Raw genomic sequence first — 144,179 nt, 5'->3', positions numbered from 1 at the left:
CTTGATTGTATTAAAATTTATTTCAGTCAAGACCAAACGAAAAAAATCAGTTGCATACATGACGCATATTATGCTGATTGAACGTTCGACCAGATCAGAAGTGCTTCATGAAAACACAACTAATGCCATCCTTCTAGAACTCTTACCCCATTTTTGCCACCCCATGTAAAATTTTCTAGATCCGCCATGGAGTCCAGGAAGTGATGTTGTGTTCATGCAGCCATGTCTCTGTGAAGCACATAATATGACCCTCTGTATTCTTTTTGAAACCTTGTTAGCACCTTGAGCTCATCCATTTTGTTAGCTAACGATCACGTTACCCATCAGAACAGTTGGAAGAAAAGGTCTGAATCTCCACCGTTTTTCTCTCTGCCTCGCTCCTACCCTGCATCCTCTTCGCTTCCTCTTCAACTCATTTAGGATTTGATGTGCTATTTCGCTGATTATCTTGGTTTTATCAACGCAATCAGTTGATCCCGCTGGTAAACAACTCTTCCATTGCCATAAAAGCTCATCATAACAAACCTTGAAATAGTACAAAGCTCACTGAGAAATCACTTGATCAGTTCGTCCTTCGAACCAGCGTAAAAAATCTTCTTGAAAATTATATTGACAGCAATTGTCTTGAAAAGAACTACTATCTATAGTACTACTATACAACTATCTAAAAATGAACAGTGGAAAGAGTGCGGTGGAGAGTGCTATACAGTATGTTTGTGGTATTTTGTATAAACAAGTCAAACACAATTGCTTAGTGCATCAGATGTTTTTGTCTTATTAATGGCTTCTAATTTCAGATTTTTATTTATTTATATATCATTTTTGTTTGTTTTTTTTGTTGTTGTTGTTTTTTTTGTCAGAGCGCAAAACCAACTGGTTAACTTTTGTTTCTCTCATCTTTTAACATATTGACATTTTTTCTGAAACCTTGGTAGTTTTGATTAAATGTGTTGAAGATGCATTATCATGAATGGTAGCACAAAATAAACCTTTCACTTTCAGAAGTGCTCTTTTCTCTTTGATCAGGTATTTGTAAAAGGTCACCATCATGAATTGTTAAAACAATTAAAAACATTTTAGAAGACAGACTGTAATTACAGTGGGGCTTTGAAAAAGAGATTATTTTTCTATACTAATTTGAAACAACTCTTGGTTCTGTGTGAAGTATATGTAGGATCAAAAGCTCCTAAATAGAAAAATGAAGCATTATCACTTCATCCATTTCTTCAACTCTTAAAATCAAAATGTTTACAGCTCTTCTACATTATCTTCTTGGCTTCTCTCCAGGATTGTCAGTTCTACTCTTTCATTTGCAAATAATTTCAATTATACAGTAAAAACTCTGGACATAAGTTAATCATCTCGTCTTATTATGGTGACTGCTTCCACCCGGTTCAGCTTATTCCATTTTCTATGTAAATTTTGCGCCACCTCCACTTGCAGTAATGAATATGAGTCAGGTTTGAAACTGTTGGAGAGAGCCAGGCAGACACACACAGTCAGACAAAAACATGTTCAACAAGTTTTTTTTTTTTTAATTTTATTTGTACAAAGCGAGAAAACCGATGTGCAAGAGATTATGAATTATCAGTGACAAAGAGAAAGGCAGAGCTGGCAGATGACAGGAAGTTAAGGAAACACACACATACATTCACTTGAAACAGCACATATTCAAAACCTCTGTCCGGTTTCCTGTTTACGGTGTCCTGCTTGCTATTTTGGTCCACAAGATGCATGAAGCAAGGCCTTCAACTTCAACAATAGATCACGATGTTAAGAGCAGCAGCTGAAACTGAAAACCCATCAGACATTTACACAGGTTGTGCTCTTTCTTTTTTGTCTCCTGTTTGTTCACCAAATTAAATAGTTTTTGTGTCGTGTAGTGTATTCATCTAACATTTTATAATCTATAACAGCATTGTGCTGTAGATTTCAATGTTTCAGCATTTCCAAAAAAAAAAAAAGTTATGTAAAATTGTATTATAATGAAATTTTTAACAATTTTATGGTCTTTCTTATAACTCATATTTTTGTTTTATAAGTTATACTGTCAATGCTAATATTCTACTGCAGCAGCATGGCAGCAATTCATTGTTTTCTTTTGTCAGAACATCAATTTTTTTTATATTATTGTAAACACTTTTCATAATCTTTTTTTTATTCTTTTGTACAGTTAACTTTGTTGTGAATACCCCTCCATCTGTCTATCTTGATACATCCTCTGAAACCTGTCATCAGTTTCAGTCTGTGTGTTTTAATTAAATTGAGAAAGCGGTTAATAGCCTAAAATCATTTTCTTGCCAAATGATGTTGTTCCACCTTGTTTTCTGAAGAAGGTTTTAAGATTGTTGGGTCTGACGTTTTAGCAATTTTTATTATTATTAGTAGCAGCCTCAGTTCATGTGTTAAGCCAGCCTGTACAGCCAATGCTTAAGAAACCTAACCTTGACTCTTCCATCCTTTCAAATTTTAAGCCAATTTTTAAAACTTCCATTTCTATAAAAAAAAAACACTAATAGAAGAGTTAGCATTTGTGCAACTGCATTCTTTCTTAAATGTACACAACATTCTTGAAATGCTTCGATCTAGTTTTAAAGTTCTTCGGAGCATAGAAACTAAAAGTTTTGAATGATATTTTAATCACTACAGACTCAGGGGACTCGGCCATTCTTCTGTTCAATGACCGAAAAGCAGCATTTGACTTAATCGATCATAAGATCTCCATTCCTGTCTGGAATACTGTGGGATTTATCAGTCTGAAGGATTTTCTCTGTAAGCCTTAGGGAATCTGTTTCTTCCTCAGCCTCCCTTACGCGTTGAGTTCACCAAGGCTCTATTCTTGGACCAACATCATCTTCTCTTTCACTTCCCTTAGGCTTTATATTAAGGATCTATGGCATCTCTAATATGCAGACGACACTCAGATCTACCTCCAGTTGAAGTGCAATCATTCATTTAAAGCACTGTTTGACTGTCTCACAACAATTAAAATCTGGATGGATAAAAACTTCCTCAACTTCAACAAGGACAAAAATGAAGTGATTACTTTTTTTTTTTTTTTTTTTTTTCAGAACTAAGTAGCCTAGAGCCCCACATAAAATCACATGTTAAAGATTTGAGTGTGATACTTGATTAAAGTTTTAACTTTGACAAACAGATTTCTTCAGTGGTAAAATTTCAATTTTAAGTTTTTTAAATTCTCTTACGTTTTATTGATTTTATTAGTATTACTTTTTTTCTTGTTAGGTGTTTACTTTTGATGTACAGCACTTTGGCCAATGATAGTTGTTTTTGTGTGTTCTATAAATAAACTTGAACTTAACTTTTTTATGACAAGTTCTGAAAACAGAACAAAGGAAAATCTTACAATATATTTGGAGGCGGTCAGCAGTCAAGCAAGAGGTTGAAGATCACAGGCCGCTGGATGAAGGAAAACATCTCTGCGCAGCAGTCTCCTCGGGCCCCACTGTCAACCGCCATGGCGCCTGTTTATCCATCACACATCCTGTCTGTGAAAGCTGAAGTGGACGTCTGTCTGTGTGTGTGTACGTGTTGCTGTGTTTGTGAACACAGTACTCTGTCTCTGTTCCCTTCACTGTAGTTGTTTTTAATGTCCTCGTCTTTCTCAGGCACACAAAAACACACCACACAGCCCACACACACCTATTCAACAGATAAATCACAGCTTTGTAAAATTGTCAGTTCTAACCACAAGGTTGCAGATGGTGTTCAAACAGCTGGACAGTGGACACAACCAAGAGAACAAACACACATTTATACATGAATTATTTAAGCTATTAATAGAATTTCAAGGACAACGGTGATGTCTATTGTTTGCTCTTCCATATCCTTCTTTGACTGTCCTGCATAGTTTGTGTTTTTGCATTGATTGTTAAAAATGTCCAACACCAATGTTTTTTTTTATTTTGAGAGTTTATTTGAACATACTACTACTACTACTACTAATAATAATAATAATAATAATAATAATAATAATAATAAAAAACCACAACAAAGGGACATAGTCACCATGAATGCCAGAATTCCATTTATTTAATGATTATTAATATATGGAAATATGGAAATATACCATATATCATGTTATACTGAACTGTGCTGTAATAATATTAATAGTTATGATGATAATGAAAATAATAATAAGTAGAAACACTCAGAGAGTGCAGAACTTTACCAAGCCATATGGTCACTCACTTGAAAAATAACCCAAAAGGCCCAACAGCCCACTCAGTACCCTCTATATTTTGAACCTTCTGACCCAGATCCAGAATATCAACCTGATTAGAAGTTGTAATGACAAAATTATCTCTGTCTCCTAATAGTATAGAATCCTTAAAAAATTCCTGGATCCAGACAGTTATCCTGATCAACATGTAAGAGAAAAAATGCACAATAGAGGAAACTGTCTGGCTCTAGTCAATATTAATATTGCACCCTGCTGTAATGCTTTTAATGTTTTATGTAAAGCACTTTGAATTGTCTTGTACATGAAAAGTGCTATACAAATAAACATTGCCTTGCCTTGATCGCCCCCCAAAATGTAATCACTTGTTCCTTTATTCCATTTCTGACATTTTCTGAAAATTTTATTAAAAGCCATCCATAACTTTATCATTTATGTTGCCAACAGACAGAAAAACAGACAAATTAATGCCTTCAAAACATAAAACAAAAAATTAACAGAAGTAAAAAAAAAAATGAATGCAGAATAAGCTCCAACAAATGAAATCAGGAAGACTCATTTGGGGTAGAAATAGTCAGCTCCTCTCACTACAGTAGAACCATGTTAGGAGTAGACATCTTTGACAAGATGCCAAGGCAGCATTCATTTCAAGCTGCAACTGTTTTATGTTTTGGACATCGTTACCAGGAATGCACGGGTCCTCTACCAGAGCTGCACCGATGCCAGACTGACCCCGCCTGCTTTCATTATTGAGCTGTTGACATGCAACATAATCAGTTTCAGCTGATATTCAGCACTCCGTTTTGTTATTTCTGCATTATATGATATTGTTTTTTCTAATTGTGTTCCTTTAAGTAACTGATAAAAATGTAAATTTATATTTTAAAAAGTATTCAATTTTGTAGCTGATGAGTAAATGTTGTCAGCCAGCAAGTATTTGGCATTTTCTATTTGAACTACAAGCCCAATCTCACATGCTAATCATTTATTTATTTATTTATTGAAGCTTTGTCTACTTCCTAATGATAAAACCAGTTCATAAGAGAAAAAATTGTCTTTTGTAAACATCACATTTATCATTGATCCCTGGTGCTAGGGGATTTTGGAATGTTGGTGGTTCTAGTGTTAAAAAAATATCTAATCAGTTTTTCCTTTTTCCATTTTGGAGATTTCCTGACCATTTCAGACAGACGTAATCCTTGGCGGAGGTATTAATAGTACTCAGATTACATAATATCACTATCAATTCCATACTAAATAACAATACATAATGCTATTATGGAGCTGTAAAGTAGTAATATTGTCAGTAATAATAATAATAATAGTAATGACAACAATACAACAATACTAAGCATATATATTGAACAATAATGATGTAATAATATCCTGTTACTCACTACGCCTTGTCCTAATCAGTACCCTACCTTTCTGTACTGTTTGAGGACCATTTTCTCATATATTGATTTGAATTTGTGGATATTTACTTTAGGTGTTCCTGTTTTCTAGTAGCTGTTATTAGTTTTTGTTACAGACATGCAGATACTCCAATTTTAACTGAGACTTAGTAAGCTGTGACAAACGACACATATGAGACATTTTTATAGATTCAGATTATTTTCATCTGCTCTGACTGGTTCTTTTACTAGCTTTACATTTTATTCCCACATGCTGTGGGTTTATACCCTTCAACCAATCTCTGCCTTGCTCACAGTAACCCAGAAGCAGCTGACTCTGGCAGCTCTGAGTTGCTGTGGGCTTTCAGTGTTAGAAATCTTTAAAGGGAGTCAAGACCTGATCAGAAATCATATCCATATTGTCAGTAAAAGGTTCTCAAGGCCCACCCATTCACAAGTCAGGCCCTCTCATCCAACCTTTTCATTTTAATTTATTTACTTTTCAATATTATTTTCATTTATAATTATTTAACAGTTATTTTTATAGTGGTACTAAATCATCAGAAGTAGAATCTGTTTCCATATGTGCTCTATTGCATTAAGAAAACTTATCTCTCGAGATATTTGCAAGTTGTGTGTGTATTTGTATATTTTATCTTTGTGTGGATGTAATCACCAAATCCCATGATATAAAGACCATAATGTGTTCTCTAAGTTATCGCAATATCCGATGCAAAGTCATTAACTAGCTTCAGTGAAGTAGTAGCAGACTGACACCTTTGGACAATGGACATAAAAAAGTGGTCCAATGATAACATGAAGACAGAAACATGTGTCAGGTGTCACACAGCAAGAATCAACCACTTCCAGTAGTTTGGATGATTCCAGCGATGTGAGGAGGCCTAGAAAGATCCCAGCAGCTGCAGCAACCACAGGTGCATGTGTCCCATCTCTTCTCTTCCTCTGGAGGCATCGTCTGCAGCTGGATTAAACTCAGTCTGACTCGTCCTTACTAAGTGTAGTAGGTCACAATTACATGTTTAGTATGTCCAATTTTTGTCTATTGCAGATGTTTCCTGATGTTTTATAGAGATGAATTTGCACAAAATGAAACAGGACCAGTTTGGTTGAGCTCTAGCTGCCTTTCTCTAAGACAGACTTATGTAAACTTGTGTAGGTTAGTAGCTAAGTGAGTGTTCCATCACCGTCCCTTTTTGGCTAGGATGTAAACGTTTGTTGAGTGGCTAGAGCATGATGAAAACATCTGAGCATTTCTGTTGTTTTGTGTAAATTTAGATCCATGGATCCGAACGTCTCTTACTTAATATTGCTGTTTAGGTGATTACTGATAGTCTGACAGTCTATCATTTAAATCTAAAGTTTGACTTTTGGTTGAAAAGACTAGACTTGATAACTAGACTAATAAATGACTAGAAATGACTTTGTTATTCATAAATTAAATGTTCTATTTATGTTAAATTTGTCCTTTTACATCTTATACCCGCTGGATCTGATTTTAAGTGTTGGCAAAAGTTTTTGGTTTTGTTGTTTTGTTTGTTTTTTTAATAGTAGAGAATTTTTTGTTATAGTAGAGAAAAAATCTTTTCTTTTTTTTCAATGTATTCTATACCTTATCTGCTTAGACATGGGTCCAGTATTGAATTAAACTGGAATTTGTCCTCTTATAAAGTCAAAATTCATTTGATAAATGGGGCCCGTCCACAGCGATCACCTGCCCACCCTGGTACTCTGTCCTGGCACCGGGACTGCCTCTGAGTGATAGACCCTCCTTTTCTATCCAGCTTACACAACAACATGAAGTGACTCATTTTTGGATCTTACAGAAAAAATAGGCTAATCTTGTCTTTCATTTGACAAATCTGTAATGTTTTAGTTATCTTACTCTTCTCACTTTTTATTGTTTCACCCATTTTAGATTCCCAGTGTGTTCCGGGACTATTTCTTTTCTTTTGGTTTATGGCAACATTACCTGTTTTGGTTGAACAGGAAAGTTTTTCTGGTGTAAATATAACGTAACTGAACATTTTGATTTTGATTTTTCCTGGAAGTCCATAATGTGGAAGCCTTTGAACAGCTTTTACAGAACATTTTCATTTGGTTGTATTAATATTAATGGTAATCTTTAATAACTTTACTATTAAGTCCTCTAATCATTAGGAACTTTCATGTTGCCATCACAGTCTGCAAAATAAAAGTGCTTGTTTTGCAATCATTGATGTATAAAAAATTACTGTTGCTAGGACAAAAAGTCTTTCAAGTGCATGGATATAAAGCAAGTAAACGTTTTAGCTGAATAAATCAAAACCAGAATGACATCACCCTGTGGAAAGTTGACTCCTTCGAAGCTTTGAATTTGTAATTTGGGCATGGCCACCTTGAGTTTTTGCTTCCAGACATATCATGTAAATGTCTGACTGAGAACCAGATACAATGCTGTGTATTCAGTGGCAGTGTCCAGCATTTCAACCCACTCGATTTCCTAAATATTACCTACTTTCATTCCTGAAAAACAAATTCACATATGCTATGTTAATTTAAAGTCCAGTGACTCTGCAACCATGTAACATAATGATGGTTTCTGAAGAACATGCATGCCATGCAACTGCTGGATAGAAGTCTAAACCATGGCTTTTTTTCATTTCTTAACCATTACCAGATATTTATAATTGTAAACCTGAGCAAGTGGCATATGCATAAACGTTTTTAAAACAAGAAGACAGAGTGAAGACTTACCACAGTGAGAAATAAAGGTATAAGGGGTTTGTGCCCTGTCTAAACAAATGCAAGGCACAATGTCTCTTCCTGTGTTAAAACGCTTGAGTTGTGAGGTTTTTTATGACATTGATGAAGCCGCAGAGACAAAGAAAACACTAGAGGGAATCACGCTCAAACCCACAATGAGATCCTCCAAACCCAAACCCTCTGCCCCTCCTTTTTTTCTCATACACCAGCTGAAAGGCAGAAGCTCAGAGGCGGGCTGTTCCCTGTTGGATATCTATTTTTAACCCCAATGCTTGTGCACTGGGCAGAGTCAGCTTTGTGTGTTACTTAGCACTGAGCTCTGGCTTTGGCAACACAAATGCTGTTAACCCACGTTTCCCATCCAGCCATGGCGATAAGAGTTTCTGCAGTCCTGGAGAACAACATGAAGCTCTGCTGGAGACGCAGAGGACTAAAAACGCATTCTTTCTCTTTCTTTATAAACACACACATTTTTCTCTCTCTCACACATACATACAGTAATCATATACAAACACAACAGATGATAAGTTAGCATTTTTCATACAAGTGTTGGGTTACTTAAAAGAAGTTTCTGTATTTTGACTTTGGTAATTAATTTAAGAACTTATCCAAACTAGTTAGGAAGCCATTACATCAGTATACACTATGAAAGGTTGGCATATCAGCATGAATAATATATGAGTACATGCAAGGGGATGCTTACACTCCAGAGACATTCTTGTACATACACACACACGCCATTTTTTGTGTCACTTCACTTTTTACTTATATTATGTTCAGCATTTTGTTCAGTGGCTGCTGTTGTAAAGTGCTTTATAAATAAAGTTGGCTTGGCTTGGCTAGGCTTGGCTTTACCCCATACAGTGTTTATGAAAGCCATACCAGATGAGACCAGACTGACAACAGCAGAATAAAACTGAAGCTTTATGTCTCCAACAACTGATTTATTCTAATCCCACCTGGTTGCTGTGTTGTTATATGCAGTGCTACTGCAGCAGTTTTTAATTATGTCATTGCATGTACAACACTTGATCCAGAAAGGGTTTTCTGACCTACTTTCATTCTCTTTATTGTCTGACATTCATTTCACTTTTTCAGATTAGTTGAAAGGAGGCAGAGGAATAACGAATGTGAAGAAATTGGGCAAATACTTCAAAGATGTTCCTTAAAGTCTAATCAAAGTCAAGAAATCTCTGTCAACATGCTGTTTTGGATCTCAAGGGACTTGCCCTGAGAGCTGGTGAACGAATGTGTCAAGCAGCTCCAGATTTATTTGAAAAATGATGTTAGCTTTGCAGTGTGGTAAAGTCTGATTGATGATTCTATCTACATGACAGTTTTCAAGATGGAGTTTGCAACATGTTATATCTGTTTTTGTCTTTAATGCACAGTAGAAAACCTTTCAATTTATTGTTCTGGGGTTTCACTAGTTGTGGGATGTAACACCAATGACATAAAAACATATATCTGTCTGAGCCTTGCGCATACACTACCGCAAATGTGAATTTGTTGTCTTGCTAAAGACATAAACACCACAAAGCTACCTATATTAAGAAGATAGGGTAATGCCATAGGATCCAACAAGAGTAAAAGTGCATATTGTCATCTACTATGGTGTATGTAATGAACAAAAACAGAAGAAAGACAAATTATTCATTCATTATCTGAACTGCTTCGTCCATTAAGGGTCGCAGGGAAGCTGGAGCATTTAACAGGAGAGAGGCAGGGTACACCCTGGACAGGTCACCAGTCCATCGCAGTACCAACACAGAAAGGGACAAACAGCCATTCGCACTCACACTAATTCCTAGGGACAATTTAGAGTAACCAATTAACATAACATGCATGTCTTCGGATGGTGGGAGGAAGCCAAAGTACCCAGAGAGAACCCACACATACACGGACAGAACATGCAAACTCCACACAGACAGGCTGCTGCCCCACACTTCGAACTTCCCCCCAGCCGAGGCTTGAACCAGCGACCAAAGACAAATCAAACAAGGAAAAAATGCGCATGATACACAGGGTTTGCTTTTTCTGATTTACATGGGTTAGTATATGCAAAATCAATACATTTACAATGCAATTCATGTTGCAAATAATACAGTGCCATATGGTGCATTGGTGCAAGTTAGCAAAGATTTCTCCAGCCAGTAAGTCAGTCCAATGTTGACTCTTTGTCCTATCTCTTGCTCTGTACAGCTCTATCATTCTATTCCTCTCTTCTCCCAAAAGTGACCTCATGGGTTTCTTTGGTCATTTAGTAATGGTGAGCATCCAAAGCAACTACTGTGATGGTGTCCAGTCGCTGGTGTGTGATGGAGTGCCATAAAGCAAAACACAACTGTTATGTGGTGCTCCTTCAGGCAAGTGCATAATGAATGTTAGCTTGCCATTAAAATGAGTCAGAGGGATGGGAGTTTTAAGGTCAGAATTTGATGCCTAATCATGTCCTGTGTCTTGCTCGTACACTTTATCTCTTTTTCCTTCACTTCCTCTGGCAGCATTATCTTATTTTTAACTTCAACTTCCAGAGTTTTTTCAACATAATTGACTGTGAGGAATGTGTCTTCTTTATTTTCTTTTTTGTTTCTATTTATTCCATTATGGCAAAGGTATGTTGTTGTCTAGTTATTGCCATAAAGGTACCATAAGGTCAAAAGGTGCATTGTCATTGTCAACTGCAGAATCTCAGCCTGGTGCTCCAGGGCAGTTTCAGGTTTGCGTAATAAGAGTACGTGAGTGTACTTTAAAATGTGTCAGAAGCACATACTTTTCAGTTTCACACACTGTGTTGCTTTGAACTATTAAACTTGCATGCCACATATTTTCTTTTTCCCATTTTGCTAGTTAACATTATTATCATTGTATCTTTTTATCAGGATCATTATTAGGCTGACAGAAATGCCCATGACTTTTTTCATGGAATTTCGTAGGTCTGCAAAGCACAAATTGTACAGGCAAAAGAATACATACTTATTTAATTGTAAGTGTGATTAAACTCTATTGTCGACCATGTATCCTTTCATCCAGTTGATGCTTCCAACTGCAGACTCGCATGTTTCATACTGAAAAAGGAAAAACTTAAACAAAAGTAGTGCACACACAGATCTGTCAAACAGGGATTTTTAAAGAAGCTACCCACATTTTATGCCTCCATCAACTTTAACTGATTTACATTAACAACTTTGAGTGTTGTTTGGTGTTACAAAACCGATTATCTCTGACTTTTGTGGGCATAACATATCCTACATGGCCATACATTCTGAGCACATTTGGTCGTCTCTATTTAAAGATTGTATCTGTTGCGTATTTGGATCGTGCAGATTTGTTCTGTAATTTGACTTGACTGTTATAAAGATCTATAAAGAATATGTTTCACAATTCACAGAATAAATTCACAAGAACACTGTCATTGCTTACTAAGTTCAACATCACTCAAGATCATCATTTCATAAGAAAGACTAAATCATTAAGTTTTTTCCTGAGTTATAAATCAGGGCAGCCAGACCATTCCCCAGTGCTGACACAAGATCTCCTGCTCCCATGTCGCAGCTTCTCCTTCCCATCTTTGAACTTCTTTTGTTGTCTTTTTCATCCTCTTTTTCTCAAATCCTCAGAAAGGCCATGAACGACTTTGCATTCCAGCCTGCAAGGCAGTGTTGAGGAGGGCAGGTTAGGCAGGCGACAGAGGCGCGTGACTCCTTTGGTGACAGATGGGAACAAGACCCAGAGGAATCCACCTCTGCCCCCCACAACCTCAAACTTCTGGTTTGCTAAATCTGAAGCAAACCAGTTATGTTTGGAATGGCACTGTGTTTTAGCAGTCACGTGTAAAATATTTCTTTATCTGGGTGTTTGCTTCCATAAATACAAGAATGATGAGAGAGGTTTAGCATGCTACTTATACCAGGTATTAGCAAAAGGAATCACCAGAACTACTGATTTTATACACATAAACAAGAGTGAGACGTTCAAATGTAGTTTTATTTTCTTCTGTACAAAAAAGAAACTTGCATTGCCTAAATATGATCACTACAAACCAAGCAGAGCTCTAGCTGTCATGTGTTATTAGGGTGTGTGAGGTTTTAGATTTCGAATGTTGGCATGAGGCAACCTAGTGTTGGCACATTCCACACATACAGTCATTATGAGAGGTATGATTTTGGTTCAGGAGGAAAGTAGCTTAAAATGCAACAGTTTAATGATTTTACACTGATCTTTCATTTTTTGCTCGTAAGCAAAAACATAAAGCTATGCTAAAGTACACAGACACACACAGACACACACACACACACAAAAGCCCACATGTACAATTCCATTTGATCGCAGGAATCCTGACTGGGAGCATTCTTGTCACTGTGAGTTTGCACCATTTGCTTATTAGAGCAAACAATGCTATCTCTCCATTTCATTTTCATAAGCTAAATGATTACAAAGCTTATCCTCTGTAGCTAGTTCAAAGGGCTGCTTTTCCTCTGCATTCCCATGTCTAACAGGCACCACAAAACATGTGACTTTAGTGAGCCAGTTGTCTGATGCATTTAAACTCTGCTGATCTTTCCCATCTAGAGAACTGCACATTTTATGGGCTGCAACATAAACAGTCTTCTGACACAGTTAAAACTGCTGTGCTTGACACAGCCAGGATCGTTTCTGAAAGGCACAGCTGAAGTTTGTGGCATTTCTCTGCTGATCCTTTGTCACCATAATGCCACTGTTCACGTGGCAGAGCACGAGGGTGTTATTGCTACATTATTGCCGATAAGCCTCTGTTTAAACTCGCTGTATATACCTGCTGCACCTGAAAGTCTGCGGTGCTGTATCTGATAAACTGATTGCTGATTTATTTTGAACTTTGTAACTCTGCCACATAAATTACTATTTATACACAAATATTCAGAAATGTGCAAAAAATGCACATATCATTTACATATCTGCAAGATGTTTTAAAAAACATGTTGCATGTGCTTGAAAGGAATTTTGTGAGTTTGTGTGTGTGTGTGTGTGTGTGTGGGTGTGTGTGTGTGTGTGTGTGTGTGTGTGTGTGTGTGTGTGTGTGTGTGTGTGTGTGTGTGTGTGTGTGTGTGTGTGTGTGTTGTCTGAGATTCTTTGTGAGTGTGTATATTTCCAGGTGGAGGAAAGGGGGCAGTTTGCAGCAGGAGGCCTCAGACTGAAATGAAGGAAACGGGAAGGAAATGACGAAGGCTTGCTCTCTGAGACTGCAAAACTGCCACTCTCTTTTTGCCATCCTGTATGGACTTGGAGTTACACAAACCCACATAAACAGCCTGTTGTTATTGACTTTGTTAAAAACAAAGACAGAGAAAGAGGGCACATACTGAGAGAAAAGGGGAACTAAAAATGTGTGCTGAAATAAAATAAAACAGACAGATTGAGGAAGAGGTCAGCAGACAAAAACAGAAGAAAATCTACATAGGACTAATTCAATGGCTGTTTGACTGTTGAAATTTACCAGATTTCACTAGCAGAGAAGCTTACAACAGCTTACATCTGCAGCATTTTTTACTTTCATTTAGCCATCATGTTGTCAGTCAGCACCCTACTCTTCAAACATATGTTATCTGTATTTTCAAGTAAGCTCTTGAAGATATTGCTGAGTGTGGGTAGTTAAGTCATGCACAAATAAGACAGATTATTGCAGCTGAGGAAAGGCCAAACAAAGTGTTTCTGCAGATCAGATTTGGAGCAAGCCAGTGTAGGAAGCAAGTCATTCCTCACTGATAACCCACAGATCAGCAAGCCACAGTGGCGACAAAAACATCACTGCTGTCGCCACAACAAGTCAGGCCTGGATCCAGTAGGACCTGGGACTTTCTTTGCTATTTTTCAGTTTAACTAGTCTGTAACACCAGATCAGCAGTGTTTGCAATCTAAAGTGAATCAGAGAAAAGTCTCAAGAATATTTCTCTTTGACCCCTTCATTCAGGGAAAACATGATTCATCTGCCGAGGCGGACACAAAAGCAAGAAAAGAATGTCAAGACAAGGTGAAAGGTTACTGCAAGAATGTCATTGGCATGTTTGTTATCACAAATTCTCACATAATTGTGCAAAGCGCACTCTGTATGTGAACATGCACACTTGTTAAACAATGTTGTTTTGATTGATTTTGTCTGCCTCCAGTGAGTTTTCTCCATTCCTGTAAAACTACAGGATGTTCTCCTCGTTTAGGCTTACAATTCAGAGGCAATGTTTCAGTTTGTGGTGCACGTGTGTGCAATATTTATGTGAGCTGACATCTTCAAGTCCATTTCTGTGGTTGCAAGTGTTTTCTTACAGGGTCTGTGTACATACACTTGCTTGTCTGGAGTGCATGTGTGCTCTTATGAATCTTTAAAAATTGTGTGTCCTTAAAAGACTACTAAATTAAACACAATTACTCTCTTGGAGTGGCACAGCTGCAGTGCACTTTATTATTTACAACATTAGCGGTAGCTTTTTGTGCCAAGTGGACATTTGGCACCAGATGAAAAACTGATAAACTAAAGTCAACTAAAAGTCTTTTTAAAAAAAGTGCACACATCATCTACATAAGTAAAAATATAAACTCCACATTTAAAAGTTGTGCATTAGTTACCAGACAGAGTGGCATTGTACTTAAATCAATCAATCAATCAATATTTATTTATATAGCACTATACAACACTCAAAGGTGAGCAAAGTGCTTTCCAATAAAACCAGTGTGTACCAGTGGAAATATCCTTTTGCATTGGTTTCTCTTTTGACATGAAGCATGTAAGTCTTGCATGCAAGTCCATCTTTTATATAAAGTCTATACACAAGTATGACTTAAGTATTTTAACAAATTTGAAGTAATAGAACTAATACTGGAGAAAAAAATCACTGTAACTTATTATTATTACTATGAAGTAGCATAGTAGTACTAATGCTCTTAGTATTAGTAATGTTATTATTTTAATGCTGCAGTTTGTCAAGAGCTAATAAACCATTAAAACTTCTCAGTTTTCCGTATCATTGGAAAGCAGTACATCATACCAGAGAGTTTTAAGCTACAGTGTGATAATCATACTACAGAGATCTGTAGCAGGGGTCATACACTTCAAGATTCTTAATCCCAAATAAGCCCACCTTGTCTGGCCAGACTTTATTGAGCAGTTTCTGCTACCATGGGGGCAACTCTGTATTTTTTCATTAGGTTACACCATGATACAAGTAGCATCTGATGATACTGTCTGTTCTTTCTCACCAGGGTGTGGAAAAGAACTGACAGTTTCTTTCCACAGCATATCAGTCTTAAGCATGTTGTGATATTGCATGCTGGAAACATCAGAGATTCCGTTTCTTGAGTGGATCATGGTGTCTTTATCTGTCTGTCATGTTTGTTGTATGTTTGGTTTTTTCAGGTTTCCACCAGTCGTGTCTCCTGACCCGTTAACTGTAGCTTGTCATTCACCAACTTCTCCCCACCAACTGCTTCTGAATGTTAAATATCTTAGAAATTCAGTCAGAGTCTGGATCAATTGCAGCCTAACAAATTACATTTTTGATGCTTTAACATATAACCAATGACTTTGCCATTCAAGCTGATATTTGCCGATCTAACTAATTTTTCCACAAACTCCAGCGTTTGTCTGCAACATTTGCAGACAAATTAAGTGAATGACTCATACATTGTAAATAAGTAAATGTTGACTTCCATTACTGGTCTTTCGTTAAATGTACACAGTAGAGATGCCCAGTAATAACCACTGACTTTTTCCTTGAACACTCTTACTCATTAAACTGATTTTTTGCTTCCTCGTATTAGTTAATAAAAGACAAAGTCCAGCTTTTTCATGAAAACTTGCTGGTCTAAGGTCATGATGTAACATTGGTCTTTTACAGAGAAATTCCCCTGCAGAAAAGAACCTGAGAGGTTTTAGGTCCTTAATCAGCTACAACAGGACAAAAACAGGACAACTTTGCAGCTGGGTGTGACATGCATTAACAACCCTGGCTATCTGTAAAGATCACTGAGGAAAGCAACAATAATATACTGGAAAGTCAGTGTTTAACACAAACATACCCAAATCAAAGGTCGTATTTTTGAACTGCAACTTTAAGCTTCGCCTTCAGATCAGGCAAGACTGAGGGCATAGCAACAGCCAAGGCCACTGCATGTTTTTTGACTCTGTGTGGCACATGAGACCAGATGATGTTAATTCCATGGAGACAATGTTGTACAGGGGGTGGGTAGAGATTAGTCTGGCCATAGAAGTCTAGCAAGGTTGCTCTGTTGTCTGCTACAGCTCATGCACTGTCTTAAGAGGCTTTAACTGGCTTGGAAGAGATGAGCTGCCATCTGGCTAAATCCTAAACAGCCAGTCACACATGTTTAGCTGGAAATATGTTGACACCACTGATGTGGCGTGATGCTTCTTGAAGTCGTTTAATCTGTTTCAGCTTTGGAAATGGCATCTCTTCAGATTAAAATATCTCCACATATGAGTAAGTGGTACCTATGTTGTCAGACATACAGACAAGAATCAGTCAGGGGACTCCTTTTTGTAATCTCCAGGGAGATTATATCACTTAAATTTAATTGCAATGGTACATTATGAGGTTCTTATACAGATTAAACAGAATCAGCAGAGATTTACATACCTGCAACATATTTTCATGCTAGTGTTGTTTCATGTGAGTGATTCTCAGAAAGGTTTTTTTTCAAGCAAAGCAACAACAAGCAAACATTGTTGGGATTTCTGTGAACAAAGAACTCTGTTTTGTTTACATTCCCTTTGCAAGGAGACACGTGGTTTAAATTGTCAGCATGCAATTCAGAAACAAAGTGTTGAATGCTGAGAACAGGGTGAACTGGTCAGTGGATATCAACAACCTCAACCTAATGAGCATGTGACAGTAAACTGAAAGGGCAGCCACTTGGAAAGCTCACATGATTAAGACAATTATTCTAAAGTAAGCATGTCCTGCACTCAACAAATGCATACGCATGTTTGCAACTGCTCATCAGTACATGTACTTTCAGGCAATTCATTTTTGCTTTGAAATGGAAAAAAAATTCTTTTTGTTTGTTTGTTTTTTTTTCCTATTTTCAATTCCTAAACACAAATAAAAAAAAAATGTAAAACAAGCCATTGTCCATTTTTTTATTTGTGCTCAGAACAAACAATTAGTAAAAGAAAATAGATAACAAGCACTTACATGTTTTTTTTTTCAAGAGACAGTTAATGTGAATCAAAATTATCTTTGTTCCATGAATACATGCAAAAGCTGTGTTTTAACCATCATAAAAAAACAAATTGAATATTTCCTTCCTTTGTGCATTTTATGTTTTCTAGACTGTTTTTTGTTTCCACCTGTATTCGTAGATGCTGAGCGGTTGGTTTGATAGCTTATGGCTGATCAACAATTTACACTATAAATTGGCTTTTTCTACTCTTTGATACAAGTTGGCTCAACTTAAGTTTAAATCTTAAGTGTTATATTATATAAACTTTCAGTGTGATGCTCAGAGCTGAATACTATGTTATGTTGTAACTGCACTATTAATAAATCCTATCAAAACTGAAAGAAAGTTAGAAATTCAGCCATACATCTTTAAATCAGAGAGACATTCTCAAGAATGCCAGAGGAATAATTCAAGATAATATATATGTAGCGGTATCATAATGGTAAGGTGTTCTTTTTCTGTGCTTTCAACAACCTAGGTACAATAGGCTTGGGAGGCTGGGCTAATTCACAGCTGCTCAGAACTGATTGCTAGTCCAGCTCACCCAGAGGTAGTCCATTGTCGATTTTCTCTCCATAGGTTCCCAGGATTAGCAGCATACAGAAGTAAGACAGAGAAAGAAGCTATGGCACTCAGTAAATTAACCGGAAGATTGCTTGTGGGCAAGTGTAGTAGTGCCATTACGTCAAGGGTTCACCCACCACAGCAACCACACTGACTTGGTTCTGGTTTGACAAGTTTTTATTATGACGTGGTATGAAAGACCAGGACAGCTAACCTGCCTGTCTGTTCTTCACCCTGTCGTCTCCTCCCAGGGCCTTAGGACACTACTGCAGATAAAGAGATGTTGATTAGATATGAATTACAGCTGCGCCAACCTGACTCACCTGCCGCTCCTTTAACCACAGCTTCACCCGTCCTCAGCACATCTGAGCCAGAGCCATGCCCACCATCACAGGAAGCTTCTACCTCGCAGTACGGAGCTATCCCAGGGGCTAGCAGAATGAAGTCCCAGCCGGACAGTAAGCTGATCTGAAATTTGTTCGCTACAGAAGCTCCAGGAATTATGAGCTTGGTGTGGGAACAGGGCTAACATAAAGCTAATCAAGTCTGCTCAAGTCTAATTAAGTCTCATAGCTTCTCATTTAGCTTTTTTTCTACAGTACTGTGTCACAAGAGTGCATTCGGGTTTGCATGATTCCCGATGCCATTAGCCCGCCTCTCCAGGAGCTAGTGGTTTCTGCGGTTACTTCCCATTCAAGCTAGTTTCTCATTTAATCTGTTCCTCATATCACATGTTAACCAACTCACAAGTAGTCAGATTGGTTAGCACAGGCTCTTCTGATTAGTATACACACAAAACACAGAGTGCTGCCTGAGCTCCCTTTTCTTATGCTGGTGTTCCTCTTCAATTAAAAGCAGAAATTCTCAGTCATTGTGCTGATAGCTGATTTGGTTTATGTCTTGTTACACATGAAAAAAATATTTTATGAACTTATTAAACACAGGGGGATAATACTCCTCAGACTCCCTGGTAACTTCTACTCAAGGGTCCCGGGGGTTCATTGTTGCACCTCAGATTCAGGAGAGGTGATGTGGTTTTTGTCCCGGTTGTAAAACAGTGGGCCACCTAAACAGTCTCAGCAGGATCCTGAAGGGTAAATGGTAGTCTACATGTGCTTGTACACTAGGAGAAGAAGTTCAATCATCTGGACCTTGTTATTAACTAAAAATAAAGCAAAAATTACATGTCTTTTTTTGGGGGGTTTTTTTGTGTGTGTGTGTTTTATTGTTTTTTTTTAACTCGTCCTGTACAGCATTGTAACAAGCAGAATGATGGTCTGGCTGCTGTGTTGTGCTGAACAAATTTGCTTTGCTGAGGGGAGGTTTATGGGTATAAGGCTCCTCTTGATAATCTAATTCATTTATTTATTTAGTTAATCTTATTTATTAATATGAATTATGGAATCGATGTAATCTTGCATGTAAGGACAGCGAAAAGAAGCAAAAAGGAAAGCAGAAAGAAGAAAGAGGAAACAAAGACACAACAGATATAAAAAACTCTTCGTTCCAAACTATCACCAGACAACCAACTGCTACATCTGTACAGAAACACAACAGAGAATTTCTTATGGCTTTTACAGAAAAACAAAGGTGACAATCATAGGGAGTTTTTTTTTTTTTTAAATAACCAAACAACAACAAAATATAAAGAAAAAAAAAACAATAACCAAAGTACCAGATACACAAAAGAAAACGTAAACAAAAGTAACTCTTAGTGTATAAACCCACTGGACAACGTGGTCACATGCAGAGAATAAGGAATGAGGAGGGATCAGAGATGAGTGTGACCACGTAAAAGCGGTGACACCTTTACAGAGGGCAGAGGCAGACTAGGGTGGCCCAGATATCCAGGCCATCAGCAGCAATCCCAGAGCATAAACCCCAGCCACCCCACCACAAAGACCACCCTGGACCCACCCTGGACCCACAGGGCAACACAACGTGTCAAATGTTAAAAACTGAGAAACTGTAATTGAGGAGAACATTTTTATTGGAAGAATATTATTATCATGATATATTGTCCTATATATACTATATAAATAAGTACTATATAAAGCTCATAAGTAAAATCTGTGAAAATGCATCATGTAATTTCTTTTTATGTCATACAGTAAACTCATGTACACCAGTATCTGTGGTCAGCTTTTCTATTAATCAGCTTAAATGTGACCTATTAATTGAATATCTATATCATGAAAGCAACATGTTATGAAGCACCAACAAACCAAAGCAATGATCATGATCAGTTCTTGCAGCAACAATGTGTCGTTCCTATGCACAGTGCTCTGCATAGGACTGATCGATATATAGAGGTCAGGATGTACCTATCAGTGGCACCATCTGCCTTTTGCAGGTCATGAATTCAATGGAAAATTTAGTTGGGATCAGTCTAATCAATGGCTGTGGGCTCTGCAAGTCTATTGGAAAATATGTCACTGTGCACCAAACAGATGGACTGTTAAATAAGCTTGTGATACTTACAATAGGAGTAATCTATTTATGGTTGAGAGCACATAGTACTGGATAAGACTTGTTTGTGTTGAGATAAGACACATTCATAGATCTGCAGTCATTTTTATTGTAGTCCAACTATTTACACTTTTAGGCAATATTCTCTGTTTGAATATACTGATAATTTCCTTTCTTAAAAGTGGCAGTGGTGCCATAGGTATGCCGACAACAGTATCTCCAATTACTCTCAGATTCATTGAAATTCACACATGCTCAAACAAAAGCATGTCCATCCTCTATGGTGAGCCTGAGACAGAGGAGTTGGACATCTATTTCCTGCCTCTATATGAAACGCAAAAAGTTCATGTGGATTTTATGGCTCATGGTTTTCTTATATTTGTGCAGATCTGAACAAGTAGGCTAGAGTTTTTTTTGTTTGTTTGTTTTGTTTTGTTTTTTTGTTGTTGTTGTTGTTTTTTTTTCTCAAGATACTCTGTTTACACCACAGTTGGTGTTGATGGGTATAACTCTATTAGATTCTGCATTCTACTCAGTCATCCTGTCTGGTTTCTCCTTGATTTTCTTTCACTCCTCTGTTATTATTCCATTTCCTCCCCGTGAACGGAAAGACCAAAATAACCCTGCTGAAATCTATGGCTCTCCGGGGGCAAAGCCTTTGTGGCAGAGCAAGAGAAAAACAAGAGCAGTGGTGGCTGAATGGGACACTGCAAGATCTAAAGTTTCAAGGCCTCATGGGGCTTAGCCCCTGGATGCAGACACAGCTCATTACGTGATCCGACTCTACTATGGAGACCAAGTGAGGTGTCATGTGAGACTTTCAGTGTGGGTGATTCACAGAGGAAGTTGTAAGCAGTTTTGATTGAATGATAGATGTACAGATAACGTATCCTGCAACGTGCATGTGGTGGGGATGGAGAGGTTAAGATCCTGACTCAGCAAAACTACAGATCTGATTCAAATTGGACTGCCAAGAAGCTCCCAGGCTTTTTTTTCCTCTTAAAGTTGTTATGCATTGTGTGTTACTATTTTTTAGGTTGTCTTTTATCTTTGCTGTTTTTCCTGCCCATTATGAAACCATTGCTATTGTTTACCTGGCTGGCTGTTTACATGCTTAGGGTTGCTGGGTTTTAAATAGAGATTTGGGTTTTGGACCGTTTACTGGTTTGTTGTGCTTTGGAATTGCATCACCTTTGATTGAATGGTCAAATTCTGCTAAACTGAATTAATTATGACTCCAGGGCGATCCACTGAATTGTCATACAATTACTTGGCTGAAATCTTCGGTTTTCATGAAACTCTATACTGTCCGCTGCTTTGCAATAAAACTTGCATTTAGGCTTTTAGGTTATTCCTCTTCTACTGTATCATTGTCAGATAATTTTTATTTGTGTGAGCCGTACACCTTGGATAAATGAAGAGGAAAAGTTACTGTATAACACAAAATTTGCTGCTTCACTTGTTAGCTGTTACCTAAATGCTACGGAAATGCTGAGGTTGCATTGTTTGCTGCAAAGTTAATCTCTCTACATTACCTTGGTAAAATAATACAAAGTTGTCACCAAGAAGGACAAACAGATGTACTGCAAAGCCCTTCAGCCAAAGCCTATTGTGTTTAAGGTTAATTAACATGCTAAACTAAGGTGCAAATAAAATTAACATGTATTCACCAGCACGTTTCCACTTCCAGTGTCTGCATCCACAGTTTGTCTGTCAACCCTTAGTTTTGTTTCAAATGTATTCATTTTCATTACCTTCCTAAAATAATGGCCTAAGTAATTTTTCTTTTACAATTTATTATTATTTTTATTTATTTATTTTTTTATTTATTTATTTATTTTTGTCTCAACCATCTTTTTGTGATGCTGGCACCTCTGATAATGTCACCAACATCCACAAATGAACAGATCATATTCTGAACTCTTCATCTGAATGATTTACAGACACATTTTGAGGGAGGCGTTTTCTCAATTATCATTCAGTGCATGTCTTTGCTCATCTCCAACACAAACAAATGGCCTTGAGAAAAAAAGAAATAAAGCTTTGTCTTCATATGCACAGGTCATCTAGACAGTTGTTTAGATGACCTAAATGCACAACTGGTGGAGCACAGCTGCCATATAACTTTGAGAATTACTTTTTCTGCCTGTCTTTTGTCTCACACTTAGCCTCCTCCCTGGAAATGTCATAGCTGGACTCAGACACCAATATGGTGTGACACAGTCTACCATTTAAGGATGCAGTCAGAACACATTGTCAAGTCCAAAAATAAACCAACAAAGTCCACCACAACTGTGCCTTTAAGATCTGCTACACTTAATTGTATGTTGTGTGTAAACCAGTCATTTCTGTAATTGGGTTTCTGTTAATTACACACTTCTGAGCCACAAATAAGTAGTATTATGCATCCAGATCCTCCTCACCTGCCCTAGGTTTTGAGGTACAGTCTACATACAGTATCTAATTATGAACTGAGGGCATGCTGGAACATGTTGCTCTCTGTTACTATTACATGAAATTCACAGGTTTTCCATCCACATGTAGTGGGACAAGTAGCCCTTGTGTGCAATCAAATTAATTAGGGTGTGGTAGATGCATGTGGCAGTCACTGAGGGCAGTCCCTGAGCTCTCCTGAACACACACTGTTGAGCTCAGGGGCTGGCTGGCCCAATAGACGACCCTTATAAGACGAAGAACGCTGTGATCATGATTGCTTCAAACATTCATTCATTCAGTCTCCAGCCTGCACCTGCGGCCCTGGCATGTTGAAGGTGACGTCACGTAGTGCCAATGTGAGCAGGTCCTTGTTACTTTTGAAATGTGATTGGCTTAGCCGCCCAGTCAGTCATTAAACTGTTGTTTACCTGTTACAAAAAAAAAATAAAAAAAAAAACAAGAAAAGAAAGAGTGAGGCTGAGGGCTTTAAAATATGTTAGCACAGGATGCAGACAAATGTGCCAAATTGACAGAGCTTTTCCGTGGCGGAGGGGCTGAGAGCATCCAGGCCAGTCACACAGGACCAAACAGCAGCAGCATGGCAGGTTAGCAAGCACTGCCTTCACGGCCTTATCATCCCAGACTCATAGTGTATTTGTGTTTTTGGATGTATTAAGGTGACACAGAACATTAAAGCCTATTATCAGTAATGTCATATTATACAAGCACAAATTACTTATCTACTTTAATAATTCGAAATAGAATTGATACTGGCTGACCATAAGAACACACATTTCTTTTTATATATATATATATATATATATATAAAATATAAGAAACTTTTGTGCTGTTACTGCCTCAAAAAAAGAGTAAAACTGTCCTGCAGTCTAAACAAATAGAATTTTAAGTAAGATGTACCATTATTTAACATTGTCTGCCCCCATTTTGGTTAAATAATTTTGGTAATAATTGTGATTCCAACGTTTATAGGTGAAAATAATCTGGGGAAAAAGGAAATAAAGGAAAAAGAGAACATGACAAGTGAATACCAAAACATCTCTTTTTGTAAATCTGCTATCTGTGAGGAACTTTAGTTTTCTTCCTCAATAGCTTGAAAGTGTTCTGCAAGCACTTTCAAACCTATATTTATATGAGGTGGCCGACTGCATGAGTGGCTGATAGCCAGTTAACCCCGAGAGACTGCAAGACTAATGTTACGCTGTACGAGAATAAATCACTTATATGCTTTAATAATTAAAAATAAAATTAATACTGGCTGACCAGAAAAAGACACATGTGTCTTTATTGCAAAGTAAAATATATTTCAGGAGAAAGCATGTGTTCAAAATTTAAAAAAAAAGGCTACCACTTAAATATAGACTATACATCCTGATTTTCTGTTCTGTTTCTATAGTAATAACAGCCATTTTTACCAGCTCAAAATTATACATTAAAGTGATCAATAGATTTACAAATTTACAGCTTTTCTTTTTTATTTTTATATTGTATTTGTATGCTAACAGTGTGAATTCTTTCCAAAAGGACTTCAACGTTATCATTTTTGCTGTTATTGTTGTTAGCTGACAAGGCCAGTGTCAGTTATAGGACTGAGGAGTGACCAAGTGATAGATGTGGAGGGACAGGAGCAGGAGATGGACGAAGATGAGCAGAAGGAGGAGATGAAGGAAAGGAGCAGGAACCACAAGAACAACAGTGCCAGGTACAGGTGCAGTGTGCAGGACTGGGTTGGCAAAAAGCTGCTGCATAGAATTACATTAAGTTGTCACATGCTGATCCAACTCCAGTCAGAAAGAATAAGCCAATCCACTCCTGCAGGTCTGTCAGTGGGTTTCTGAATTAGATAGGCCTATCTGTTTTCTTTCCAATGATGATGAGTTATTGCTCTTCTTCGTCATTACTGATGTTCTGTTCATGCAGATATAGCCGTGCAGGATCCACAGGAAAAGGCAAGGTCCAGGGAACTGAGCCAGGGATACAGCGAGATGAAAATCAGGGTTTTGATATGTATGCATGTCCAGCTTCTAAAGATCTAGATCTGGTATTAAGAGAAAGTGGCTTCCCTACTGAAAGAAAAACTCCCTGTGTGCACAGACCAGAGTACTGCTCAAATGCTTGTTGACTCAGTAGAGTCAGTACAACTCAGTTGAAGCCAGTAGATTCAGTAGAAGTCTGTAAAAATTTGCTTTGGTTTAGATAAACTGCTTGTTTTATTTTTTATTTATTTGTTCTTATCATTAAACACGCTCACACACGTTCATATGTTTAGATGTTATATGTTGTGTTTTTATACTACCAAGAAAAGTATTTGCGTTAAATTATGGTTCCACTTGCATCCTTTGTGCGATTAGATAAAAGACCTTTCCAAACCAACTCCTTGGCTGAATTTCAACCCCAGACCGTCCCTGGTTAAGTGGCTTCTGGTGCCACAGATTGTCCTCCTGTGGGTTACCTTCAGTAAGGCTTGGTTTGATCATTGCTGGCACACATTAAAAGCTGGAGAAGTGTCAAACTTCCACCTGTTTGAGTGGCCAGAGGAGTGTCAGATTGGCCTGGATTGATGCTGCTAACGCTGCTGCTTTGCTCTGACTTTGGTGTAAGCTGCTGGAACTCCTGTTGTGTTTTATCCAAGACTGGAGCCTGTTCTGTCCAGAGTCCCTGTTCACTCTGGTGTTTTTATGTTTAAGATTCTGTGCTTTTTGTGCAGCCAGTTTTTGTTTTAATTTTCTTATTTTTAACTTTCAACATAAAATGTTGTTGGGTTTTTTTTTTTTTGCTTTTTCCAGCTGTTTGTTGCATCACTGGTGGGACGTGTTTGGACTGCAAAGAAGCTCTGTTATCCAGGGATTTTGTGTGTGTGTGTGTGTGTGTGTGTGTGTGTGTGTGCGTGCGTGTGTGTGTGAACTAACTAAGGTTAGGGTTCTTATGTTCTATTCATTTTGTGTTTTACTTTTTCTGTAGTTGAGGACTTCCTGTAGTGGTAATGGACTCTTCTGGGAGTGGCACCTATTTTTTGAGTGCTGTGAACTTCTGCACTTCTGGGTTTGGTTTTAGGTGGCACTGTGTGTGATTTGAGGTGATCTGAGATACCTCGTCAGTTGACTTGCCCCACCCCCATTAGTAAGCCTCAGCTATTTTTAATCTTATTGAATTTTTTTAAATATATTAGTAACTTTTACTTGTATTTTAATGGGACAACTGTCCTGTTCTTATTAGTATAACAAACCTGTGTCTCTTCTGAAAGTGATAAATAGGTTTCCTTAGGTGAAAGCCCATGGTGGCGTTGTTGCAGCCTTTATATTAAATGTCTCTAGTAGCCTAGGTTTCCACGTTGGCCCACTCCCAACACGAGAGAGTCACAAATTACCTCTGCACTCTGACGTCTCTCAGGCTGCTGGTGTAATCAGATCTGGGAACATGCTGACAGCTCTCATGCTTGCCCAGCTTTTCTCATGCATTATAGACAAACAGATTTAATGATTCAAAATTAAACTGTGTGGCTGCCTGACACTGGCAGTGATCTGGTACAGTGATGCCCTGTGGCATTGTCCAACTAGAAACAGTAAGGAACCTCTGCTCATCTGCCTCTGTCAGGCCAAACTCAGGTTGTCAGACTCATTTTTGTCCTGGGATAGATAAGGTGTAAACATCATTCTCTTTTCAGAGCCATTTGCTCATTTTAATAAAAGGCTTCCATGTGTAGCATAGATAACAATACAATGTCCTCCAACCCAATCTCCTGACAGGGTTTACAGCTACAGTGACCCACAACACATAACATTGCAGTATGGGTTGAAAGATTTACAACTACAATACCTTTTAATTTCTTTACAATTGTGGCACAGTTTAAAGGGAACTAAACAAGCTTTCCAATAGTAACATTTATTGTACAAAGCATTTCCTTTTGTGTCACGTGTACTTTATGCAGAAATATGGAACAAGACAATATTATCTACACCTTGTTACCAAACCAGTTAGGATGCTATGTGAAGTTTAAATTATAAGGCTATAATAGAATAGAATAGAAATACTTTATTAATCCCTTTGGAGAGTCCTGTGAAAATTACTTGTTTCACAGTATTGACAGAGCATTGCAGTCCTTCAGACATAAATATGGTGAGAGGTTCATTATGTGTGAAGGACAGAGGTACGACATAAGGCCAGACATCCAAACATTTGCCTGTGGTTTTCAGGTCTTTAGGAGGTACTGCAATAAAATCTTTAGTGATTATCTTCTGACAATGACTGCATGTATTGAGAAGTAGATATATTTTTTTAAGGATCACGTGTTTTTCACTGCATCCACTACAAAATAAAAAATAAAAAAAAAACTATACCATTAAGGGGAAATAAAATGTAAGAACCTGTAATGCCATTACTGCATCAAAAAAGAGGAAAATTGTCCTGTGGTCTGGATAAATAGAATTAGAATAGAATAGAAACATATACCATTATTTAACATAACGTCTGCCACCATTTTGGTTAAATAGTTTAGACCCTTTGCAACATGTCATTGTTGAAGAGTCGCCTCTTTTCTTTGTCGCGTGTGACTGATTTTTTATATTTTTGCACTTTCCACTGTTGTGATTGCAACATTGATTAATAAGTGAAAAAATCTGGGATCTAATCACAGAGAAAAATACACAGTTTTGAAAAACAAAATAGACAGTCTGTTGTCTTTCATCTGAGACTCACGTGCCTGACAGTAGCTCAGGCAAACACCTGTTTGTTCAAGGAAAAAGTGAACATGACAAATGAATACCAAAACATCTCTTTTTGTAAATCTGCTATCTGTGAGGAACTTCAGTTTTCTTCCTCAGCAGCTTGAAACGTGTTCTGCAAACACTTTCAAGCCTTTAGTTGTGTGAGTGGGCCGGCTGCACGAGTGGCTGATAGCCAGTTAACCCCAAGAGATTGCAAGACCTCAGCTGTTGCTACTGAGGCAGGACACAAGAAATGCTGTATATGAGAATGTAGGTCAGGGAGAAACATCCACCTATAAAAGCACTGAGTGGCCATAAAAGGTACCAACAGCACACAAATGGCTTTATGTTGGTGCATTCAAAGCTGGGTACATGCAGATGTCATGCTGTCTTTGTGGTAAAGGATGGTTTCATGAAGCTACAGCTGGTATAGATGAGGCATCACGTCACATGAGGAAGAGAAATTAAGTGTGTGGGTTTCTATGCTCTGTTCCTATTTTAGCTCAACATGTCTGTGTGACAAGCCACAAATAAGGCAGTATCTATTCACAGAGTGTGTATGTGTTCTCCTGAAGGCACATCAATTCATAATGAGCCGTTCTGAAGCTTTTTATAGGGCTCAACAGTCGCTGGCTGGAATACATTAACCCTGTGTCTCCAGATCTTATTTTAAAACCATTGTGGGAGTGTTTTTGTTGTTTTAATGAATACCTCACTATGTTTAGGGGAGCTTTGTTAAATTCATGATCTCTATATTCATTTCCCTTTGGGTTGCAGTTAGCCTGCTCATGTCTTGTTCTGATAGGCTTAATAAGAAAATAACTAAGTCATATCTGCGTCATCTAGATAAATTTATGCTAGGTGATGTCTGTGAAAGGAAAGTGACAGGTTTTCCATACTTAAAGCAACAGAACCAGTGTCACTGTCACACCAGTCACTGGCCACTGCTCACAAGAGGTGCCGTGAGATGTGACTGTCTTCTTTTCTCTGTGGGTACATCACATATTAAGTCTGGTGTAGTGACATCTCAGAGAAGGAACTGATATTATCAGTGGTTCTTGCAGGGGTGATTTTTTTTTTTTATGAAGTCAAAATGACATAACACGGTGAACACAGATGTTCTGATTTCATATAGGGTCAATATGGATTAAATATATGTTCTGGCAGAAGGGCATGACTGCATCCATTAGAACCTGTGGCATACATATTTGCAGAAATGGTTTGAATCTCTAAAGATTAGCATCAGTGTCTGTCTGAGGGAGGACAATCAACACATTAATGTGAAAGGACGTCTGTTGCTACTGCTGCCTTATCATTACGGGACCCATGTGATGTTCCAGCAGCTTGTTCTTGTGTTGCTGTCCTCACGTGTGGCCTGCCTTCCTTGAGGCCAATCAGAATGACTGGGCCTCAACTAAGTATCTCACATTCGGTTCATTAAAGCAATTTGGTTGAAAAGGATAATAAGATAAATAACCGGACAGATTATTAAATGAATGCACATTTATAACAACATAAATATTCATGCTTATATAACATGCAGGAAATATAGTTCTCAAGCTTTTTTCTGACTATTGAATTTAGCAACACAAAGCTGACTTCATTTGAAGGAACTCCAGGTAAATCCCTACTTATATTGAGTCACTCTAAAAGAAAGTTGTCAACACAATCATTCAATGATTTCTTTTTGTCATTTTCTTTTTATTAATAATTCTATGAGGTTCACTTTTTATATTTCTTTTAAAAATAACATCATTAAATCATCTTGCTTTACATCTTCATACATAAAAGGTATTTTTTTCTTTTGCACAGCAAAGATATTACATTTATGTTTCAGACAACATACTGACAAGCATTATGTACACAGTAAGTCAACACAACAGTGCAAAAATAAAAACGATCTGTCACAGAAGCGCCCTGACAGGAAAAATTAAGGGTGCTTATTGAGACTCAATGAAACCACTCAGGAACAAAACGTGCTTTAAAAACGGAATGCTGTTTCTTTTTTATTTATTTATTTATTTATTTTTATCAAGATAGGCATAATTTCGTAGAAAATCGCCACTTCAAGTTTTAAAAAAAGGGAGAAAAAAATACATTAGGTAAACAAGCTTGATGCTACAACAAATCCTCTTAAATTGAAGAGATGGAATTACTGCCGTGCGTCCTGAGGCGCACTGGGATTTTGTCGGTTCAAACGCTCATCTCTCAAACGTGCATGCACTTGTTATGTTTTGTTTTTGTTGTTTGTTTGTTTTTTGTTTTGTTTTGTTTTTTTCCACCTTTTTCTGTGTTTACAAAAAGTATCATTCAGTAGCCTGACTGAGTTTCTGGGTGCGCTATTTGTCCCAGAACCTCAAGTAATCTCTGGATTCTCTCAGATAGTTGTAGAGGCACCGATCAGACAAACACGCAGCTGAGGAAATGTTGTTTGTGGAGACATTGTGACTCAACAAAGGAATGCGTCAAAGATGCCCAGAAATGCCTAAAGTCATTCAGACTATTTCCACCACCTTAACCTCCTCAAGACCATTACTAAGTGGAGGGGGTTCCTGGTTGCTTTCTATGGAGGATTCGCTCCCTGTGCTCTCCCCAGAGAGCAGTCTGGTGACTCTGAGGTCAGCTTTCAGACTCTGCACGTCGTTTCCTATGCTCATCTCCCCCAAGTCATTAATAATCTGAGTTAACTCCTGTTTAGCGTTAGAAACACAATCACGGTCCGTGTCCAAAATGTCCTCACACTCAAAGTGCATCGCTTTCTCCTCTTCTTCCTCCCCGACTAAGTCCTCTGTGATGGAGCCCAGCTTGGGCGCGCTCCGGCTGCGCTCCACCGGTGGTTTGTAGTAACACTGACCGTTCAGCAGCTTCCTGATCGGGACCAACGGGATGGTCTGCTCCCCTATGAGCTGCTGCTGCTGGTGCCTGGCATCGTCCCTTCGTTTAAGTCTTTTGAACTCGGCCAGGGCTGTGGCCGAGGTTTGGTACAGCAGCAGAGCCATGGCTTTTGCCTTCTCTGGCTTGGACACCAGGACAGCGTGGCAGCGCAGCATCACAGCTTTGTGCTTCATCTCGTGCCTGTAAATCCAAGCAAAAATCTTGGGTAGCCGCGGATCCGCGACGCAGTAGGTTATCCGGTGCAGCAAGTACAAGTGTCCCGGCCTCCTGGCCTTGTCATCCACATGCACCATCCGGATACCCTGCGAGCTGATGGTCAGCCTCATCTTGGTGCCGTTCTTGCCCATCTCGCTTTTGCCCCAGATTTTGCTCACCGCAACGTCAGTGCAGCCATCTCCTTTAGACTGGATGGTGGTGGCATTCCCCAGGTATAGCACAGTGTATGTGGGGTCATCGCTAGTTATCTTCACCTTTTTTCTCTTTGACTTGAACATGCTGCCCACCCTGTTGAGTGCGCTCTCGGGGCAGGACTTGGCGAAAGAGGTGAGCGCAGAGTAGTTTAGACTCACCGCATAGCCCTTCTGCTTGGACTGTTTGTCTTCCTCAATCAGATCGAACTTGTTCTTCTTCCAAGGCAGCATTTTATTGCTGTTTAAATTCAACAGCAACACTGAGAGAGAAAGAAAAAAAAACTTATTACTAAATTCTAAATGCGTTTTCTGCTCGTCAGGTCATATGTGAACTATTCTATAAGAGCGAAACGCAACGCCGCCGCACTTTATCTGTCCATCCTCTGAAGTGCTAGGTCCATTATAAGAGCTCGTGCTTTTCATGGCAGTGTTAAGCTCAATCTGCTGCTCAAGAATGAGCCTCACAGGTTATAAACAGGGAGAAACCATTTCAGCGTGACTGCAGGGGGGGCTGAACCAACGTTCCTGTTCCGTTTTCAAATGGATGCATACAAAAACGTCTGAAGGCATAAACTGAAACACCACGTTAAATTAAACTATTTAAAAGAACACCTTACAATAGTTATCTGTAATTATATATTCATTTACGGAATTTATTACAGACATGTCAAAGTCGTTGTACAAAACATAATACATACCAAATATTAAATAAATAAAAGATCTTTGACACTGTATACATACATACATACATATATGCATACACACACACACACACACACACACACACACACACACACACACACACACACACACAAACACATACATCTATACACATGTGAACATATAGAACCCCGAATAAATAAATCATTATAATTAATAATTAATTAATAATTAAATTTGTTTTATATCAATATACACAATGATACACAAACTTATCTCTCTATATATCCACATACATACATACACGCGCCTAACAATGTACATAACACACATAACAAATGTATCCAGTTAACATGTCTGAAAAGGGGTAGGAAGAAGTGAAACTTATTTAATCCTATCCCAAGTTATTTTATCCTATCCAATAATAAATAATTACACTTTATAATCATTCTGTTTTATGAGTTTTCCTGCAAGAAAATGTACACATCGTAGCAAAGAAAAAAGTAATCTAATATTAGTTTTAAAATAAAATACAGAGCTGTAATTTTGCACTAGTGGTTAAAAAATTCCCCAAAAAATATGTTTAAACCTGCATTGCAATTAGGTTATAAGATAAATGACACTGAAAAGAGATGTTAAACTAATATTATTATCGTAATATATCCGCTGAATATTCCTTTATATTTCTGTTTTAAGATATTTTTCCTCATGAAAAAGCATGATTTAAAATTGGATTAAAAATATGTCCACCCCATATAAATAATTTTATAGAAATTCAAAGTGAATTTTTACATTTAAACTTCATAAATTAAATGAATCAATTGAATATCCCTTAATCTTAAACAATCACACCAATGAATTGACTCTAATTAGGTTTCAGTTATCAGTTAGGTCTGCAAAAGTTAAGTTGAAGCTACCTGGCCTGGCTGTGATCATTCTCATGACATATGCTGCCATCTTGTGGTTCTTAATTGAAGTGCGTCGATTAATCTCCTTGACGTTTGTATTACAGACGGACAATTGCAGAGTAAAAAAATCTACTTTAAAACAAAATCGACAAAAACATTTGTTTTGAACATCAGATTTCATTTTACTTTTGACCATTAACAACTGAGGACCTTATTTACATAAACATGTCAAGTTATGGCTTAGGAAGGTCTGTCATTTCTGTTTGGTAGCAAAGAGAAGAGGGTCAGCATTGGCAAACACCTGGAGACTCGGGATCTTAAAATCACCAACCAAGTTCGTAACCTGGGAGTGTTGATAGACTCAGACCTGACTTTCAGCAGCCACATCAAAGCTGTCACTAAGACAGCTTTTTACCAGCTCAGAAACATCAACAGAATTAAAAGTTTAGTCTCCCAGAAAGACCAGGAGAAACTCATCCATGCATTCGTCTCCAGTAGACTGGATTACTGTAATGGTCTTTTAACAGGACTTCCTAAAAAGAGCATTAAACATCTGCAGCTCATCCAGAACGCTGCTGCTAGAGTTTTAACCAGGACTAAGAGATCTGAACACATCACACCAGTTTTGAAATCTTTACACTGGCTTCCAGTCAGTCACAGAACAGATTTTAAAACCCTTCTGCTTGTTTACAAATCCCAGAATGGTTTAGGCCCAGAATACATCTGTGACATGTTCAGAGAATATAAACCTAGCAGAGCTCTTAGGTCCAAAGACTCTGGTCAACTAGTCCAGGCCAGAGTCCAGACTAAACATGGAGAAGCAGCATTTAGCTGTTATGCTGCAAACAAATGGAACAAACTGCCAGTGGAGATTAAACTTTCCCCAAATGTTGACATTTTTAAATCCAGGTTAAAAACACTTCTTTTCTCATGCGCCTATGCATGAAATCTGCACGGTAACTTTTTTAACTTATCTTGCTTTTGATCATTTTAATGTAATTTATTATTTTATTGTGATTATGTGTTGATTATATGTTGATACCTTTTACTATTCTAAATATCTGTAATGTCTTTGTTTTATGTAAAGCACTTTGAATTGTCCTGTACATGAAATGTGCTATATAAATAAACTGCCTTGCCTTGCCTTGTGCTGGTTTCTTCAGAGCACATTTGAAAGATGGACAGGAAGTCGGGTTGTACCACAATAGTAGTTTTGTCAACAACCACTTTGGTTGATAAACAAACTGGGGAATATTATAGTATTGTCTTATAAACTATTTAACAGATTAATTAACTCACTATAAAAAAAAACAGTATTGAAGATATCTTACGCAGCCCGTAATTAGTTCCCGGATGTGGGTTTCAATTGGTTTGTTCCACTTCCGCATTCTACGACTACAACGCAATCCACATGGAATTGCGTTGTTGTTGACAGAGATAGTCTAGTTTTTTTATTTCAGAGATTTGTGGTAACTTCAAAGGTTGATATGGGAAAAAAGAAAGCAGCAGGAGGAGGAGGAGGATTGGGCAGAGCTCTAATACGGGAGAAACTTCACGGAAGCCGAGGAAACAAGAGGGGCGACTCATGGGTATGACATGGTCAAAACTAGCTTAATTCTGTATAAAATAAGGCATAGATTATATCTGACTGTGGCTTTGTCATATTTTATATATATATATACAACAAGCACTGAGGAGTTGTGAAAATCATAAATGTTTGTAATGAGTGGGATTCGCAGCTTGTGCCAGGTCTGGTGTGCCACAAATATTAGTTATTGAGCTGACATTTGTCTTGAACTTCCAGCTTCACACCAGTGAACTGAACGATGGCTACGACTGGGGTCGGCTGAACCTGCAGTCAGTGACAGAACAAAATTCTATGGATGACTTTTTAGCCACTGCTGAACTGGCAGGGACAGAGTTTGTTGCAGGTAAAGACATACAAATAAACAGAAAATAAATTTAAAAAGTGTATGTTTTTCACTTAACTTTTTTTTTTATGGATGCCACTAAAAAGTGAGGATAATATTTGCTTTCTTAGCATTGAAAAATCCAAGCCCATATGCATGTTTTTTTATTTTTTTTATTTTTTTGTCTCAGTGAATGTTGATTTCTTTTTTTGTATGAAGCTGAATGAGCATGTGGTATTTATTAATGTATAAAATGCAACTGAGAGAAAATTGGACTCACGGAATCTCAAATGTATCATTGTTCTCAGCTGAAATTAAAGTTTTTAGTTTGTTGTTGTTGTGGTTGTTTCTGCAATTTGTTTATTTTTGTTTGTTTATTTCCTTGTTTTTGTAGAGAAACTCAACATAAAGTTTGTGCCAGCTGAAGCCAGAGCAGGCTTATTAACAGCTGAGGAGAAAACCAGGTTGAAGAAACTGCATGAAGACAACAAGCATTTCCTCAGAATACCCCGACGGTAAGTAAATAGATTTAATTTATTTTACAACATTTAGATACACTTTTCATTTAAAAGGGGTGTCTTATTTGTGTTCGCAGCCCCCACTGGGATGAAAGCACCAGTCCAGATGCACTTCAGCTGGCTGAAAAAGACAGCTTCCTGCTGTGGAGACGAGAGCTTGCACAGTATGTTTAGTCTTTTTTTTTTTCTAAGTCAGCTTTTGCAACTGAGACAGTGCAAAGTACAAATAAAAAACTCAAAAATTTTAAGCTTAATCAAAGATTTAGTTTATTTACTTTTTAATGGGCTATGATAAATCTGGATTATCTGCCAGTCATCTAACTGTCACTGTTATTTTCAAAGACTGGAGGAGGAACAGAAGTTAATTCTTACTCCATTTGAGAGGAACCTTGAATTCTGGAGACAGCTTTGGAGAGTGATCGAGAGGAGGTAGAAACTAAAGTGATGCTGTGCTGTCAGATTACATGAATCTGTCATTAATGTGAAATCCTCATTATGAGATGTTTAAAGCAAAACCATTGTTCCATAGTGACGTCATCGTACAGATTGTTGATGCCAGAAATCCTTTGCTGTTCAGATGTGTTGACCTGGTAAGTCCATTATTTAACTAATGGAACTTAACTGAACTTTCTTGTGTAACACAATGACACATAGGACTTCTCTAAGTTACAGTTTTGGGTGTTCTTTGATGCTCTGCCCATCCTTGTTTACTATCCTCAATATACTAATATTTAAGTAAAATGATAAAAGAAATTTATAAAATAAACATTCATTAATTGCCCACAAATGTTGCTTATAGCCAGATAAAGTGCTTCATGAAGGTGAGATTTACATTTTTGCTCCAAAGACAGTCAATCGTCTCTTATGATGTGTGCATTCAGGAGTCTTATGTGAAAGAGGTGTCACCGGATAAGGTCAACATCCTTCTGGTGAACAAGGCAGACCTGCTGACCAGAGAGCAGAGGCGAGTCTGGGCCAGATATTTTGAGAAAGAGGGACTAAGGGCAGTTTTCTGGTCTGCCCTGGCTGAGAGCAACAGGCTGGATGCAGAGGAAAAGGTGAGGAGGTGAATGCTGTACATTCAACTCTGAGTATCCCTTTGGTTTGTCTTCTTAGGCAGGGTGATGCTGTCAGACTTCTCTTTAAAGTGCTTAAACTTTGTGCTCCAAATAAAACCCTGTAACCAAAATGTGAAATGTTTCTTCTTCAAGGGCATGGAAGTGGACGATCCAGAATGTGTAGAGAGTGATCCAGAGGAAGACAGATCACCATGTAATGAAGCCATGAGCCATAAAGGGGTGGGTGGAGAGAAAACAGAGGAGAAAGAAGAAGGAGAACAGAGTGACGTAGAGGAAGAGCAGCTCGATCATGTAAGCGTTGATGAGGAAGACTGGCAGACCTGCTCCGAGGGCGAGGAGGAAGCGGAAGGAGGGAGTGCAGGCTCATCCAGTGAAGGCTTCCATAACTCCAGCCGACTGCTGCACAAGGAGGAGTTGCTGAACATGTTTAAAGCTTCACATAAAGGGTCCAGATGTAAAGATGGACAACTTACAGTGGGACTGGTGGGTAAAACCAGCAGTGCATGCAGCAATGAAGACACTCTTCAAGCTTTCTGATTTAAATTTTTATTCCTATAGATTCATGTAACACGGAAGTGAGTTAGTTCTGAACAGCTTACTGTAGGAGTTCTACACTTTGGAAGGAAATGAAACAGCAATTTTCACTGTCTTTGGATTCAACAGGTTGGGTATCCCAATGTAGGAAAGAGCTCCTCAATTAACACTATTTTAAGGAACAAGAAGGTGTCTGTTTCAGCCACTCCTGGACACACTAAGCACTTCCAGGTACAGCTCCACTTGCCACACAAAGTTAACTCATACTTTCTGTTACTAAATAGCTTTAAATGTCACTACTTTTGTTTTCTTTGCCCTTTCTTGACATTTATCACAGACACTCTACGTGGAGCCAGGCCTGTGTCTCTGTGACTGCCCAGGTCTAGTCATGCCCTCCTTTGTTTCTACCAAAGCTGAGATGATATGCTGTGGTATTCTCCCTATTGATCAGATGAGAGATCATGTACCTGCAGTGTCCTTTATATCCTTTATGCAACAAATAACTGGAGCCTACTGGTGTTTCTATACATTTATAAACTGCGTCGGCAGTTTTTTACAGTGTATATGTCCTTAACGGATTTGGTACGTATGCCAAACAATCCCTCGGCATGTATTAGAAGGAACATATGGCATCAACATCATCAGACCACGTGAAGATGAAGACCCTAACAGGACCCCCACCTCTGAGGAGCTGCTGATGGCATATGGATGTGAGGCTACCAGACATTTTCTACAGAGAAAAAACTGATATTAAACCAGTGTTTTTGTATTTTTCTTATTTGAACATTTTTGTGACAGTGAAGAACTTTGTATAAACTATTGAGAAACGTTGTATAGAGGAAGTTATTTTGTCTTTTCTTGTGTTTCAGACATGAGGGGTTTTATGACATCACACGGCCAGCCTGATCAGCCAAGATCAGCCCGGTACATCCTAAAGGATTATGTCAGTGTAAGTCTTACAGCTGGGTCATTTCTGAAAGTTCCTTCGGTTATTTTGGTTACATTTATTGCAGTAGGGGCCAAAATGTTGGACAGAGTTTGAAGAGCCTCTAAATGGGTACTCAGCTGTTAAAGAAATCTCTGCAATCTTAATAAATACAAAATTTTTCAGATGAAAAACTAAGCAAAAATAATTGACTAATTAAAATTTTTTTTTTCATCTTATTGCAACTTTCTGCTTTCCTGCAGCATCACACAACAAAGCAGACCGTGAAAGGCTTCACTTGTATCGTGTTGTTCCGTGTTTTAGCTTAGATTCCTCAGCAGCTGTTAAAAGTTGCATGATGTAAAATATTTATTAATGGAGGCTGTCTAATTTTTTTGTTCCTATTAATGAAAATGAAAAGAAAACCTGAAAAAAATAATTAAAAAGGATGCAGTATACGACCTTTAACATTTGTGAGTCAAGTCTGAGGTTACCATTTTAGTGCACCCCAAGGTTTATTGCTGCAGGTTTTAAATAATTAGTCAAGAACCCCTGGTCAACTGGACCCTTGTTTGCATCCCTGGGCCCAAATAGCAACACCCCAGTCTTTCTGTTATTAAAATGAAGAAAATTAAATAACATCCATACCTTAATTTCCTCTATACAATCAAGTAATGGTTTTGCTAAAGATGCACTTTTTTCTCAGGGGAAAATTGAGACGACTGGCTGTCGTCGGCATAAAAATGAAAGGACATGCCAAACTTTCTAAGAATTACGCCAAGAGGGAGCAAGTAAAGAGAAAAAAGAAGCGGTCCAAGAATGGAAATAATTAAAATAGGCATTGTTTATTTTACATCATGAACTTTGTGCACAGACCTGTTGGGCTGAAGTTGGGCTTTATTTACATTTGACTCATTTCCATATTATCTTCAGTACAACAATTCAAGGTATCTGCCTCTGTCCAGGGAGGTGCACACACATTTTTAGATTCTCTGGTGGTGCCGTGTTTATTAGCCTTTTTCACAATTCCATGAATTCTTCTCTGTTCCAATATGAGATGGGAAGCTTCATCAAGAAGTGTGACAGAACTCGGGTAATTGACTCCTAACTAGGGACAAGTGATTGACTATGAGTCATTGTTTGACAAAAACCAATCATTTGAGTGTCTGCAAAATTACGTTTTATATGATAGAAAACCCAAAGTGGTCTTCAGTTTTCTTTACTAGGGTAGCTGAATGTCTCCTCCGCTTCCTTTATGTTTCTCCTCTGTTTTTGTGGAATCGACAGACTGCAGCTTTGTGCCCAGATCTGACTTTCCCTCAGGATTGTGAAGTTTACCTAATATCCTCTCCCTAACCCACTCCATAAATGTGTACTCCTCACAGGGCAAGCTTCTGTACTGCCATCCTCCCCCACACATTAATGCTGAAGACTTCCAGCCAAAGCACAGCAAGTTTGAGAATAAAGACTCAGACATCTGGGACCTCTCCACAGTAACCAACAAAAAGAAAATCAAGAGAATTGAAAATGTTGTTGACAAGAACTTTTTCCATCAGGTAAAATACACCTATTTATCTCTTATACATCTAAAACAAATTAATCATGTTGACCATCATCATCATTTTTTAAAGAAAGGGAAACAAAAAAGGCAAACATTGTAGTTGTGTTTAATTTGTTGTTATATTAAATTGCCTAATTGTTATTGGACGTCTTGTAGGAGAACGTGCGAGCACTAACCAAAGGAGTTCAGTCTGTTATGGGCTACAAACCGGGCAGCGGACCTGTCGGCCCAGGCAACTCTCAGTCGGAGATGGTTGCTGGCAAACCCTGGAAAAAACATAGCAACAGGAACAAGAAGGAAAAACTACGCAGAATCACCAAGCATCTGGATGCTTGATGACGATGTGAAAATCTATGCTTTTTAAGTCAGATTATTTCAGATGGAATAAAAAAAACTAAAGTGCAGTTCAAATGTGATTCCAAGGGAATTGATGCTGAATTGTTTTGGGGGTGAATATGGAGAGGTTTTGATCCAAACCTATGAGTTGTGTAATCTATCATATACTGCACTGGTTTGGAGATTGTTGATGCAAAGCATTCTATCAACTGGCTCATCAGTTACAGGAGCTGATAGGCTTGATATGCATAATGAAATTTACAGTTAATAGAAATTAAGTCACAAGACACCCTCTTCATTTTACATTGAAATTAATGTTTGGTAGGCTGTCTTTATCCACATTTAGTAATGATTTATTCCACCAAACAAAATTAAACAAATGTTTTTAAGTAAGTGTGTAACTTCTTTGCTACTTTTCTCCATCTTTAAATTGGTTTCCTTTTGTTTTTGTTGTGTGTGGTATAGAATAGAGATTTTATTTTATGACTATTTCATGCACAGACTTAACGATTATAGGGAGAAAACACCTTGAAGAGCTTTAGAAACAAACGTTTGAGTGTTGACACATTTAAATAAATCAAACTTAATTCATGTGTGACAACAGAAAACTGGTTACAGCTACATGCCAGTATGTTTTGTATGTCATAGATTTTTCACCCCTATATACCTTTACAACTTAATTGAACACATTATGTTGCTGGAGGCAGGACTGAAAATATAACTGACTTCCTGCAGCATCATGAGTAAAATGGCTATCTGTAAGATGGATTGCTGTAACTCTGAACTATGTTGACTGAAGCAGGTTATATTTTACAGTTTTCTGAAGAGTCCCCTCGCTGAACATGTCTGCACAAGACAACCCACTGAAAGCCAGAACGCCACCTAGTGGCCATGTGGAGTTAGAATGATGTGAAAAGCATCCTCAAATTTTTATGGATTAAACACAAGGTGTCAAAAACAAGAACAAGGTCAAGAATGCATCAGATGTCAACACTGGGCATAACCCCGACCAACATAGAGCAAATAGAGAGCTCTATGGCAGTGAGGTCAACAGTCGCTGCATTGTCCTAAGGTGAAAGGGTCTTTAAAAAAGAAAAAGACAAGGACATTGATGAAGACTTAACTGTCTTTGGCGTCTCAATACATGGAAAGGGGCTGTGCTCTGTCTTTGTCCTTATACAAATAGTTGATATGGGCCTCCTTGCTGCACACGTGCGTGTTACGACGTCTGCAGCTGGAACAATCTCTCGGTTACTGCACCCACACTAAATCGTAAAAATTCATCAGTGATTGTGTGGTTTTTCAGCTAAAAGAGCAACATGCCGAAGATCCTGTACAGTCTCATGTTGAAATTCAGCCATTTCTGCCAACTTAAAACCATCATTTCCCTCTCACAGCCTCATTTGGCAGAGCCAGGCAACCATGCAGGAAGGATCACCTCCACAGCTCTCCCTGCACTAATAGCCTGTGACCTGCTCAGTCTTGATTGGTCAAATAGGTGAGGACCTGGCCCAAGACATGCCTTGAAAGGCCGTCCCTCTCATTTACATAATTAGGCAGCAATGCATACAGAAATGTAAAAAGGAAACAGAGAAATGAATATGCTTGGAAAAGAAAATGTAAAAGGAAAATAACACTAAATAATTATAGACATAAAGGAGGAAAGAATAAAAGGTCAAGTAAATAAATTGAACTGAAAATGACATGGAAAAGTAAATAAATAGGAATATTGACATAAAATTAATTTAAAACAGTTGAAATTGACAAAGATAACTGTGTAATGTTTTATGGGTTTCTTAATGGAAAAAAAATATTTTTTACATTTTGTTGTGTAATTTATTGCTACATCAATTTGTTTATTAAGTAATTTTTATATTTATTTATTTTTTATTTTGGCAGTTTCGGTCCTCCATATGCCTGATGCTTTATGGACTGATCTACGCTCTCAACTTGAGCTATCCAAAAAGCCTGATGCGTGCATTCGAGGTGTACCAGAAAGTCCCGATGGACCTGGACTCAACCAAGCTATCACCAAAAGAAGCAGGTTCTGTGAGGTAGTAGGCTATGTGGGCAGCTGGCAGATGTTCAGGGACAGGTGTAAGCAGGTAGAGAGTGAGTGAGAGAGAGTACAGTGAAATTTAAGTAATATTAGTTTCTTCTTCTGATTAATGTACCTTCATAATCGATAGGAGTTCCTGATTGTTTTTAACTTTCTCACCACATACATTTGAAATTATTGAAATGTATGTTCATAAACCCAAGTCAGTACAGTTCCAGTTGAGGGCCAAAAAAATAGCCAGGGCCACTTGGAGAGGCTGTGCTGGTTAAATTACATTCAGGTATTTCTGCTTCTCTTATGTACACTCCACGGGCCCTTGCACCCATGCACACACATACACATGCTCATGCACTGTAAAAAAAAATCTTCCTGTGCAGTGCTTGGGAGTAATGAGGCTGATTAATATACAGATGAATCTGTCAAGTTGTAATTTTGGGGGGAAAAGATTTGTACTTTGTAGTGCTTGAAGTGATTTATAACCCCCTAACATGTCACACATATGTTACCAGGGGGAAGTGTGTAACGTAAATTTAATAAAGAATAAACAATGTAAAGTTTTAACTCAGTTTATTAATCACATAAATGTAGGGGGTCATCCCCATTTGCTCCTCCTGTCGTCTAACCCGGAACCTGCCTACTCCCACCTGACTAGAACCGCACACCACAAAGGAGGAGAACCCACTTAGGTAACCGGCCCTATAGCGGGCAAAACCAAAACCACACACGATTGCACTGCAACCCACTGCAAACTAACACCCATGTCTGCATGCACAAAAGTCGGATGTAGAACGGCTCCAGGTGGCTACTGACAGGAGGGCTAAACTCATGGGAGTGCCCAAACAAACAAAACAAACAAAAAATTAAACAGTTAGTCCGCTCGTACAGTCAGCACCATCAGAGACAACTCGGACCAGGAGCGGACTAACTTTAAAACAAAAACCCTAAAAGGACAGCAGGCAACGGTACCCAACAGCTGCAGAAAAAGAAATACAAAATTACTACAACAAAATAACACTTTAATTCAAACACATTAATCACAACATACCTGCAGCGTTGAATTCCCTTACTCAGTCAACACTCTTTTCCCAGGATCAACATCACTCAGATCCCAGCCCTGCATTACAAACTAAATTTAAAACTCATCCACCATATAAAATTCTACATATAAAAACATATTTACCTGATGCTGCTAAAATCACCTTGCACCAAGGCTGACGTGGCCCAGCAACGTCTTGGCAACTCCAACAGGAAACTGGCACTCCCTACTACAGTGCCACTTCCCCTTTTATAGAGGAACAGCCCCCACCGACACAGTGACACCCTATGGTGCCAACCCCTACACATATGCTTCACGTCCCCATGGCCGAACAAGCAGCCAGAGAACAGCTCCACCATCACAACCAGGTAGGTGTTAGTGTGAGTGTTTTCATTTGGGAGTCATGCGTGTGTTCCCTTTTATTGGAAATTGAGGTTGAAGGTTTGGTTTAAGGTGAGGATTAACCAAGTGCTACACTTGTACAGAAACACACCAGAGAATTTCTTACGGCTTTTAAAAAAAAAGGAAAGAAGAAAAAAACAAACAACAGAGCTGACAGTAATCAAGAGTTCCTAAATAATAATCAAATCAAGAAACATTTTACAAATGTATCACCACAACGACCAAAGTACCAGATAGTCAGTCACAAAAAAAAAGTGGAAACAGAAGTACCTCTTATTGTATAAACCCTCTGGACAACTCAGTGACTTTCAGCATGCAGAGTTTGAGGAATGAGGAGTGATCAGTGATGAGGAGTGGTGAGTGTGGTCGTGTAAATGTGACCACGCCTCTACAGAGTCTAGAAGCAGACTAGGGCGGCCCAGAGACCCGGGCCATCAGCAGTAATCCCGGAGCACAAGCCCAAGCCACCCCACCACAAAAACGACCCCAGACCCACCGAGAGGGTGGCAGAGGAGAGCCCCAGGCACCGGCCATCCAGGGCGGCCAGAGCAACGGGCCCAGGGCCCAAAGAGCCCAGAGGCAACCTGGTTTGACTGGAAAAAGATACTAAATGTTTTTTTGTTTGTTTGTTTTTTTGTGGCATTAGCCCATTTGGTGTGGCATGCATACAGCCAACTAAACATCCCTAATATAACCAAAAAGAGAGAGAGAGAGAGAGAAAGAAAAGATGGCACCAAGGCTTTTTAATCAAAATCAGCAAACCAATAGGACAGTTTTCATCTTTAATTTGTCATGGTTCACATGCAACCATACCTGTTAATAACAAAACACAAATTGTCATTTTCACTGTTATATAGCCATTCCTCTTCTGCCTGCAACAAAAACATTATTTACCTTTTCATTAAGTCACTTTTCAGTTTTTTGTGAATGTAATTTTTTCTGACTTGTTTGTCAAAAGAAAAGTGCTAGAACTTTGTATTGGCAGCTTAAATGCCCCCACAACACGCCAACGAAGTTCAAATCTGACTTTTGATTTGTCTATTCACAACCCTCCATTTCTTCGCTTTGAGACAGTCATTGGTGAATTCATGCTGAGGAACATTGTCACGTTGAGAAATTGACTTTTTTAACTTGACATATACGCTGCGAGGCAAGTAAGCTACGCTGACGTTTTTGGTGATGTAGTTCCGGTGAGACAGCATATTCAAACCAAACATTTACTTATTCATTTAATTGAGTTTTCGCCAATCTAATCAAAATACTCTTGAAAATAGGAAAATAGTGTCTTTTAAGGTACACTCTGGAGCACAGCGGGGAGGATTTGGCCAGCTTGACAGATTTTATAGATCAGTGCTACGTTAGAATCGTCATGGGGACCCAAAGAGCAGCAAACGAGAGTCACCCAACAGCGCTGCAAAATTCATAAACATATAATCCCGTTTTAATGCAACAACCGTCCATTGCTCTCTTGCCATGACCAATATGACTGACGCGTTGATCGTATCCTAGCAACGGGCCGAAGCGGTGTCTCTTTTTTGCTGAAGAAGACTCTTTTCCAGTGTCGAGGTCACCTGACCGGAATAGAGTTGAGATGTGGCGGTGCTGTTGTCCGCCATCTTAACTGCAGTTGGGTACTCTTGGCAAACAAGGAAAATCATGTTGTGTTAAAAAAAAGTATGACTATACAAAAGGACATTGTTAAAAAAAATAAAATAAAAAGAGAAAAGAATCATAATAATAATTTAAAAAAGAACGAAATTATGGTGAAAAACCAACCCAATATACTACTCAAAAGCTTATAAAATTTGTTTTAGAACTAAATGTAATTATTTGGAGTATTGGTAATTGTTAGGGATCTACTTAAACTTTATTGTATTTTACTTTTAGAGGCTCCTTAATATGATGCAGTTAAAAGGGACAAGATAGGCTGTTAAAAACAAACCAAGGTGAAATAAAACAATTACATTTTAAGAAGGAGAAACCCTTTCATTAAACGTCCCTGATCACCTTTTGGCATTCTTTAATGTAATTTGATGTAACATTAAATAAATTTAAAATTCACATTAGTCACAAGTGAACTGCATCTAAACTGCATTAAGATTAATTAACAATGGCAAATCCGTAAACAAATGATCTCAGAATGAAAGAAGGCAGTCATGGCAGTGGACAAACTATATATCAATGGACAGTTATTTCGTAGCAAGGATATCACTCCTTGGTTATACGAGCCCCCTCCTCTTTCCCTCTCGTAACCCCTCAGCCCCACACACACACACAGCTAAAATCCATATTATCATAATCCACAAGGACAATTACTTAAACATTGACGCACCTATGATTTGCTTTGCATAACACACTATGTGGCACCCCAAGTGCATTTCTGTATTGTTTAATGTTTTGTTGTTTTCTTCTGTTTTTATGTATGTAAATTGTACGGCTTTTGTTTTGATTTTGTTGTGTTTATACAGATTTAGCCAAGCAAGTCACTTTTACTCATACTTGTTCGCACACACACACACTCAACAGCATCTGAGCACACCCACACCCACACACATTCACTTATTACTCTCTCCTCCTCCATGTCTGGTATAAAATTTGTCACATGGAATGTGCGTGGTATGGGCACGCAGGCAAAGAAAAATAAACTATTCAACCACCTGACTTCACTTCAGGCAGATATTTGTTTACTCCAAGAAACACACCTTTCAGAATCAGACAACATTAAGTTAAAATCTTCCCAGTTTACCCACTCATTTTCAGCTCATTACAATAAGAAACAAAGAGGAGTTTGCATTTTAATCAGTAAGTCAATATCATTCATCCATAACGCCACAATCACAGATCCAGAAGGATGCTTCGTTATCATTAACATAACAATCAACAATAACCCTCAGACAATTGGTAATTTATATGGCCCAAACACAGATGATCCGTCTTTCTTCCATAACTTCTTCTCATCCATATCAAACTTTTCCAACTCTCCAATAATAATAGGTGGTGATTTTAATACAGTATTAGACTCATCATTAGACAGATCTAACACACCAGGCAATAGACAGACTTGGCAATCTACAGAAACAATCATTAAATACATGACAGATTTTGGGCTTGGCGATGGTTGGCGCCTGCAATATCCAGCTGCAAGGGAATTTTCTTTTTTTTCACCAGTCCATCATTCATATTCACGTATTGATTTTTTCCTCACCAGTAACACAATCATCTCAGATATTTCTGATCACCAACTCCACCCAATTATCATCAGTGACCATACCCCAGTATCACTCACATGGAATCATCCAAGACCACACAAACCTATCACTAGATGGCGCTTTAATACATCTCTTTTGAAGGACCCGGAATTTGAAACACTAATCAAAAGAGAGTGGGCATCCTTTCTTGAAATAAATGATTCCCCCACATCATCACCAACAATTTTATGGGAAACAGGGAAAGCTGTATTAAGAGGAATAATAATATCATTTTCTGCCTATAAGAAAAAGAAAGACAACCAACAAGAATCTGAATTACATCAAAAGATCAAACAGCTCGAAATCACCAATGCAACTAATGCATTAGAAGAAAATGAAAAGAAGCTTAGACAACTTAAACTAGACTTAAATGAAATTATGAATAAGAAAACAAACTTTTTAATCAGCAGACACCGTCAAGAAAATTTCAACCACAACAACAAATCTAGTAAATACCTTGCAAGTCAAATCAAAATACAAAAGGAAAAATCAACCATCTCTTTCATTAAGAACTCAGCGGGGAAGCCAACAAACTCACCTGATGAAATAAATCTAATATTTAAGGAATTTTACACCAACCTATACTCCTCAGATAACAACCCACAGGAAGAACATATTACATCATTTCTCGCCAGCCTAGATCTACCCCAACTTTCCACAGAACAAAAAAATAAATTAGACACCCCTTTAACAAATGAAGAAATACACTCTGCTCTCAATAAAATGCCCAATAACAAGGCACCTGGACCTGATGGCTTCCTTGCTGAATTCTATAAACACTTCTGGTCCATCTTATCTACACTCTTTAATAGAATGATAACTGAGATACAACAGAACTCCAGATTCCCACCCAACATGAATGCAGCATCCATATCTCTTCTCCTCAAGCCCAATAAAGACCCCACTCTGCCATCAAGCTACCGTCCTATTTCACTCCTCAATGTTGACATTAAAATCATTACTAAAGCACTCTCCCACAGGTTAGAAAAGATCATTCCATCCGTAATTCACCCAGACCAAACAGGTTTCATTAAAGGAAGAAACTCATCAAATAACACGCGCAGACTCTTCAATCTAATGCACTATTCAGCCACACATCACCATAAATCTACCATAGTCACCTTAGATGCAGAAAAAGCTTTCGACAGAGTAAACTGGCAATTCCTCATCAGCACCCTCCATAGACTTGGTTTTGGGGAATCATTTATTAACTGGATTAAAGCATTATATACCTCACCTACAGCCACAGTCATTGCTAATGGTCAAACTTCACAAAGTTTCACTCTGCACAGGGGCACCAGGCAAGGATGCCCACTCTCCCCCGCTCTATTCACCATTTTCATTGAACCTTTAGCAGCAGCTATCCATCAGAACCCCCTCATAACTGGAATCCAGACACCAAACATGCACCACAAAATCAGTCTCTATGCAGATGATATATTACTTTTTATTCAGAATCCACAACTGTCACTACAAGAGGTTATCAAAGTCATCAACTCATTTTCCCATATCTCAGACTACTCAATAAACTGGAACAAATCGGCCATACTACCATTAAACATGAATCGCCTGGATGTGGCAGCCCTTACATCACCCATTCCTTTTTGCACAAGTCATATTACTTACCTAGGTATCCACATCTCCTCCAGGCTGTCAGAGTTGATTCATCTTAATTTTACCCCACTCCTCAAAACCATAAACAATGACCTAGAATGATGGATGACCCTCCCACTATCCATTTTAGGTAGAATAGCAACAGTCAAAATGACAATCCTCCCCAAAATCAACTATCTCTTCTCAATGATTCCGATTCACCCACCTCTCTCCTGGTTTACTGCACTTGATTCATCCATCAACAAATACTACTGGAAAAATAAACCCCCGAGGATCAAACTGGCCACACTTCAGAAACTCAAAAAACTAGGTGGACTCAATGCACCAGACTTTCACTATTATTCACTGGCAAATCAACTTCAATATATCTATAGATGGACTCATCCCTCTCAGTCAGATAACACATGGTTAGACATAGAACAAGCAATCAGCAAAGAAATTCATATCTCAGGCTTACCATTTCTCAGCCAGACTGTTAAAAAACACTCCTGCTTTCAAAGCCCCACAATATCATCAACTCTGACAGCCTGGTGGAAATTCCACAACATTACTAACTTCACTCTGGCACCTTCACTATTCACCCCGATATGGCACAACCCGGACTTCCAATGCAATAAACAACCATTAAACCTAAGGACTTGGACAGAGAAAGGAATCACTCACCTCAAACATATCATTCACAATAACTCTCTGGTTCCATTGTCTGTTCTGGTCCAGGAGTTTGGCATCGGGAGCCATCAATTTCTTCAGTATTTATAAGTGTCATCATCTATTCATTCTAAATTAGGGAAAAACAATATAAACCTTGACCTCCCCCTCCCATCCTCCACACTTATCAACTTCTCCTCCTCAAAAAAACTTCTTTCAAAAATTTACAAATTAATATTGCAGACTGATGAAACAGTTTCACTACCCTCCATAAAATGGGAAAAAGACCTCTCCATTGCTCCCAATGCCAACTTCTGGCCCGAAATCTGCCAAAATATTTATTCCATGACAAAAATGCCAACTTACAACTTATACAATACAAAATCATTCATAGAATCCATCTAACAGGACAAAAAATGCAAAAAATGGGATTCTCATCTGGAAATTGTTCACACTGTTCACAAAACTGCATAGACAGCTATATCCACGCAACCTGGCACTGCACACCCATCCAACATTTCTGGAAAAACATTACAGACATCTTATCTCAAATCATGGGCTGCCACATCCCGCTCTCCCCCTCCCTCTGTCTGCTAGGAGACTTATCCACAATGAATTTAGACACTACACAAAACCATTCGCTCCTGGTGGCGCTAACCATCGCCAAAAAGTCTATCCTCATAAACTGGAAATCACGGAACTCCATAAATATCGCACATTGGAAAAACCTTATCATTGATTACATCTCACTGGAAAATGCAAACTCCTCTGTGAAAAATCTCAACCCTAACTGGCAATCATTCCTTAATTTTTTTATATAAATAATAGTAATTTCTTATAATAAATAATAACCACCTATAACAAACTACCATCAGAACCAATCACTTAAGGGAAATATCACCTTCACTCATACCATCAATTTCTTTTATTTAATAATTCATTACAATTGTAACTTTCTTTGTTCTTTTGTTACTCTACATGTTGTTTAGTTTTGTTGTCGTTGTTACTTTTATCGTTACTGCTACATCATAATTTGTTACCCTTTTTATTTCTTTATTTTTTTTATGTATTTATTTATTCATTTATTTTTACTTTACTATTTTCTGTCTGTTTAGTCATTTTTCTGTTATTATTATTATTATTATTCCCTTCCCATAATATTTAGTCCAATAATTGAACCCAACCTTATTATGGCTGTCATTTAACGTGTATTTGTTTATTCAATTATTTATCTACTTATTTACTGCTCTAAAGACACACTATTTACTACTAATTCACTACTATTATTAATATAATCATAATTTGTTACATTATTATTTTTTTTCTATTACTGTATTATCTTCTGTCTGTTGTTTATTATTATTTTACTTCTATTATTTTACTTTATTCAATTTTTTTTTTTTTTAAGGAATAGAAAAGAAAAACAGTGATAGTGATGATAATAATAATATCAAGAAGAAATAAGAAAATTGGAAGAAAGGAACCCTGAATCCAGCTCATTCTTACTAACCATTTCAACCAAACATCTGCCTCACCTCATAGTATCAACTCTTCCATTTTTTTGACCTTCTCTGCTCCTTTGCCCTCCCCCTCATAACCAACCTGACAAAATTGATGCCCTTCTTACAAAGACAAATTGCACACACATATATACACATATAGGTACACACACACAAATTATATGTATTTAATTATTATTTGTTCTTTTTTTGTTGTTGTTGTTGTTGTTGTTTTTTTGTTTTTGTTTTTTTGTTCTGTTTTGTTTATCTGTATCATGTTGCTGTCTGGTCTTGGTCTGAATTGTTTGTCTTGCAATAAAAAAATAAATAAATAAAAAAAAACAATGGCATGTTTATATGTATAGCTCATTTCAGGTATAAGAGAATTCAAAAAGTACTTCATATAAAACATTAAAGGCATTACAAAATAAAATGAAATAAAATTAATTCAAATGGGACTGCTGATTTTAATCCTGGTCACTGAGGTTGTTTTAGGTGACATGATTTTCTTTACCATGTTTTTTTTTTCCTTTGTCTCCTTTTCTTTTACAGAAGTGTAAAGCTGTCAGCCAAGGAAAAGAACAATTGTACCCTTCTTATCACATGAAATTTTGTCCTACGTTTATTGTAATCCTAAAAGGTTTGACCTGCAAACAGTTGCAGGTCAAACCTGCAGTGCTTATCAACCAAAAGATGTCAGCATGAAGCAGATTATGACATTTTATTAAAACTCTAGCCTTAGAGGGCAAAACCGGTGGCTTTATCACCATCTTTCACTTAGCAACAGTGGAAGTCTTTGAATGATAATGGAGCTACATTGTTTTGTCTTAACAGTCACCCCTCTGTTGAGGATTTACAGGCCATTACACCATCGTGTTTTACTGTGAATTTCTGTGTGCAAAAGGATGCAAAAGAAGAATTGGATAAATGGGGGTGAATGCTGACACAAGTGTTCTGTTTACAGAACAAATATAGAGAGGGCTAAAGAGAGGACTACCTTGCAAAGAAAGGAACAGCATAATATATGAACATCAAGGGACTTCAGCTGAGCTGGTAAAGTTCAAACACTGTGTTGCATCCCAGTGGAGCAGTCAGTTCACATTCTATTCAGTCTGACTGAGGGGTGTACGACAGTTTTTTACTGCGTGAACAGGATTTGACTGTTGATTCGATAAAGAGACTGACAGTAATAAACTGCAGCATCTTCAGCCTGAACTGATGGTCAGAGTTTGATCCACTGCCTGTTAAACGATCTGGAATCCTTGATGCTCTCCTGCTGTGTAGTACATGAGGAGAGAATCCCAAAATCCCCATTATGGGAATCCCACTGAACATTCAAACCAGTGGACTTATATATGTTAACAAACATTCCTGAGTTCACCTCTGACACTCCTCTGAGGCTAACCTAAACTTATCTGTCCGAATGAGTCCCACTCCGGCCCTGTTGTCGCCTCCCAGGTTACTGCTTATAGGTGGTGACAAAAAAAAATTAAAAAAAAAACTATACAATGCTGCCACCTGGTGGCCAAACAAATTATATACAGATACTTAAAATGGCTCCCAAAGACATCAGTTCAGGACACCGAAAACTATAGATTTTTCAGATTAATTCCCTTTAAAAAATGAGTGCACGAGGGCTCCACGTTTTAAGTTTGTAGTGAGGTTTGTTGTGTTCACGAGTTGAGAGGGGTGGCACACCTGGGCACTTTCCCCTCCACTTGTGGCCCCAGCTAGTCTCATTGTTTAGCCACTTAGCTTTTAGCCTTTATTTTTAGCTGGAATGGGGTTTTAATATTTGTATTTCAACTTTAGACATGTAGATTCTTTTGTATTAAATTAACATTAAACACGACTCTGTCTATTCAACAGGAGTGAGCCTAGCTGCCTCATACTATTTCCTGGGGGTCCTACACCCCAGGTGGCCTTGTCAGTTTTCCAAGTCCCACCGTTTTAAACAAAGCATTAATAACTATAATCTTCCATCTCTTCATTTCTTGACAATACCACTCATCACCCCATACCACTACTCCACATATGGACTGACCTGCCTGTTCACCAGACCTAAATTCAATCACCTCTGGGACAGCATGTCTCAGTCCATTCACTGCCACCACATCACACCGCAGACTGTCCAGTGGTTGATTTATGCCCTGATCCAGGTCTGGGAGGAGATCCCTCAGGAGAACGTCCGTGGTCTCATCTGGAACACAGACATATTGTAGGGAGCACATACAGACAAGTGGAGGCCACACACACACTGCTGAACCTCATTGTGAATTGTCATGAGGACTTTCCACAGACGTTGGGTTAGCCTGTGATCTGATCCTTCCATTTTTATTTTGAGTATGATTCTGAATCCAAGGCAAGTTTATTTGTATAGCATATTTCATGTACAAGACAATTCAAGATGCATAGCACAAAACTTTCAAAGCATACAGCGGGGTGCAGGAACATTAAAAATCATTCAAATCTAACTAGGATCCTCCACGAGTTAGCCTACTGATTTTGATTTCCATTGATCATTCTTATGTCATTTTGTTAACACATTCCATTATGTGATGAATAAATATTTTCTATTGGAATAATGCATTCATCATTCTCATACGTCTGTAGAACTTCCTGCGTTACTATGAGGAGGAGCCTCATAGTAACGCAGGTGGTCATTTCTGTGCGCTTCTGCGTACGTCAGCTGCATGTGTCGGAGTGGGAGCATGGGCAAAGTTTTTCTTTAAATTCTCGTAATGTAAATATATCTGCAATTAAGATGGAGAGAAGAAGAACGTTTTCAGGTGGTCTCATCAAAGGAAACTCCGACAGTTTCCTGGTATTTTCTTGGGATGACGCGGTCACCTGTTTCACTCACGATGCAGCCAAACTTTGCGTCCCCGTTTATCTCACTTTTCTGTCTGCGCTACTTTTATTGCTGTCCTGTCTTCTGTAAGTAAAATCTGATTTAGACATTTGTTCAAGTAATTTAATTATGACGGCCTGGCAGTAAAACCAAGGTAAATCTATTTAAGGGTGTTGTGTCCGAGGTTCAAATTTCGAGGGGAATTTAGCGGTGACAACATCATGGTTTTCTACTGCTTCCTCGGTAACCTGTGCAGCACAGTGGGAGCAGTTCTGTCCAGGCAGCTACATTTACAGGTAATATAATTGAACTAAAACCATTTATCATATGTTGTATCCGGTAACAGTGTCACTTCTACCATTGTAGGTCTTCATGGGTGCTTTTGCTGCAGTTATGGATGCTATAAACAGTATTATGTGCTGCCTTCCAGTTTTCCTGTGCTGGAACTCAACAGCCCGTAAGTTAATTAAAACATCATTCCTGGCAATTTGACAAAACACTGCTGCAGTAAGGATTGGCTTCTAGCAGGCCAAATAGTTTAGTTTAGGCAAAACAGAAGGAAAACTTATCAGTGACCCTGTACAGATAACCACACAAATGAACAGAGAATATATTCAAAGGCTGCATCTCTTCTCAGAAAGGAAACAGAGGATGGTGAAGAGGAGAAGGAGGCAGCATCTCCTGGCTGTAGGTGTGTTGATGGTAGTTGCTGGAGGCTTCCTGAAGTCCAGAATCACTGATCCTCCAGTGATGAAGCCGGCCAGCGAAAGGAGACTGCTGCGAGTCCTTCTCCAAGTGTCCAGTTGGAGTCCTTTAATGGTGTGGTTGTATGCACAAATGTGTACAAATGTGGCTCATGTAATCATTGCTGGAACATTTTGACAGTGCATTTATTTTACTTTCAGTGTGAACAATGCATAAGCTTAAATAATTATAATACATATTATATAATAAGATTGAATGACATCAGTTTTTGCAGTCAGGTTCTGTCTGGTTTGCTGCTCACATGACTGAAAACTCAACCCTGTCTAATTACAGGAAAACAATGAAATCCTTGGTTACATACTTGGGCTGCTGTCCCTCGTCATTGCCTGTACCTCCAGGTTCCCTGCACTCTGCAGAGCAGTAAGTGACAAACACATTGAGTCAGAGCCATGTAAGATCCCATTCACAATGTCAAATCACTTCAGTTACATTTTCTTCCTTTTAGAGAAGAGGGCAGAAGCTGAGCCGGGCCTACATTTTCTCTCGGTTGCTATGCTCACTGTCGGGTGCCCTCTACACAGCAGCCATCCTCCTCTGTGGTACTCGGTTTGAGTTTCTTATGAGAGTGATGCCATGGCTTCTGTCATCAATAGGCTGTATCTACCTGGATCTGCTTGTATCCTTACATAGCACAGTATGGAGAAAAACTTTCTGATCTGTGGAAAACTTGGTGCTGAAAACAACATCAAATAGATTTCAATGTGTTGTTTAAATGCAGAAAAATTATACTAAGGTGTGACTTATTGACTTGTAACCTAACACTATCAGATTTTAGTCATCACCTGGTGCAAGAGAGGAAACGGGCAGCGGTCAATGAGATTTTCTCCAGACACAGAAAGCCTTTTAGGTGGTCCTGATGTCCACGGTGATGATCCCGTTGTCATTAAACGACAGATAAAAAAGCAAATACCTTCATCAGCACAAGCAAAAGTGAGTTTATTCTGTTATTGCTGCTAGCATTTCTCTGTATATGAAACCCTCCATAATAACTACTGTAAAGTTAAGCCTGGAGTGTTCCATCTTCAAGCCAAATATTATTAATAGTAAAAATGGCGAGAAGTGATTTATGTGCAATTCTTTGTTGGGTTCTTAGACTAGCTGCCTACAGATGTTAGGCATATTAGACCACTCCTATCTAACAATCTTGAGGGAATTCTTATCTGATATCTGGCAGGACCACTTCAGTTCTCCTCTCTAATAATGTTTTATCGTTTTTAGCTGTATGTTCAATTATCCTGTTTAAAGGTTCATTGCTGCTTATGTCCAAGTTTTACTGCAGATCAGTGAACGTTTTTCATCAGAATTTTAATCCAGTTCTCTTGTCTTACAGTGAAATTTACTTCACTGGCAGAAAAAAGACCCTTGAAGAAGTTAATTCCCATTACCATACTCAAATATGTTGTAATAAATGCAACAAAACCCACCAATATTTCCAACCACAAGAAACTAACATTCTGGACTTGCCTGTACAGAATCTTATTTACACAAGATCTATGTTAATGATCATTTTACTGATGTCTTGGGTTGAATATTATAGTATTCAACCTTTTCCTCAAAGACAAAGAATGTCCAGAAGATGACTGAGATGGGTCACTATATGGATGTCAGTGTTCAGCCTGCAAGAAAAGTGAGCAAATAATCAGGTTCACAAAAACAGCAACATATGCTTACTATCAAAGCTTCTCCTCTTATTTCCTTAATGTTCCTTTTCCCCTTCAGCAAAAGTCCCTTAAAGAAGTGACTCTGTCTGCAGACGGTGCGGAGGATAGACCTCTCCAAAAGATGGTGCGCGTGATCCGAGTTGACAGCCTCTGCTCATCCGATACATCCTATGACTCTTCACCCATCAGCTCTGATCTTGAGGTGGTAAATATGGAATGATCATGAGTAAACTAGTCAATCAGAGCAAAATGCAAACATCAGTAGATCCAATGCAATATATATATATTAACTTCTGAGAGTTATTAACTATATCAAAGTAGTGCAGCAGTGTATACTTATTTAAATTGATCACATATCTGCCTCTTGTCTTCAAATTCTGCAGCCTTGGTTGTGATATTTTCAAGAATGTGTTTGTTTTTGGCTAATTTGGTTAGTAAAAGATTTCAGTTTCAAGTCTGTCATCAAATGAAGTTACAAGATGCATTTTTGACTAAGTGCCACTAGGTGGTGACAGCACTTGTTTAAAAAAGTGCAGAAGTACTGTAGAAGTAGAAATGAATATCATGGGTGTCTGACTGCTGCTGCTGGAGTCATGTCACCTCAGACGAACTGTTGTAATAACTTCCGTCTGCCCCTCTTTTGGTTTTTAACGAGCCCTGAAGCTCATCATGAGGGAAAACTAATGCTGATTGTTTGACTAACTTGAGGGATTTGTTATCACAAAGTTATGATGCATCAGAAGGAAATAGTATTTATTTACCGGTCTGCATCCTTATAATCCAGCTGTCTAAAGAACTTCTAAGATAAAGCTGCCATGCTGGTGTTTGTGTGACTGCAACTCATGTCTCTTGCTTTTCACATGTGACTCTGCGGGAAGTGAGTCAGAAGACAGTCCTGAGAGGATCTTATAAGAAGAAAAACAGTCAGCATGTTCTTGTTTGAATGATGAGCTGAGCTCTATGGAGAAGTGTGTGTATGTGGATACAGGAACAAGGCAGGCCAGGGTTTGTATTTAAAATTTCCTCCTCAGTGCACAGCAAGAATCAAATATTGGCAACAAAGCAAAACCAGTCCTGCTTTAGACTGTTGACATTTATAGAATTTTCCTTCTTTTGAAATTTATAGTTGGAGATTGCAAGGGAGGGAGTGAAATTACAAGCTTTTCCTTTTCTGGCCTTGACACAGAAAAGCAGAAGAGAAACTCCCTTACTGTGCTGCTGTGGAAAGCCATTCTGTGGAGGGGATGTCATTTAGTCAGAAACAAAGGCAAATAGTGCAAGCACAAACAATTGCTGGTTGATACGTTCACCACACAGGAAAGGTCAAATGGCCTGAATGCTCTCAGCGTATTTGGTATCAGAGAAGTTATAAAAATGTTACAGTGATCAAAATGTACAGTATTACACATTATTATTATATATGATAAAATTAACATTTTCCTGGCAGGGAGCACCCACTTTTTCAAATTAATCTTACCCAGCTTTCATAAGTTGGAGTTAGTTCTAGGACCACAGTATTCGATTCCACATATAATGTGTTATGAAGGCAGTTAAAAGTAAATCTGTAAATGTGTACAGGCAACATTTGCTGATCAATACTCAAATATTATTTCTCTGTTCTTTCTAATCAGAGACCAAAAGATGTAAATTTCAGTACTCGGCCCTCCCTCACACTCTTTCCATTTGCTAAAATAAACAGAAGCTTGTTACTTGGTGATATAATAAAAAGCTGCTTTCCTCACAAGCTGACTGTCTAATGTTTAACCCTCCACCAATGAAATGTGAGACTGTTACTTTATAATTTGGTTGCAGTGTCTCTGTTATCTTAAAGCCCAGAGGTTACTTAACTGATAACCTGCTGCTGAGAATGAGGCGAAAGGGCCACAATTTCTACATCAAGTACAAACGTGTGTTGCCCTTGAAACTGAGCAGTCCCTGTAGCCAGCAGCTTGAAATCTCTATTGTCCTGTGTTTCTTATAAATTTCATCTGGTTCTTGGCTGGGGTGAAGCTAAGGGGTAAAGTGATGGGTGGAATAGTTTAAGATTTGCCTTGTGGCTCAATTGTTCGGCTGTACAGAATCTTTGATTAAAGACCAGCACTGGGCTGGGTCTGTCTGCTTAGGAAGTGTTGCAAAATGGTTGCCTTGTCTATAGGGGGCCAGTGCTACCCCCTGCTATTTTAAGAGATGTTTGTGGTCTCTTATGTGATGCCTGCTGGCCAGGAATTTAACTGTGTGTGAGAACAATACTTAACCTTTTGTGCTGTAAATGTTGTTAATACTCTTATGTAGATCAACAAAACAGTAAAATGTAAAATCATTGCAACCACCTTGTAATTGGGTGAAGATCATGTCCTCAAGAAAAGAATAATTTCATATCCACCAGATAATAAAGTGTCGCTTGTTTTGTATTTGTTAAAGTGTGCAGAACAAACCATGGCTTCATCTGAGATACATGTCAGTTCAGAGGCAAACTTTTAATGTCTTTAAAGATATGATGTAATGGAGCATGTTTTCTTCTTCAAACAGTTACCACCGTGTGTTTTTCCTGTGTATATGAGTGCATAAGGATATACATGGCAGCAACATTTTGTGCAACCAACGTATATTTAACAAAATCCCCAGCAGTAACAATTATTGGTAGTATTTGATTCTTACTGGCTTCTCTTGAATAAAATGGAACAAGTAAGACTCAATTCTGCTTACTTGTCCTGTTTACATCACCTGAAATAATAAATGATGGGTTCACCCTGAAATTATTTTGTTTAAATAGCTCAGATTAAAACAAAAGATTTCTTAGTGTCAAAAGTGCTTAAATAAAAGAAAAACTTATTTCCTATTTTCCTTATTGACTTTGCAATTTTCCATATCAAGTTTGCTTTCATATAATTCATTTCAGTATTATCAAGAGGAATAATAGTCGTAAGACTCTTCCATAATAGTTTTTTTTCTGAAGATGTTACAGGATTTGTATTTATAGTTCACATCTTATTACAGTTTCTCAACAAATCTGAGAACCACAATTGTTGCTATTCAGTAAATTGCACATAAATGCAGTGTGCATGATGGTACATTATATAATGTATGCCTTCTGTTATAATCTTTTTCATTTTCCAGTGGGATTTCGGAGCAGCAGTTTCCCAATGGAGTAAACCAGCTACGAAACCACAAGAAGGGGATGAGTTTCCCCTTCAAGACTGGCCAACAAACCCCAAACCTTTAAGTATCTGCATGCAACCCCCACAGAAAACTCTGTCAGCTGCAGATGAGTGTGGCTCTGTTGTAAGCTGATCTCTTTGTCCAACAGCTCTGCTGCAGTAATTTACAAATTAATAAAGAGTGCAAACACTGAACTGTTATCTTTTTATTTTATTGCAGTTTTACAGCACCGTAGCCCCAACTAAACAGTTGGTAAAATGATCCTGATGGGTTTTGGTCTAATTTTAAGTGGATTGTGCTGATTTGTCTCTAACATCTGGCCTTAATGCAAGTGCACAAAATCAGTTAGAGTGGATATCAAGTAGGCCAGTCAGACTTTTTTATAACTGTTTACAGAAAGGACTTGTCCTAATAAAGCACTATTACTCCCCTTGCTGCCATTTCAGGTCATTTGGTCATATCCTGTATTTTGCTAGCTGCCCTGTGTTATCAGGGCTGGACTGGGAAAAGGGACGACAGAGCAGATAAGCACCAGACTAGACGGCCAGGGCCTGTCTGTCCTCTCCATCATTCAGTAGACCTCTGTCCACCAACTGGCTCTGAGGCTTTACGAGATGATGTTGGAACAACATAGCAGAACATTTTTAACTAAAGGGACTTCCTACGGCTTGATAAGTAAACAATACACAAAGTAGATAAAAGCTATGAACCACACTGAACTCTTCCCTGTTCCCTGTTACATTTCCGTCTGGAAATAATGAGTAGGAAACGTCTGAGATCTAATGAAGCAATTGCTGATATCAGCAGTTGATATAATTGTAATTTAACACCTTGCTCTGCCCATGAACATGACCCAGTGGGTCAACTTGGAGATAATTCTGTATTGTTAAGTATTGTGTGATCTGATCTAATGTGCTCCATAAATCTATGATTTGTGCTAGTTGTAAAAAGTACTAAATTGGATAAAGAAAGTGATAATTCCTTACAAAATTGTTTTTTTGTAGCACTTATTTCTTAACTGAGTATTTAAAGTAGGCCAAACCACAAATTGCTGTTTTGAAGAGTGTGATCCAAATGACAAATGCTGGGCTAGCATGCTTGATCTCTGGGCCTCATCTGTCCCTTCTGAGACTGAGCCAAAGGAAAACATACTGTGCGTCACACACAAAAACGAGGAATTCTGTTTTCAAAAGTAGAGAAGAGCCTGGATTAGCACATGTGAAGCAGCAGTGAGGAACAGGCCTCTGTTTGTCTTGGCCCATGCCTCAGGGCTCATTCTACTGCAGGACATGTGGAAGATGCAAGATGACTGGAAACTGCAGTACATGTGTATGCCTTTCAAGTTGGCCAGAAAACAAGCAAGGTGTTAAACATTAGAATAAATATGGTGAGTCAAGAAAAAATCTGAAACTAAAACTCTCAGTCAATACAGAGATGTTAATGAATAACATAAAGCACAGGATTATATAATGGTGAGTTGCTTTACAACATGAAAAAGGGGAACTTAAAAATTTTAACTTCTAAGAAAATCAAGTTTTCTTTCCATAGTGACGTTATAGTAGTGTTATGTTTTTAATGGCAATGGATGACCATCTAATATGTCTGATTATGTTTAATCATGTGTTTAATCAAGTGTTGGAAGTCACACTAGGGACTAAACATTAGGATATTTTGGCTTCTGCTTTGTTTGCTGCCAATTTTTTGTTCACTTTGTAAGTCCACAAACTTTCTGAATGTATCATATTCACAGTTCCTATGATAAAATGTGGCCCTAATATGTTTGTTAAATGTCTTAGCTAAATTTGCCTTTTTAAGGAAATAGCTTTAAAATTACCACTTTATTAAAGCAAAACATATATGGGCAGAGCTTAATATTGGTTTGTTTGTTTTTGTTTATGTTGTTTACAGTGAATATTTCTTCTACACTGACAATTGGACTTCACTTCACAATTGGAATTCACATAATTAATAAATTATCATCCCCTTTAAGGGGGAACTCAAACATCTTTACCACATATATGCCAGTTACATCAAACAAGTATGTTTTTTTTTTTTAATCAATATATAAATTAATTCATTCATTCATTCATTCATTCATTCTCTTTACAGGTCGCAGGTAAGCCTATCCCAGCATTTTAGCAGGTGACGGGCAGGGTACACCCTGGACAGGTCACCACTCCATGGCAGGGCCAACACAGACACAAACAACCATTCACGCTCGCACTCACTCCTAGGAAGAATTTAGAGTGACCAATTAACCTAGCATGCATATCTTTGGACGGTGGGAGGAAGCCGGAGAACCCGGAGAGAACTCACGCATACACGGGGAGAACATGCAAACTCCACAAAGAAACGCAACCGCCCCCCAGGTTCGAACCTCCTCCCAGCCGAGGCTCAAAACCCTCAATGCATGGTAAACAGCTTCTGTGTTTTGGCATCTGCGGGCTGAACTTCTTCCTTTGGCCGGCTTATTATCCCAGCAGGGTGTCTGATCACTGGCAGGTCATAGCTGTTAACTGCCCGGATCTTGTTCTTGCCATTGAGCTGACTTCTCAGGACTTGCCTTACTCATTGCAGAGATTTGGCTATGGCAGGTTTACTTGTGGCTTCTTTGTGGTTGCTGTTTGCTTGTGGTATGCCAAGATACTTGGTCCATTCAGCCACGTTTCTCCAGTCCAAATGACATTCCTATGTCCTCACTGTAGATCCTGGTGGTGTGGATCAGTGACTCAATGTCTTGCACACTCTTAGTGTACAGCTTGATATCATTCATGTAGAGGAGGTGACTGATGATGCCCCATTTCTGAGTAGGTAGCTATAGCCAGTCTTGTTGATTAATTGGCTGAGGGGGTTCAGGCATATGTAGAACAGCAGCAGGGACAGATCACCTTCTCGGTAAATACCACATTTGATGGAGACTTGTGCACTTGGCTTGAAATTGGTCTCAAGGGTGGTCAATCCAGGCCGTGAACAGGTTTGTCAGTCTAGTTTTTCAGTCTTGGGTGACAGTTCGATTAACCTACAGCTAGTGTTTTGCTCCTCTGGCACCTTTAGCAATGCCTTTCTGTGTCTCTGTCATGTATGTATCCATGTGCCCACTTATCTTAGCCGCTACAATGCTCGACAGGAAGTTCTGTGTTGTGGAGAGACAGGTTATTGGCCGATAGTTGGATTAGACCAGGGGTGCCCAAGTCTGGTCCTCAAGATCTACCATCCTGCAACTTTTAGATGCAACCCTTCTCCAACACACCTGACTCAAATGACTGGCTCGTTACAGGCCTCTGCAGAGCTGAATGACATGCAGATGACATCTGATTGAAGTGTGTTGGAGAAGGGTTGCATCTAAAAATTGCAGGATGGTAGATCTCGAGGACCGAACTTGGGCACCCCTGGATTAGACTGTTCCCTTTTAGGGATCTGGGGTCTCATTTATAACCGTTGCGTACGCACAAAATGGGGCCTGAAACTGGCGTACGCCTCTTTTCACGCAAAGGTTGTGATTTATAAAAAACAAACTTGACGTGAAAATGTGCGGTCTTTCACGGCAGCTCTGACCCACGCGTACGCTGGTTTTGGAGGCTGGGGGAATTGGCGACACAGATGGAGAGGTGGGGAATTAACAACACACTGCATCCAGAGTCCTCTTGTGGCAGCGTGGGGTCCTGTCACCATGTCTCCAATTAATTTTGCGCTCTGGCTGTATGACCGCAGATGTGATTTCGGCTCACTGGTCAGCGTGCATGACTTCAACCCGGCAAGAGTTCATAACCCGTCTCCGCTGTCTATGCGTCCTGCTACACTCTTCCACATCCAATTTCTCTATATTGCAGGAGAACAGGCCGACATTAAAAGGCAATTTGCAGCAATGTCCGGTTTTCCTAATGTAATCGGCGCAATTGACTGCACTCATATTGCTATAAGGGCCCCATATGTCGATGAATTCATGTATGTCAATAGGAAGCATGTGCATACTATCAATGTTCAAGTCATATGTCAATCCAACATGATGTTGACAAATGTAGTTGCACGATGGCCTGGCTCTACACATGACTCTTACATCCTAGCGCAAAGCAGTGTAGAGAAGAGACTGCAGGCAGGCGCTGTACGTGATGGATGGCTTCTTGGTAAGACAATAACTTTATATTGACAACCAGCTTAGCCAGATGCAGACCACTGATGCACTGTTTCATTGAAATGCAGGGGACAGTGGCTACCCCCTCCGGCGCTGGCTCCTGACCCCCTTCCCAAACCCCCAGAGCGCAGAGGAGACCCTGTTCAATACCGCTCACTCCCGTGCGCGCTCAACTGTAGAGCGCGCCATCGGCCTTTTAAAATGCCGGTGGCGGTGTCTGGATGCGTCAGGGGGTAGATTATTGTACCATCCCCAAAAGGTGCGCAGGATCGTGAGGGCGTGTGGCGTGCTGCACAACCTGGCACTGAGGCACGGCATCCAACTACCTCCTGGCCTCCCCCCTCCTCGGAATGCCGACCCTCACCCACAGCCCCCTCCCAGACACAGGGAGTTCCAACACGGGGCACGGCTCCGTGAGGAGGTCATGCAGCGATTAAGCAGACAATAAGGTTCACTTTTTCACAAGCTCTTTTAATGTGTTTGAAATGTCGAACATAATGTCACACAAATTATGCAGTGTTGTTCTGATTTCCTTCAGTTCATTGATGGTTTCTTTTTGATCTCGCCATGGTCCGCTCTGTCCCGCTCACAGAGTTAACTGAGGTAACTATGTGTTGCCACTCACGGCACTTACTCTTATTTGTCACGCCACTACTGTGGCTACCAAACAAAATAATTTTTCGACTCTCCACCTCACTCACTAATGCATCGATTTCTGCCTCTGTGAAGTTGCGTTTTTTGGTTCGCTTCCCTGCGGTTGCCGTTGTTCATGGATCACAACATGGATCAGCTGGCTCATTTTAATACACGCTGAGGTACTTTGCATTGACCATTTATGGTGGAAAGTGGGTGTGTAGTGGGCGGAACATGAGCCAAATTCACCTGCGCAAACTTCAAGGACGAGTGTGATTTATAAAGGGGAAATTGCTTGCACCTGTGCGTACGCACGGTTTTATAAATCAGAATATTTTATGGCGTACGCCAACTTCCGGTTTTGGGCGTAAGTACACTTTTAGTAAGAATCCTACGCACAGTTTTATAAATGAGACCCCTGGTCCTGATAACATACCTGATCGTGTGCTGAGGGACTGTGCCGGGGACCTAATGCATGTTTTCACAGACATCTTGCTGAGCCAGGCTGTTGTTCCCATGTGCCTCAAAACTACCACCATCACCCCTGTTCTGAAGAAATCATCCCCCAACAGGTCATTCTGAAACTGGACCAGCTGGGAATTAACACTTCACTGTGAAACGCTGCTGGACTTCCTGACAGGGAGACCACAGGCAGTTCCTCTTCACTCTGCTGACCATTGCACAGTTCCAACCTCCTCATCAAGTTTGCAGATGACTCAACTTGGTGTGTCTCATCAACAATGACGATGAGCCAACAGGACATGGATGAACCGCCTGATCTTGTGGTGTGAACGCAGCAATCTCTCTCTGAACATGGAGAAGACGAAGGACATTGTTGTAGACTTAGGAGAATGAACCCCCAGCATGCACCTCTGACTATCAATGGTGCTACAATGGAGAGAGTGAGCAGAACCAAGTTCCTGGGTGTGCATGTCACAGAGGACCACTCCTGGACCACATCACTGGCCAAGAAAGCCAACCAGTACCCCTACTTCCTCTGCAAACGGAGGAAAGCTAGAGCCCCAGCCCCTATCATGTGCACCTTCTACAGAGCCGCCATCAAGAGCGTCCTGTCACGCAGCATCACTGTGTGGAAGACCATCTGCTCCACATTCTACAGGAAGATCCTCCAACGCATTGTGAGAGCAGCTGAGAAGATTGTCTGTGCCTCTCTCCCCTCCCAGCAAAACATCTACACCTCTCTCCTCACTCATAAAGCCCTCTCCATCACGAAACACCCTACCCACCCGTCACACAGCTTCTTCAGCTTGCTGCCATCAGGAAGGAGACTACAGAGCCTGCGGACCAGGACCAGCAGACTGAGGGGCCGTCCCGACGATGCTGAATTGCAGTAAAACCGCAAAAGTATTTTAGCAAACCACCCTTTCATCCCCAAGAAACCATGGATTAGCCTCCATGAAACTGAACATGTCTGAAACCAGGTATCAAGATGGATAGATTTGAAACCTCCACCGTCTGTAAAATTGTGAGGACAGTGTAACCGCACCACTAGAAGATATGACGTCAGTGTGATAAACCTGCACTAAACACAACAACAATAATGGCGTCAATGACCAACCGTGTTGTGGTGCTCCAGACAGTCCTGGCGGTTGTCTAGCTTTAGCACCAAAATGCACTGCTTTTACAACACAGTATTGTGATACTGTACCATCAACAGCAGGAGCAAGCAGATACGTATGTCATTATCTGCGCATGCGCTACGTCTTGTTCTAGCTCTGGAGTGTTACTCTTTAATCATCGTAGCGCCCCCCACAGCCTTGTAGTATGTACTATAGCAGTTTTGTGCAGATGCTGAAGTCTTTCTCCTAGTTTACACCACCGTTTTCACAACTGAACCGGCTTTGGTGCCGTCTGGACATAGCCTGAAGGACAGCTTCGTCCACCAGGCTGTCAGGATGTTAAACTCTCATCTTGCTCTGCCCCCTTCCACACACACACACACACACACACACACACACACACACACACACACACACACACACACACACACACACACACACACACTGGACTCTGACACCCCCATCAACACTTGAACTTTTTACACCCTCAGGTTGACATCCTCAGGAACAAGCACACAGGCACTTTAATCACTTTAACCAGACCATGAGCTAACTCAATCTGCTTTTTTGCACTATAACCATAAACATATATTGCACTGACTGTAATTTGCCTTGTCTATTTATTATCGTGTTTTATTTACTTAGTGATAGATCTTGGGCCTCCTTATTTGTCTGCCCTACTTTTAAATTATGAACCCTTGTGGACCCTGAGGTCCTCTGGTACTGGCCTTTTGGTTGTTTCTAAAATCATGACTAAAACTTATGGCGAGGCCTCTTTCCACTACTATGGCCCTTGTCTAGGGAGTGGTCTACCAGAGAACCTCAGGGCTGCAGAAACTGTTGATGCTTTTAAAAAGAGTCCCAAGACCTACCTTTTTATTTTAGCTTTTAACTGTATTGTCATCTTACCTTGTTTAGGCTACTTTGTTTTATTATTTTCTATTATTTTTATTTTATTTTACTTATTCATGAACTTATTTATTTATAAAACTGCCTGTTTTTGTAATTTTATCAATTGTTTTTTTTATGACTTTGTTTTACTAAGGCACATTGTTTTAATGACATCCTTTAGTTAAACTTTAATACTTGTCATTCTTATTTGTTCTTATTGTTTTTAGGTTTATTTAATTTTATACTTTCAACATTTTTAACCTGTATTCCTCATGGAGACCCTCCACCCTGGGACCATTGCCTGCTTGGTCTGCAGGATTATTGCCATGGGGATGGCTGTGGTCTGGTTGGCTAATGAACCTGCACTGCAGCTCAAATGGCTATGGTCTGGGCCCGGTCTTGCCTAGACCTGGGCTGTCCTGGTGGTGCCAGCCTCATGGTCATGGTGGCTCCTGGCTTGGATGGACCCCCAAGGTATTGTTTCCTCACAGCAGTGTAGTGTCAAGCCAGATTATATTCTGGCTTGACATATAGGAGTTTACAAACCTTTCATATTTGCAAACATTGTTTTTGTGTGTATTTTATTATATAAAGCACTTTCTGCTACTTATGTATGAAAAGTGCTTATTATATATATATATATATATATATATATATATATATATATATATATAAATTATATTGGGCCTCCATTGCTCTGACGTTTGACAGCATACTTACGTCATTATTCTAACCTTATCATAGCTTATATTTTTTAAGTCGTTATCCAAAACTATAAAATATAGAGCATACAGCTACATTATATAGCTGTAATTATGTTTACTTGTGTTGACGGTCCAGTGGTTCACACTGCGTGATCCTGCGTGATGTCATGGATTTGTCACTTCCTGCCGTCACATAGCCAGTTCAGGCCAGTTCACCGCTGCTGTAGTACTAGTCTCTCTCTGAGCTGTCAATACACGGCAACCTTGCGCTCCTCCGGCTGTCTGCTCTGACAACATTTTTCTATTAAACTCAGTTCACTTTCCTCTACAGCGACGGTTTCCATCAGATAACATCTACTCTCTTCTCATTATGACTCGAAGGTGATCTTCAGAGTGTCCAGGTGGTTCTGGGTGAGTGCGTTACTCTTGAAATATGCTCACGGTTTGCCTTAATCGCTGTCATCATCACCCATGTGTCAGTTGCTACCAAGCGCGGCTAAAGCTAAAGCGGTAAGGTTAGCTAGCTGATACGCGTGTAGACGTCAGTCTACTTTCTGTGCCTTTGGCTGAAAAAGTAGGCAGCGTTAGTGCTTGAACCTCAACTCGTTCCAAAAGTGAATGAAACTGCAAGTAAGGCAAAGGGTTGGTAAGCCATGGACTAAGTAGAGGGCTAACATTTAGCCTGGCTAACATTAGCCAGCTAGCAAACACCAAGCCATGTCTTATAATCTACCCGATGAAGCTCTTCCGAAACTGACTACCACTGACTTTATGTGAGCAGGTTCACATACAACACTGCATGGTATTATTCTTTTATGTTGCTAACATTAACAAATAGAGAGATGGGGGAGGAAAAAAAAGCCGCGGCAACTGTATGACCTAATGCAGTTTGAACCTCTTATTGGAAGAATTTAGATTACACAGATATCATAGTAATTACTGGTCATTATTATTATTATTATTATTATTTATTTACAGCAATGATTATATATAGTAATAGTTGCCATTAGTACTAAAATTACTAAAAATCATTGCTCAACAGCCTCCTTGTGTCTGTTTCATCTGCCTCTCTGATCTGGTCTCCATCAAGCGAATTAAAAAAAATATTTGCACAAATCATCTTACACATTATTAAAATCATTGTAAGGAAGCATACAGATAAAGCAGGTTAAAAACGTTCTGTTATTTCAACGATATGAGCATAGATTGTATTCAATTGATTGCCTAATTGTGTTTAAAAACTGTGATTTTAAAGCTTTTGTCGGTTTAGAGAATTGTTTCTGTGTAAATTCAAATTAATAATAGAAGAACATGAATGAATTATGTGCTATCTAGATAAGATGGGTTATATTTATTTATAGAGTTCTAATGACAACACTGTTGTAGGTCCATGCATTTTACTTAACAGTACTTGATCAAAGGGTCCAGAATGTGTGACATGCTGGACCATGTTGTAACACGGTCATCATTTCACAAAGTAACCAGTTCATTTATAATTTATATAAGTGTTATAACAATGATGAGTGTCTTCTGTTTAATTCAATAAAATAGCACAAACTTATCAGATCAGATGTCTTGCGTATTTTTCAAGTACTGCTGGACAATGAACATATCTCAAAATTAGATTGGAAATAAATTTAAGTTTAGTTTTTTTTTAGAAAGGACAGCGAATATTAATAACCATTACATGAAAACATGTTATGCAAACACCCCGGACTTTAGCCAAAGACTAATTTCCATTTGTTGTCCCTGGAGGACGTTAACAGCAAGGGTTAAAAATACAACAGATAAAGCACTGTATAATGCTTTTTTTTAAATAAAAGAAAGATTAATGTCAGTTTCACTTCTGAGCATTAGACGTTATGTCATTTCATCTACAGAGATGGTTGTGCACACTCCTGTTCACTAGTTAGTGGTGGTGGAAAGAGAAAAATGCACAATAACATATTGAGGAATGAAGCATAAGAGAGAATAAGTGTCTAAGAAACCCATAAAAATGGGGGTGAGACTGACAACTTGTATTATTTTCCCACAGTGTCAAAGTAGTTGACAAAAAAGCCCCACTATTTCAGTTATATGAAGTGATTTGAATTTAGTAAAAATTATTTGAAATAAAGGAATAAATATGATATGCAGACTTTATTGTTGGTTGGTAAACGGAACAACAGGGTACACAACCCAGAAAGCATGAAAATGTGTGAAAACTGTGGGCTTATGCAACTCATTCATACTGCTATTTGTCTCGTGTTTAATTTGCTCTGGCTGTATTCTCCTGGCTTCACTCAAACATATTTCTATTCAACTCTATCTACGGTGCATCACTCACAGTCACACGCCTATTTTTGTTTGTAGGTTTCTCCATTTGTCACTTTAGTCTGTTGTTGTAGAGGAGACCTGTTTAAAGTCAATTATAAACTGAGAGAAACTTGGGAGTTTCAGAATTGGAAATGTTTGGCTGCATATTGATTGGCTGTGGCAGAATTTTCTAGAGACACATTTTGGCTTGTGTTCATGCTCTCTTCAAGAAGTGGGCTTGGGACACTCATGGTCTTCTTAGCCCGTCGATTTTCAAGTTCTGCCATATATTATCAGTTAAAGGTCTGGTTACTCATCTTGCTTCAAGGCTTCTTGTAAACATTAACATTTAAGATTCTTCCTGCGGCTCCTTTTGAAGGTACCTTTGTCTCTTGATCTGTCAGTGTCTGTCATACTAGACTGAGAGGCTGGGGGTCTAAAACTGTGCTGCTTTACATTGTGGATGTACTCTTAAGCACACTTGAGGATTTGTTTGCATTTTTGATAATTAGTAGTTTACTATGACATCGTTCCAGATGTGTTTAAAATATTAATCGTCAACTTGATTTTGCATAAATTGATGTCCATTCAAATGGAGGGGGAAAAAAAAACCTGAGACTCACCCATTTGAGCACACATTCGCTAAAAAGTGGAACAAGCAAGTGAGAGAGGAGACAGAATTTTCTCATTTTTGGGCCTTATACACAGGCTATGAGGACACATGACTTTAGAAAGTGAATTTTGCATAATATGGGACGTTTAACTAATCTACATGAGCAAGATTACATAGATTATTGATTCTGAATGTCCATTTCGATTAATTTTTGATGAATTGCCCAGCCCTCGTTATCATTGTGAATTGGGGTGGGCTGATTCACCCAATAAATTGATTCATCGCAATGCAACACGTGCCGATTCAGTTATGATTAAAAAATGTTTAAAATCGATTGTTTTTTATAATAATTAAATTATATGAACATAGCTGCAAAGTGTGGCAAGAAGATGAAAATTGTGTGTGCTTCCCCCCTAATACAGAGGGACGAACCGGTCTGTCTCCCTAAAATGTCCGGGCATCAAACAGTAAACAGCAATGCCAAGAAGACGGCAGGTAGCCTTTCAGCCAGTTACTGAGCATGAGATGTATTCACCGGTTTTTTTATGACTAGTGTTTGGAAATATTTCGGTTTTTATGGACATGAGAACGGACAGTCCTGGACAAGACTTATTCTGTATGTAAGTTGGTTAAAGCCAAAATAAAATATAAAAGTAATACTACAGACGTCCGTTCCCAGTCGATTTAAATTTAATGAATCCAATATCGGTTCATAAACTTAGAGATAGATTTTTTTTTTCTTAGTTTAAGTGTGATGCTGATATTCCACTGGCCTTTGAACCAGTGCCTCAAGACTTTTCACAGGTGAACTTAAAGACATAAGTCTATGATGGAAGGCCTGCCAATGTTTGTTCTGAGTAGAGATGAGAAATATCCTGACATAGTAGAAATCCTCTTGAAAGCCCAGCACTGTTTGATGTGGGAGCCTCTGAGCAGTGTGATAGAAAAACAGAATTCTCCAGTGCTGGTATAACGGTTTGCCTCCAATAAGAGCAGGGCAGCCCGGTGGGCTGCATCTGTGAAAGTGAGGACACTTTGAATCAACATTTCAACAACTGTAAAATTTAACAGAGAAATGCAAACCTGAGAATAGAGGTGCCCCATGGATTGTAAGATTACAGCTTTTATAGCTTTTGATTGCATTGGCACCTGAAAATAAAAGCTTTGAAATTCTCAGAAACGTTTGTGCAAACTTCTCCTCACCTTTTTACACCTCAAGTCCTCTTATGTTTGGTTTTTTTTTTTTTGTTGTTGTTGTTTCTATTGAGGCATATGTAAAAGATAACCACCTATTTTCTTTTTATAAGGTTAACTCTATCTGGCTCTTTCCAGCAGCTTTTTGGGCCGTTAGACATGATGAATGATCAAGACTAGGGCCAAAATACTGTAGGTTCCTCTTTAAAATGTGTTCCTGATTATAATTAAGAGGGAGCTCAAGAGGTCAGATGACATTAAAGCAGCCATTTTTACATTCCTCTCCCACACCTTGCAAAAATACCACTAATCTTGTTCAGGCATTATGAAAGTACCTCAAACTTGTGGCATTTGAGCCTTACAGCAGTTGTTTAGCTTGCATAATTGATAAAGGTATGAAATATTTTTCTTTTGTTTTTTATTTATTTCTTTATTTTGTTATTCACTCTGGAGACATAGAGCTTATGTTCGGGGTAGACCACTAAGCCCAGTTACTTTATTTGCTTTATTAGGTTGTGTTGTATCACTTTACCCTACCAGATTTTTCTGGCATCCCAAAATTTTTTTCCCTGCTTCACTACATCAGGCAGTAAAGGCATATTTAGTTAGTAGGTATTAAGCGGCCAGTCACAAGTAAATGAGGGAAAGGTGGTTATGGACTAATACAATGCCAGTATTATGCTGCTTCTTTTTGCTTTACTTACATATATTTAACACTATTTTGTAGGGCTGTGCAATATATCAGATTTTGATTTTGGCTCCAAAAAAATAAATAAAAGCACCAAAAACTATTATTAATAAAATAATGTTCCAAATGACATACACACTTCTGTTGTTTCAGAAGGGGTTTCCGGGCAACTACCAGAAGTAGACTCTCCACCATTGTTGCAGATACTGTTAACTTAATGACTTTGTTACTATATTTAGCAAGTACCCATCAGACCCCTTTAGCCCTTTAGGCAAATCTAGCTCCTTTTCCGGATGTTATTGAAAACTTACGGAGACATACGTGAATGCAAAGCACATATCTTTATTACTCTTCTCAGTACTGCCATAGGCGCCTTCCTCATCACAAAGTAGTCACAGGAGGCCCGTGTTGTGCTGAAATAAGCACCCCTTTCATGTCAGGAGTCCTTATTGCTTAGTTCTTATAAATAAACACTATAAGAATAAGAACTAGTCCTTAATTCTCTCTCCCTCTCTGAATAAATACACTTTTATACTCATGTAGAAGTCATAGCGCACTCAGAATCATTATATATATGTAAGCAGCTATAATAAAACAATATAAATATGCTTCAGTCTCTTTAACAGTAGCAGTTTTTCATAGATTGTCAGGCATTTTCCCAGTTAATCCAAAAGCATGTGATCAGACTTAAAAAATTTGACCTACAGGATTAAAGTTTTTCCCAGCCCAGCCCTTCAGTCTCTTTCTCAGAGGGTCTTTACAGAAATCTAAATGGGTAATTTTGAAGAAGTTGACAAGGTGTGTTGGAGCAGGGAAACAAAAAAAAAAACCTGCTGGCCCTCAAGGACCACAGTTCGTCATCTCTGGTCTAGCCCAACTAAATATTGTAAATGCACACTAAAAAACAAAGAAAACTATTTTAAAGCCAAATCTTTAATCAAGCTGCTGTTTTACATTACCTTTATATATGTTCAGTGCTGGCTGCTTTGAGTACTGTTGAGGGCAGGTAGTCGAAGATTTAAAAAAAAAAAAAAAAAAAAAGCCAGTGGTCACAGTGATAAAAATCATGACTTAACTGGCTCATGATTTGGAACAAAGCTTGGCTATAATACCCTATGAGTACAAGGGGAAGTGATAAAGAAAGCGCATTTAGTGCAGAATATGATGGCAACAAAACACTTTCCTCCAAATGCTTCCAGGAATTATTTACTTCTGTCATTAGGTCATGGCTCATTGTTTGCTTTTTCCTTTTTGTCTGTGTGTTGTAGGAACTGGACAGAAAGGGAAAGGAGAATATGTCTAGTCTTTAATTAAAGTGTTGTTGACAGTGTTTTAGGAGCAGTTGTTGAGAGTTAGAACAAACAGCACAGTCAAATAAGTTACTAATTAACTGCTGGTTGATAATCCTGTTAGTGTATCTCTGCTGGAGCTGTATTTTAATGTTTCTACATCTGTTGGGGTCTGATATGCTTGCATTCAATGTTTTTTTTTTTTTTTTTAAATGAACAATGACAGTAAATGTTTAATGTTTGAAAATAAATGAACTGCCTTGTTTTATTTAAAATGTTTTTTTCCAAGTCAAGACTGCTTATTAATACAATAGCAGACTAATCAAATGAGAGACAACAATGTAGCCTTAGGCTGGGCTCAAGGAATCTATAAATAACTTTGAAGTCATGCTGATTCCTCAAGGCCCCAACAGGATCCACAGTGTTCCTGTAAGAACACTGCTTTCTTGTGTTGTTTTCAGTTTAAAAAAAAAAAAAAAAAAAAAACATATGTTTTTTGGCCATGGGGCAATTAATCGTATGTAATAATGTAGCACCCGGCCTTATTAATGAGTGGGAGTCAGGTGGAATCATCTGACTTTTTTTCTTTTACTTCTCCAACTATTTTAGTAGGAAGCAAGGAGAGATTTCTCAAGGCATATCAAATCATTTTGACAGCCATGGTACTGTAAGGTTCTTTAGTGACTGCGGGGAAACAATGGCTGGGAACAAAGTGCACAAAAAACCAGGTCAGTGCAGGGCAGGGTTAGCAATAACCAAGTCAACTATACTTCTGAACTTCTGTCTGTTCAGTTTGTGAAATTTTGGTCTAAATGTCTGCTTCTCTGTGATTGCTAAACAAAAGAGAAACCATGTAAAAAAGTAACTATTTTGCTTTTAAAACAAAATTATTGTGTAAATGGTGAAACTAAAAGCATTACAGTTGTCTCCGGATACAGCTGAAGTTTTGTATTTTCACACTGGAAGTTCTGTGGCCATACATTGATAGGCATATACAGAGAGTTGCAGGTTTTAACTTTACATGAAAGCTGAATCAAATAAATCAAAAGTAAATAAATGAGAGTTAATTAAGAATTGAAGATTAATTTTAAAAAGACACATTCTGTCCAGTTGTACAGCCTAATCTTACTAAAAGATCATAGCTGATAAATGAGTGTACAGATTGTCTGTGGTGAAATGAATACTTAAAAAGACAATGCTGACATAGGTTGTTTCAATCAATGTACTGTACTGATAGAGTGTACAGCTTTGATCAAATATCCTGTATCTAAGGTTTGGGATGAAAATGGTGAACCACTTCATTCTGTTGACAGGATCACAGTTTACTACTCTTTTTCCTCTCAGGGTTCCAGGTTGGTGTTGTGAGAGAGCAAGCTGCCTGTGGGGAGGTGGACCGCCTGGGAAGTTGTGTTCCTGGCTCTCAAGGTAAGAGCCAGTGATAGACACTGGCAATTGGTCAGTTAATTAATATGTCAAATTATTTGGTATTTTAAGAAAATTAATATCTTAAAATTATTTATTATTTCACAAAATCAGCTATATATCTTACAAGGCTGTTTAACAAAAATATGTAGAGTTAAACAGTATTTTTGATTACCATTGACATTTACTATATGTGTACAAAATACTTGAGTAGAAACAAAGGGAAAAAAGGACTGGAAAAAAAAAACAAAACAAAAGTATCTACCTTGGATCATTCTTCTTTCTAATCAGCCGGTACCAGGCATTAAAAACCCATGTAGTTAACCTCTAATAACAGGTTAACTTACACACAATCAAACTTTAATATTAGAATATTGCATTTTATTTCATTTGAACATTAATCACAATGTTACCTTGTATAGGAGCTTCATTCACACCAGTGGGATAACCATTAATCTGCCCAGAATATTCTCCATTCTTTTAGTCACTGTTTTGGGCACTGATTAAGCTGGAGCTAGTTGTTCCTTTTCTCTCATGTGTTCAACCAGTTGTTTAATCTTGCTCAGAAATTCCTAGAATGGCGTAGATTCAGACCGCTGGTACCACTATGGGATCTGGGTGTATTTCTAGAAGGGCTCAAGGGCCCTCCCTTTGAGCCACTGGAGGTGGCAGATTTGAAACATGTTTCTCTCAAGACAGTGTTGTTACTGGCTCTGGTGTCTGTTAAAGGGGTTAGTCAGCTAAGCTTTTCCCAGGTGATGTAAGGATGATTTTGAGGCCCAGCCTAGCCTTTGTGCCTAAGGTGGTGGGTTCATGTTCTCTTATTGATACCACTTCCCATAGTGAGACATTGAGTGGAATATTATGAAAGAGAACTTTGGATTGTTTGCATAACCCCAGTTCTCTGAGTAATATGAGCATGATGTCTTAAGGGCGAGTAAGAAAATGTGCTTATCATGAATGACATGGTGCTGTACATGAGCTATTTAAGGTAGATGGCACTACCTGATGCAGACAAACACGTTTACGCATTCACCAGCCAATCAGGATTGGCTTAATGAGAATAATGCCTTTGAGCGCTACATCCCATAGTGAGCCATCATATTACTCAGAGGACCGGAGCTATTCAAATAACCCAAAGTTTTCATAAACTGTAAACCATAATCATCAAAATAATAACAAATAAATGTTTGAAATATCTCACTTTGCATGTAATGAGTTTATATAATATATTAGTTCCTCCCTTTAATTTGAATTACTAAAATAAATTCAGTTTTGCGTGATATTCAAATTTTTTGAGTTTCAGCTGTAGATCAATATCAGATCCATCTACCCAGAAACACAAACTAGACCATAGGTCTCTGTTTCCTCTTCAGCACAGCAGAGTAAAGCATTTTCAGCTTGAAGAGAGGAGTTTTCTCAGGCTGTCCTTCCCAACAAATTTACTATTTTGAATGTTGGGTTGTAGCTACCTGCTCCTGATGCTGCTGATGCCCTCTGCTGTGGGAGTGCTCATTCTGCTTGGCTTGTCCAGTCAGCAGAAAAAGTTTCTGTGAATCAGCAAAACTAACGGCAGCACTGACAGAAAGGTCAGTTGCCTGACTCAGTGGTTTCATCATTTAGTGTCTGAAGCACTGGCCTGCTTTTCTTCTGAAAAAGGCTAAATGTCATGCAGTCTCTTAAGCTTGCAGGATGTGTTTTGATGATCCACTTGTGTCTTGTCAAAAAATAGTTGTGACAGAAAGTTGTACGTTTAAAATGTTTTGGCCATTATGAAATCCTGTCAGCTTGGGCCATGAAATTGGATGAAATTGTTGTAAAAAATTCAAGTTACACATGGAGTCTTGGGGATTCCTGACATAAAACCAAAACATGCAAAAATTTAAAGGATATTGAGATAATTAATTTTAAGTTTTCAGATGTGTTTCTGTTAAAACCACTAGTATTGAGAGAAAATCAGGATTGGCCTTTTCCTGCTGAGGGGCAGGCTCAGTAAATAAGACCACATTAATTTTTCAGTCTCACTGTGAGGTTGTCCAGCCCAAAAAAATCCATCTTCATTAGTAAACTGTATAATAATATATTGAATAATGTCAAGTTGTTTCTACTCGTGTTTGCCCTTCCTTAATTCATCAACAAGTAAACTATAACAAGAACAACTAATCTAGAAAGACTATTGAAAAAAAAGAATAATCAAAATTTCCTGCATTTTTCTACGTTTTCTACTCTTTGAATTAAAGTGCAATTAAATGCATATTCCAGACATTACTGGAGTCTGTATAGTGTTTGATTCGGTTGTCTCCACCTTTTTGTGTTGACTCGGGTCTCAAAAAAGTAGGACGGGTCAGGTCGGATATTAGGGTACAATTACCAGTTTGCACACATTGGTGAAAACAAGGCTTAATTAAATTAATTTTATAATCATTAAATATACAGTGGTATTGCTGGAGTTACCATGTAACATGTTGTTAGTGGAGCTGTAGATATTATATGGTGAATTTTTGACTGGTTTGTTGTGTGGGCCAAAAAAAGTTACCACCCTCTGCTATGAACAAACTGTCTTTGTAACCACACATGTTGATACTTTGAAATCCTATTGTTGCTGTTTTATATCTAAGTCACCATTCCAAGATAGAAATCTTGCAAATTAGTTGGTGATGTATGCACTGGTGTCGGCATTTCCAGTCATAGCTCAAGTTTGGGAGAGAATGTTCTGCTTGTACTACGCCTGCTGCCTAGTAGCCATTGTAAATACAAGGAAGGGCTTGGTCCTAAGCAAAATATCCCACAGTATGCCAGAGAAAGGGCTCCCCCGGGTGCAACTAACTGATAAGATCTGGGTGTGCAGACAGTGACACAGAATCACTGGGTGTTGAAGGGCTAGTGGCGGGAAAGTAGAGAGGTGACCCTGTGGACATCATGGCCTGAAATGCCACGTCAGCTCTTGTCATTAATACCTGGTGTCAGGGTACCATAACTTTACCTAGTTCACATCACTTCATGATAGTCTTTGTATTTTTTTATGTGTACTACTAAACGTCATGTTTTTCTTGTCCTTAAGTATAACCAAACTCTTTTTTGGCTTCCACTTGTGCTGACCTGTGAAAGAAAGGTTTAGTTTCATCAGGAACAACACTAATTAGCACAAATTACAGAAAATGCTTGAAAATGAACAGCATTTCAATATAAAAGAAGCAGACACTAGTTTTACTAACCCCTCAGCTAAATTAAAGTAAACTTGGTGTGTACACAAAGAAGAAAGAGTTTGTTCTATGTTAATTTCTTCTGTGGCATGATTGGAAAATTACAAGATGAAGTTCCTCCACTTTGTTGCTGCCCAACTTCTTGCACATTTTAGCTTTTGTGTTTGTGTAACTCAACATGCAACAGTAATGCTCACACAGATTGTCTGCATTGTCATTAGTATTTCCAAGAGTGTTTGTTTTTACACAGATACTGCATTCTGTCAATAGTGAGACCATGTTTGGCCTGTTACAGCTATTACCTAATTACAATTATTTGTGCTGAGCTTGGTCTTAATAATTTGAACTGTTTTCCACGAATCTAAATGTTAGCAGCCAGATGAAACTAACATTTGTACTTTCATTTCATTTCCTTTTGATTGCTAATCATCCATAAACAGTATTGTCAGGTGATAATGATAAAAGGCAGAGTCAAACATAAGAGTTATTGTGGGCATTTTTAGGAAAAGCACAGCTATGAAGATGGTATTAAGCTGGATTTGCAGCAAAAAGATGGTGGTCAACAGACATAAAATTAGCAAAAAAGGTTGTTGAAGCATTAATTTACCTGTAAAGTAAAATGTCATTATTGTGATAGTGTTTGATAGAATTCATATCTATTTTGTTTCAATTATGTTTCAGCTTGATATTCTGTTTAAACTAAAAAGTGATGTTTTGATCAAAGTCATACTGGCTAATTAGATTTTAATGGCTCCCATTGCTATCCAAAGTGCCCCTTTGATTTTGCACAACCACTGTACTTGTGGATTTTCAAATTGAATCAGATGCACTTTATTGATATTGTATTACTGGCTTGTTTATCTCACCTTTGAAGTGATTTGTGTGTGTGTGCTTTTTTTTTGTCTGTGTCTGTAAATATGGAAATGCTGATTTAACAGCTTGAAATGGAAACAGTTTGGTAATTTGTCTATGTTCATGTTATTTTACGTCACTATATAGAAAAGGAAGTTAAAACTTGAAATTGATGCAATATTCTTATATTCCTGGAAAGCATTCTGTGACCCCACTCCTTCCTGCTGAGATGTCTAAATTTTATGTCCAAGTCTGTGTTTTAAAAAACTGCTGTGACGCTGAGCTGTGTTTGTTTTTCCAGTGACTAAGGAAGGGGCTTGACAAACTGTTCTGCAACATGGAGAAGGGAGACCTAAAGGTCCTCAACAAGGGGGAGGAAGAGGAGATGGTGTGCTTCTTTGTATTTTGACATCTATTCTAATCAATTCAGATTTTTTGACTCATCACATCTTAATCACCTTCTTTTCTCCCTTACTCAAGGAGCTGCAAGGCTACCGTTTGTGTCGTTGGCGGTTGGCTCTTGTGGGCTTTGGGGTACTTTGCACAGGGGGCTTCCTCCTTCTGCTGCTCTATTGGATGCCAGAATGGTGCGTCAAGTCCACCTGCACCCGCACCACAGCCCGTAATGCTGAAGTGGTGCTGCTACGCTCCACGGTAGGATAGCAAAATAATCCTGACTGCTACTGAATTTCTATGGCTGCTCTTTCTGCCTATAAGTATGTCTGTCTGTCTTCCTATCTGCTGTAAAGACACTGCACCACTGTCTCCTCAGTTGTTATACAAACACTAAAGCATTTGTACAGCAATGTAGTGTAAAGCTGCAGTAAAACTGCAATTAGCTTATTAACAGAAAATTGATATGTATATGAACGATAAGTCCTGTTAGACACATGTGATTGCTTCATATTTACACTTTTCACATGTATCTGCTGCTATTGGTTTATTGAAGGTTGAAGGCCAAAAATACCAAAGATCACAGCAAAAGAGAGAGAAACAAATAAAATACAGATAACTGTGTTTCACCATTCAAAGACTGTATGCCAGGAATATATTTTGTGAAACTGCAGGCCACAGAAATAATTTGATCAGAATAGACAAGAGTTGTATTTAAAGTTTCTGTATTACTTTTATTATGGAGACATAAATCTAGATTCCAACTTCTTTCACAGATTCACAGCTGCAGTTTTGTAGCAACACAGTAGATGCATTGAGACTGGCTGATTCATATAGTGACATAAACAGGAATGCACAAATAATTTGGAGTTCATCAGACTGCGTTTTAAGAACATTTCTGTGTGTTTTGTGTTTGTCAGTGTGCATCTGCATTCTTGTCTCTCTTGGTGGGTCTCATGCTTGAGTGCCTGTGTTTGCATTCCTACAGTCCCCCACCATCTGTGGAGGAATACATACAAGTGATTGTAGGTGCTAAGTTTTAAAAGCTCTCATTATTGTTCAGGTACACTGAATAACGCACTTGTAGCTCTAAATTTTCATATCAATTATTGCTGCTTTTCTATTACAGAGATGTGAATTCAGACTGTTATCAGTAGATGTGTGTCAGATGGTCAGGATGCATACTAAACACCGACATGCATAACTGTAACACTGGAGGTCTGACAGCAACCTGCATAAAGAGTCAAAGGGAGTCTAAAGACTAGATTAATGAAAAGTGTGACTCCTGCCCTGATCTGATAGTAGTAACCTGATCTGGGTCAGAGTTCAGTACTGCATGATTGCAGTTTGTTTCATATATTATTTAACCAATATTATCCTTGCAAGCATGAAAATAAATACTTGTTGACCAAATAAAACACCAATATGGGCCTTTTAAGATTAGAACTTCTCCCAACAGCATTTGGTTTTACAATTATCCTGTTATGGTTGCATAGGAAATATGGCATGCCTTTGCCCAATTCTAAATGGGTTATCAGCATTCCCATTCTATCTCTTTGCATTCATAAAACATAGACTTAGAAAAGCAGAAAGAAAAAAATATCTGATGTGTGTGGAGCTCAAAAGGGCAAAAAGCCAAATTGTTTCACTGCACGGTTTGCTGTTGTACACTACCTGCAGACCAAAATCAAATGTTTCCTGAGAGACACCTCCCTCTACCTCATCCCCACTCGTCCCATCTGCGAACGAATGTGCAAAGTGCAAACACACTGAACAAAGCAATATCACAATATTGTTGTTGTTGTCCAGGAGAAGAAACCCCTTTAGCTCTCACTGTGCTCTCCTCTTTGGAAGTTCAGGGCCAAGGCCAGTGTTAATCTGGGTTTTTTTTTAAATAATATGAGGGTTGTCCGGTCGTTTTCAGATGAGCGTTTCGTTTGGCTTGTCCAGTCAGCAGAAAAAGTTTCTGTGAGTCAGCAAAACTAAGGGCCATTTTGCCCCATTTGTCTTGGCTGGCTGTAGCTTTTTATCGGGATGGATGAGGCAGCGACGACTTACATGAATGTACATGAACGCGCAGCCAGACCGGCTGGTAAACACGGGGCTGGAGATCAACACAGAGGGGCGGTGTGTGACGTCGTCCTACTCTAGATTAAATTATACCTTTAGTTCTTCACATAGCCATTTTTTAATTCTTTTAGTCTAGAAATAATGATTTACTGCGTACTGCCCCTTTAGGCATTAAATTGTTTAGTAATGGGAGCAGTTTTGCAAAGGTTTTAAAAGTTCAGTAGACTAACTTTGCTTGCGGTACTGTTTACCAGGATGAGTTCCGGCGCTGGTTCCTGGCCAGGGTGCGAGTGATGCTTGCTCCGGGGCGTAACCCCTTCCACAGCCTGGAGACCCAGACCACCTCCCCCTCCTCCCCTTCCTCTCACTCCTTCTCTTCCCATGCCTCCCCACCACTGACCAACGGACACACCCCTCACCCCTCCGATGGCAGCCCTGCTCAGGAGCTCATACAAAGATTTTCTGACTACCAGCCCATACAGGTAGGCACAGTACTCGGGAAACTGTGAAACACTGAATACATAAACACACTGAACACACAGATGATGGCAACATACCTGTATTTGACTTTGAGATTACAAAATTTTAATCATAGATAATATTTCTTGTTTAGTAACTTCACATCACAATTGTTAAACATTTAAGAATACTGTTGTGTCCCTGATCCTTGTTTTTAGTCACATGCACTAATTCGCCTTGCTGGTCATCTGGGTGCTTTTTCATTGAGCACCTTCATTATATAACTTCTTATCCAATTCATGACCACATCATTGCAGATCAGGCTAAAAGAGCTTGCTTTTCTCTAAATTTAATTTAAACCCTACCCTTTTAAGTTTATCAACACAAGTACAATAATTCAGACATTTGTAATATAAATCCACTTAACTCCTTTCTTTTGGCATTGTCTTCCTCAGATTCGCTATTTTACCTTCCATAGCACAAAGTATTACTGGAACGAAGATATTCAGAACTTTGAGGTTTTAACGTAAGTATTCTTTAACTATCTACAAAGATTTGATTACTTAAGCTCAAGACCGATAATTGGTTGAAGTCATAACTAAAATACTAATGTTTCGTCCAATAGCGGCCTGGAGGATCTGCAGCTCAGCTGCTCCACCCTCCACTCGGAGCACAGTGCAGGCCTGACCAGGAACCAGCAGGAGTACAGGTAACACTTGGGCTTTACGGAGGCTGAAATGCAGGGCAAAGGCCAGAGCTGTTTTGGCGTAATGTGTTGAGCATATGCAACTGTATCCGAATCAAATACATAACAATTTGCAAGTGATTGCTGAGTTTCACTTTTGTATGTCCTGGGCATTTAGCTGAACTCAACCATATTATTTGAATAAACATTGCTGTAACAATGTAACAAACTGTACGAACAGTGTAGTCTTATCTTTCAGAACAAGAAGGCTGATTAAACTGACAGAACCCACAAGATCAAAAAACAAAAAAAAAACTGCCATTGTCCGATCGTTGTTTATGATCTTAATGCTCCAGCTGGAACTTTCATCCATTTGTTTGATGTATTGACTGAAATGGACTTCTGTTGGTTATTTAGCCTACAGGCTTAATTGAGGCAACTCTCTCAGGGTGCTAAGAGTTCTGCTCCAAACAGTCTCACACCTGAGGCTATTGGAAAGTTCTTAAGAAGACTCAGACAAAACCTTTAGGGCATTTTAAAATGACGATTTATACTAAACGACTTAAACATCCTTCAGAAAAGGGGACAAAATAATTGCTTCGGTTATCTTGTAGTATTAAGATGAAATCCCATCATACCCATACTCTTTTGTATGTTATGTTACTGAGCTATGTAGCTTGTGTGTATGGGTTTAGATATGAAGGTGTGGTTCACAGCACTAAACACAATGTCTTTTCTCCTCTTGTCAGGAGACTGTTCTTCGGAGTGAATGAAATTGCAGTGAAAGTGCCTTCTCTTTTCAAGCTGCTTATCAAAGAGGTAGAGTCCAGTTTCCACTAACATATTCTAAATTTTCTTTAATTTACTTGGACTTTCCATTCAGTGTCAGATGCCTTGTTAACGTCTGTACCCATCTTGTTGCACATCCTTTTCTTTGGCTGTCAGAAACCAAATCTCTACTTGTGTGCTGTTAAATATTTTGTAACTTGAAAAGAACCACTCATTATTAGTGAACAATAAAAGTGTTTTGTGTGCTTTTCAGTTGAATTACTGAGTGGTTGATGCCGTCATGCTAATTTAAGTGCTAACATTGTTGAAACTGGTTGCAATTTTATTTAGTATTCATGCTACACTCTGAAGTATAGTGTTGTCAGAGGTGAAACTGGGGGAATTGTTCAATTTCCAGTCCTTTCTGATATCAAATGATCAGAAATCTTTAGATAATGTGAAGAACCGGATGATGTATTTGTAGGATTATATTTTTGAGTCTCTAGTATGTGTGGCAGTTAGTCTTTATGTGTGCGAAACACATTTTTTTAATAGATCATGAAGCAATAAAAAGTCACTACATACAAGTTACATATGATGACTTCAGCAGAATGAACTATTCTTCACATCAAGTTGTTTACACATTTTTTTAAACATGTTAATAAAGACTACCTTCATTACTTTCCCTTTTCATTATGTATCCAGATTGGTAGATGGTATCAGAACATCAGATCCTGGTAAAGTAAAATATTGCCGAGGTAATAATTTGCTGAACACATGCATAAGGTTAATTCTGCAAGTAATTAGATTCCTGACTCTGAGACAGAAGCAGTAATGGTATCGATTTTAGGATTGTAAATGGCTGCTTCCCTACTTAAAGACATCTTTGTTCCTTTGCATTTCCAGTGACTACTTCTACCAGGAGTCTGTGATGTACTTTTTACTCTTTTCTTGCTAGTACACACAAAGACCTTTACATTTATTTGAATACTTGTAGGGGAAAAAAAAGTCCAGAATAGTTTTCCTCACCAAGAAAACTTTGATGACAACAGATTTCTCCTACTGTTCTCATAGCGTCTTGCTCATGCCCTCCAGGAGCAACCAGTGTTTGCAAATTTAACTTTATATTTACATCATATCTCCTCTTTGTCTCCTCCTTCAGGTCCTCAACCCTTTTTACATCTTCCAGCTCTTTAGTGTGATCCTGTGGAGTACCGATGAGTATTACTACTATGCTGCGGCCATTGTTTTCATGTCGGTCATATCCGTAGCTACCTCTCTGTACACCATCAAAAAGGTCAGATTCCCTTTAAAACCTTTAACCCTTTGAAATCCAACCATGTTGCCAGCAACAGAAAGTGACACGCATAATTAAAATTAGTGTAATTCCTCAACTATTCATACTGCCATTGTGCTTCCAGTGCACTCTAAGAGATGAGTAGTGGAACTTTCCATTGATATAAAGGGATTTACAGGATATAGTGGGATTGTCTGTGTAGGGGAGTAAGCAGAGCAGATGACCAGCACTTAATTTCGCTGGCAACATGGTTAGAATTTAAAGGATTAACATTTCCATTTTTGTCATCATCGTAATCAAAACAAAGTTCCTAAAGACATCAAGTTAATTTAGTGTAGTTGTAAGATATGTTTTTCTAATAAACATTTATTGGAAATGTGTTAATATTTATTTATATAAGTACAACCAATATATTGTATTTTAAACAGCATTATTTTCTATATTGATCGATCTTTATCGTGATATAGAATTTCTTTATTGTGTCTTTTCTATTTTTTTGCATTATCCAGTTGATATTGTGAATTCAGAAAGAACATTGTTTCCTTTAGAATCATCATTTTTCAAAATATTTGTTATAGAAGATGCTTGTATAACAGATTTTACAAAACATTATGTAAATTTTAATAAAGCATACTTCAAGTCTTTAGTTTAATTTTGAAGTTATTACACTGAATGCAAGTGGCATTTTACCAGGATATGTGCATCAGATGCATCTGGTAGCATTTGTTTAGTTGTATCTTGATTGCGTTTGTCACCCAGGTGTTCACAGGAATTAGATTCTCTGACCACTTGCTTTTGTCTCTTCTTTCTACAGCAATACATCATGCTACATGATATGGTGGCAGCTCACAGTATTGTTCGTGTGTCTGTATGTCGAGCTAATAATGGTATGCTAAACCTGTCCCTTATTATTTTTTCTTTAATAAATTTAGTGGCGCACTACATATATTGCTTTATTAACTTTTCTGGCATTTCTGTTCCTTTAAAGCATGTTATTCTACCAAAGCTAGTGGTACTACATGTTCCTGCTTCTGCATAGGGCCACACTCAATTAGTCATCCCACTCTGATTGTCTTTAAGAAGGCTGCTATATTGGGACACTCCTTTTTTTTTTTGTACCATTTCCATCCATCAGCAACTACTCTTGGCTTACACTTCAACATTTAAAGTACTCATTTAGCTTCTAACAGCTACTACTCCTTGCAGATATAGAAGAGATTATGTCGACTGATTTGGTGCCCGGTGATATGATGGTCATCCCCAGCAACGGGACTATTATGCCATGTGATGCTGTTTTGGTCAGTGGCACCTGTATTGTCAATGAAAGCATGCTCACAGGTAAGAGGAATGATTCAGTGAAGTGAAAATTTTCCTTTATACCTCTTTTAACTTGAAAGCAATTCTTATAAATCTACCTTCCATCAGGTGAAAGTGTTCCTGTGACAAAGACCAACCTCCCAAACCCTCCACCAGGGGAGCAGGAGGAGGCTGATAGTGCCTACAACACTGAGGAACATAAGAGACACACACTCTTCTGTGGCACCAATATCATCCAAACCCGTTTCTACACAGGGGAACTTGTCAAGGCTGTGGTGGTCCGCACAGGTTGGTCTGGGGGGAGTCTGAGGGTCTGGACTTTTTTTTTTTTTTTTTTTTTTTTTACTCAATGTGCTTCCTCCCTTTGACAAAAACTGGTACTTTCGCAATGACATATTGCAGTTAGATATACCTGTATTTGTTTTACAGGTGATCACTGGCGAAATCCTAATTTTCTTTATTTAGACAGCAAGCATTTCATTTTGTATACTTGTATACTTACTAAACTTGTTATCATGGAATTATTTTAAAAGATGTGATGAAAAGAAAATGTACATGACAGCTAAAACCTTGAAAACTTATCCCCTTTGCCCAGGTTTCAGCACAGCCAAAGGCCAGTTGGTGCGCTCCATCCTTTATCCTAAACCCACTGACTTCAAGCTGTATCGTGATGCCTACCTCTTCCTGTTGTGTCTGGTGGCTGTGGCTGGAATTGGCTTTATATACTCTATTGTTCTCAGTATCATGAACAAGGTAATTCAGATTATAAGTGTAAACTAAATAAATGAAATTTTGTTCAATTTGTACTTTCCCTAGTACAATGGGATATAAATAACATTTTTTTTGCTATATTATATCAAAGCATTGCAGCAAATGAGACAAGTTTTTTTTTTTTACTGAATTGATAAATTGTATATTTTGATAGATTTGTGAAATATTTTTTTCCATACCCATGATGGTAAACAGTGAGAGTTGGACCTGGAGCCCAGTCAGTATAACACTAATCTCACTGTGACTAGCTCACCGAGGCTGAGGCTTAAAACTGAATTAAGAGGTTTTTTTTCCCCCTCTACTTGTAGAAGTACTCAAAAACAAGTTCACAGTAACACAGCCTTCACTGGCGTATAATGTTGTGTTTGTTTATTTGTTTTTTTTTTCACATCACTGGACTCCTTCAGTCTGATAAGTAGGTCTGATGCTGGGTGGCTGGTGTTTTGGGCTGGGGTTGGCCTGCCAACTCCTCAAAGCATTATTTGTGTCTTTTTGGCTTGCTTAACATTTTCCGCATTTTGCCCTTGTTATGTCACAGTTGGCAAATACCACAAATCCAAGATAACAATTTAGGATTTGTTCAGACATTTTGTTAAGTAAAATTCGGTTTTAAATGCCAGGTTGTTTAGTTTTTCAGTTCACTAGTGTTTAATAATTAGTCTCTTTGTGATCCTTTGTTTTAGCTTCTATGCCAAAATTTAGTTAATAGTTTTTCTCAACAACAGATGGCACTGTGATCCATTTCTGCTTTTCTTTGTGCCATAACACATTAACTGTTTAAGACATCAATTCAGGCTTTTAATGCAATAAGAATCAGTCCCTACAGGATTAGACAGACATCCCATATGTCAGGTCTACACAGTTTTTTCTTCAGCTCATTTTGAATATTGTTGCCAGGATTTTAGTAGACACTCCAGCAATAACACTGAGAGTTGATTTTATAGCTGGAGAGATGACCACCAAAGACAAAGTTATTATCATGTATGTAGAAAACTGAATTATTGTACCTTTTTGCCTCCCAGGAGTCAGCGAAGACCATCATCATCGAGTCCCTGGACATTATAACTATCACTGTGCCACCAGCACTACCGGCAGCCATGACAGCTGGAATTGTATACGCCCAGCGACGTCTCAAACACATAGGCATTTTCTGTATCAGCCCACAGAGGATTAATATTTGTGGACAGATCAATCTGGTCTGCTTTGACAAAGTGAGTCACTTGTTTTTACAGATTATAGAGAAATAAAAACACAGTGATAGAGCAGTAGTTGAATCAGAGTATTTTAAGTGACAAAGTATTATTTCCCCTTCAAGACTGGGACTTTGACAGAAGATGGATTAGACCTTTGGGGAGTTCAGAGAGTTGAAAATGGCTGGTAAGTTGGTCTGATTTTCAAGATTTGGAAATAACCTCGTTGTGTACATTTTGGCTTCTCACCTGAGAAGCTCTAGAAACCAGAAGTCATTTTGTTTTAAACAATCCTAAACCTTTTTTGTTCTGACTGCACATCTTATTGTCTATTTAAATAAAGTTGTAATCCTTGCTCATTTACCACCTAATTCTTCTACCTTTTCAGTTTTCACCTATCAGAGGAAAATGCCTACAAGGAGAATCTTGTCAAGTCCCAGTTTGTGGCTTGTATGGCCACCTGCCACTCTCTTACAAAAATAGAAGGCCAGCTGTCTGGAGACCCACTGGATCTCAAAATGTTTGAGGCTACTGGCTGGGTGAGTTATTAATATCCAGGCATAAGCAATGTGTTGTTGTTTGTGAAATCAACCTGGAAAGTTGTGCAGTACTTTGACTTCTGTGGATCTAACAGAGAGAATCTGAATGATGGGATATGAGACATGTTTAATCCAATATCTCTTAAGCTCCTTCCAAACAGGCAGTCTTCTCTGTTTCACGCACCAGGCTAGATTTGTTTCCATAGAAGTCACATCAGCCTTACTTGACTGGATGAGGTTGCACTGCTGTGTAACTTGCAGCTTGGAAAAAACAAAGAAATAAATATAACCATTATGAAAAATATCACCATGATGAAAAATATCACCATGTATGAACACATGGCACCAAAATTAACATGTTGAAGTGGGTATTTTGAAAGCAGGGACTCCCACTAGATAGTCAATTTTTATTTACCCTTACTTCTTTGAGGGGGATACACCTTTACCAGTCTAATACAGTATTACCTTCAGAGGTCAAACCTGTAGAAAGGGATAGAATTACACTGTGTCCAGTAAGTTATTTAGCACATTTTCTTATAATTACAATTCTCAGAGATAATAAGGCTAGTCAAACAACAGCCCTACTCAACAAGACTGAGAGTGAGCTGCCAGCTATGATGTCAGGTAAAATCATTCAGTCCTGCCTTTTTTTTTCTTTTCTGTTTTTGCGGTCAGTTTCAGAGCCTACATGTCAAATCAAATAAAATCAGTCTTGTTTTTTTTTTATGTAACACTTTTACATACCTAGAGGTACCCAAAGTGCTGCACAGGTAAAATAATAATACAAAATAAAACATCAAACAACAATAAAATAAACAATAAAAAGACAAATGAGAAAGGAGAGTGCAAAGCCTGGCCTAATGATCGTACTCTCTGGAGGCAAAAGCCAATGTGAACAGATGAGTTTTTAAAAGAGATTTTAATCTATTAAAGGTTTTGGCAGACCTCACAGAAAGAGAGCGACCATTCCAAAGTTTAGGGGCTACTGAGTCACGAGTCGAGTCTTGGGGACTACTAACTGCACTTGTTCTTCAGATCTCAGAGCTCAACAAGAACAGTGATAGTGCAGAAGCTCAGAAAGATAGGGAGGCACCAGACCATTTAAACTTTTAAAAGTCAAAAGGAAAAATTTAAAAGAAATTCTAAAAGACAGGCAGCCAGTGAAGGGAGCACAGTACTGGAGTAATGTGCTCCTGTTATGTCCCCGTTAACAGGCAGGCAGCGGAGTTTTGGATCAGCTGTTGACGGCGGAGGAGAGACTGGTCAATCCCAAAATAAAGGGAGTTGCAGTAGTCCAGTCTAGAAAAGATAAAAGCATGAATAACCCTTTCTAGGACATCACAAGGAAGTTAAGCCTTGACTTTACTAAAAAGCCTCAAATGATAAAAAAAAAAAAACTAGACTGGACTACTGTACTGACCTGCCTGTCAAATTTAAGGTTAAAATCCAAAACAGTCCCAAGATTTTTAATAAAAGGGTGGGTAAATGAGTCCAGAGAACCACCAGCATTGCTGCATCCTGCCAGTGGGTCAGTATTCCCAACAGTAATGACCTGTTTTATTTTCATTTATGCAGATGAAATTAATCTTCATGTTTTTAACGTCTCAAAAGCATTTCTGTAGGTTCGCTATGCAAATTTAAATAAAAAAATGGACCCCAGAGGAAGTAAATGTGAGAACTTATGGTCTGTAAATGCACGATTCTGTAAAGGAAATTTTGTGTCCACTTAAAACTGATTTTAAAAAATCCAGTTGCCACAGAGAAATTTGTTGCAGCACTTATTAGTGATTAAACACTTTCTCATTGCATTTGAGAGCCAAGTACAAGAGGATGTTGGTGGGTTTCTTGACCAGTATTAAAAGGGTTTACAAGCTCCACGTTTAAAAATCACTGTAGTGTGTAATCCCTCTTTTTACCTTTTTTGTTTTTTGTTGTGCGTTCCAGATCCTGGAGGAGGCCACTGAGGAGGAAACATCCCTCCACAATCGTATCATGCCCACTGTAGTTAAACCCCCAAAGCAGCTGCTACCACCAGAGCCTGCTGTGTCACCCGAGCAGGACATGGTATGTACAGTAACAGCTGATCATCTGTTTCAACTCTAAAAATCATAAATTATCTGTCCAACATCTAAAGCTGCATTTTCTTGTGTATCATATCACAAAAACAGCTTCATATTTTTAAAGTGAATGACAAGTTTATTAATATGAATATTTATTTCTTTTGTTTTTACTACAGGAACTCTATGAGCTCTCGGTAAGTAGTACATTTTTTTTTAATTTTTTCATATTTTTCTTAAAGTTCAGGTCATTTTTAAGGAACTGGCCTGAATATAAACTAAGAACACATATTAGTCTTGACATAGTAATGTACAGTAGTTTATTAAATTGTGATTTCACTTTGTCTGGGGAGCATTTTAAGTTGATTATCTTTAGTGTAATTGATAAGCTGCTATTTATAAACTGTTTTGTAAATTTGAAATAGGGGCACTTTCACCTATGTGGGCTGCTTTTTTTTCTTTTCCTTTTTAATTAGCAAAGTACTCGGTCTAACAAAAACAGGTGTTTAATATGATTTAATTTACATTAACATTGCATCAGCATTTCTCACATATTTTATCCTAAATCATAAAGACTGTTTTGTCTGTGCGTGTGAATGTTCAGTCAGTGTATGAGATAGGTATTGTGCGGCAGTTTCCTTTTTCGTCTGGACTTCAGAGGATGAGTGTAGTTGCTCGTCTGTTGGGGGAGAAACGTATGGATGCCTACATGAAGGGTGCACCAGAGGTGGTGGCTAGTGTCTGCAAGAAGGAGACAGGTAAGTGTCTTGAAAGTGTAGCTGAGTGGGGACTCTAATCTCATTGCACTGTCCTGCCAAATCTGTAAGATGTGATGCAGTGGTTCCCAACCTTTTTTCCTTAAAAACTAAAAAGCCATGGACCCCTTGCCCCGCTCCGTGCTGAAACCATGCTTGGTTTTATGCTTTCAAAAGTGAGATACTCAGTAAAGACCAAGTTAAATTAACAACATATTGCCTTACTTTTTTTCTTTAAATAGAGACAATGTGTTGACATTAATCACAATGGATCTGAAAATTCTCTCTGCGGCTCCAGGTTGGGAACCACTGAAGTAGGGCGTCCAGCTGTCATCAGTCTTATGTGTACTGTGGAAACAAAGATGATGATATAATTAATTTATGGCTCTATTCTTCTCTCCCTGTTGCTTTGTTCAGTCTCAAAAATGAAAACTCCTTTGTGATGCTAACTGATGATTAAGAAACCTGACCAGATTCTAAAAGTTAAAAACATCTGTGGTGTCTTCTCTTTTTAACACTGCGTATTTAATTTGCAGTGCCAGAAAACTTTGCCGAGGTTTTGGAGGGTTACACTAAGCAGGGTTTCAGAGTGATTGCTCTTGCTCATCGTCGACTTGAATCTAAACTCAACTGGCACAAAGTCCAGAACATCAACAGGTAGTGTAATGTATAATGTTCAACCCTGTTTTTTAAAAAGTTTGGACACCAGGTGAAAGGTTAAACGGAAAGCAATTACTTGCAAATCATTTAACCCCCAGTTAAAATACACAAATTTTGAATTTGACCTTGTGTCTTTAATATTTTGCAGGGAAAGATAACACATTTAGAACTAATGTGTCTGTGTTCTAGGTTGTTTGTTACAAATGAACTAATGTGCGTGTCTTTATTTGAACTAGGGATCACATAGAAACAAACATGGAGTTTCTGGGTCTCATCATCATGCAGAACAAACTGAAGGCAGAAACCCCCGGCGTGCTGCAAGATCTTCATCGAGCCAACATCCGCACTGTCATGGTTACTGGTGAGAACAAACCAGTAGTTAGTGTTGTTACAGTCAACAGAAAAGTTCTGTGTTTTGACAGTTTTGATTCCTCAACTCTGCCTGTTATCTCAGTTAATGGCATTTCCTCTACTGCAATGTAATGTTTACTTGTACTTTTTATTCAGTAGACCACTGTAGGTTGCTCTGAGGTTACAGATTTTAGTTTTTTGTTGATTTGTTTATTGTTAATATAAAACCATGATAAGAATGTGAGGAATTTTGTGGATGAGGACTCCATGCATTCTCCAGGTGATAACATGTTGACAGCAATCTCTGTGGCCCGTGACTGTGGAATGATCCCTCCTGAGGATACAGTCATCATTGCTGATGCCGTGCCTCCTCATGATGGACACGCCGCCAAGATCTCCTGGAGATATGCTGACAAACCCAGCAAGATGACTCGATTTGAGGTAAAGCAATGGACTGGTATTTTTTTTTTTTTTAAATGCATGCCCAAACATTACAGAGCAGAACTCAGTTCCATTATGTTTTTATTCTGTAGACGCAGTTCTTTTAAAGCTGGTGTCCCTTTTATTAGTAGGTGCACCAGTATTTTTAAAAGCCTGCATTTGCTACTGTTTGGGAGTAGTAGCCTTTTCCCTCTGTGCACTTAAAGCTATGCAAGTATTCAAAGTCCAATAACTACTTATCACTTTTATTGCTAATTACATCGTGTAGTTTTTAATATGCAGCCACTGTAGCACACTGGTAAAATGGATGTGAAAGTGGCTATAGTGAAGGAACAACACACTCGGATGCACTTTAATAGGTTGGACACAAACACACACACACTAGCTGTGTTTATGCAAGGAGCATAAAACCACATGTAGAACAAATGTTAATCCTCACTAAAACTGGGAACATTTTGTTATTGTTAATGTAGGACAAAAACATAAGCAAAATGTTAATTGGTAGCTTAATATCTAGATTGAAAGTTACTTTTTTACTAAAGGTTCTGTACGTACTACTTTATCATTCACATGTATCCAAAAATTTACATTTGAGTGAAAATACTTAGGAAGTGGTTGTGAAAGCATTAAATGTATTTGTCAGTCAAGGTGTTTTTAAATTTCTTTTGTATTAATTTAGAATTTCTTTGTCAATTAAAATGTATTTCAGTGTATAAAAAAAGGAAAAACTTTCAGTTTCAAAATGTAATTTGTTCACATAAGAGACAAACAGCTGAATGAGAAATTATAACCAAATCAAAACATGCATTTTTTTTCATTTTAGTAAATTGTAGTTAGTTTAGTTTTATAGTAATAATTAAGGCTATGAGGTACAGTTTTAATTTGAAGCTTATACTATATCTAAAGTGATTTCTGCTTCATTACCTTATCAGGAAGTCAACATAAGCCTGGAGGATGTGTGTCATGTAGATGAGCCTAAAACACAAGAGCTGTACCACTTTGCTATGAACGGAAAATCATTTTCGGTAATCGCTGAGCATTTCCCTGATATGCTTCAGAAGGTAAAAAGGGGCTTGAATGAAAATTAAATTATTGAAACATTTTTCAGTATTAAAGAAATATTGAAACTACACCAATTATTCTAAAAAATGCTTTGATTGCGTTTTCTGCCTTGTAGCTCGTACTGCATGGGACAGTGTTTGCCAGAATGGCGCCCGACCAGAAAACCCAGTTGATTGAGGCACTACAGGGGGTAGAGTGAGTATCTGAGTCAAGCACATAATGTACCATTGAAAACGTTGTTGGCAGCTATACTAAATGTTCTTACAACTCTAATGTGGTCTGCTTGACACAGTCAGCTATATAATCAGGATGTTTAAAAGCAGCTCTTCATTTAACAAGAAAAGAATGAATAAATAGAATAATGCAAAATTTTTATTTGTTCACAGTTACTTTGTGGGGATGTGTGGAGATGGAGCAAATGACTGTGGGGTACGTGCAGCTGATTCAAAATGATCTGTTTGTGATGGTCACAGTTGGAATACACTGTGTATGAGCTGTTTTCTGTACTCCCTCCCAGGCTCTGAAGAGGGCGCATAGTGGAATCTCTCTGTCTGAGCTTGAAGCCTCAGTTGCCTCTCCTTTTACCTCGAGGACCCCCAATATTTCATGTGTCCCTAGCCTCATCAGGTTTTTCTTTCTTTTTTCTTCACTCTGGGGTTAACATTAAGTTTCCTCACTGTTTCCTGGTTTGAAACTACTATAGTGCAAGTTAATTATAGTGCTGATGGTGTTGGTGTGCAATAGTGCATCATTATGTGTAGACAGAAAAACTTTTAGTCATTTTGGGAGGAAACCAAAATGTTTTCAGTTTTTTTTGGTTAGAAACATGACAGTATTTTCTTGTTTTGACAGAGAGGGACGTGCTGCTCTTATCACTTCATTCTGTGTGTTCAAGTTTATGGCTCTCTACAGTATCATCCAATACATCAGCGTCACTCTCCTCTATTCGGTACGTTATGTGGTCTCAACAATCAGATAAATCAGTGAGAAATGAGAAAATTCTGTGTATGCACAAATCCACCCTGACTGTTGTTTGTCTTTTAGATATCCAGTAACCTTGGAGATTTCCAGTTTCTCTTCATCGACATTGCTATCATCCTCCTTATTGTCTTTACCAGTAAGTTCAGCAAAGCTACCCCATCTTTATTTTTTTCTGATTTTACTTTTGTTGACTACAAATTTATGTCATGACCCTTAACACCTGTTCTCTCCCTACCCTCATAATTTGATGTGCTCTTCTTCAGTGAGTCTGAACCCAGCCTGGAAAGAATTGGTGTCATGTCGTCCCCCATCAGGACTGATCTCAGGGCCTCTGCTGTTCTCTGTGCTGACCCAGATCCTCATCTGCTTGGGCTTCCAGACCACTACATTCCTTTGGGTTCGACACCAGCCCTGGTACACCATCTGGACACCACTTACAGAGTGAGCACCTTTTATACTCTCTAATTTACAGTAGCCAAATGGGGAAAACATTTTTTTTAAGAAGATGGTCATGCACACAGTTAGGTTCCTGCATCTCCAAGGATTTCTCTTAAATCAAACTCTGTCCCAATACAGTGTCTGCAACTCCACATCACACTTGAATGTGTCTGACCTCAACGACACAGAAGAGGACGACCACAACATCCAAAACTTTGAGAACACCAGCCTCTTCTATGTCTCATCTTTCCAATATCTCATTGTTGCCATTGTTTTCTCAAAGGGCAAACCTTTCAGACAGCCGAGCTACAAGAACTGTAAGACATTTCCATTTAAACATTGATAAATGTGTGCTGAAATACTTAGGTTCTGTTGTAATGTTTGTGGTTGGGCTTTCTTCACAGGGCCTTTTGTGATTTCTACTGTGAGTTTGTATATTTTCCTGCTGTTCATCATGTTTCATCCCATTGAAAGCATTGATGAGTTTCTAGAGGTAGGTCAATGGACACAATTACTCAGTTCTGATCATTCGATAAATTCCTCTTTTCACCACAGTGATGAGCGTTTTTCTGTCTACAGATTGTCTGCGTCCCTTTTGAATGGAGGACAAAGCTTTTCCTAATCATCCTTGTTAATGCTGCTGTGTCAGTTTTGGTGGAGGTAAGAAACACACAAACACATGCAGTAACCGTAGATGTTTTTGTCATAATCCATTTTTTATTTTTTCATGCAATGTGCTCATCTTTGTCTCATTTAGCTGGACAGTTTAATCAATCCTATGTTGTAAAATGAAAATGGCTCATCTTTTTAGGATGACATTTTGAGTAGTTTACAGAGAAAAATGTGAAAGAGATCTTTTTTTTTTTTGGAGAATTTGCTTTGGAGGCTTCCACAATGTTACAGCATACCTTTGTACATTGTAACTAGTTTAAAACAAGATGTCTGCTTTTTAAGAATCTATTTTATTTTTCTGTGTAGCTGCAACAATAATGGATAGTTAACTTTGACCTGCACAGCATCACTGTCTCTGCCTTCCTTTTAGATGGCTGCCCTTGCATATGAGCACTACTTAGCAGACACCTCAGATGTTGCTTTTTCCTGAGCTACCAGTCCAAATTCCACTAATCTTTTTAAGTGAATTATCCTACTCATTCTGAATGATTCTACATAATCATGTATTTTTAATATTTTAAGATAATAGTACACATGTTCTTTCTTCTTACTAACTTTTATTCAACCCCACATTTAATGAATAACACACAGCTTAATAGAAGGAAAAGTTGCCATACGCAATCTCCTAAGTTCTGATAAAGTGTGGCTGTAAAATCAGCTGAAAGACCTCTGTACCAACCAGTAAAAGACAAAAAGAAAAGCAGGAGCTATGTGAAATCAAATTAGCCTTTCTTTAATTCTTTCCCCTGCCCACTGCGCTATTTCATAGACCTTCATCCTTGACATCGTCTTATGGAAGCTTGTGTTCAGCAGAGACAAACAGGGCAACTTTGGCGTCACCCCTGCTGCTCCGACACCACAGGTTGGGAAAATCTGACACCTTCTTCACTAGCCCTTGCTTCCTCCTCGTGTGTGGTGTTCCTTCCCTCTGTCCTCACTTCTTTTTATAATATTACAGAGCACACCTCTCTAATATCACTGCTAACTAAGACGTGCATGTCAGAGACGCCAGTCTCATTCTTATCTGTTCTTTCCTTCTTCTGCACCTCTAATGGCCACGTTCTTTAGGAGTTGATAACATTTACATATTATATTCAAAGACAAAGAGTTCACTCCATAAAACTGAACAAGCTTCTAATGGTAACTTGCGGGTATTTGCACAAAGTGGAGTTTTTCATTTTTGCCTGTGAAATAATTTGTATGGTTTCTTTTTTTTTTTTTTTATATTACCAGCTCCCACAAAATGGGTAGCTAGAGAAATAGTTAAAATCCAAGCATGATAGCCTTTGACATGTCTATAACCCTGTCTTTGTGACAAGAACACTGAAGGTGGTGACACAGAATCAAAATGCACTTTGATTCTTGTATTTATCGTAAAGGCCAAGCATATGTCTAGTTTTAGTATGCTACAGTACTGTTCACCAGTTTTAAACGAGTAATGTGCTGGCGTTCAGATGTACACCTTACATATTGCGTAATTTGTTGTCTGCAGTTAAAGCATTATTATTTAAACCCCATTTCTAAAAAGTTGGTATGCTGTGTAAAATGGAAATAAGAATAAAAAGCAGTGATTTATAATAGTTTTTAATGTTGACAACAAAATGAAATGTTCAGAATGAACATTTACAATTTAAGTATGATATAATTCATTGTTAATTTGCAAAAGATTTTCATCAAGTGCTGTAGAATTGTCTGCGCACATGGGATGAGGCCAAAACCAATGTCAACCAAAACTTACTGACAATTTAGTTTGTCAACAAGTCTTTAATCTCTCCTGTTGTTTACCCCTCTTCCTCTCCTGTTTCCAGTCTGTGAGCTCTAAGGCAGGGATCACCATTCCCGGACCTTTTGGCCCAGTGTCTTGCAGGTTTTAAAGGTTTCCCTGCTGTAACACACCTAATTCACATTAATGGGCATTACAGCACCATTTCCACTTCAGGGTCGTTATATGAGAGTTTGGTTCAGTAAATCCTGATCCCTGTTGCATTTCCACAGCCAGCCATACCCTTACCTGGTAAGGCAACATTTCAACTGGATAGTGATAGATGCGTCAGCTACGCAATAGTTTTATTTGTATAGCACATTTAATGTGCAAGACAATTCAAAGTGATTTGCATAAAACATTAAAAGCATTGCAGCGAAGTGCAAAGAAAGCATTAAAAAGTAGCTAAAAACAAACATTAAAAAGAAAGGGTCCCAAAAAATTAGGATGGGTTGGATATTCTGGCATCGGTCTCAATTTTTGTCTATGGAAACATGAAAAGATCTATTTCATCACTGTCGGTGGAAATGAGGCTTGTGTAGAATATAAAAACAAGCTGTTGAACCAATTTCATTTGAATCAGGTGCGTTGCAGCTGGAAAATATCTAAAATGTGGAGGACATTGGCTCAAGAGATCCGGAGTTGGTGATCCCTACTCTAAGATCTATTTGCTACGCTTGGCTATTTTGTGGTTTCCCTTTTAGCTCAGAGCTATCTGTCACCACTGTCAGTGTTTTACCATTAAGTACATTATAAATAAAATGGAGCCCAACCATACATTTTTTCCATGATTAAAAAAAAAAAAACAGCAAAATTCTGAATCAATAAAATAAAATCTTTACACACTTTTTTTTTTTATTCTAATCTGATCTACTCTGGAATCCTCTGTTTGATCTTTGTCAACCATGAGCTTGTTTTTAAGGAGAAGGCTCAGTCTTTAAACTCGACTGCCAACTCCTTTATACTATTATCATGCTGAATTTTGTTTTTTAGGTCTTGCTGCATGAAATGTGCCTGCCTATCACACAACTGGACATGAGTTTTGTATTTTGCTTGCAACAGCATTAATCTCTCTGTTAATCTCTTGCTTCAGTAATTTTATTTAATGTGTGTATTTTTCATGCCACGATACTTTCAGGGGGGGATTGATCTGCGGGCATACAAGTGTCTGTCCAGGCTTTGCTGCAGAGGCAAGATGACACCCAAAGCTCGCTATATGCATCTGGCCCAGGAGCTCAGTGTGGACCCCGACTGGCCCCCAAAGCCAACAACAACCACTGAAGCCAAGTCCCTCCCAGAAAATGGTTCTACTAATCAAATCATGATCAACTCCTAGCACCACTATAACTCCCATTACTATCAAATCTCCATCTTTCATACAGGAGACACGCATATGACGTGTGTTAGAAAATGCACATACAGCCTATTTAGATGAAGTTGAAATGATTATTGCTCATTTTTACCGTTTGTGCATCTAGTACTGCAATATTAATGCAAAAACTTTAGGACTGCACACAGATACCAAATAAATTTACATGTTAGCTCAGTACTCTTACGCTGTCAGGCACAGCTCCTCCAGTGCTTTCAGGTCTCATTTGCTCATCATTACATTTCATTAAAGCATAAAGTGGAACCCTATTTTCTGTTCTGATGTCTGTTCAGGAAAGCTAAGAAATACTTAACTCAACCTGACAAGAAAACTGACAAGCCAGGTCAAATTTGTCCAGTGTTTCTTTCAGTATAGGTTCACCGTACCTTCTCTTTAAAAAGTCTGGAAAAAGGTATAACAGAGCCAGAGTCCAAATAAGTTTAAGAGCGACATTTTCAGATGCATGTTTATTAAAAGGTGTCACAATGCTAGAAGAACATTTTATGATTACCACAACTTACAAACTCATCAGATCTCCTTAACTCCACCGTGGTAAATTTAAGATGAAGAGACCTGTGAAAGTCTTCTAGAGAGCACTAAAATACAAAGAAGTACAGCACAGGATAAAAGACACTCTAGCTAAGAAACAGCATTTTGTACTTAGGCCAAGTCTGAATAATAATGTGAGGAAACATTGATTCAGCGTTAATGAACGTCTGGAGGATTTTGTGGTAGAAAGCGGTTGCACTTTAATACAGAGAGATTCTGTTAATGGATGGAATAATAAATAAATTGACCTGATTAAATAGATTTGATTTTGCCCACTTTGTTTCTGAGCAATGTGTGCTGTGGTTTTAGCTGATGCGAGGAAGACAGGCTCTGATTGCTACTGTGTAGTGGATTTACACAATTAATATGCAGAGAGTCGTATTAATGTTTGAGCTTAGCCGCTTGGTGAATCCTCAGAAAACAGAGTTGAACAAAAAGTAGTTTCAGGTTTTTGTGAAGGCTCTGGGATGCATGTAATTACCTATTTGATACCAGCCCTCAGTCCGTTGTTGGAAGTTTAGAATTTGTCTTGTTCATTTGCACACCCCAGAGGTAAACACCAAATAAGCCTATTCTTTTAGTATATTAAAGTCAAGATATCTAGAAATGCATTAGATTTTGAAAGATTTGAAAATGGGACCATTTTGCTGAAAACAAGTTTCCCCCACCCACCCAACAGTGCTGATGAAACTCATTTACAGTAAATGGAAACCGGTTGTCACTTAACTCCATGTGTTGAAATCATAGTTGTCTTTGCATGTGCTCCATTCAATTTCTTGGGTATGCAGAACCGTGTTCATGACATTTTTTGCCGGCACGGTGAGTTTAGGTTTAGGGAAGGTGTTTTTTTGTTGTCTTTTATGAGTTTAGGTTTAGGGAAGGTGTTTTTTTGTTGTCTTTTATGGCATAACTTTATTGCAAAATATGGCAGATGAACAGCATAATGAGTTCAGTGCATGAGAAATCATTTTTTCTTATAATTTTGTCAGAACCTTTGTAGTCCTACAATTTCCCCACACACACATTATGGATTATCACCTAAACAGGGAGGTAGATCTGTTAGCACACTTTCACTTAAAGGTTGAGAATTAGCTTTGTTTCTATTGTATTAGCTTGAGTTTGATGTTTGGATTTTCAGCTTATGTAAGTAAAATATGTCGAATTTCATCTCCTAATTTGATCTACAATGGATTTCATTAGCCTGTTGGTTCTTAGGGTTGAATTTGAATGTATCACCATGAAATTTAGCACAAACCTAATACCAGAGCATAAATTCTAATTATCATTTTCTGAACATCTTATACCGTCATAAGTGTTGACATTATAAACTAAGTTAAGTGGGAACAATAGCCTTCTTTTTCTAGTACCTACATTCAATATAAACTGTATAAATGTTTAACTTGGCTCATGTTTTCATTTATCTGGACCAAAAAGTCCACCTTATATTTGCACCAGTGAGCCATCTGTTGTAAGCAGAAAGCATACACTTGCATGAAATAAGTTTCACATTGTCATGTTCTGAAAACCCGATGGTTGCTATGCTAGAAACATTTTTTTCAAGTATACTGTAGAATCAAAAATTTACTATATCAACAAGTATATTGCAAAAAAGAATGAATTTTGCCCCAGAAAAAGCATGTATCTGGCTGGTAATCATACAGTTAACATGCATGAGACACAATGAATCAAAACAACATACAAACAAACTCCCGAATTGCTCCAGAAAGTTGGAATTTATTTTTTTAAAGCAAGATTTCTTCCTGTGGAAGACTGATGAAAAGTCTGATACTGTATTAAATTGAAGCAAGGAATTTTACATCTCATTTGCTTGCAGCACCTGGCTTTGTCCAAAATATTTATTAAAGATAGATGCTGATTATATACCTGTTCTCATGTCATGTAATAAGCATATCCTACCTGCATAGAATTAAGGGCTATATTTTAAGTTCACTCCAATTTCTCTGACTTTTAAAGTGATACCACCTGTAATCTATAGTTTGACACTCACCATTACAAGACTCGGTGAACACTGAAAGCTGCTGCAAAAGTTGGTAGTTTCTTTGAGGAAATTTTGATAATTAGCCTGCAGCATTAACTTGTAGCGCAAACTGATGTACAGCGGAGAAATTGTTGTAATTTTATTTTTAGCTATTAAATTAAGAAGACTGCAAACATTTTCAGCCACATTTAAAGCCATGGTGTTTAATAATAAAAAAGCAGATTCACAGTGATGTATCACTTTAAAAAGAATAAGAGCCAGTTAAACTGTATCATTTTTATAGAAACTAGTCTTTCATGAAGTGTATAGTTTTGCTAATATTTTTTGTCTGAATATTGGTCCTGGGTAGCACCATGTCAAAAGAATGTTAACTTAAATATAAGTTACCTCCTGGGCAGAATCAAACTAATTATTTTGACGTCTACCATCAGCACTGTTATCTAGTATTTTAATGAATATGAGACCCAGCATCACATTTATGTTGTTTACTGATTCATTAATGATTTAATGTAAAAAAATAAATAATCATATCGCTTCTCCTGTAAAATCTAGTAGTAATTACAGGACACGGGACTCTGAGGTTTCTTGCTCATTAAGAGGTTATTATATATCATGTAAAAATGAGCTATTGGAAAATCTCAAATGTGACAAATTTTCATTCACACATGGTTCATTTTGATTTTGACTGTAAATTTCAAATTTAGAATGGATGTGATGCACATTTGATATGTTGGGATGGCGAACAGAATGGCTGTTCAGGATATATTTTCTTATTCATGCGGTGTCATTTATGTACTCAAACAATGACCACAGTCATCACACAAATGTCTGCATTTTCCATTTTATCTACATAGCTACTGAGGCTAGGTTTGAATGTTGTTTTAAGGAAATTTAACACAATGCAATACTACAAATTACTGATTTAATTCCCAAAGAAATGTAATCATATTTCTCCTCCTAGTTTATAAAAAAGAAACAAACTTGGTGAATTAAAGAGAACAAGATTTTTAATTTGTTTATTTTTGTCAAATCAGATTTGGCGCAGCAAAAGTGGACAGTAAATGGTAATAATTGAAGTTGAATTCTATATGTATATGTGAGATGTAAATTTCAAGTGTGCGCATAATATTATAATGGTTATAAATATGTATGATTTTTTTTTTAATTATCAAAGGGCTGGCGTGTCTTTTCTACTTTTTTTGGGTACTGTGTTACAATCAGTTATGTTTTTGATTTGTACTGAGTTGTATTATCTTGGTTTGTTATTTGGACGTGAATCCTGGGCATTCATTTCACAGGTTGAACCCATCATTGTCAAGTCTGACTGCACCTCTTGGGTAAACAAAATGCAGCCAATGTCTGTTTTAGACTTTGAATGAAGTTAAATTTTATACTCCCCCAGGCTGAAAGATTTGCGTCTGCAAGTTTCAAAAATAGAACTTGTTTTTTTTTTTTTCTTTTTTGTGTTTTGCCTAAATTCTTTGTTAAAACTAAGAATCGTGCTCAAGAAGGGAATTAAATTGTTGCATGTTTGACGTCACTGCTTACAAAATTCAAAATGTGTCTGACCATTTGATGTTTGTCTAGTCTGGACTGTTTTAAAACTCATATTGCATCTGTGTAATTGGCAAGCAAATGTGCATTGCTATCAAGTATCAGCAGACTATCATAGAAATGATTATTGCTGCTAGGAGCTAAAGGAGTCTGTATCAGCTGTGTCATAACTGCACCTCAATGCAGAAAAAAACCATTTAAAGATGTGCAGAGTGTAAATATAGTGTTGATTTTCTTCTATGCTACAAATTAGCCTTTTATTGAAACACATCTTTGTTAATGCAATGGATTTTATGAAAACATTTATGTTCCTCTACAGGTACAAAAACTGTGTTGTACAGACGGTTCACAGTTGGCATTGGCCTCCTCTTCAGATCATGTGTTTTAAAAAAAATATCGCATGGGATTAAAATTGAATCTGCCTCTGAGTAAATGACTCTTGGATGTTGTTTCCTCATGGAGCTGTGTCTGTAAGGAATAGATCATTTAAAATGTAATTCAAACAGAAAGGAAAGTAAACTGCTGATAAAACTTTTTTTCCTATACTCCATCTACAACTCAGTTCAGTATATTTGTTATGCTTTTCTGCAGCTCCTACACCTCATCTAGGGGTTTGTCTGGGGTATATGTTTGTTTTTTATATATAATTATTATTGGCAGAGATGTATGTCATTTTGAAATTTTTTGTACTTTATAATTTATTTTTATTTATTTTGATTTGCTTTCATTGGGGATTATTGCATTCTAGATTTATTTTGATTTCTTTTCAATAAATGTTCTCAAAGCAGCTGCTGTTTGTCTTCATGTAATTTCCTTCCATGCAGACACGGTGGCATCATTCTGCAAAGGTTTCATACAATAGCAAAATGTAGGTAAATACAGCAAGCATTCATTTTCCTATGTTATGCTTACATTGAAGGTGTAATGTTGATGGAGTTGACCTGTTTACAGACTTGAAATTTGTGCAGCACCTTGTAAATGTATAATACACAGATAAGCTAATCACACAACATTTCACATCATATAGATTCAGCACAGCTTCTAACAGGTGAAATGGGTTATTACAGTTTTTATGCCCTCAAACTAAATGCAGACTTTAAAAGGTTATTCCACCACACTGGGGAATAAGTGGTACCTTAATATAGATATTACTCTACCTTCAGTTCCTACCAGAATATTTCTAATCAATTCTTTAAAATAAACAGGGCTATTTGAATATGGTATTAGTCAAATTGTTATTTTAGTCAGGCATAATGACCTGACTAGAGATTGTAATGGAAAAGTGCCACAACACTAATTTGTTATGTAGACCTTGGGTTATTTGTATCCAAAGTAGAATCATGCAGACCTAAAGTGATCACAAGATCAAATGGCCAATACATCAAGGCTTTGTCACAAAAAGGCAGAAGAGCAATTTCATCACATATACTGCATAAAAGATAGAAAGGCTATAGTTGGCTAAATCATTTATATGAATGCTGTTTGTTAGTGGTCACAGAAAATAAACAGTGGTCTTGAAAACACTTCTCAGAAGGGGAGATGGTGCTAAAAGCTCTTAAGCTGGGTGGTTTAAGACAGACCAGCCTTGATCATTGTTTTGCAAGGAAAGAAAAAAATGACATGAAAATGAATGTTTTCATAATGTATCAAACCCACATTAAAATAGTGTGGCAATATCCATGAATGGTGGTTCTTTGCTTTCTCTCTGAATCCACTAATGTGCTGAATTCACTACACTCTGTGTTTGCACCTTATGGAGAGGGTTTCATACCATACAAAACTTACATTAAAAGTCATAAAAAAAACCACCAACAGCTTCTTTAAGACCATTGAATGCTGACCGTGGACCTTCTGCCACAATCGCCTGACAACCACTCTTAACATCTACTGTGAAACATAAAGAAGCCTAACATTTCTGATATCCAACAAAACTCTATGGGACTTGGTGAGATAACATGGGTTATCAAGTTTGGATAAAGAGTACATGCAGCTTTGAATCTGCTGTTATTAAAACAAATTAATTTTAACCAAAATGATAAAGCGATAAAATTTGCAGTAGAGGGTATTGAATATAAACACAAAAACAAAGCATCTTCAGCAGTGCTCCCAGTCTTTTAAACCACATACACCTGCAGTGTTGTAGAGATCATGTTCTCACTGGTGTAGGTATTCAGCCTTCGCTAATAGTTTACATATAGCTCAAGATGTCCTGTGTGGCCTGAGGGAGTTTAGCAGTTATAACAAATACATTTGAAATCATTAATATTTTGACCTCAGGGTCACCATGGGTGTTGCGTAAGGCATGAAGCCTGCACCTGTTTTAAATAAGCAATCCTTGTGTTATTAATGCTACCCACTCAAAAGTCAACTCCATAAATTTTTTAATTGGATCATTTATTTATTTATTTTCTTTTTAACTTTTCTACGACCTTATGCAGAGGCAACCGAAGTAATTGTATTGTAATATATTGGAACCATAGCACTAAAGACTTTTCTATCAGGACTAATTTGGAGGGAGTACCGTGCACAGGAAGTGGACTGTCATTCTGCCCGATTCTCCTGTGTCCTTGTTAGCTAGCAAGCCAGTTAGCTGCCATAATAGGCATGCAAATGTGTTCAATTTGGAAAGATGAATTAAACTGTGCCTGAAGAGTACATTTGAAAGAGATTGACATTTATCCGCTGTTAACACCATGTTGCGTGTCGGTAGCAAAACTGCCTGGTGAGTTTCATTTGCTAAAGGAAATGATAACGACGCTAATGCTAAGGGAAGCATATGTAGCGGTTTCTTATATCAGTTGAGGACACCATGGCTAACAGTTTATGGTGATATTGTTAGCTGGTGTCCCTTTGGTAAAGACACTTGTTTAGAACATTTATGGCTAGGAGGATGTTTTGTCCAAACGTTTTGCCACTGGCATTATGTTTCGAGTTGCCGGTTGCTCCTGTTCTGCTGGTGTAGAGTTTGACGTTTCTTAGCCAGCTAACTGACCAGCTAAGAAGAGAGCCCTGGTGGTTGGTGAATCTACTTTTATGCAATCAAATCCTGGTATTCCACTATTTCTTGATAACAAAGTAGTTTATTAACAGACTGGTTCATCCTTTAACATGGCGTTAAATTAAAGTCACCATACGCATACTTAAGTGTTATGTGTAATGGAGAGAGATGGATGTTACAGTCTGTTGCTGACAAACAACGTTAATATTAAGTCAAAATATATGTCATATTCTCATTGCCTGTTTTGCAGTTACTTTTTACTAACGACTACAGTATAGCTAATGGCTTCTGCTGCGTGTCAGTTTGAGAAGCTAGATGCAGTCTTTCAGTTATCTATGTTACAGTTAAGTCGCTACTTTCAGCTTCCTACAGAAGTTTGGTTTTCGATCCAATAAAAAAAGCTGCAGGCCGGGACATAAGAACTATGTCACTTGGTCATCGTGCACAATCTAAATTAAAATTGATAAGTATAGTCCCTGTATTTCTGGGGACTTTTTCATTCTTAATTGATGTAGAATGTGTTTTTCGTTTTTGTAAGATGTTTTTGTAATGAGTGGTTTGGAGTGATGTTCATTTTAGCCTAATAACATATTAGATTGTTATAATGGAGAAATACAAATGTAATGTGTGGTTTGACCTTGTTTTTCTGAAATAAGCATGCTTAACCTAAACATATTTGAAATGGTGGCAAATTGCTGTAATGCAGACCTATACTTTCCTTGGATACTGTCTGTTGACTGTCTGTTGTCCTTGTTATTGATGCTGTGCTGCCAGAGCAGTAGCCCACTGCTGTTCAACACTTGTTTTTAGCCTTGAACCCTTTGCAGAGTAATATTGTCTCAGCCTTTTAATTATATAATGCACCTTTGATGGAACCTTTTAATTTGTTTCAGTTTTACTTTGAGGATATTGTTTTGAAATTATTAAAATATTTATCTATGTATAAAACAGAATAATAAACCTCTCTGCATCCCTACTTCTTAAAGACTCAGTCCCTACTGAGTCACTTTATGACTTTACATAACTTTTTGAATCTTTCTTCCTTTTGCCTCAACGTCTGGAGTACAGCTTACCCTTTCTTTTTTATTAGAGCTACAGTATGTACTTTGCATTTTCTTGTATTTCAGCATGGCTTGTAGGAACCTGGTCTCAACCAACATGGGGGTGAGATTTCGGTTCCCACTGCAGAAGCTCCACCCACTGTCCCGTGCCATCCACCACCGCTACTCTGGAAACACTAACCCTCAGCGACCTCCTCATCGTACAGCAGCCCGATATTTTACCTCTTTGTCTCGGTTGCCCATGCGGCCTTCAAAGCCTCCTTCTGGGTCAGGTGGCCGCACCTACCAACAGAAGCGCAACTTCTGGGTTGCTCGCCTAGCAGCTCGGTTGCTAAAGCTAAGATACATTCTGCTGGGCTCAGCAGTGGGAGGAGGGTACACAGCTAAGAAGGTCAGTGTCCATTATTATTGCCATGTTATTATTCATCCTACAACATAACCCTTTCCTGTGCATCTTTTTTCTCTATTGTAGTTCCAGGTACTCTGGTTAAAAACAATTAACAATTCATTTTAAAAACTTATCAATTTATCCCCAGACTTATGACGAGTGGAAGGACATGCTGCCTGATTTTAGTGAATACAATTGGGTCATTCCTGATTTTGTCTGGGAACTGAGTGAACAAATTGATCTGGGTAAGTTTGTTTAATTTCGTTCCTTGAATTTTCTTGAAACATGCTCATACCCACTTTACTGTCCTGTTGCATTATGAAAAACAACTTCTGACTCTTAAGTAAGTTTCCATTTTATCTGCTATCTGTGTTTTTCACAGATAAACTGGCCAAAGCTCTACCAGAGATGGAAGAAATTGCCAAACTACTGCCTGACCTTGACAAAATTGGAGAGAACTTCACTTTCCTCAAAAGCCTTCTCTCCTCTGGTGAGTAAATGAAAAAATCAGCAGTGCCTCTCTAAAGTTACTGGATATTAAACAAACATGCAGATATCAGTGTATCCAGGTCTTTAGATAAATGAAGAGTACCTATATGTCACCAAAGGAAACCTTCTTTCATGGCTACACCATGGAAGTACCAGTACTGTATATTTTTTGGTCTTTACTATCCTTCCACGACCTCAGGAGATTATAAATGCTTTGTTTCAATAAAACACGCAGAAGGAGCCTGCTTCCCTTTTTAAAACTTAACTGCTTTTCTACTTCTCTCTGCCTGTAATTGTGGTTATTAATAGCAAAGGTATCATGGTGTCACAAAGAAGGGCTTATTCAGATGGGGCCAAATTTCGTAATATGTCAGCTGTTCTAGGTCCACTCATAGTCAATAAAATATTTATTTTATTCACTTATTTCATCAAAGCCCAGGTAAGGAAAAAAAAACAAAAAAACAACAGAAAATAAACCATAATCTGACCCTATGCTTAGTTTAAAAACAAACTAATTTAAGAAATGCTTTGTGTTGCTTATAATAATTCATTTTGCCACAGCACAAGTCTTATACTCAAGGCTTTTATGACATGAAATGTCTCGTCTAAAATCTTATGCTGGAATTTATTCCATCAAGTCATTGAGAAACTGATAATGCTTAAGTCATTATGCCACATATTCATTATGGCACACATTATGCCACATTAAAAAAATTAATAAAATAGTTGACACTGGATCATTTTATCTACAGACCTATTGGCATCCAAAAAGACAGTTTTAAGAGGATATTGATTGACTTTGTAATAACTAAATAAAATAGTATGGACTTAGGATCAGACCCAGTTTGGGATTTATATAACTCTTTTAACAGTTTCTCATTGACACAGCAGCAGCTTTGTATTAATTCTCATGAAGCTATGTTCCTGGTTTGACCACCTTCCCTCTGCCTTTGTCTTTTATGATTTTTATTTTGTGTTGTTCTTCCTTTCTCCCCATCCCTTCCCCTCCTGTCCTCCTCCACATTCTTCACAGGTGTGAGTTTGGGTAGTGAAGTCAAAGGAGCCTCTGGTCTGCATCTATTGTTAGGTGTGTAAACCCTGCATTTAGTAGTGCTGTCCACTCCCCTCATTTCTTTCTGTAACTGTTTGACCACTTTGTCACCATGACATTGGCAGGGTTGCCATGATTTGTTTCTGGAGATGGTAGTGGTCCATCAACATTGGCCTCCAGGTTGTGTCACAGTGGCTTTGTTCATGGTTAATACAGGTTCTAAGGTGTCATCTAGACTGAGAATTCAGAAGAGTGTTTATTTAGTTTTTACCAATCCTGTTTATAAAATCTGTTTATTTGAATAATTAAAGTCATGAAAGTCAAAATTATTAGAACTTGAAGTCTTATGAGTCCCTAGTTTATTTCATAACATAAATGCTTTTAAAAGCGAGTTGTAAAAGGTTTCTGGAAAGTTCTTGATTGCAGATCCAGTGTTTGTCTGTAGTATGCCCCCACCCCTTCCTTTCCTACTTTCTTTAACCTGACTGTCCTTGACTGTACTTTTTCCTACCTGTGTGGGTTTTGCCTCCTTTGACTTCCTCCCTTTCTCTCACCTGGCCTGTATGGATCTCTGCTTTCTCTAATTGCGTTCTCATTGCTAACCTATCGGGAAATCCCTCCCTGCCTTCACTCATTGACACGCAAATGTTTGGAAAAAACAAACAAATAAATCAATAAATATCAGATATTTTAGATACACTTTAATAACTGCTTATTCAGCTTCTCTCATGATTCATAAAAAATGCAAGAAAATGCCCCTGATTCTTTCTCTTGGTCTCTAACTTTATATATACCTTCATATCTTCAGAAAAATACGGTTTTTATATTATAGTATGTTTATTTTTTTGTATAACAGCATGTTGCCTGATTATAATTGAAGCTTGTAATTTTTGACCGTGTTATAAATTTAATAGCATTTTCTGTTTAAAACAGTCTTGTGTCTCCTTTCAGGGTCATTGTGTGTTTATTTTTACATGTGCAGTAACCACGTTGCACCATAAAAATATGTACATTTAAGTTTCAGTTAACTTTGTCCAGTTTTTATACAAATGTAACCATCTACAGTTTTATAGTTTCCTGTCAACACCGTCCGAGATAAAGACCTTTAGATACACCTTGACCTGCAATACTTAAATATTATACGGTAGATTTGAAGTTGTTCTCTAGTTAGTGTTATTTTTCTCTGGTGTGCACTTACATAAACACACAGTAATGAGAAATCAAATAATAGTCACAAAAAAACGTGTAATTTCATTAGACTGCTTTCTGTTTTTTTTAATACACTAATGTACAGTGTAAAATTTTCCAAACATTTTAATTTAATCACACAGGGGTTAAGTTTTCTGGTCGGAGGCATGCTTTACTGAAAAACTTTATAGCATATGCATTAATATCTCCTGTGTTTGTTTTATATTTACCACGTTTTAAGGATGCCTTTTTTAATAACCTTTCATTTCTTGTTTGTTACTGTTCCACTGGTAGAAACCTCAAGTGATCCTGCATTAAAAGCTACGGATTCTTCAACTGCAGCCACACACGATGCCAGTGACAAGCAGTACAAAAAGGCAAGTTCACAGACCAGTTCCCAGCTTCTGTGCTCTGTACACCCCTACAACGTAGTCTCATTCAGCTTGTGGTGGCAGCTTGGCTACTTTTTACTCTAGGAGCTGTAGTTAATCGAATCAAAATGTCCTTAAATAAACTTAAATAAACCTTTGCATTGTTTAAAAGGGTAATGATAATGCTTTTACATTGAAGCACTGAGCTTCAAGTTTCCTCCTCATATAAATTATGTCCATATAAATCACCATGAATAAATTTGATAAAAAAATTTAATTTATTTTCGAGGTGGTTTGTTTCAGCCAGCTCTTAATGTAACATGTTTTACACAGACTAATACCTAGAGATTATACAGTAATGTTTCTTTTTTTATCTTAAAATTTATTACTTAATATCTTTTAAAAGGTGGCAGAATTTGAACATTTAACAGTAAATTTTATAGTAGATCAGCCGGCTTCTCAGAGTATCGTGTACAACGTTACAAACTCTGTGTTACTCAAGCTGACAGAGTGTTTAACACACTGATAAGCTGCTTCAGCATTGCTTCCACAGTGCCTTAGTGCTTATCGTACTTCTTAAAGCTTTTTCTACCAAAAGCCTGATTTGTGGACATTGTTGCTTCTTTTGTTGTTTAGCCTTTTATTATGTATTGTCCTTTTATAAAACACTATCTTCATATTTGTTTAAGTTCCCTTGTCCCTTTTCTGCTTAGCTCATTTTTTTTTTTCATTCTAAACTGTTTCAGTGTCCTTATGTTCCAGTTTTCATGTCTTTTTATAAATGTTTTATCACTGTACAAATTTTAAACAAAGGGAAATTATGTAAAAGGTCTCACAATGAGCATTAAGAAAAGGTGCATTTATAAAAAAAAAAACGCTTCCCTCTCCCGTGCCCTGCTTTTAGCCTGCAGTCACGGTCTCCAACATGAACGCAAGTTGATGTTTCTTGTTAGCTTGAGCAAAGGCAACTGGACTTCTTATTCTGGTTCTTGAAGATGTTTTGCTTCTTATCTGAAAGCTTTCTTCAGAACTAAAGAATCAAGAAAATCAGTCCAGTTAACTTTATTCAAGTTCCTAGGATTACATTGACCTGACTGAGGATATACACTAACTTATTTATTATCAGTTAAAATTTAACTCTTGTCATTTTTTACATTTCAGCAAGTTAAAGGGAAAAATAGGAAACGAGAAGAAAAAGTTAGACAAATATGTCATGTTGGGGACCTCTGAACTAAGGCTCATTTTACCTGGTGTATGCTTCACCTGTTAGATCAATCTTCCAGTGCTTGCTTTGCTTCTTTAATCTTCATCTTCCGCATCATCAGGCCAGTTGTTAAGATCTGTCCAACATTGCGTAGCAGCACATTGAGATATTGTGCGTAGAACTTGGAACTTCTCCTGCAGTTACAGTAAAACGTGAACTTCTCTGGTGATCTGCATAATATATGTACAGTCAGGAAGGAAGTCATTGTCATGGTGAACATACTGCCATTGTTTTATCATAGTTCATGATGGTGAGGAAAGGCAAGTTGCCACTTGCTAAGAGGCTCTGGTTGTTGTATTAGTTGCCTCTTCTGCTGTCAGTCTGGCAAAGTTTGTGTTTTAGAGATACTGACTTTGTTGGGGTGCACTGATGATGGTGGCAAGATTACCAAAGAAAAAAATCTTGCTTTTTTTCCCACACAAATCTCGACAGAAGAATGACTGTTATTTATTTATTTATTTATTTCTGCCTGAACAACACCAGTGGCAGTTGCCAAGGCCAGGGTTCCTGTGTTGGGATGCAGCATTGGCCTGCATGGCTGTCAACCCTAGTGGCCCGTTATTGTTTTTGTTGCTCCTCCTTCCTCTCTCTCACTATGACGTACCCCAGCAGGGTCTGCTCGGCGAGCTCATTCTTATTCAGCAGCAGATTCAGCGGCATGAGGAGGAGGTCCGGCGGACCGCTGCAGCCAATAGTGCGCGTCCCCTACCACCAGAGCCTGCTCCCAGTCCACCTCCGAACCCCAGCCCCCCTCAACAGAAGCGCAAGGTGAAGGTCCCACCCCACTTAGATCTGCCCCATCCCATCAGCGGCTCCTAAAACACTGCAGCTAAAACACAGAAGAACAGTTTGATTTTTTTTCAACAGCAACAGAAGAGGCTAACCCAGTGAAGTGATATGATTTTTAGCTAATGTAAAGGTTTGCTTTAGTTATTTTTCTTTTTAATATACAGCTCATGATTTTAAATATTTAAACAAAATCCCTCTTTAATAAATATATGACATTCACACTTGACTGGATGTGCTTTGTTTCCCTTTATGAGTAAACAAATGGATGTATTGTATGTTTGCCCGCTATGCAGTGATAGGCACAGCAACTACATGCACTACGTTAAAATTCTGAAAATTTTGAATTCTTGATGGAGTAGGCATTGATTAGTTCAGCTTTGACAACATTTAACAAATTGTTAACCCTCCCACTTATTAGAGATGCCATGTGTTAGCCCTTAGATATTCTTTTTCTAGTTTTTACTTATTTAGTTTTAGTTGTAAAGCAGATTTAGCACTAATATTGTATTTCAGTCACTTCCATGTAATTCCCCACAATAGCCTCTGTCTGTGTTCAGATTTGCCAGTGTTCTGTAGGAGGGGCATGCATGGACCTTCTTAGCCTAGTTTTAGAATAACAGTGACCAGCTCAGCTTCACATTATCACATAAGTGGCTGGACGATCATGAGCGGTTCTCCATTGATGTACTGTAGAAGCACGGCTTGGAGTTGAGTGGCAACCCGCTGCATGGTGTGAGCTGCACTTTTTATAACTTGAATGAGTCTAGCTTTAATTTTAAAAATGTGAAAGATCAAAGCGCTAACCTCATTTAGAGCAGTTTTGTTTTGCCCTTCTGAATATTTATATAGTGGAACCTAAAAACAATGTCCAATATGTATCGCTAGAATAGAATTTAAAGTTTTTGTACCAGTTATAGAAATAGTTTTGAAGTAGTGTTGTGTGTCCTTTTTTCTGCTTTCAATTTCATTCGTTGTATGTTGTCTCCTGCTTTCTGTCCTGCCTCTGATCCTGACAAAAATGGACCAATAAATGAAATATGTGTAATCAGATGGGTGATTCAAAATATTTTTTAATAACTAAATGAATTCAATCTATTGCACATAGATTTGTACATGTTTGTGAATCACTGAGATCAAATCTGAGTAATACCAGAATGAGTACTGTCTGCTTAAAATGTTCTTTCTTTTTTATGCATTAACTTGATTCTCTACTCTGATTCTCTCTGTATTACTGTGATTGCATGTGTTGAACCTTTTGGTGCTTGGTGATTTCATTCTTTTGAAGCTGCACTGTGAGATCAACGGGAAACCCATAATTCAAAACAGAAAGGAAGCACTAACACAACTTATTCTCTCTCTTTGTTTCTCTTGTGATGTTTAGTCATCAGACAAAGAAAAGGTAGACCAGCTTCAAGAGGAGCTGCTCCGTACTCAGGTACAGTGGTCTGTCTGATGTCTGCTGAAAACTTTATTTCTTTGAAGCAAATCTAGTTCAAGAATAAGTTTTTATTTGTCTGTATTTCATTTGTGACACAGAACAGATCTTGTAAATGATCAATTTACACCTCTAGACTAAGCACAGCCACCAGGTTTTGTAAGAACACAGTCAAAGTGTGACCGATGCTGACTGGATACTGTGATTTATCCCATAGCTAAAATATCAGCGCATGCTAGAGAGACTGGAGAAAGAAAACAAAGAGTTAAGGAAAGTGGTGCTGCAAAAAGATGATAAGGGAATCCATCAAAGAAAAGTGAAGGTGAGTTATGCATTAAAAACAAACACTGAAAACAGTGATTCATTTTAATCACTGTTTTTAGTGTTTTTTAGTTTTAACATGTCCAGCTTCTACTTGAGGTTGCTTTATAGAAGACTATTACAGATGGACAAATGCATTTATTTAATTTTTAATATCTGCGGTTGAGTGTTTATTGCCTGTAATAGAAGTTTTTTTCATTTTAACGCTCTGTTGTGTCTCATTGTGCAGAAATCCCTTATTGACTTATATTCTGAAGTCCTCGACATCTTATCTGACTATGACGCCAACTATAACACTCAGGACCATTTGCCCAGGGTAAGGAGTGAATTTATATATATCATTCATGGAAAATGAATTTCTGTTCCTTAGGCCTGTCGCGATAAGCAATAAGTCAATTAATTGAACGATAAGAAAATAAGAGCACGATAAGTTTGCCGGCCGCGATAATTTTTTTTCGTCCCCCCTTTACCATAGACTGTGTATGACAATAGGTTTCACTATGGAGTATTTCGACTAAACGCTCTGGTTTCTTGCGGAGTGATCTCTCTAGTGTCACACTTGACTGCAGCATGTTGCAGCACGAGCCGGTAAGCCGCATTTGTTTTGCACGGCTGCCAACACGCAATGGCCATGAGACTTGCGTATTTAAGTGGCTTCTCACGCTCTCGCGCTAAACCTCCGATTCTCATGCTGAAATATGTAAATAATAGATGCAAGCATCTCCTCTTTTATTGTTTCGCTGCTTCCCACATGTAAGCAGAACACACACATTCTAGCTTACGACGTCAGTACAAAGCCCCCACTTCCTGGTCTACCGTAATAACCCCTGTAATCCGCAGGCACATTACGCAAATAGAATCAGCCTATATACTACCGTATATGACAAAATACACATTAAGAGCAATGCCGGCTAATCGAGAGGTTTGGGAGGATTCCCAGTGGGCCGCATAACTTTTGGGCCGGTGTCCCGGCGTATGTGAATGTGGTATCCCAGCTAACTGCTGGGTTGTAGTTACTTATAAGGCCAACAGAGGGCAGAATGACTTTGTTTCACAAGCAGTAGATTTTGAAGAGCAGAAGAAGAACACGGGTTTTTGTTCGATGTAAAGTGCTGAAGTTTGGTTCGTCATTAAAATCGGCATGCTTAGCTGTGTCCCAATTCAGGGTCTGCACACTTCGAAGTGCGCAGACTACGTAGGCTACAGAGTGTCCTCCGTAGTCTACACACTTCGAAGTCTGCTTAACGTTCGTGAAATGGGACAGCCTACCTAGTCTAGAAGAATTTCCCATAGCAACAACACAGGACGTTTAATCACTTAAACCTCAGAAATTACTCGTAGGAAACGTCAGTAGACGCTGAACACGGAGCGGCAACACCGACAGTTTAAAAAAAAAAAAAAAACGGTTTGAGGCTCTGTTGTTTTCCAGCCGGTACACACTTCATTAACCCCTTAAAAGTAACTGAATATCAAATATTACCGAATTTTAATGTCACCATTTAACAAACATGCTTTAAATGTACTTGGTTTTGTAACGTTTATACTAAAGTGTAGTTAAAAAAACGAACTTTTTTTCAAATAAAACTTTATTTAAACTTAATACAACTCTTCTGAGGTTGCTGATTCGCCACCGTCCTGTGCGCAACGAATTATGGGAGAAAAGAGGCCGCGAAGGATGCATCACAAGCATCCTTCGTTTGAGGCCAAACGAAGTGCGGATTCGAAGGGTGGATTCGGAGGGTCCTTCAAATTCTGTGAATTGGGACAGTACTTCGCGCACTGCGATGACGTATGTGGCCGACGAATCCGCACTTCGAAGTGTGCAGACCCTGAATTGGGACACATGTCTTGTCTACTTGTCTGGAGTTTATTTGAAGATGCAACAGTGAAAAAGGCGCTTTTATTTATTTAGTTTATTGACCTTTGAAAATGTGTACTTGCATTATTACGGCATATGTCACTATATTAGTTGAGAATGGTCTCAAAATGACACATTAGCGCTCTGCGCAATATTATCGTTTATCGCGATAATTTCTGAGAAAATTTATCGTACAGCTAAATTTGTTATCGTGACAGGCCTACTGTTCCTGAAGCATTTTGGATGTTTTCTGATCATTTTTTATTGTGAAATTGGCATCTTAATATAAACAACATCACTTTCTAAATGACCTGATGCAGAAATTCTTTAATCTGTCTTCTGTCATCTTTCATCCTCTTTTCATTTATCTCTTTGTGTGCTGTTATTCTTCAAGGTCTCACCCACTTTCCCCTCCTGTGTTTCAGGTGGTTGTAGTTGGAGATCAAAGTGCTGGGAAGACCAGTGTGCTTGAGATGATTGCTCAGGCCAGAATTTTCCCGAGGGGCTCAGGAGAAATGATGACACGATCTCCTGTCAAGGTGAATGAACATGTTGCTTTATCAGGGCAGACAACATGGGTTGTCTTGACTACTGTTAGAAAGTTTGTAAAAGCCTTCATTGTTTTGCTATTTGTGGGGAAAAAACAAATTAATAAAATATTAAAACATATAAACTCTTACCTGCTAATTTCTTCAGGTAACACTAAGCGAAGGCCCCCACCATGTCGCCATGTTCAAAGACAGTGGCCGAGAGTTTGATCTAAATAAGGAGGAAGATGTAAGTCACAGATTCATTCAGCAATCAATTTTTGGTTAGAGCTTTCACCTCTTTTTTCCTTACAAAATTATGTGTTGTTTTTTCTTGCAGCTGGCTGCTCTGAGGCATGAGATTGAGCTGAGGATGAGGAAGAGTGTAAAGGAGGGACAGACAGTCAGCTCTGAGGTTTGACAAAGTTCCCTTCAAATAACTAATGAAACTGTCTTGCTGATTTATTTGTGTAATGTTTAATGAAACATTCTTTATGTGCCGGTTAGACCATATCCTTGAGTGTAAAAGGCCCAGGTATCCAGAGGATGGTACTAGTTGACTTACCAGGTGTTATCAGTGTGAGTATTCATTGCTGAATCAATAAGCATGGCAACATTTGTGAATTTCTTTGACTATGCAGTCATGGATCTTTTTGGCTTTATTTATGTATTTGTTTGTTTTTCTCATCTACATTAAAGCTAAAATGCTGATACTTCTCTTTTATAGATGCAGCCTAAAAATTTAGTGTATATCTTTTGCAGACGGTGACAACAGGCATGGCATCAGACACCAAGGAAACCATCTTCAGCATCAGCAAGGCCTACATGCAAAACCCTAATGCAATCATTCTCTGTATTCAGGGTGAGTCTTGACCTCATTGTTCAGTTTCCAAAAACCACATGTACAGACAGAGTTATACAGAGTTGTGATTGTATTTTAGAGCCTTAAACACTAAACAAAACATCAAATCCTCGTCTTCCATCATTTTCACATTCGTGCTGACTTTCTTCCTCTTTGCTCAGATGGTAGTGTGGATGCAGAGCGGAGCATTGTAACAGACTTGGTTAGTCAGATGGATCCTCAGGGGAAAAGGACCATCTTTGTCCTGACTAAAGTGGATTTGGCTGAGAAGAACCTGGCCAGCCCAAGCAGAGTAAGAGAGTTGAACTGTCCTAAAAATTGTTTTTAGAAAGTGCTGCTTTATATTTAAATGTTGACTGACTATTGATTGGCTTTTGAAAGCTTGGCTTCTTTCACGTATGTCACTTTGCTCCATCGTTTGATAAAACCAGGGATCTGTCTGAAAATTTCCTTTTATCAAAAATGAAAAACACTCCCAACAATGTCAGAATTACACTGTTAGAAAATGTATTGTTAAAGGTGATCAAATCAGTCGTGAACATTGTGATTCTTAATTGATCTGAAAACACAAAAAGCAAAGAAAACTTTCCTAAAGTTGACTTCTTTCTGTTAAGCCACTGCATTTGCATATTTCTAAAGAGTATTTACTATCAGACATGCCAACCTGGCCAAGACTATTTGCAGCTACTCCACAAGAGGGAGCTCACTCCTTTTCTATTAACCTCATGGTTTTTCTGTGACTCCTCAAAGTTCCTCTGTGACTAGTTTTTATGGAAGGCTCATACAGATGAAAGACAGTTTTCAGTTTTTTCTTTAACATCTCTTTTAGATCCAGCAAATCGTAGAAGGCAAGCTGTTTCCCATGAAAGCCTTGGGTTACTTTGCTGTAGTGACAGGAAAAGGTAACTTCTATGAATCAGTTATTCAGCATGTTTCATTTATTTCCATGTAATTTAATTCTGACATTTAAATCATCATAATGTCCCAATTTTAAGGGAGCACTGGTGAAAGCATTGAGTCCATCAAAGACTATGAGGAGGACTTCTTCCAAAACTCCAGACTACTGAGGCAAGTTGTGCTTTATATTAAAGAATCTTTAATGTTTTCTGGAGCAAATAATTTCACATTTAAGAATGACTGATGTGTGCCACTAGGGACGGCATGTTGAAGGCTCATCAGGTGACAACAAAGAACTTGAGTCTGGCCGTGTCTGACTGCTTCTGGAAGATGGTCAGGGAGTCTGTAGAACAGCAAGCTGATGTTTTTAAAGGTATGACTGCACCTTCAGGACTAACACTTACTCCAAAGAGGGCTGATTGATATTTATTTTAATAAGGTGTTCCATGTCCAAACCTGCTTTTGATGCCAAACAGGCTTTAATTATGTCTGAAGTCATAGGATATTGGCTATTAATGTAAAAAGATTGGGCAATTCTGCTGTTCTTGTGACTCTTCAGTCTTCCTCTGCTCTGCCACTTCCACCCCCCACCACCCCATCCTACTTTCCAACTACAGTTAGTCTAGACAATCACAAGCCATTGGTAACAGCAGAGGAGATTTATGGCTATGAGACTGCAGTTCCCATAGGTCCATTGTGTTTTGTATTGATCCATATCCCATCAAATCACACGCAGCCTGCTTCCATCCTCCATTCTTGGCGCCACTGCAGGCTTCGCAAACCAGCAATTAGACTAATCTCCACTGTGGATAGGGAGTTGAGGGAAGGGGCAGCAAGCTTGGTGTGCTGTGTGTATGTCTCTGTCTTTTTGTGCATATTTTGAGAACCAAAACTCTTGACTTTTGAGTGTGTTATTGAACCCATTGCTTCACCTCCTAAGGGACCAGTTAAGAGAGTGAGTGTGCAGAGTGTCCTCAGCCCACTGTTATTAAAGGATGGACACCATTAGCAATCTGAAAGCAGCCTGTATATCACCAGGTGAAAACAAAGCAGAACCTGTCTGTATGGTCATTGCCTGTTGATTATGGAAAAGTGTTGTTAGACGGAGGAGAATATACAAGATGGAAAAAGCAATGATATGTTTAAAATCAGCTACATCAAGTAAAGACTGAGAAAAATTACATATAAGTTAAATTAAAAAATTAAGACCAGGTAGTTTCTTATAGGGCCTCACAAAGTTACTTTCTGCAATACCGTTTGTTAGTTTATTTTTTTTATAGTTCTTTAGTTATTCCCAATAAAAAAAATAAACAATGTTTGGTTGAATCAGATAATCTTCATCATGCCACCTCCTTTCCTCAGCATCACGGTTCAACCTGGAGACAGAATGGAAGAACAACTACCCTCGTCTGAGAGAACTGGATAGGGTAGGAACACATAACCCAGCCACAAAGATTGTCTGTAGCTACTAGAAGAATTTTATTGCTAGTTATTAGAAATAAAAACATAAGTGTAAGCACGTTTTAAATGTAAAGATATTCCTTTAATTTTCTTTTTAAGTGCCTCTGATTAAAATTATATTAACAGTAGTGTTTTAAGTCCACTACAGAAGATTATTTAACTGAATCAGCTTCAGCAGTCAGTCCAAATTAATTATAGTTTCATACATACATTGTATTTGAAATGCAAAAGGCAGCCATTCAGATTAATAAAGATAAATATAATACGTGAACAAGTGAATGTGAAAAACTGCATAAAGAGAAGTTACAGGGTCTACTTTGTCTTGTTTTACAGAATGAACTTTTTGAAAAAGCCAAAAATGAAATCTTGGACGAAGTCATTAGTTTGAGTCAAGTCACTCCTCAACACTGGTAAGTTTATGGTGAAATAATGTCAAAGGTTCTTTACTTTATTTACAGACTCTACAGTTTGTTTGTTGTTAGTGTTTGTTTTTTATATGTCTGATGTTCATCTTAATGAGATATCATCTTAAGGGGAACTGTGCCATCTAAAGTGGCCTGCCTGGGCTTTAATTGCTGCCAAGTGGTGTTCATTTGCAGCAGCTGCAGCATTTAACCATCCATAAATGCAAATATATTTTTAAACAAACTGCTGATCTTTTATGTTTGCATTTATCTGTGTGAGAATGTTTTGTTATACGGTGCTCGCAATGAGGAAAACCTTGTTTAAATGAGATGCATGCACAGTGCTGTGGCCATTCCATGTGTGCGTGCCTTCAACTTTTCAAGATCAATAGTCTGATGAATGGCCCGTGGAACGGAGCAGGGGTGGCCCTGTTAGCCAGCCAGCCAATGCTATTGGAGAAAGTGTTTATTGACAGTGAGGAGAGCTGGCGTGAACAAAAGGGGACCTAATGAAATATGAGGGTGTGTTTATGATAAATGAGAAGGTACAACACAGCTCTGATATAAGGGGGGTCGGCTCAAGACTCAAGGGAACTCACGGTTTTGTTCAAGAGTCTCACTGCCATGAAAAAAATATGAGTGGTGATGCTGTTGGCTGCTAACAGGGTCATAGTAAGCTGTATAGGAATTTACTTTGCAGTGCAGAAGCTTTGATGACTAAAGTGAAAACATTTCATCCTCAGCCATTGTTTTTCAGCCCCTAGCGGGTCACTTAACTTAGCTCTGCTGGACACCAAAAGACGTTCTTGTTTGTTGGATCTGTCATACAAACTCAACAAAAATGACAACCCAAATCTTGAATTTGTTAACATCTGAAGTTAAAGTTGGGCTGATAAGCATATTAGTGAAAAACAAAGATGAGTACGACCAGTTATATATTATGTTACAAATCAGCAAACAGCAGTTTGGAAATTTGTCTTGTATTTTCTCCTCACAGGGAGGCTATTCTGCAGAAGAAACTGTGGGAACGTGTTTCCACACATGTAATTGAAAATATCTACCTGCCTGCTGCCCAAACAATGGACTCTGGTACCTTTAACACCACTGTAGACATCAAGCTCAAGCAGTGGACCGACAAGCAGCTTCCACACAAAGCTCTTGAGGTAAAATGGTCACCCTTGTCTTTATACAACTGATAATGATGTAATTTCGTTTGTTAGAATAAGATACAGATAATTTCAAAACTGTCAGATTTTGGATAGGCTTTTTGAGTTAGGGGGTATTTTCAAATTTAGTAAATTTTTTTTGATTATAAGTTAAAAATAATTCAATCCTATATATTAAAAAAATTATAAATCAACATATTTATTGTAATGCTGTCCTGTTTCCTACATATAAGTCATGATTTATGTCCTTCAGGTTGCTTGGGAGACGTTGCAAGAAGAGTTTGCACGCTTCATGGCTGAGTACAGAGGCAAAGACCAGGACGACATTTTTGACAAGCTGAAGGAGGCTGTGAAGGATGAGAGCATCAAGAGGCACAAGTGGAATGAAAGGGCCATGGACAGCCTGGTAAACAAACATACAGGAAGTACACATACTTATAATAATAACATAATAAGTTGAAAATGAACTTTGCAAATGTTTTGATTTTAACAAATGGCACATTTAGCATATCATTTAATTTGAACAAGAAGTACATTGTAGCTCAACTTATAATATAACTTTTCTCCTTGCGTTTGTGTATGTGCGTGTCAGAGGGTAATTCAGCACAATGCCCTAGAAGACCGTTCCATCACAGATAAGCCTCAGTGGGATGCAGCAATCCAGTTCATGGAGGAAACCTTGCAGTCACGCCTGAAAGACAGTATGTTAGCAAAAAACGCTTTCTATCTTTATAGATGTGCAGATTAGTTTGCAAGTTTTTCTTTTTCCCCTCTTCTTTCTTCAGTAATTACTCACCAGTGAGGATAGTAAATAGAAGTGGCAGCCATTTATCGTTCTTACTACACCTATCACTAGTGATATGTTAATGGTTGTTGGTGATTGCCAAATTCTGCCCTTAACAGGTTACATGCAAATATTAGGATTATGATATCTTGTGAAAGTTGATTATGCCTTTATGCAGCTTTCTAAATTGAGTTCATTATCTTTTGCTATCAGTTCTTTCCTTTTTAAAACCAAATATATGTAGTCTGCTTTGTTTACTGTGCTACTCCTAACATATGTTACCATCTCCACCTGTTATTTTCTCTGTATTTTAATTTTTCTCCTCTTCTCCTTTAGCTGATTCAGTAGTCAGAGACATGGTGGGCCCAGACTGGAAACAGAGGTGGCTGAACTGGCAGAACCGTACACCTGATCAGGTCAGTAGCCTCATTTTTCCTCAGAATTCATGGCCATGACTGTGAGGATATGGTTTCACAAGCAACTCTACTACTGTGTAGTGGCATAATTTCTAAAGATACTCGTTGAGCACAAATGATACGACACCAGTTGTAGCATTAGTTTAGATCCCTGCTTAACTTACAGTTCAAAGCATGCAATACATTAGATAATCCCTCACATGTAAGTGTGGCTTCCCATCATGCTGACAATGATAACTTGCTCTTTTCTGATTATATAGCACATTCGAAATGAAACAAAAAATGAGCTGGAGCGCTTGCTGAAGCTTCATGACGACCACACTGCTTACTTGGCCAATGATGAGGTCACCACAGTCAGGAAGAACCTGGAGGGACGAGGGGTAGAAGTTGATCCTGTACTGGTGAGATCTGAATCCTCAAAAACTCATCAAGATTCAGGACAAATATATTTATGGTATTAAAATTGCTGATAATTGTACAAATCTTTGTATCTAATTGTATTTTTTTTCTTTCAGTAGTCATCTTAGTTTTCATTGAGATTTCTAACAGTGTATGTAGCAAATTTGGTGCCCATTAACTGCTGAAACTCCCAAAACAGATCAAGGACACGTGGCATCAGCTGTATCGCCGACACTTCTTACAAAAAGCACTTGCCCATTGCAACCTCTGCAAGAGGGGTTTCTATTACTACCAGAGGCACTTTGTTGATTCTGAGGTAAATAAAAGTTTGATGTTTAACTTGTCTTGTTTGCCAGCTTTTCTCAAACCTGCATTCGATTTTTTGCTTTTCTTGAATGTTGCTCCAGCTGGAATGCAACGATGTGGTACTGTTTTGGAGGATCCAGAGGATGCTGGTCATCACAGCCAATACTCTCCGACAGCAGCTAACCAACACTGAGGGTAATGATGAAGTCTTGTTGATTATAACCGCGCTAAAGGGTGGCTTACAAATCTGTCCTCTGTTAGCCAGTCACGTTTTATCCTAGAAGTAATTTAAATTAAACTGGTTATTTTTAAATGGTATTTATTTTGCAAGTAAGTATTTTATTAACTACGCTTTAGCATTTCTCTGATGGTGTGAAGTTTTCTATTTGGGGCATTTCTTTAAGGATAGAAGTTTTCATTACTTTTTAATGTTCAAATTTAAAATAAAAAGTAGCAGCCAGGTGCAGCAAGACAGAAATGGTAAAAACTGGGTTGACTTTGGCAGATACATAACCTTTCCTTCAGGTTCAAGCTTTGATTTGTACTTAGGATACTTACTCAACCAGTTGTCAACATCATTAATATGATAAAATCGATCTCATAGCCAGTTACTGAAACATGCCCTTTGTTTAAAGAAAAAACAAACAAAAAAAAAAGACAGTTCTTTCATTAATTTTCATGATTGCAAAATCACTTGATCACATAACTCATGGAGTGGAAAATCAGTTCATTAACACTGAATTAAACATTGATTATTATTCCTTTTTTGTGTGGTTTGTTTATTCATCTTAGTACGCCGGTTGGAGAAAAATGTGAAAGAGGTCTTGGATGACTTTGGGGAAGACATGGAGAAAAAGACGCAGCTCATCACTGGCCGCAGAGTCCAGCTTGCTGAGGATCTCAGTAAGAAACCAACACTCTCACTGCAGAAAATACACACTTTCTTTCACTTCCATATGTTCTGACATGCTCACACAATTTAATTTAGTGCATGGTTTATTAAAAGTCTCAAAGTTGCCAGTGGGTGGCAGCAGTGCTTCAGGAATGCATATTAACTACTCGGGCCTTCGTTGGTTAATGCATCAATTTGACAACACAAACAGGTTAAAGTGGCTCAACTCCACCTGGTCAACTTTTAAGCTTTTTTGAAAGGGGGCTTAACTTTGCAGGGATCTCTTCTTTATATCTAAGCATTAATGTTTTTAACTACACAAGCCTGGAATTTCTCTGTTTCTTTTGAAACAGCACACACAGTACTCAGGATGTGGTGGCCTGTTACTCTGCATATGTTGAAATGACTGATTTTACCCAAGCGTATCTCTTTAATTATTATTAATGGTCTTGCGTCACTTTAAAGTGGAAAAAGGCTTTTAATACGCTCAAATAGACTTACATATTTGTTTAAAACATGATTGATTGTGTAGCCTTAACCATCAACAGGTGGTCATTGCTGATGGTTAATGCTTAATCTGTCTGTTAATCACTTAAAAGTAAGATTTCTCTTTCCCCATTGTTTTTCCCAAGTTAATAACTCATAATTTCAAAGTATCTTTCTTTTTGCAAAGGTCATGCATCAGACCCAAACGTATTTTAAAAGAGTGCTGCATTTGTTGCATGTGGTTGGGATGTGGCTTGTATGAGCTAGCACCAGAATCGCTCTGGTCTCAGTTTGAGCTGAGCGTTCCTGGCAAGCAGAGATGGATGTGGAGGGTTTCTGTGCTTTTGCCGCTTGTGCATGCAGACCACTATCTAATCTTATAAGTGTAAAGAATTAACCTTGGTCTTTGCCACCAATAATTTGACATGTACAACATTTACTCCAAGAAATACTTTTCCTTGTACTTAGATGTTATTTTTCTGCCAGAATTTAAACCTTTCATTTGTTCAAAAAGCTCCTTTGGAATATAAAGTGAACTTTAACTGTTAAGTTTGTCAGGTTACCTGGTTGGAAATTCCTACAGCGACAGGAGATTTTTCAGTGAGTGAGGGGAAAACCTCTCTATGCATCTACTAAATTTAATTTAGGAAGTTTGAGAGGTTCAACTTTTTGCATATGAATAATGTCAATAACTGTAAGATAATCCAAGAGTAGGAACAGTGACCAAACACATCTTTTACTGGGGAGGAAGCTCTGAGTTATTTGTGAAGCTAGCAGACATCCTGGATATATTATATCCACATGAGCCATGTATAACTGTGCTGTAACAGGAGTTAATTTATGGAGAATTCTCCCCTTTCCCTAAGTAATTTCTTCCTGCAGTTTGCTTTCTGCTTCTGTGTATTTTAGGCTAGGTATTTTAAACTTTAGAGTTTAAATAAATTGAGGGATGTCACACCATCCTTAATTAACCACATCATTTTTTTTTTATTCATTAAAACTATTATTGCTGTCCCTGCCGATTTCCTTCTTTATTTTTGCCCTTACTACTGATGATCATTTTCTAGGGTATTTCTGTTGTTAAGGCAAACCAGGCAAAACATGAATGCTTTATCATTGCCTGTGTAAGTCTATTTAAAATCTAGAAAAAACACCCCACACTCCTGTCACTGTATTCTTACACATGAGCAAATCATGTAATAACACTCTCCATGTGGTGCTGTGCATTAATGTCAAACATCACAGTTATTGTATAGATTTAAGGCAGTGTAGTCAAGCACAGTCCAGCAGCACAGAGACTCTTCATTTTCATTTTGTTTGCAGTTAATTCTAATTTTCTGCGACACCAGCCCAGGGTAGAGGAGCAAACACACACACACAGTCTGTCTCCATGCCATGCACTGTCTGAAAATCCCGAAACCTGCCTGGCCTTGCAAACTGTATGGCAAGTCAATCCCACACTTTTCCAAACAGGCCCACTTCCTGCCACCAAAGCCTTCCTTCACTCATAGATGTGGGAATGTGGTTTAAATCTGTCATGGGATCTTATAGGGAAGAACCACACCTGTGCATGCACACTGTAACCTCTTATGAGCTTATGGGCAGCATGGGAAATCTCAGCCAGTCATACTAACTAGGTAGTTTCCTAGAATTTGACAAGCTGCCAGCTGAAATGAAGCACAGTCTTTGTTCACTCTTGTATTTATAATTCATTTATTTGTGCCACAGAATGAGCACTTTCTATCTTGTCTATTAATTCTTCATTAAATCCCTAAATCCCCCTCTAACAAAACAACAGCTCCAGTGATTTTGTTGTAAGTCATTCCTGTGATATTGAAGAACTCTTAAAATATACATTTTTTTCTTTCTTTTCCACCATCTATGAAAATTTATGTTCCAGAGTTTTAGCTTTGGCAGTCTGTCAGGTTGAGTTTGTGGGTGAGTGGAGGGTCTGGGTCATTAGTTGTCTGACACTTTGTACAGAGCTCTCTGCCTGGTGTAGCCAAGGACCTGAGTGTGTGGGCGTGGGGTTGTAGGTTCATGAGTCTACACCGACCTGCATAGCTGATGGGCTGATGTGGTGACAGTCTTATAAGGTGGGGGATCTTCAGTTCAGACTTCCAGTACTCCTTAAACTTATTTTAGTGTCTTTTTGCACCTTTTAGACTCAGTTGATTATATTTCTGCATGTTATTTTAGAGCATTATGGCATTAAAGCTCTAATTGGAGGTATCTGAAGTTGATTGCAGTTTTACTGTGTCCATTCTGGTGTTAGAAGAATGACATTTCAGTTGTTGAACCTGCTGTCAGAGGGCTGCATTTACAAACACCAACCATTGATCCAAATGTCTTTTGTTTATACAAATCAGGGGTTAAGAACACTTGACGGGACTTGCACACATCTTTTACCAATTGAGCATTGCTCTACAGAAATGGGGATTTTGTCTGTTTCTGTCTGTGAAGCAACCTTATTCTTGGTATTATGAAATTATCTTCCCTCGGAGATGTTAATCCCCCAATTGTGACAGCAGGTCAGGTTGCCTTAAGCACAAACCATAACCTGACCCCACAGGTTATCCATTTTTCCCAACATCAGTCCATCTCTCTCTGGATTTTTCTCCCATTGTTTCACTGTCCCCATCCAATTCTATCCAGCAAACCCTCTTCCCTTTGACAGAAGGAGAGAAAGAATAGGAAGTCAGAGAGGAGACCTTCACCTGACATCTTCTGTTAAAAAAAAAAGAAGGGAGGAGAGGAGGGAAAAGCGAGAGAGCTAGAGACAGGGGAAAGGATAAACACACTTAACAAAGGCAGAAATGTGCTCCCAGGGGCGGTCTGCTGTTAAGCTCTATTTGCCCCTACTTGCAGACAGGCTCAACATTGCTCAGGTTACAAATAGAGGTCAGGTGTGTGTGTCAGTGAGTGAGAGTGTGAAAGCACCTTTAATGAATGGTACAGTGTACACTGCAAGGAGGTGTATGTGTGTCTGTGAGCGTGTGCCAGACCAGCTGTATGGCACAGTGCCGTCTCTGGAGCAAAGCCCAGGCCTAATGTGTGAGCTCAGAACAGAGACCACTGGGCTGTCACTGCTTCATTGGCCCATTTAGAAACAGTGCCTTGTGTGTGCGTGCACTACTGTTGTACCGAAAAAATTACTATGGTGCCTCATGTGCAGAATAGTTCAGTGTTCCCAGAATTATGCCTGTTTTAATGAAGTGTTGATCGTTTATATGTAATATCGTGATCCTGCAAACACTCCTACAGAAAGAGAACCTACAGCGACGAACAGAAGTCATTTTGCTGTGTCAGTAAATAATTTAATACTAGACATTTGGCTTTAATAACAGATGCAATTGCTCTCTAAAAAGAAGTTAGGATTCATGTTAATTTCAAATTAGCAATTTTTGGAATCGAAGTATTAGTTTTACACAAATAAACTTTCAGTTTGATGTATAACAGGTGCATGGAATAGTTCTTTCTTCCCTTTAGTCCTCAGCCTCCTCAGTATCATTCACTATAGGAAAAGTGTTTGTTTACTCATTTACTTATTAACTGTTTTAAGCCAATTACCAAAGTTTTTTTTTTCTGTGATTGTTTTTATAAGAAATAAGCTAAACAATGTACATGAAAATATAAGTTAAAGAGTTTTTAAAGGCAAATTAGAAAACATGATCAGCTGTTGTCCAACCAGAAACAACTAATTATTAATATTTGTATTGACATTATATGAATTTAAAATCAAAACATTTTGTTTTGCTATTTTAACTTCCAAATTCAAGTTTGTTTGCTAGCAATAGTGTCACAGTTTGGTTGCTGGCTCTGTTTTTTTTGTAAGAGCTGATGAACACCTGGCTACTTATAGTATGTTACTTTAACTGCATAATCTTCACTAGAAACTTGCTGGCCCTGATGAATGCAATAATGCCTGGAAAATGATGGATTTTAGCCTTTGTGTTGTGAGGTTACCTAAGGGGTAAGGAATGAGAGGTGTCAACAGAAGGTGCACTGAAAATGGTGATAATGTGTTAAGTGTTTGCATGTTTGCACATGCAGTCACTTTCTCCCATTTCTGGTGTGGAAGGAGAATACAATAAAGCTCTGGTTGTCTGGGCTTGCTCACGGGAATGCCCTCTCAACCTCACACTTCATTTTCTTTCATCTCCTCCCCCTTGTCTTCCTTTGAGCAGCTTCCTTCAGGGTGATTAGTGAGGGCTCAATGATGTGCGCCTCTGCTTTCCCCTCCTGTAAGGAATGACGTATCATCTTGAGGTGCTGTATGCCCATATAGCTGCAGGAAAGACTGTATGAATGAGTGTTGTTTATTGCTTAAGCCTTTCATCTAGTTTATGTATTTTGTGTGGCTTTGAAGTGGACATAACCTGACTGTATTTACACATTTAATTCAGTCTTCTTTCATTTAATCTTGGGTACCTCTACATTAGCTTTGCACCCATCGTAACTCCAAACGTAATGATTTTAGAGCTTCCCGTGGAAAGCATACTCCCGAAAATTAGAGGATTTGGATAATGTGTCTGCTCAAATTCCTGAAGGCTTGCTGAGATGAAGGAAAGGGAATGATGGTGATTTATGAACAGGCATGACTACCCTTACAGCCTCTTACACCAAACCTAGTTGACATCGCAAGTGTTTCTACCACAACAGTCTTGATCTGGTGTGTTTGCGTTAGGCAGGAACTGGCTGATGAACTGTTTAAGAGTGAGGGACTTAGGGATGCACAATATTATGGAATAGTATGGAAGCATGCTCCTCAGGAATTCATGAAATAAAATGTGGGTGGTTCAGATGTGTAGGTTCAGTTTTAGGCCCAATCCTTTTTAATCTGTACATGTTGCCTCTTGGTGATGTCATCAGGAGACATAGCGTTGATTTTTTTTTTTTAATTTATTTATTTTTTATTTATTTATTTTTTTTTTAAACAACTATGCTGATGACACAGTTTTACATCGCCGTTGGTCATGATGATACAGAGCCAGTTATTGTCCTTTTAAACTGTATTCTAGATACTAAGACATGGATGGCAAAGAATTTTCTACAGCTTAACCAGGACAAAACTAAAGTTTTAATTATCAGTCCTGAAGACAGGAGAGAGATCATTTTACAAAAATGACAACATTTTAATCCTTCTCAGTGTGTGAGAAATCTGGGTTTCCTTTTCGACTCCGAGTTGGATTTTATTCCAAGCTTTCGAAATGTGTGTGTGTAAGAAAGAGTAGTTGTGGATTTTTAATTGCTGTTTCATATTCTTTTCTATTTTCAAACATTGTTTTTGTGTGTGTTTTATTATGTAAATAAATTAAAAATCAGCTGGTGGCGTTTTATTTTTACCAGGCTGTATATATGCATACATATATTGCAGCAGATATATAAGTGCAGAGTGTGGAGGAGTTTTTTGTTGTGAGAGTGTGAGCACACGGTGCTCTTTGGCACTTGCATGTATGTATACATCAAGCACATAAACAGTAGATTAAGAGTTATCAAGTTTCAAGTTGTTTATTTGTCACATGCTCATGCAAGATGGCAATGAAATGCAGTCATACATGCATCCGAGGCACCTGGCTGTCTATGTGCAGAGTCCATGATAAATCCTCGGTGATCTACACACCTGATCGTCTCATTGAATTTGTGCGGTAACCGCCATTTTTTAAAAAATAAACACAATGGATTAAGTTGATGAGAGGCTAATCAAATAATTTATTCGTTTGCGTCCACAAGCTCATGAAGACACTGCACCATGGTGGATGCCATTGTTGTTTTAAAACAGAAAATACCTACGGGATCTGAAGTGAAATATCCAAAGAACACCGTCCTGTTGAGTTTACCAGCCAGTATCACCCCTGTTGCCACCTTCAGATTAGGAAGAAAAACTGCAACACAACACCAAAACGACACGTCCCTCCTACGCTTGACTGCGAGAGCAGACTGACCAGTGTCAGCTACACCGTAACCGACCTCACACAGATGCTGCACGAGTATAAATCCAGCTTTAGTGTCCTTCACCTTGCATTGCAGTCTATATAACTTCACTTTGTAGTCCTCCATTTTACCAGTCAGGAGTCCCAAGTTGTAGGTGGCAGCGCGCTCCTTCAGTGCTTTGCAGATAGATTTGTCCACCCATGGCTTCTGGTTTGGGAAAAGCCGGACTGTCGTCATGGGAACAACATCATCTACCAGCTTAGCAATGAAGTCCGTTGTCCGTAAACTCGCTGACATCCCCATGCTGGACTGGAACATGTCCTAGTCGACGTCTGACAGAGTGTCCTGTAGCGTAGCCTCCTCCTGGTCGTTCCAGCGCCTCACCTGCCTTCTGGATACCCCCTCCTGTGCCGTCCTTTGTTTGTATTTTGGCACGAGGAAAACGGCATTGTGGTTTTCCTAGAGGATGCAAAGAAACTGCTTTGTAACCCTCTTTAAATTGTGTGTAACAGTGTCCAAGATGTTATTCCCTTTGGTGGCACACTGTTGATTAAAAAGTCGGCATGTCTTTTTTTCTTTCTTTTTTTTTTTTTTTTAAAGGTTAGTCTTGTTAAAATCTCCCACCACAATGAGGACAGCCTCCGTGTGTTTGGTCTGGTGGCGACACAGCACATCATGTAGGTCTGATAGTGCTGTGTCGGTATTCGCTTGTGGTGAAATGTATATGGTAGTCACGATGATGACTGTAAATTCTCAGGGGAGATAGAATGGTCAGCAGAGGATGGAGAGATGTTTCAAATCTGGCAAGCACAAGCTGGAGAGAGTGTTGGTGCTTTGAGGGTTACACCAGTTGTTGTTCACCATAAACAAACTCCTCCACCTTTAGACTTCAGACTGATTCCTCCTATCATAACACTAGAAGTCATTAGGCAAAAAATATTTCATGTCTTTTAACTTTGTTTTGCAGAAAAGAAGTTATTTTTTCATTGTGAGATACTTGAGATCTGTAAGTCCTCCTTTTGACTGCAATCTGCACTGTTTCCACACAGAGAATCAAAGAGACTTCTGTCACCTTATTTGGTTGACTAGAAGTCTCTTTCCCTGTTATTTATCATTCCTTGTTCTTCTTGTGCTGTTCATCTTTAATTTAGTTTAAGAAATGTACTAATATATATCCAAAAATTAAGCATGTGACTCGCATAATTTTCATAAACTGCTATACAGTGCACAAATTTTTTTGAACTTTTCCTACTTCTCCTCATCAAAGCGCCATCAAGCCAGCTGCCACAATTTACAAAAGTCATGACCTGCTTCTCTTTCCACTTTCCCATCATCTGTCTTTTCCTCTTTAGTCCCCCATGACTTCTCACTTCCTCCCTATACTCCAGTCCATCCATCCTTTCTCTCACGTCAAGAACCAGAAACATATTTCTTTTGCACAGATATATGGTACATCAACCCATTCAGCTATCCAGCATTTAATTGACAAGCTTTTTAAAAACACCTGCTGAACATGTTAAAACAGGTTTGAATGAAGCTCAATCAAGAGGAAAAAAGAAAAATGATAAAACTGTAGATTTTTAGTCCTGAATTTCGATCATTTTATTTTTCTAATAATATTCAAACTTTATTATTCAGTTTAAAAGGTTGCTGTTACAGAAGTTTACTTTTTTCTGAGTGCCCTTCCTAGGCAGAAACCTGTTGACTAAACCCAGCAGATTTGTGAGGGGAAAAGGGTTGTGTGTTTTAGCTGACAACCAATCAAAAGGTGATGATGGGAAATAAAACTAAACAACAGACTGTTCCCACTCAGGGAAAGAGAGGGTGCAAGTGTGGGAAAATAGGAACGAGCGATGTGCTGTGATCAGAGGGGAAGTTCAGCGAGGCCTCTGTTCACATGTTTCCAGCACAGTTTGGGCACCAGGGACCCATTCCCACTCATCATCTTGTCACTCACTCACAAACACTCTCATACAAATATTTGACATCAGGTGCTGGTTAAGTTGAGATAATAGAAAAACCATACACACTATCTACTTAACAGTTTAGAACTGCAAACTTTAGGGGATTTTTTTTCATGCTGTACCCCTCTGACCCAAGAGATTAATTCAACCCTGTTATTGATTTCTGGTTGTCTGTTAGCATAAAATATGCTTGTTGTTCTTTTCAAGCTCTATTAGCTTTATTACAAATTAGAAGTGTTTATAACTATTATTTTAACTTCCAGCAATTATAGAACAAAATTATTAAAGTGTGATCATTATAATAATGTGATCATTTTGCTTCATTCTATTTTCCAGCTGCTAACATCAGCTGTTTTTATTATGGTAAGAAATGTTTTGCCATAATAACGAAAGCCGGTGTATTGTAAAGTTTTTACATTCATGTAGATTGACCCACTTCATAACACACTGGCATTTTTTAGTGTTCGATGTAAAGAAAAACTTCATTTGGACATTCTGAGTATCCATAGTGCCTTTTATCAGATACTTTGGTACTTTTGAAAGCATAGATGTTGGTCTTTTTAAGATTAACACCTGCAGTCCAGTAAGTCCACCCTGTGGGGCCTTGTTCTGTGGCTCAAAGGAATCCTAGGTGTGTTTCCTCAGTATTTTCTGGATGTGAAAGTGTGTGGTATCCAGAGCCGCTGGGAACACCTGAGGGTAACTGGAGTACGAGGGCAGCTGACCTGTTTTTATCTCTCTGGCTCTTTTAAAACAGAAGATACATATAATTAATTGGCTCATCAGTCTGCTAAAGTGACAGCATTCAATTATGGAGACATATGTCACTTTTATGTTGATGTTCATCTTAGCTTCCTTCTGACAGATGCAAGACAGTGATGGAGGTGAACTACGGAACATGCAGTATTTACCAGTAGATAAGCTGAGGTCGCAGGTATATGAGCACTCGTGCAGTAGTTATGTACTGGTGGTAAAGACTTATTACCATATTTGGGTTTAAGTCATCAGCAAATGCTGTTCACACAACAATGTCTTATACGGAATGAGGTCCTGACTGGGTTGATATTTGATCATTGCTGTGCATGTAAAAATAACCTCTGTAATCAGGTTCAACCTGGAGAGATTCTGTCAGACTAGTGAAAGAGAATGAGTGTCACCATATTTGATCAGTTTTCATGGGATTAATCCTAAGCTAAGAATTGAATGGAAAAAATGGAGACCTACATCTAAGCAAGTGCTTTCAGGCTTTAAGTAGAGTTTACTGGCATGTGCCTACTATGCATTTCATCAGCAGTTAACCTTTTTTACACACCTGTGGGAAGGAGAAGGGGGTTACTCTGAGGGATTGTGACAAGATCTCACTTAAAAACAGGGTTGCTAGCCTCAAATCCCCAGGCCCATGTGGATTCCCAAGATGGATTACCATTTAGCCCCAGTACATGCTTCTGTTGAAGAGCAAAAGGTGACTCTTACAAAACTTCAGACCCTTGACATGCTCTGATTTACACTTTAAGTCATACTCATCTTTATAGAAAAGATATGAAGAGTGATGGTGTTTGCTGATACATTTGGGTGATAAGTTCTGATACTCTGTGTATTTCTTACTGATACATTACCATTTGCAATTACAACTCGTGGTTTTTCTGTAAAGCTATGTATGCCAGATATTGTCAGTACTGACTTGATTTTGGCATCGGTTATCGGTCAAATGAGTTGTAAAACATCAGATCAGCATGTCTGAAATCGGCCAAGAATTTGTTTCCTGTGGGTCATCATCTAACACTAGCAGAAAGTTCACTGTTTTGATTAGAAATAAGCCTGAATTTGGGGATGTCAAATAGATGAACTGGTTGAAATAAGGACCATCCCTTTGTTCCATCTCTGGCACTTTGGTGCATGAAGTTCTTTTTTTCTCTAAAATCTTCATATAAGGACACTAGTTCCTGAAAAATATTGTATTAAAACAATTAATATGAAATGTTTTACACATATTGTATTTTTTACACATATTGTATGTCTGCATAAAAAATTATATATATATATATATATATATATATATATATATATATATATATATATATATATATATATATATCTGCTCCTCTAAATTTAACCACCATAGCCTTCATCTTTACAACCTCCTGCATTAAAAATGTGATGTCTGCCTCTTCAAAGGGACATTAATGCTTGTCATTACACCCTGTACCACACAACATCACAACAGTCATCACCTGGCTCTTTTCAAAGCTTTTATTCCTCTAAATTTAGCTGTTTTTGTTTAGTCTGCCCTCTGACTGACCCCAAGCTTTGACCCCTTCAGACCCATGTATACCTCTCCTCAGGTTGTGCTGCTCTCTCCTAGGCATCTGTTTTCTAGATAAGAGCCATGAGTGCATGCGCTGATTCATTGCTCTGTCACTGACATGCCATTTGGGATGTCAACATCCTCGCTCTCCCTGTGTCTGTCTCCTGTGGCCAGGCTTTTATAGCATGACGATCCAGTTTTAGTGACAAATTAAGCAGCATGCTGAGGAAAAAGACTTTTCTGTTTGTTACATTAAGAGATCAGCTTACAAAGGTGGAAAGAAAGCGTTTGAATGTTTGCGTTACCCATCTACATTGCAACCTTGGAACTCACAAAATATAAAAAGTGTCTTTATGAATGATGACAGTTTGGGACAGGAACCAAACCCATCACTCCACACTCTCTTAAAATCATGCTGTGAACTGCTGCTTTTTTGTCAGTGCAACCTTGTAGGGCAGCATGCTGAGACAGCTTCAGCCTTGGCACCAGTCTTCATCTAGTAAAGACTTTCTGTTGCCACTTCTTCACATCACTCACCCATTTTTCATGGTTCCTCCCTTTCACATATTCGACGAACAGCAACCATCTCCAGTAGGAATGGAAATGGTTTTCAGACCTCCCTGCCTCCCACCTTATTCCATCCCCTGTTCTCCTCCATCCTGCGCTGCTACTTGTCCAGCAGGGCCACATAGTCTAATTATAGGTCAATTAAAAGCATTCTTGCTCAGTTCTCCCTCTGCCAGTACTCTGGCCATAGCGGACTTGGGGGATCTCTACAGAGTGCCAGTGAATGAGATATAATTTCATGTGGAGATCAGCTAAAAGACGAGCTTAAAAGAAAGGATTTGAGGAAAAGGCTTCCCTCTTTTTCTCTTAGCCTGCCAGAGTCCCTCCACCCTTGGCAACCCACACAGCACCACGCATCTTAAAGAAGGGGCCTTTGGGATAGAGGCTAGAGGATTATGGGAATATTCATGACCAGATAAAGGGGTGAGCGGTTGAATGACTGTGTTTTGGGGCTCATCTCTTAGGTAAACAGGAGCCTAAATGGAGTTTTAAATCGCTACTCCCTTTGCACAGCTAGGAACAGGCAGTGGTGACTCTGTCCACTGTTTTCTTTTTTTTGTGTGTGTGTTGCATTTCCACAGCATGGTGAAAAGAAATCCTTGTCATGCTGTGGTCTTTTGGTAGCAAACAGATGGTGGTGGGGAAAATAAATATCTGTTTCTGACAGTTTTTATCCCAAGAATATTAGTTTCTCTGAAAGACACTATTCAGACATACCCATGGCCTCCTGGGCTCCTAAAAGCTGCTGAGGACTCATTTCAGAGTCATTAGGCATTTTGCTGTATGAAAATAGTTAATGGGTTTTGATATTTCGATTTATGCCATGTTATCTACAAAATACTTCTACAGATGTGGGGTGTATGTGTCGTTTGGCACAGGTTAAAAGTTTAACTCAAATTCATACCAGGGCTAATATCTGGTAATTTTAGCCAATTCTTCAAGAAAAGTAGAGGTAAGTAGTATTGAGCAAGGTCTTTATGGGTTATCTGTTTTAAGAGTAAGGAATGTTAAGTCCTCCAGTTCCACGTCTAGTCCCGTTCTCCCCACAGTGATCCGACAGAGTTCCGATTCTCTGCCCACAATTGTCTGGTTCCCTGTGTGTGACCTTCAGTAAGTGGTCTATATTAGAAACCCGGTAAGCACCTTCCCATCAGCTACATCTAAAACCACTGAGGAACTTTGAAGCTTGAGCCAGGGATTTTCCCAGGTTTCTGATGATCTGACAGTCACTACCCTCCTTTCCCGACACCAACTAAACCTCCCACCCCCTCATACCTTGCATCTCTTTTCTTTAGGTCAGACAGATGTTGGTAATCCTGCTCTGGCTTGGATTGAGTTATGTTGTCCTGTGGTCGGGACACGTAGCCTAATCTGTGAGTTGCCTTTGAGCCATGCCCTGCGGTGGGCTGTATGTTGCAGTGGCGTACCACAGGTTTATGTTTCATTCAACAACCCCACACCTGCTGTAGTGACTTGTCAGTCCCCCCCACCCACCCTTCACAGGCCTTTTTAATACCTCCATTAGATGTAGTAATCTCCCCCTTACACCCTGCCATTTTGCCTGTGTGTGTTAACAGAGTATCAAAGACTGGGAATTTTTTTTCTCCTGCCACCGGAATATGTAGGAAGGTGAAAAGAGGTGGAAGTGGCGTGACTGTACAGCTCTTGTTGAATTTAAGACATTAAGGTGATTGTGTGTCTGCATCTTTCACAACCAAAGTTTCTGGCTCTCAGTCAGTTTGCTCCCCAACTCTTCATACTTTTGTTTGCCAGTTTTTCTTCTGTTGTCCACCTCTCTCCATCAAGAAAATAGATACCTCAACAGCAGTTCTCCCATCAAAGGAAGCTGCTCACAAGCTCACTGTGGATGATATTAGGTTTCACTCCAAAGCACGGCAAGTTATCACCTTTGTGCTTATGTGAAATGGACACTTAGGACTGGTGCTCTGAGGTCCAAACCACAATGATTTATCTTCCCAAAGAAGTCTTTGAAAAGCTGTGTTTTCAGTTGGTCTCCTCGTAGGAAAACAATCGACAATGGTTCTCCTATGGATCTCATGTTTCTGATTGATCAAGATAGAGCAGTGCTAGTTTGTTCTTCAGAACTGGTGTTTGAGTTTGTGCTTGGGGGAGATCCAGACAGATTAGCGAGGGTGATGGGGAAGCTGAAGAGGCAGCCAGGCCCCGAGGTGCAGCTGGCAATGCAAGCCACGGCTTCCTTTTCTCCGCCTTGGCCCACAGACTTGCTTTAGCCACTGTTTAATCAGCGATTAAGACTGCTTTAGATGGCCTGCTCATCTCGTGTGACAGTACATGTTGAGTGGAAGGATTTCTCATATTATGCAGTGTCTGTACAATAGTTTAATCATGAAAAAGAGTGAGTGACTGTTTTTCCACTAGATTCCCCTGTTTTCATGTGAAGTATTATGATGGTGTCTCCTTCTGTCCTTTAGCAATGTGCCCAGGAGGTACATGCTTAAAAAAAAAGGGGGGGGGGGGGGGGCATGGTGAAAGCTTTGATGTGGGTACAGAGAAGCCTTCATCATCAGATGTGTGAAGGAGGTCTGCCTTGAGGTTTGGCTGTCACTGTCAGCAGGGACCATCTGGTGTTTTGGTGGAAAGTGTGAGGGAATGTCTACCTGCAGGTATTACAGGGATGACTGATAAATCAGGTTTTTCACATACTGTGTGTGTGTGTGTATTTAGCTTCTATACTCATGTAATAATAAAGTTAAATATATTAGAACCTAATAAAACATGTCTCATCCTTACCAGCTTTTAGATATAAGAATGAATGAACTTTGAATTAACAACAGCATATGGCATGTTACGTTATTTATTTTAAAAGAATTAAGCTTTGACAGAAGCAGCATGTAAAATTCAGTATCTTGTAGAACCACCTTTGGCAGCAGTAATTATAATAATGCAGTCATACATACATAATAATTATTTTCTGTGTGGCATTACTGGTTTTTAACATTATTCTGGGGGGAATTTTGTTCCACTCTTCTTTACAGAGTTGTTTTAGTTTATTATCTATGCACAACTCTGTTGAAGTCCTGCCATTGCATTTCAGTCTTCTTGATCAGAACTGCTTTTTCAGCCGTTCTGTTCAAGATTTGCTGGTTTTCTTGGGGTCCTTTTCTCATTGCATGACAAAATTCCAGCCAAGCCTTAAATGTTTTCCTCACATTTTATTTTAGTTTACTTTGGTCTAGTGAGGAGTTTGTGGTCAACTTGAAGACTGCAAGGTGGTCTGGTCTTGTGGCTGCAAAACAAGCCCATATCATTACTCTACTATCACCATGCTTGACAGTTGGTGTAAGGTGGTTGTGCTGGTATGTAGCATTTAGGTTTCAGCAAATGTGGAACTGTAAATTATAATCAAACATTTACATTTCAGAAATATTGCTGCTCTAAAATAACTACTGATGTCTAAAATAACTGATTTCTTTCCCCCATGTTGGTACCATGTTAACATGCCTGAGTACCCCAGAGCAGCAAACTCCCAAAACTTTTATAGAGTTGCTCACACTAATGATGATAAATTAATCAAGTGTATTTGAGTTGCATTACCTGGTTGATATTGCTTACTCGCAGCCAAGAGGAGGTAAAATAAGGCAATGCTTAGTTGAGATAAAATAATACTTTATTGTCCGCTTGCATGGAAAATGGCATTACCGTACTGAATCAACAATCATTAGACAAAACTGTAGTTATACAAAACAGTCTAGAAATATCCATTAAAATGTCTGCAAAAAAATCTATAAAAAAAACACCTTTAAAAACCCATCAAATCCATTAGAGCTTACAGTTAAATTCTTCTGCAATTTGTGCTGTATTTTTAATAATAATAACAGTGTAACATGTCATGTGTTCATTTTGGGCTGTATTTACCTCATTTTAAGATACAGACATTATTTTTAACATTAGCATTTTCACAACTATGTTTTAGTCTCTTGTTTAACCACAAAAGCTGCAAAAGCCCACAAGTGAGCATTCAGATTAGGTCTGTTTAAGAGAATAAAGAAGAAAAAATGTTGTGTTTATTGTCTAAAACTGCCTAGCTAACCACCTTTTTTTCTTCTTTGCAGAGAAAGTTCGTGAGATCCAGGAGAAACTTGAAGCTTTTATAGAAGCTCTTCACAAGGAAAAATAACAGAATCAGGTATTTGTAATTTAGATTTCACCAGTTAGCCCAGCAGGAAATTTAGTCCTTCCTCTTAAGTGTGATTAACATAAAATATTTCGATCACAGCAGAGGGATGCACTGAACAAGACAAGACATCTGTAAATAGATCCATGGCTCTGCTTCAACACTCTCCTGATTTGACCACCCCTGACTTGGCTTCCAGTCTACTTTTTGACATTGATGAAGTGATGAACCTGCACAGAAGCAAAAGATGAAGAAACGGTTTCCAGACTTTTTCTTTGATTTCTGTCTTCCCAAATTTCTTTGGGACAAGAAGGGGACTTCTGCAAGGAGCCCAAACACAGTCAGAGCAGAAAGAAAATGCAAAGCTCGCAGTGTTGTCAGATGTCTGACCACTTGTTTTCAATAAATGAGGATTGTGTACTTGTTTATCTCCATCTTTTGTTCCTTTTTTTCTTGGCTTTTCTTTCTGGCTTTCTTTGTGTATATGTGACTACACAACGTTTGTGTATTCACTGATCTTTGTAAGGTGCCCCTGTTGGAACTGGTCCTGATGGAATCTACAGCCTTGAATTTCATACCTTTTATCTCTTCTGGTCCTCCGAAAATAGGCCAGGTTATCTGGCTTGAAAACACAGAATTTCTTAGTTAACATTTGATATAGTTGCACTTTAATTACATGGTCCCAAAAATTGAAGTAAAAAATGTCCCAGTTCAGTCCTCAGCTCTTCACTCTTCAGCACTCTATTTTATGACCACTGCTCATGAGCAGACTATGAGCAGCTCTTGCGGTGTTGGCAGTAATATTATGTTTTGTTTTATTTTTATTTGGGATGTATGGGTATATCAGACAAACAATACATTTCTTAGTCCTCCAAATGCACAAAAAGTCCTGAATAATATTTTCGATATCCTGTCTTTTTCTCAGTGAGTCTGCTCTCCTGTATATTCAGTAACATTTCATCCATAAGCTGAAAAGTTATCACATGTGATTTAAAATAAATATTAGCCATTTAAGAATCACTGACATTAAATTCAGCTAAGTGTTTATTAAATAACTTTTTAAAAACATCCAAAAGTTTTAAAATCTATCATCAGCAATTTGTTGGTAAATTGAATGAGACTTTAAGACCTTGTGCCACTAAATTTTAATTCTAGTATTCAGTATTCAGTTATTCCAAAATAACTGAATCACTCCCAGTTCAGGACACTTTTCTCAATACTAATTTCTTTGTGTTTGCACACACCACATGTACATTTGTAATTATCCTCTCATCTGTTTGTGTCTAGTTATGAAGCTCAAACACTGCGAAACCAGGAAAAAAATCTTCTGTTTTTGACCTCCGAATCAACATGCAAGTGAAAATATATGTTTTTATCTACACCCTGAACACTTCCTGTTCAGGGCTGGAAGTTTCCACATGTTCCCAAAATTCAGATCCTACACCTTCCTTACTTAAAACCCTCTCACGTCCTGTCTGCACCCTCTTCATTTCAACCTTTCTTATTCATCCCTTCGTCCATGCCTGCTCATTCTTTTTTCCTCAAAAATAATTGATGTAAATGATTATCTGTTTGACTGAAAGAAGGGGTGAAATGATGTTACCCCAATTCATCCAGTCATTCATTCATAACTGTATATGGGGATATATATATATATATATAAAATATGTGCATTCTGCACTGGCAAAGCAAAAAGGCATTCATGGAGCTACTACCATGTACAGCATGAGTATGCAAAGTGAGTCACTTGTGTAACAGAAAATTGGTCAGTTGGCTGGAAAACATGTTTTATGTTGTAGAAAGTAATGTGTGCACGGTGTACCCCATCAGATGTGCTTTATTTATTTAAATTGTGTTTAAAATAAAATTGAAAATAAAGTTGACAAAGTAAATTTTTTGTTTGTTTCTCCATCCCATTATTGATCAACCCTTTGTGACAGTGGTGATTTCCTGCTGAATTTCTTGTCTGAGTTTGATTTTGGTTTATGGTAAATAAGTGCTGTTGCATCAGGTTCGGCTTTGCTACATTAAATACAGCTGCTAGTATAGCTCTGGACTCCTGAGACTATACATAAAACTAAAATCTCATCACTAAGACTGTATGAACACTAAAGTTAGAGGAGTTTATGCACATTCTTTTAGTCCGATTTGGGCTTTTTTTTTTTTTTCCATTTTACCGCATTTTTCTATGTTAATTTTATTAACCCATTGGGTACTGTTCATATGCAGCTGATTTCTGCTAAATCCTTGAGCCTAGAATTTGCACATATAGAGCCTGTGTGCATTGTAAGTTATCAGATCTGTCAATAAAACATTTTCACAACTTTTATCAAGATGTGAAATTGAAATAGTCATGGCAGAATTTAGGAAAGAACATGTATTTGCTTATGTCAGGTCTGCAATAAGAAAACAAACTGGAAGCTCAGCAATGGAAGATGGTAAAGATGAATAAATAAATGTTAACCATCAGCATGCACAAGAATTAAACAGCACTACTGCTATTTATAGCACTACAAATAAGTTATAATAATGGAATGTTTAATACACATGTTACAGATATAATGCAGTTTTGAATGGTCAGTTATATAATAAGAGTTTCTGTAAGGTGGAAATATCTTATTGTTACCTCTTTCTTTAATAAGTGCAGTTACATTTTAGGGTCCATCAGACTATAGCATGTCCCAATGAATGTTTTCTGAACCCTAGTTTTGGAAATTAGTTACAAATTGACATTAAGTTCACTGCAAAGATCAGAATTTAGTATAATATCCTTATAAAGATAGTTTGTGTATAAATGAAAAATAAAAATCTCAGTGATAATTGGATCCTGATTCTCACCCCATATTTTTCTGTTATACATTCCAGGTGTTGGAAAAGGTATATATGCTCTTATGCTTTTTGTGTGTGTATTCACTTCCTATCTATCCCAACCCAGTTGTGTCTTTGGTAAAAACAGCAGTACAGCGATGTAATAATTTAGTACTTTACCAAACTGTTGAATGGACTGACACTGCAGCGCTTATCTGAAACTATAGAGTATGAATCTAAAAATCTTTGATGTGTTGATTCACTCTCATCTCTGGAGACCCATGTTGTACATACATTTATACATATAATCTGTTGTTATCCTACAGCTCATTTCTGCTGCATGCAGTGACCTTTGTGCTGATGAGCTGTGACCTTTGCTCCAGGTCTGGCAAACCCTTTGAGTATTTAATTCTGCAGGCTGTTATCAGGTCTCAGCGCAGGCTGTAGGCCCACTGTTGCCTCAGGCTTCAGCAAGCAGGCAGGCAGCTGAGGGTCTGACTGATTAATAAGTCAGAGTCCAGAGGTCCTCTACTCCCCGGCATCATCTCCTTTTACAAGAGCCTGACTTACCTCATCTCCACGTAACTCAAAGGGCTTCACAGTAGGGAAGGATGAAAGTGGGGGTTGGGCCTCCTCATCACCTGAGGCTTTACACATGCGGATAACTGCTTTTTATCGAATTGTTGCTTTCTGTGCTGCAATAATCTTTTGTTTTCTTAAAAAGAGAGTTAAAAAAAGCCTTATGAGTTTGTAGTGGCTATGAAAAGAAAGGGGGTAAAGTCAGACTCCAGCAGAAGGCCTTTGTGCTATCAGATAGCCACACTCTGTGAGGAGGGAGACCGGCCAGGACACACTATAACCCATTAGCATCTGCAAAGGCCATCACGTTGACTAATAGCCAGCGCCACAACAGCACAGTGGCTCAGTTTGTGTTTTCCTTCAATCCCCTTTATTCTTGTGACACAAAAGCAGCCAAGCCAGACCTGTCAAATGTGCCACAGCAGCGGATGTGCACAAAGCGTCATTTCTAGTCTTTCTTAAGGAAAAAGAAAAGGCCGACCTTGTTGCTTCATTTTTTTTTTATATCCCCCATCTAATCATATGGAGGCATTCAGGGCTTTTTGGAAGGGGGTGTGGTGGGTTGGTTGATGATGAAAACCTTGAATACATCTTAAAAAAGGCAATAAGTTGCGGGGATGGGCGTTTTCTGGCAGGAGAAGCAGTGTTAGCATTTGTTTGTCTTCTTGTTGGTGCCATTGGCTTTGTTGTCATCTTTTTTTCTCCTTTCTTGAAGAGTTGATGGTTGGTGTTGTGGGAGAGACAAAATTCCAGCTAACCAGACTGATTTGTGTAAATGCAACCTGGTTAGAGCTTGACAGGCAACACGGAGCTGCTTTTAGAAGTGAATTATGAGGACTGTTAAACTGAGTCCTGTGACCTGATTTTAGGTACTAAAAGCTTTTGTCAATAGTCTTATTTAAAAGTTTAGCAAAAAGAGCAAACAAATTATGTTAAGTGTGATAAATTTCAAAGTGAGACGTAGGCTCAAGCCTGGTTTTTGTTTTTTTTCCGCAAGTATTACGTTTTCAGCATCTTCATGGCATTTCATTATTTTCCACATTTTCAACATTTCTACATTTTCGTACAAATGTAGGTCTGTTTATCCATTCATTCATTTAAGCTTTTTATAACAATTTCTCTGAGTAGGACTTACTATATAATCCAACATTATTTCATTTAACTATATTTTGAGGGAGACTTTTTTTTTACCTTTGTCTTTGATAGAGCCCATAGATTTTGGGTTAGAATCAAATTTGAGCCTTTACAACCTCAGCCAGGATGTATTATGAATGCTGTCTAAGAATTTTTTCCATTCACCAAATACTAGTGTGAAATTTAGAAGTATTTTAATCATAATACACGGTCATTTATAAGCATGTAAGTGGAGAAAAAAAAGAGTTCAAGACTTGATAATTTAATAAAAAGAAAGAAAATATGTCATGGCATTGATTATGTTTCCTTTGACCAAATGTATTTTTGTTGATCAAATTAAATTTGGACATGGGTTTTGTCCTGCATTTGTTATTTTTTTTCAACATATAAGCATAATACAGCTACAATACCGCCTCAGTTATGTTAGTTTACTTTTTTTCAGTTGTAGAAACTTCATTGATTGACACTGTGATAGATTCTGTAAAAGACACTAATTTCGCCAGTAAGAGTCACTTATCAGCACAAGTGCTGATAAATACAGTGGATGTAAATTTAACACTTTGTGCCCCAGGAAACAAAGTTCCACTGTTGAGTCACTGCTGATGAATCTTATCAGAGGCTTGTTGAAGCAACAGGCTTCCTTCTCCGTTTCAGCCGACAAAACCTTCTACTGTCCCTGGGGCCCGCTGCTTTCTGCCCTGCAGAGAATAGCTTCACAATTGGCCTTTGTGCTCATTATGTTGGAGCCATCTTCCCATTGCGCTGTGGGGTCCATTCCAATGCTGAACTAGGCCCATGGGGATTTTAGCCAAGTCACAGAGGTCAGCGACCTTCCCTGTCACACC

General features: G+C 38.3%; 5 protein-coding genes and 2 long non-coding RNA genes across 12 annotated transcripts; 5 read left to right on the top strand and 2 right to left on the bottom strand.

Moving 5' to 3' along the window:
- Nucleotides 1-29,993: 29,993 nt before the first annotated feature.
- Nucleotides 29,994-31,503, bottom strand: fam43a (family with sequence similarity 43 member A). Its single transcript, XM_042007365.1, has one exon. The coding sequence runs from the start codon at nt 31,295-31,297 to the stop codon at nt 30,257-30,259; it is 1,041 nt and encodes a 346-aa protein (XP_041863299.1). The 5' UTR covers nt 31,298-31,503; the 3' UTR covers nt 29,994-30,256.
- Nucleotides 31,504-34,009: 2,506 nt separating this feature from the next.
- lsg1 (large 60S subunit nuclear export GTPase 1) lies at nt 34,010-39,890 on the top strand. The gene is made up of 14 exons (XM_042007128.1): nt 34,010-34,223; nt 34,439-34,565; nt 34,939-35,059; nt 35,140-35,226; nt 35,405-35,491; nt 35,592-35,652; nt 35,944-36,120; nt 36,274-36,624; nt 36,805-36,906; nt 37,013-37,156; nt 37,262-37,385; nt 37,545-37,624; nt 38,986-39,156; nt 39,318-39,890. Exons 1-14 carry the CDS (start codon nt 34,122-34,124, stop codon nt 39,495-39,497), a joined length of 1,914 nt encoding a protein of 637 aa, XP_041863062.1. The 5' UTR covers nt 34,010-34,121; the 3' UTR covers nt 39,498-39,890.
- Nucleotides 39,891-42,168: 2,278 nt separating this feature from the next.
- On the bottom strand, nt 42,169-42,791 carry LOC121653610. The gene is made up of 3 exons (XR_006012825.1): nt 42,737-42,791; nt 42,602-42,670; nt 42,169-42,529 (listed from the first exon to the last, which is right to left on the bottom strand). It is a non-coding gene; the product is annotated as an uncharacterized LOC121653610 (long non-coding RNA).
- Nucleotides 42,792-52,637: 9,846 nt separating this feature from the next.
- tmem44 (transmembrane protein 44) lies at nt 52,638-58,633 on the top strand. Of its 2 annotated transcripts, none has more exons than XM_042006531.1 (10): nt 52,638-52,940; nt 53,024-53,150; nt 53,221-53,311; nt 53,492-53,673; nt 53,893-53,979; nt 54,065-54,235; nt 54,388-54,549; nt 55,157-55,246; nt 55,339-55,485; nt 58,398-58,633. In XM_042006531.1, the coding sequence occupies exons 1-10, from the start codon at nt 52,768-52,770 to the stop codon at nt 58,569-58,571; spliced, it is 1,404 nt and encodes a 467-aa protein (XP_041862465.1). In that variant the 5' UTR covers nt 52,638-52,767; the 3' UTR covers nt 58,572-58,633. The 2 variants fall into 2 exon arrangements, with proteins under 2 accessions (XP_041862465.1, XP_041862466.1); XM_042006532.1 differs by having other exon boundaries at nt 52,640-52,940; nt 55,339-55,482.
- A 7,948-nt stretch (nt 58,634-66,581) lies between these two features.
- On the top strand, nt 66,582-98,344 carry atp13a3 (ATPase 13A3). 2 transcript variants are annotated; one of them, XM_042005668.1, is made up of 34 exons: nt 66,583-66,790; nt 73,803-73,883; nt 78,237-78,323; nt 78,416-78,589; nt 80,653-80,880; nt 81,313-81,383; nt 81,483-81,566; nt 82,292-82,361; nt 83,473-83,607; nt 84,422-84,494; nt 84,814-84,945; nt 85,033-85,212; nt 85,520-85,677; nt 86,718-86,906; nt 87,011-87,072; nt 87,274-87,424; nt 89,369-89,488; nt 89,661-89,678; nt 90,086-90,239; nt 90,773-90,893; nt 91,133-91,257; nt 91,528-91,688; nt 92,621-92,749; nt 92,866-92,945; nt 93,137-93,179; nt 93,268-93,377; nt 93,603-93,699; nt 93,795-93,867; nt 93,995-94,172; nt 94,308-94,486; nt 94,574-94,662; nt 94,749-94,829; nt 95,611-95,703; nt 97,742-98,344. In XM_042005668.1, the coding sequence occupies exons 3-34, from the start codon at nt 78,273-78,275 to the stop codon at nt 97,937-97,939; spliced, it is 3,807 nt and encodes a 1,268-aa protein (XP_041861602.1). In that variant the 5' UTR covers nt 66,583-66,790; nt 73,803-73,883; nt 78,237-78,272; the 3' UTR covers nt 97,940-98,344. The 2 variants fall into 2 exon arrangements, with proteins under 2 accessions (XP_041861603.1, XP_041861602.1); XM_042005669.1 differs by lacking the exon at nt 95,611-95,703 and having other exon boundaries at nt 66,582-66,790.
- A 9-nt stretch (nt 98,345-98,353) lies between these two features.
- LOC121652731 lies at nt 98,354-102,502 on the top strand. Its single transcript, XR_006012678.1, has 2 exons — nt 98,354-99,350; nt 99,392-102,502. It is a non-coding gene; the product is annotated as an uncharacterized LOC121652731 (long non-coding RNA).
- A 2,100-nt stretch (nt 102,503-104,602) lies between these two features.
- opa1 (OPA1 mitochondrial dynamin like GTPase) lies at nt 104,603-140,467 on the top strand. Of its 4 annotated transcripts, XM_042006149.1 has the most exons (31): nt 104,603-104,796; nt 106,200-106,524; nt 106,670-106,766; nt 106,904-107,011; nt 108,044-108,097; nt 109,544-109,626; nt 111,497-111,652; nt 113,055-113,108; nt 113,326-113,430; nt 113,659-113,745; nt 115,713-115,826; nt 115,984-116,064; nt 116,155-116,229; nt 116,322-116,393; nt 116,577-116,676; nt 116,838-116,968; nt 117,506-117,578; nt 117,672-117,744; nt 117,831-117,946; nt 118,936-119,000; nt 119,368-119,444; nt 120,436-120,601; nt 120,858-121,010; nt 121,197-121,305; nt 121,725-121,804; nt 122,065-122,205; nt 122,403-122,519; nt 122,611-122,704; nt 123,302-123,412; nt 138,752-138,825; nt 138,916-140,467. In XM_042006149.1, the coding sequence occupies exons 1-30, from the start codon at nt 104,768-104,770 to the stop codon at nt 138,814-138,816; spliced, it is 3,111 nt and encodes a 1,036-aa protein (XP_041862083.1). In that variant the 5' UTR covers nt 104,603-104,767; the 3' UTR covers nt 138,817-138,825; nt 138,916-140,467. The 4 variants fall into 4 exon arrangements, with proteins under 4 accessions (XP_041862083.1, XP_041862084.1, XP_041862085.1 ...); XM_042006150.1 differs by lacking the exon at nt 108,044-108,097; XM_042006151.1 differs by lacking the exon at nt 111,497-111,652.
- Nucleotides 140,468-144,179: the final 3,712 nt, after the last annotated feature.

The sequence above is a fragment of the Melanotaenia boesemani genome, chromosome 14 (assembly GCF_017639745.1).
Source record: "Melanotaenia boesemani isolate fMelBoe1 chromosome 14, fMelBoe1.pri, whole genome shotgun sequence".
In the NCBI taxonomy this organism is placed as follows: Eukaryota; Metazoa; Chordata; class Actinopteri; order Atheriniformes; family Melanotaeniidae; genus Melanotaenia; species Melanotaenia boesemani.
Note: the sequence above shows the minus strand (reverse complement) of the source record. Positions and strands in the feature narration are given on the sequence as shown.

Coding starts and splice junctions, on each gene's coding strand:
- fam43a (XM_042007365.1), bottom strand. CDS start 31,297: ATGCTGCCTTGGAAGAAGAACAAGTTCGATCTGATTGAGGAAGACAAA.
- lsg1 (XM_042007128.1), top strand. CDS start 34,122: ATGGGAAAAAAGAAAGCAGCAGGAGGAGGAGGAGGATTGGGCAGAGCT. Junction 35,227..35,404: donor TGGAGACGAGAGCTTGCACA/GTATGTTTAGTC, acceptor TTATTTTCAAAG/ACTGGAGGAGGAACAGAAGT. Junction 35,653..35,943: donor TGTTCAGATGTGTTGACCTG/GTAAGTCCATTA, acceptor GTGTGCATTCAG/GAGTCTTATGTGAAAGAGGT.
- tmem44 (XM_042006531.1), top strand. CDS start 52,768: ATGGAGAGAAGAAGAACGTTTTCAGGTGGTCTCATCAAAGGAAACTCC. Junction 53,674..53,892: donor CCAGTTGGAGTCCTTTAATG/GTGTGGTTGTAT, acceptor GTCTAATTACAG/GAAAACAATGAAATCCTTGG. Junction 54,236..54,387: donor GTATCTACCTGGATCTGCTT/GTATCCTTACAT, acceptor TAACACTATCAG/ATTTTAGTCATCACCTGGTG.
- atp13a3 (XM_042005668.1), top strand. CDS start 78,273: ATGGAGAAGGGAGACCTAAAGGTCCTCAACAAGGGGGAGGAAGAGGAG. Junction 78,324..78,415: donor AGGGGGAGGAAGAGGAGATG/GTGTGCTTCTTT, acceptor CCCTTACTCAAG/GAGCTGCAAGGCTACCGTTT. Junction 93,868..93,994: donor CCTCCTTATTGTCTTTACCA/GTAAGTTCAGCA, acceptor GCTCTTCTTCAG/TGAGTCTGAACCCAGCCTGG.
- opa1 (XM_042006149.1), top strand. CDS start 104,768: ATGTTGCGTGTCGGTAGCAAAACTGCCTG. Junction 116,394..116,576: donor ACTTACCAGGTGTTATCAGT/GTGAGTATTCAT, acceptor TATCTTTTGCAG/ACGGTGACAACAGGCATGGC. Junction 121,011..121,196: donor AAAGGGCCATGGACAGCCTG/GTAAACAAACAT, acceptor TGTGCGTGTCAG/AGGGTAATTCAGCACAATGC.